The 144,179-nt window shown below is 43.2% G+C and overlaps 4 protein-coding genes and 1 long non-coding RNA gene across 10 annotated transcripts; 4 read left to right on the forward strand and 1 right to left on the reverse strand.

Annotated features, from left to right (window-relative positions):
• Window positions 1-1,259: 1,259 nt before the first annotated feature.
• On the reverse strand, window positions 1,260-11,543 carry nop16 (NOP16 nucleolar protein homolog (yeast)). The gene is made up of 5 exons (XM_085289883.1): window positions 11,320-11,543; window positions 10,070-10,178; window positions 8,969-9,023; window positions 7,378-7,484; window positions 1,260-4,915 (listed from the first exon to the last, which is right to left on the reverse strand). Exons 1-5 carry the CDS (start codon window positions 11,424-11,426, stop codon window positions 4,772-4,774), a joined length of 522 nt encoding a protein of 173 aa, XP_085146009.1. The 5' UTR covers window positions 11,427-11,543; the 3' UTR covers window positions 1,260-4,771.
• Window positions 11,544-15,242: 3,699 nt separating this feature from the next.
• On the forward strand, window positions 15,243-64,392 carry grk6 (G protein-coupled receptor kinase 6). The gene is made up of 16 exons (XM_085289884.1): window positions 15,243-15,431; window positions 26,322-26,417; window positions 36,553-36,665; window positions 40,213-40,290; window positions 41,693-41,793; window positions 44,946-45,038; window positions 52,238-52,301; window positions 54,072-54,212; window positions 54,984-55,174; window positions 55,255-55,292; window positions 56,363-56,452; window positions 56,778-56,986; window positions 58,137-58,274; window positions 61,116-61,253; window positions 62,078-62,212; window positions 62,509-64,392. Exons 1-16 carry the CDS (start codon window positions 15,380-15,382, stop codon window positions 62,557-62,559), a joined length of 1,728 nt encoding a protein of 575 aa, XP_085146010.1. The 5' UTR covers window positions 15,243-15,379; the 3' UTR covers window positions 62,560-64,392.
• A 22,028-nt stretch (window positions 64,393-86,420) lies between these two features.
• prr7 (proline rich 7 (synaptic)) lies at window positions 86,421-120,928 on the forward strand. Of its 6 annotated transcripts, XM_085289890.1 has the most exons (5): window positions 86,421-86,536; window positions 88,379-88,759; window positions 104,625-105,222; window positions 105,598-106,041; window positions 119,477-120,928. In XM_085289890.1, the coding sequence occupies exons 4-5, from the start codon at window positions 105,693-105,695 to the stop codon at window positions 120,028-120,030; spliced, it is 903 nt and encodes a 300-aa protein (XP_085146016.1). In that variant the 5' UTR covers window positions 86,421-86,536; window positions 88,379-88,759; window positions 104,625-105,222; window positions 105,598-105,692; the 3' UTR covers window positions 120,031-120,928. The 6 variants fall into 6 exon arrangements, with proteins under 6 accessions (XP_085146016.1, XP_085146011.1, XP_085146017.1 ...); XM_085289885.1 differs by having other exon boundaries at window positions 104,625-106,041; XM_085289889.1 differs by having other exon boundaries at window positions 86,480-86,536; window positions 88,432-88,759; window positions 104,625-106,041.
• Window positions 120,929-125,575: 4,647 nt separating this feature from the next.
• LOC146566273 (uncharacterized) lies at window positions 125,576-126,907 on the forward strand. The gene is made up of 3 exons (XR_014894032.1): window positions 125,576-125,786; window positions 125,860-126,022; window positions 126,605-126,907. It is a non-coding gene; the product is annotated as an uncharacterized LOC146566273 (long non-coding RNA).
• Window positions 126,908-139,237: 12,330 nt separating this feature from the next.
• LOC146566274 (uncharacterized) lies at window positions 139,238-141,356 on the forward strand. The gene is made up of 4 exons (XM_085289892.1): window positions 139,238-139,436; window positions 140,513-140,606; window positions 140,730-140,817; window positions 140,934-141,356. The coding sequence occupies exons 1-4, from the start codon at window positions 139,379-139,381 to the stop codon at window positions 141,333-141,335; spliced, it is 642 nt and encodes a 213-aa protein (XP_085146018.1). The 5' UTR covers window positions 139,238-139,378; the 3' UTR covers window positions 141,336-141,356.
• The last annotated feature ends 2,823 nt before the right edge of the window (window positions 141,357-144,179 follow it).

Genomic DNA, 144,179 nt, shown 5'->3' on the forward strand with positions numbered 1-144,179 from the left:
TTTGTCGTCGCCCTGCCGTGTGGAAAGGCTGGCAGTGTGGACACCTAAGTGTGTGGGCACTGGGCACAGGGTTAATTCTTTTTATCTGTAGTTCATTTGTTTTGATTTCCCAGAAACAACCGATGGTTAAAGAATTACCAAGAGAGGATTTCATGTCATTCAAAGCCATCAAACCTTGTCGCTCGGCTTAAACAGAGATGAATCCCATGTAAATGAGATGCTAAAGTACAAGTGGGGAAACATGCAGAGTAGACATGCCATAAACACAGGCTTGCACTCAGCTTGTAAGTATCCTGTTATATCACCCGTTGAGTGGAGCTCTGAGATATCCCCTAACAAATATCCTATTTGCTTGCTTGCCTTATCACCCTTGCGTCTGCTGTCTGAGCAATTCACTGCAAACACTGACAATACGAACCAAATCTATAAGTGTCCGGACTTGTTTCTTGGGTGAAGTTCCCCAGCCGGCAGAGCAGGACTTTTATGAATTTGCTGAGACGTCACTCTGGCTCAGTTTCACTCTGTTTTCACGGCAGACTGCTACGAGTGTGACTCAGTCAGCATAAGCCTCACAGCAGGTACGACTCAGGCATAAAACACCCCAAATGACCACTGGCTTGTAACGATACATAACATCTAAAGAATGAAGTGATTCATGAGGGAAAGAGAGAAGGCTGTGCGATATGACCAAAATCTCATATCCCGATATAAGACATCTATCGTCCGATAACGATATAAATCACACAAATGTAACATTTTCTGTAAACTCTGTGAATCTCTGGCAGCTCGACTTGTGTGAAGTGTTTCCAGCTGGGCGTCGTGTACCTGGAGTCGAGTGTTTTAACGATGCATGAAACGATACATTTTTAGACATAAGTTGTAACAGCCGCCGTTTCCTTTGTGAGTATTTATTACACGGCGTGCTGCGGGGAAAAGCCTGTTCTAACGTTTGAGTCTAAGGTTTATTTTTTAGCACCTGGCGGCTCTTTTTTTACTTCTCATCCGTAAATAATCTGCATCTTTCACATGATTCAGTTTATTTTGAAAAGTCTCAACAGGATCTTGAGCTTTATTGTGAAAGGTTTATGTGGAACATAAACAAGCGGACACGCGATGCTGTTACCGTCGTTGTTGCTAACGACAACGCATACACACAGGCGCTCGTCCGTCCATAGTGTGGTTATATTACATATAAGAGAAAGAGAGAACTTTAAGACATTAATAAAGCCACGACAGTGACCATCAAAACCATGAAAAAATGTTGCCGTAAACAGTTTATTTTGCGACACCACGAAACAAACGATAGCGTAAAATGAAACGATAGACGTTTTTATATCATCATCTGATATATATCGTTATATTGAACAGCCCTAGAAAGAGATGCACCATGGGTGAAACCTGACTTCCATGAATGTCATTTTAGTACATGACGTAACTTCCAGGAAACTGCACCTGCCAAAACAGTTATATAACAGATACAAGACTGTCCTTGCATGCTAGTGTATATACAGAATGCACAAGAATGAGTATAACGCCAAAAGAAACCCCCCAAACCTTATCAAGGTAGCCTTATCAAATCCAAGTCACAGAGTTGCTCTTATTGATTGCATTGATTGATTGCACAGGCCCAGCAGCCACCATTCCCTAACCAGTTAGCAAGTGGTTGCTGGAAGTTGCTGTCACTGGTGGTGGGCTGGTTGCAAAGAGTGTGCTCCAGTCAAAAACTTCCTTGAAATGATGTTAGTCGCCCACAGATTGCTGTGGTAGCCCAACATTCGCCATTTACTCTGAGCTGTGCTGAAACTGTGAATTTCAAAAGACAGTTTTTACTTAGAAGCCAAACGACCTCAGTTTAGTTGCAGAGTGTTTACAGGTAATCTGCGAGCTTTGGGGTCTTTCTCACCTGGTGATTTCCAGCAACCACTCGCCAACCAGCGGATGCTGGTGGTTGCAAACCGGGGAAATACAAATATTTCCTCAGCACACACTGTACACAAATATGAAGTAATGTCTTAAACCAAACTTGGTAAAAAAAAAACCCCACAAAGGTCCTGAATTTTCACGCTGAACGACTCTGTTAATAATTCACAAGCAGCGGTGTTTATTTATAAACTGAGCAATCACGCCCGACATTCCTTCAGTACGACCTCAGATAAGAACTTCCTGCTCTCACGCCAAAGATCTTTTTCTTGGCTGTAAATGATTGATGAGAGCTCAGAAGGTGAAACAGCTGATGAAGAGTTTGTCAAGATGTTGTTTAGCTGTCGTGCAGGAGATAATCTAACAACAACCAAAGACGATAAAGGTACAAACCAGATGTTACCTAGTCTATCAGTTTAACAGACGGGGTCATAAAAACTTGCCATGATTTCATAATCAGTTATTTTTTGCTGAATAAAAGGAATCATGCCAGTTTTATGCACACATATATATATATATATATATGTGCATAAAACTGGCGTGATATATATATATATGAACACAAAACGTAAGAGTTTGATCGATTAGTTCAGAAATGATCACAATAGAAACACTTTTCCTTGTTATATCTGAATTATTAGATGTTACAGCAGATCTGCCATCAGTGTTTCACACAGGGAGGGAAATGACTTGGATTCATAGGCACGTGTGGATTGAACAGGACTGATTGGTTAACATCACCTTCATGGTCCAACCAGGATGTGTCCCAATCATTTTATTTAATCTTGGATTTATTTGGTTTTGTTTCTTATCATGATAATTTGACATTTTACCATGAACTCTGGGACAGATGTTCAGTGTTCCCACAGCATGAATTTAAGATTTTAAGCGAGGGGTGTCAAACATAAGCCCCAGGAGCAGAACTCGACCCGGCAAAGACTCACAGCTTTAGAATAAGAAGGAGTGCATAGATCCTTAATTTTAACTGTATTTTCATGACTTTTACAGCTTTTCTTATTGACAAAGACCACCCAGCCACCCTTAACCACCATTTTTGCAACTCTTGGGTTGATTGTCGTGAAGAGCGAGAGGTGGGCTGTGAAACTGGGGGACGCTGAACGTTCATTGGTTAGCCAGTGAGTAAATTATTTTACCTTGGTTTATCTGCCTTTCTGACTAATGGAGACCATAATCTACATCATCAGTATCACAACGTAGTCATGAAGACAAGAAACTAGAAGCTGAGCCCTTGAACTCATCATGGCTCAGCGGGGCCATCGTCTCACAGTCGCCGCCCCCTTGTGGTCATTAAAATAACTGCGTTTTGTCTCCTTTGTTCAAACCCCCCAGCCCTGTAAAATAAAACTCTTCATGAGAGCACCTTTTAAAAATAAATCATTAGGACGACGTGGAGGTCTGTTAATGGGATTCACTGAATACAGGCTGATTCATTAGACCTAGCCTGTCTTCAGAGGAGCTCACGGACGGGTGTTTCCCTTTCTTCAAAAGGACATCACGACCTGTCTGTTATCACGCATCTCCCGTTCGCCTCAGGGTCATCGTGTCTGTCCTCACTTCCATCTCCACTGATTAAACTGTCGTCTCCTGCAGGTTTTTCAAAGACGGTGAAGCACTTCGAGCGTCCGATTAAAACATGTTTTTAAATTTAAGACACCCTGATTCGGCTTCTCCTGCAGAATTAATCTCGTATCAAACACTCAAATTAACGTGTACGTTTATATTAAACACTTGCGTGTTCAGTAAAAGAGTAAAACCAGACTCTAATGAGGTTTCTACCTAAACACAGTGAACAAACTTCCTCTGCATTTGAACACAATTAAAGCAAAGACTGAAGCTGAACTCCACTGCAACGAGAATTTAGTTTACAATACACATTGTGCACAAAAAATAAATAAATCACAAAATATTTTTCCGGTGCGCTCCCTTATTGGTGGAATTTTTAAAGCCTTTCAACAAGTTGTTTGAATCAGCTCGAGAGCTGTTTAAAGACTTGTTTCAAATCTCCAAGTTTCTACTATTGGACTCTGCTTAAGGAGCTTTGCATGATTGACAGTTTGAAATAATCCTTACGTAGTTCCCATCACTTAAAGAAGAATTGCTTAAAACAGAGCTGTGCAATGTAATTTTAGGTCTTTAGAGCCACGCCAAAAGCAAGATCTGGGTCACGCTTTCACACGGCGTTAACATTTTTGTAGAGCTCTCCTCCAAATCAGCAAAAATATTTTGATCTGTCGCTTCTGGTCACATCCAGAAACTCTTTGAGCGTCCCAACAATCATCCCGACTTTTATTTCTGGCTCAAAAAACGCTCACATATTTGCTATTTATCAGTAAAAACATTCACCAACTTCTTTATTTTAGCACCTCACTTGATATTCGATCTCTGCACAGATCATTCTTGTCTCGTGGTTTCGGACTTTGGTTTGCTTGGGAATAAAAACAGAAATCAATTAACACACCAATAAAAATAGATCCATTTTTCATGATTTTACTTGGATGTTCGGGTCCTTCTGTGGTTTATGAGGATTATGGAGGAAACTGAAATACTTTTATCCCAGAGAGGGAAAAAACCCACACCTGCTGGACGAGTTTCAAGGGGTTTAAATGATTAAAAATCTCATTTCAGTCATGTTTGACTTTCACAAGAAGGAACGAATAAATCCTGAAACAAAATGACTCAATTAAAAATACAACAGGAGAGAGAAACGTCCCAGAACATGGACGTGTTTCCTCGGCACTCGCCGACAGCTCCGGTATTTTACTCTCCGTCCAAACACTTGACCTCAGTCTGAATGTCCACAGTCCACTTCCTCAGACCCACAGCAGATCTTCTACTGGACCATCGGCTCTGGAGCTGCGAGCGAGCTGACGAAGGCCTCGTAGTGCTGCGGGTGGCAGCGTTTATACTCGCTGATTTTCCTCTTGATCTGTTTGGGCGTGTCCTGGTAGTAGTTCTTCTCGTCTCTGGCCATCGCCTGCAGAGCGGGGAAGGAAGGGACAGCAGCGTGAGAGAGCCTTCCTCTGTGAACATTAACATTTTTACTGTCAGCATCTTGCTCTTGTTTTCCACTGACTGATGGGTCTTAGTTTAAATAATGGATCCATGCTGTATTAGAAAACAAGTGGTCAGTTTAACTCTCAGCATTTCCCACCTGCTACGTGCTGATCTTTAATTTTTATTCCTCCATGATCGCCTGTAAGATAACCTTCTTGTTCAGCTAACCAGCTTGTGCTTTCAGACACCAGCTAACTTGCTGTCCAAGTTGTTTTCAACATTTTTCAGCTTCCTTTCCAGTGAGTCTCTCATCCTTTGGACCGACTCCAGCTCCCCCATCCACTCGACTACAGCTGTCAACTGAAGTCTTTCTTCTGCGGAAAATTAAAGGATCTCCCTAAAAAGATCTGCAACCAGTGGAGGACTGGTTCATGTGCAGCCCGACTGCGCCCAGGAAGGTGGAGCTGGAGTCAGTCTTTGGATGAATGACTCACTGGAGAGGCAGCCAAAAGTCCCTCCTAATGAGAATCTGTGATGAACGCCTTGTATGAAATATTATTATACAAAGAGCCGGGAGATGACTGCTGTTCTGCACCAGGACTTTTCTTTTTCAATTTTGTTTACACATAATCCCAACAAAATTCCTCTCAACGTGGTTCATACTGTAAGCCAAAGACCCTACAGCAGGGTCGGCAACCTGCGGCTCCTCAGTCCTTATAGTGCGGCTCCGCGTGGTTTGGGAAAATAAATTAGTTTTTTTAAGTATTTAACTGAAGTGCATTTTATTTATGTCAGTTCTTTTTTAACTTGTAGTTCTAAATTGGAAGATTATTGTGATATTGAAATATAAAAATAAAATTATATTCTATTATTTTTTCATCACTCAAAATAAGCGTCACACTCGCAGAAGCCGGTGTACCCGCCGAAACGCCGTGCATTTATCGAGACTTTCAACTCCAGGTAGGCCAGTTATGGATCTTCGGATCCACATTATGTCGGCAGCTGTTCTCCACCGCGAACTACGTTAAAGACAAACACCGCTCACGCCTCACAGACGACAGCTTACAGTCCTGTAAAGATGAAAGTGACTTCTTACAGTCCTGATCTGCAGACGCTGTGCGCAGAGGTTCAGGAGCAGAAGTCCCGTTGTAAACATATCACGGCAGACCCGACGATGTTTGCATGAACACGCTTTTCAACATCTCTTTATTGACCACTTTTCACACACGGTTGCTGTACGCACACAGCCGGCTGTAGCTTTGCAGCTCACAGCCCGACACACACCAACACAACAGCACAGACGTTAAGGCGGCGAGGCGTGATTGCGGGTGCCGCTCAGGTGCGTCCGCCTCCCCTGTAGCGGCGCTGCAGACCACGCCCCGCCACACACATTAACCAGGTAAAATACATATTTATGCAGAATTCTGCAAAGATCTATTTTTCATTTTTTAGCAGCATAGAGCTTTTTTTCCAATTATTTTTTAAAAGTCAGGTGAAGGCTCCAAAAGGCGATATGAGGGTGGCAGCACAACAGTTTTTGTTTGCTGGATCATTTTCGTTCAGCTTTCCTTCGATCCTTCGAATTACCATCCTTCGATGGTAATTCGATGGTTGACCTCGGTCTGAATGTTCTTCTGTGTTTTGATTTGTAAAATAAAAAAAGCATCACTTTGATGGGAGCAGAAGTATACACCCGGGTCTGAACTGCAATAAAACCCTTGAATCTGCCGACACGTTCTCAGTGCGAAGCTCCAGCTGACACATTCGGCTCAAAAAGTCGAGGGTGGAAAATTTCTCTGTGAAGGACGTTTCATTGTACAGAGAAAAATCCACACTCTCACAATATCCCCTCTTATTGACTGACTCTGGCTTGGCAGCGCTCCCGGCGGTGACTCAGTCTCATCTAAAGCAACTGTTGAAAATTCATTTTAATGAGTCATTTTTCTAATAAAAACTCGGTTTAAACCTCTGCCACACACTGCTCTGTTTATCCAAGTCACTTCAGGGTTATTCCAAGTATAAAAAACTACAACAATCAATGCCTCTGATCCGACCCCCTCAGAATCAGGTGATTTTTCTGTGCAATAACTGCAGTATATTTAATATTTATCCTCACAACGTGATTATTTTCTGAGTTACAGGCTCATGAAACACAAAGATGACACATGCTCCGGCCTATCTCCCCCTTAAATAAGATAAAGCAGGCCCTGACGTGCTTCGAGGCTGTTACAGGTGCAGATATGGGATGCCTCTTGCAGAGACCATGGGTGACGCACATGAGTAACGGTCACTTGGGGGTTTCTGACCTTTTACTGTCAGTACCTGCTTATTTTTGTGAAACTTTCATGAATAACTCAGGAAATTGGCCGTAAAATGAAGGAGCTGTAATTTACTGTTAAATCCAGATGAAAGTCACTGTGGTCCAAGCTTGGTCGTTCTTACCTTGTAGTCCTGGTTGTGCTCTCGGATCATGTACTGAACGTATTCGATCAGGTCGGTCGATAACGTCTTGGTGTCTTTGCCGGGGAGGCTGGCCTCTGCCTCCAGCTCTGCTCACACAAACCAAAGAAGAAGAACAAAAACACTCTTCTCAGGTTTAACAGGAAGAAGGTAAATATGCAAACTGAAATAAGGTTGCCGACACAGACGAGCGTTTCTGAGCTGCGACCTTGCCACAGGTTGGAAATAAAAACGGTGAATCTGCAGCTGCTGCTTCTATAACATCACAACAAACACACAGAAGTGAAACACGGCTTCATTTTAATTGGTTTAGTTAGGCTGCATTCACAGAGCGCAACGTGAAAAGACTTTTGGAAGTGAAGTGAAGAAGCCGTCATTAAAAACACTGACATGTCATTAAGCAGCAGCAGCCGAGGACGATTTATCCTGACTCCGCCCCAGCGCCACGGTAACGGTCAACTCACCATGCTCGTGTATTTCCAAAGTGTCTGTCCGCTCAAAGTGCTTCACACTACAAGTCACATTGTTAACCATGTGCTTTATATTGTAAGGTGACGACCACAACGATACTGAGAAATGCCAACAATCAGAAGACCCCCTATATCAGAGGGGTCCAACATAAGGCCCGTGGGCCAGGATCCGGCCCACTGGACAAACTCTCGACGTTTAACTGTTTTTCTTGAACTGTACAGTTGTCCCGTTGATAAAGACCTCTCCACAGCCGCTCATACTGAAGGAATAAAAACTAGATAAACGATTAAATGGCAGTAAAGTTTTTTTTTTTCACTATTATGGAAAAATCCCCCAATCTGGACGACGAGCTAACAGAACTTTTTCTGTAATTTTACAGATTTGCTACCCACTCTGGCTGCCTCGTGGTCGAGCTCACGAGCTGAACCGGACAGACCGGTGTACGGATGAAGTGTTTGGGAATATTTGCTAAATCCTAGAAGCACAGCCTGGTTGGCATCCACGAGCAGGCTTTAAACGAGCCGTGGTGACCAGCATCCAGCCAACTCTGACCACAACAAACCCTCCTCGGGCTCTGTGCAGCGGCCAGCTCAGTGGCCTCTGTTGGGCTACGTTAGTGACGGAGACGAGCGCCGATCTACGTTCCTGCCCTCACCTGCACCTCAGAAAGGTGAATAGACTCAGACTCAGGGTGGAGACATCAGACCCTCAGACGGAGTCCAGAGTCGGGACAATAACCCTCCACATCTGAGTGAGCAGGCCGGGATGCCTCTGCTGAGGTCACCGACCTTTCTGTTGTTCTCTTATTGTCATTTATCAACCTTGGCATCGCCCTGTAAACTTACTGCTTCTCCATCGACTTATTGTCTTTATAAGATCACATCTTATTCTCACGTTGATCGGAGCCAATGAACTAGAAATCATCCCTAAATCATAGAAGTGTGACAGAAAAACATGCTGACATCATGGACACACAGCTCCTGGCTCCAGATAAAAGAAGAATAAATGAATAAATGAGCAGGTGGGGTTTAGTTTAGCGTTTCCTGTCACCTGCAGGATGAAGTGAAGCAGACATTCATGTACATGAGGAGGAGACACTCACGCTGTACGATGAAGGGTTTGGTGACGACAGCAGGCTTCTTGTCTTCCCGGGGGAGCTGCACGCGTGGAAGAAAAACACAATGAAGGTCATCAGGCAGCCTGTTTGGACTCTGGGTTAATAAACATAATCATCCGTCTTCCACCGTAATGCGACGCGATGACAGCTGTGAAATGTGCTTTATCTCATCTGCGACGACGTTTCGGGAGACAAAACCGTTTAAGTGTCCTCGCCGCCGAGCCCGGGGGGAAGACACGAATTCATCATTTAGTCACCGTCACAGGAGAACAAAATGAAAACGTCTGAATGTCTGAAGGCTGCTGGAAAACAAAGTGCAGCCCGCAGGCCGGCATTCACTCGGTTTAGCCCCGGGTTGAAACGGCAGCGGTGATTAATTAAAAACACGAGCAGCTGTAAAACATCAGCCGGGATAAATTCAGGAGGTAGCATCTCTGTTTCTGTCTGAAACCTGGAGCAATCAAACATCTCAGGCTGAGTGCAGACTTCATAATTAACACTCTGTCGCCCCCTTCAGGCTCAAACTAACATTTGCAGGAGGTCAACACAAACATGCTGCAAGTTTAATGTGCTGGTTGTTTTTAACATTAACAGAATTTATAGCAAAAACTTGAGGTCATTCCTTCATTTCAGGTGTTTGCAGTTGTTATAAATATGACTGATTTAATCACTTTCATCTTTAGCTCTACACTCACAGACCACTTCATTAGGTACACCACCTCAGCTGCTCGTTAACACAAATATCTAATGAGCCAAAAACCACTCATTACAGCCAAGGTAGGCGGAGGAACATCTCTGGGTGCATACTGCTTGAAGCAGATGTGCTACAGCGGCAGAAGACCACGCCGGTGCCAGTCCTGTCAGCTAAGACCTGAGGCTAATTCACACAGGCTCACCAAAACTGAATGACAGATGATTAGAAAGATTGGATAGAAGACCTGAATAAAATATAAACATTCACAACCAGAATTTATGAATAAATTCATATTTATGTTTCGAAACTGACTTTGCATCTAAAACATGTTTTTAGAGCAAATTAAGCGCAGCTAAAGAGATCCGAGACCTAAACTGTGCGCAGTCTCTTACCTTCTGCTGTTTTATGGGCAGAGAGCGGTTAGGATCAAAAGCCAGACCCATCTCCTGCAGGTTCCTGGCGACGGACTTGTTGTCGTCCCACGCATTTCGAATCTGAGATCTGACAACGACAACATGTTAGACATGAGAACAGCTCATCTACTGCAGCCTAGCACGTGACCAAGAGCACAACTTTGTCTGTAGAATCGAGTCTTTAATGCACAGGAACAGTTATTCACCAGATTTATTACTAATAAATGAAACCCTTAGTCCTCCAACACAGCCTGTATTTTCTTTAAGAGGTCTTCAGGAATACTTCGCCAAGCTTTCTGAGGACATTCAAAGCTCTTCTTTTGTTCCTTTCACTTTCATGACCCCACAGTGCTTCAATAACGTCGAGGTCTTGGCTCGGGGAGGCCGATCCATGACTGATGCTGTTCTATCCAGATATGCTTTTACTGCACTGACACTGAGATCACTGTCATGCTGACAAATGCAACCGTTGCCAATCAGATGCTTTCCAGATGATCTGCGTGGTGGATCAAAATCTAATGGTACTTTTTAACGGTGTTGCCAAGATACCCAGCTCCACTGGCTGAAATGCAGCTCCAAACCATCACAGAGGCTCCTCTGATGGAGTGATGATGGGGAATAATCCCTCCATCAGATCTGCTGCCACTGATTTTCAGTCCAGTGTTTGGATAATTGGCAAACCTCAGCCCAATCTTCCTGTTTCCCTCCGTTAACAATGACTTCCTGACAGCCAGTAAACCGCAGATCCATCTCTCAGGCCCTGTGTCAGGTCTTTGCGGGATTTATTTTCCTTCCATTTCTTAAGGACATGACTTGTCCAGTTTTCTCAGCATTTTTAAAGACACCCTGCACATCTGCTGCAACATTTCAGTTGTTGGTTCACATAAAAGAGGACATTTTAGTGCCTGTCACCGTCACTAATGATCATTTCCATCCTCCGTCTGTGTATCACTCAAACAACTGCATTAAAAACAGCAGGTGAGGTTTTAGTGGGCCTCTGTACATTCATCCTCTAACATCAAACAGCTGATTTCATGACAAATATTCAGTTCACACTCAGATACTTGTGTTAAAAGTATAAAATACTCTCTTTTATGAAGACTTTATCCAAATGGAACAAATGGGACCAACAATCAACTTTCTCGGGGCACTGATATGTTTTGGCTGCAGCTTTAACAACGTGTTTTTGCATCATTCCTACTAATATTAGCACACATGCTAACACTCACTGCTCGATCCTCGGGTTCGACTTCTTCTTGTTCTTCGTCTTCACGTTCTTCCGGTTCCGGTTGTAGTCAAACTTCTTCCTCCGGGCTGACTGCTTGGCTCGCGGCATTTTAGAGATTTTCCTCCGTTTTCAGAGCCGCAAACTTTGTATTGCTCTTACTGTGGCTCCAAAAATCAGAAAGGAACAGCCAACGTGCGGGCAGCAACAGGAAGCACGTGTTTGGTTTGTGCAGGTCATGTGACGACTAGGCCACACCCCTCCAACCCAACCGCTTTTCTTTTCTCATTTTTTTCAGAATGTACAGAGTCCACCTGCAAAAACAAAATAAAATAAAATAAAAAAGAATATAGTACAGGAGAAAATAAACACATTTTAATATTTACAAAATAATGTAACATAAAAAATAAAAATATAAACGAAGAAATTATTTTCTCTGCTTAAAGCAATTATTTTATAAATCAAATAATTCAAATAATTTTGCGGGAAAAACTTAAAAAATAGAAAGTTTTAAGTTTACTGTATGTTATGCCAAATTGCTAAGATATTAACAGAGGTGAGTCCAGAAGGGGACATGTGGGTCTCCCATCCCAACAAGCCGCTGGATCAGAGTATTTAATCTTACAGTGGTACAGTGGTACAGGTACACACCGGCTCACTCCTTGGCGGCCGCTTATCGGGGCCTGGAGCCTGGGGCTTGCTCGGGCCACTTCGGAGGTGGGGTGCCCCCGGCCTCTCGGCCTGGGGCTCGGTCACTCAGGCACGGCTGGCTGCCGGCGGAGCTCACGGGCGCGTCAGTGCAACCCCCCCTGGCTTCTGCTCCGCGGCTGCTGGTCTTCCTTGGTCTCTTGTGTTCTGGGGGCCTCTGGATGTCTGGAGTTTTGATCTCCTCCATACCTGCTTCACGCCCTGGAGGACGGGGCTGTGGCCCCCCCACACCCTCTAGCAGATCATTACATGAAGGAACCTTTTAAAAAAACAAAAAACAAGCGCGTCCATGTTCACAGGTGTACACACGGGTGATCACACCCACAAACTACACCCTTTTTGGCTCCTACCTCAAAGCACACTGTGTTCTGTTGATCTTATGTGCTGCACAATAATGTTTAACATTTAGTATTTACTGTCATATTCCCATATATCATTGTGATGCTGTTTATTCTATTACTCTTGTTCTCTTCTGCTTGCTTTCTTTTTTCTTTCTCAGCAGGTGATCCAGGTGATCGATATATGCATTTTTTTTCTTTTTCTGCCCGTTCTGTTGGTTTTTGTCTTTTGCCCTTCTCCCCCGTCCCTCTTCTCAGCTGTTTCTCTTTCCCTCTTTCTTTCTCCCCTTCTTCCCCCCAGTCAAGTCTGTCCCGTATTCAGTAAGTGAAAATAAAATAAACAATAAAAGGTGAATCAAATGGACCATTACGGCAAGGCTGGGATGGTCAATTTGGTAAAGTAAATCCGTTGGGCATCTTTCTTTGCCTTTAGACAACAATTCTGATGGCAAAAGAGCCAAACGGGACAGGCAAAAAAAAAAAAAAAAAATCTTACAGTGGATGAGAGCAGAAAGAAGGTACAACCATTCACTCACTGTAACATTGTAACATATTCCCATGTTATGCTGTTTTCTTCTACTCTCCTGTATGTTGGATGCAAATAATGCATCATTTATTTGAAACCTTTATCTTATCTTGCAGATAAATTGCATTAGCAAGCTACCCAACAACAATATACGTCATTAATATATCAAAGGCTTCAGCATTAAATTGGTTTACACGTCGATCAATCTATAATTTTCATCCATGTCATGTATGTGACTGTGAACATGCCATGAATAATTCATTCATGAATACTTTGATTATAAATCAGAATTACAACTTCCAGCTTTTTTATCCACTGCTAAAAGTCAAAATCCTGTTTTTCACTTGACAAAACAATTATCCAACACAAACTGATCTTTAAACACGAGCAGTATCGTTCATTACACCACCATGTAACAAACCTGTAATAGCATCTAAAAACAAGCCCGGTGTTTTCTACGTCATTTTTCTGTGGTGATTTGAGGGGATCTTTATTTTTAAATGAGATGCTTGACATCATGATTTTCTGAGCTGCTGAGTCAGAGCTGAGAACCTGCAGCTGATGACTGAAACATCCAGAGGTCAGTGTGATCTAACCTACTCCACACCTGCTCAGAGACTCACAGCGCTGAAATCCAGACATCCTCAGAGTCGTCATTATTCATTATTGATCAGATATAAATAAAATCTGCACTTAAACCCTCCTGCCTGTTTGCTTAAAGGTTAAAACCCTGCTGATGATCTGAGTTTCTTCTCATAGTTTTCTTTGTGAGAAACACCAAAGTAGAAATACTGACACAATCCTCCTGAAATCTAATATATATCAGACTTTAGTGCCAAACCTGAGGAGCAGCCTACAGTCTCTTTAAATACCAGTCGCTTGGGTGTTTTGTATTGTTCTACTGGATTCAGGTGATTATCTCACCATTTTTAATACGTTTCTAAAGCACTTTTTGACATGTCCTCATCTTAAAAAGCACTATATCAATAAACTTTACATATTAATAAAGCAAGTTTACCTGCACAATATTACCACTTAAATTCACAAATAGCTAAATGACATATGATAACAAAGAAACATCAATAAATATATGCAAATAGTACCACAAGCAGTAGATCTACTAGCAGTTACAGTAGTAGACACATATTTCCTGTACAGTTCACACAAACACACACTGTCTTCAATATTACAGGAAACAATAAAAGTTCAGATGACTTATGAAAGTTTAAATTTCCCACAGCGGTGGAATTTCAATTCATACATTGTAAGCTGGAGCTCCTGGAGGCTCTTCTGATTCTAAGAAACGAGTCCAAACTGAACTGAATGGGTTTAATAAGTAAAAGTAGAAAAAAGAAAAAAGTAATTTTAGTTATTTTCAATAGGATTTGCACAAATGTTTGCAGTTAAATTGTGTTAAACTTACCTAAATCTTAAATTGATTTAGGTAAGCTGATTGAACTGAAAGGCTCAACTCTGTGGGGGTCAAAGTTTGCAGAACTACAGAGGCAGCTGGAGCCACAGCTGTGCGTGTTCATGGAGCTGCAGTTATTATTTAGATAAATGTAATAAAGACTTAGCTAAATATAATAAATACAACAGGTAGTAAAAAAGTAATAAACTATTAATGTAAAGTAACAAATGAAACAGTTAGCTAAATGTAATAAACAGCTAACTAAAAATAATACATAACACAGGTAGCAAAAAATTAATAAAATGCTAATGTAAAGAAAGGAACGAAACAGCTAAAAATAACAGATTACACGGTCAGCTAAAGGTAATACACTGTTAACTAAAAATAAAAGACAGTTAACCAAATGAATTAAAAGTAATAACCTGTTATAAATGGCTAAAAGTACTGAACGGTGAACCAAAGGTAATTAAATGCTTAGCTAACAGTACTAAATGATTAAATGGTTAAACGGTTAGCTTAAAGTCACAAAGCGCTATCAGAGACCAGTTCCGTCTCTGGTAAAGCGTCCATTATAAATTATGCCACTCGGTCTTTTTTAAATTGATGTTTAAGTAAAGTTTGTTGTAATATAACTCAAACTCGAATGGTATGGTTGCTAGCATGTTCTAATACCTTTAAATTGCTTCTTTAACTAACACACACTTCGGGGCTCAAAACCGAAGCATTAGATATGAGCAGAGTGAGCTATCTGCCTTTGATATTATGATGCTTATTTCCTTAAACGCGCCTTTGTAACAGAGTGAGAAGTCTGCTTTATTTCCTCCTCTCTGACAGCAGCTTCAGGGCGGAGTGATGGAGCGAGGAGGAGGAGTAACAGGAGGAGAAAGAGGAGAGGAGGGGCGCGGACTGTCACCGGACGGGTCTGCGCGAAAGCAGAACGGAGTTTTTCCTCCTTGGCTGGGCGGTGGGAGGAGGTGGTGGCGGTGGACGGTGCTTGGCAGAGGATAACTGTGATTGAAGCCGCCGGGGGGGACCTGGAGCTCGGTGTGCTGCCGCTGCTGTAAGCCCGCACAGCATTAACATGGAGCTCGAGAACATCGTGGCCAACACTGTGCTGCTCAAAGCACGGGAAGGTAAGGATGGGGAAGGCGGTGTGACAGCTCCTCTCCACCGGTGTGTTACAGTCACAGCACCGGAGGGATGCCCCGGACTCAGGCGGCACGAACTGTTCCTGCACTTCCTGACAAATCTTCTGATTATGCGCGCAGGGTGTTACCGTAAATACAGTTCGTACGAGTAGATAGAAACGACCAACCGAACTCCGTTTATAATTCGAGCGGTATAAAGCTTTGTTTCATATCCGTGGTCCTACGCTGAATGTCAACTTAATGAGGACTTTATTCAAGAATTTAACAAACAGTGTCCACTTCGGCGTGGAATATGTTTAAACAAATCTCTTAATTACCGTGAAATCTCTGTCTTCCTTGTTCATTGTGCCGACTACATTGTAAAGTCAATAACTGTGTTATGCTACCTACACAGGGCATGTATGAATGTTTACTATATGCCAGTATACGCTGCATCAAAGAGTATGACCTAAAGCCTGGGAAAACGTTACAAGTAGCAAATGTTTAAAATTATTTTTGGCGTGGCTTTGATAGTGTACCTAAAAAGGTTGTCCGGAAAGGGTTGTAACCGTGAACTGTGGCTGCAGCAATACATCGGGTTTCCCTTGCTGATCTTGCAGCATCGTCCTGTAGTTTGCGAAACAGGATGTTGTGGCAGAGCAGCTGTGCTGTGCACGGCTTTGTGCACACAATTGATTTTACTGTTCCTGCCAAAGATCATCATCATTAAAACGGCCCTCATTAATCAGCTACAACCAGGAAGCTGTGATATCTGTGGGTAAGGGTCCAGGTGAGAAGGTTGGCTCGTAGGACACTCTACTGGCACAGTTTGTCCAATAACTCTTAACACTTTTGAATACCTAATGCAACATAAACGGCCCTCCTGCGATCAAAGGCCTTTGTTATTGTTCCAGTAAACAGGAGACAAAGGTTTGAGTGGCTCACAGCCGACATGATCCTAATGCCGTGTGCACAGGCACCTGAGAAGATGTTTCATGAGTTTATCAGCTGTGCTCATACATAACCAGAACCTGAGGCTCTGTGCTGGCATCCAGCCGAAGCGCCCTTGAGAAAGGCACCGTATCTCTGGGCCCGTCAGGCCTTGACTCTGACCTCTCTGGAGCTGAGACTTATCTAAACTCTTGAGTTTAAGTTCAACACAAAGTGTGAGCCCGGCGCTTTTAATTTCCTGCGATCTGCAGAATTTTCTGCACCAGTTTGCACCTTTTCTCGTTGCTTAATATGTAACACATAATTGCTGTTTAATGATCGTTCTCAGTTTTCCTCATATAGCACTGTCCCCACTGAGTCATCACACATGCAGCCGTGACTCTTCTGACCTCACTGGGGTTTGCCTGGTTTTGGATGTGAGAGTCATCTGATATCGGGATAATTCCCCGGCCTTTTGTTTGGGGATGAATGAATAATTTGTTTAATTTAATTTAAGACGTGTTTCAGTAAACAGGGCACTCATTCATCGAAACAAGGGCTGGCAGTGTTATTCTTCAGCATGTGTTGGACAACTTTTCACTTTCTTTAACTCAAACTGGGATTTTTTTCCTCTAAATATCTGCATGTAGTTTTAAATAATAATTTATGAGGTGTTTTGGATCAGTAGTGTATTTAAAATAACACAAATTGATGTAAAAGCTGAGTGAAGCGATTCGCTCTAACAACGATGATCCCTGCTTTTAAAATTGGAAAAATATTCATGTCAAGTGCACCAATGAAGAGTCCAGCGACACTTACATTAATAGGGAACAACTTCAGGAAGTGACCAACGTGTTTCAGCTTGGCCGAATGACCCCGAGGAACGCCACGAGCCGAAACGCATCAGTCACTTCATAAAGTTGTTTCCTCTCAATGTAAGTGTCGCTGTACTCTTCTGTTTGTTACATAGTGTTAGTGGAGCGATAAATACAGTCAATAAACTGTGATAATGCAGTGAACAACACCGACATATCACAGCGGGTCTTTACTCAAACTAAACCACTGTGTGACAAACAGTGACTGTTTAGCAGGAGTAATTTAAACTGTGACTTTATTCATCTCTGATATGGTTGTGGAGGATTTTTCATTCACTCTTCTTTACAATGTTGCTTCAGCTCATTGAGGTTTGTGGGCACTTGTTTATGCACAACTCTGTGAATGTCCAACCGCAGCATTTCAGGCGTGGCGAGGACCCTGAATCCTTTCTTTTTCAGTCGTTCTGTTTGCTGCTTCGGATCGTTGCCCTGTTGCACGACCCAGTTTAGTTCAAGCGTTAGCTGTCAGACAGATGGCCTCACGTTTGAGTCTTGGTACACAGACGAGTTCATGGTCGACTCAACGGCTGCCAGGTGCCCAAATCATCATCCATCCACCAACATGCTGAAAGTTGGTATGAGGTGTTCTTGCTGATCTGCTGTGTTTGGTTTTCTCCAGAGGTGGCGCTGTGCATTTCCACTCTGTCTGTCCAAAAGACATTGTTCTAGAGGTCTTGTAGTTTGTTGAGATTTGCAAACCTCAGCCGTGCAGCCATGTCGTTTCTAGAGAGACCTTTTTCCTGGAAACCTTTCCAAAAAGGATGTACTTGTGCAGTCTTTATCTAAGTGTGCTGACATGAACTTTAACCTTTAATAAGCTGACTGAGGTCCGTAGAGTCTGAGGCTTTTCTGCAGTTTCCCAGACGTTTGGACGTCTTTGCTGTTCACTCCTGAGAAGATTGTAGTATGCTTCTGCTGGAGGTTTCTTCCTGTTGAAATGGAGTTTTTCCTTGCCACTGTCACCAAGCGCTTGCTCACAGGGGTCGTCTGATTGTTGGGGATCATTGAAAGGTCTTTACCTCAAAATACGAAGCACCTTGAGGTGACAGTTGTTGTGATTTGTGCTATAAAAATAAAATATAATTGAATTGTGTTATCACACACCTGAATGAGTCAATAGAGGTGGTCATGCTTTCCGATGATAAATGAATTAACTGCATTTGATTATCAGCATCTGGCTGATACTTAACCTCTAAGTCTCTACGGATGCATGGGGTGCACTTCGTTTTGCCCACACTGTTTCTACATTTTGCTTTGGTTTTGTTACAAAGTGTGATGATACATATGTTAGATTTTGTATTTTATTACAGGTTGTGTTGACCTAATTTTACAACCTACAAAGAACCTGATTAACTTGTGTACTTTCTTTGTAACTGCACATGAGTCCTAAAGGTAATCCTGTAATCTAAATGCAGGTTTTCAAAGAGCATATAACTTCGGTGCAGAGGAGGTATTCAGCCAGACGATGATAAACTCAGCTCATCAGCAGCTCTGTTTTTGCATCCGTAAACCTTTTAGAGGGGCAGCACCTTGATTTTCAACATCTTTGTGTCCTTCAGGTGTGTTATGGAAATTTCAGAAGGAAGCATTTTTGGGAGTTTCATCTGTAGTTGACCTGTTTTACTCTGCAGTTGGATTATTCAGAGTGCTGTACTGTATACCGTCTTCAGCTTTGCCCAAGGATGTGATTTTAGCCCATTTCCTCACTTCTGTTAAGCAATTAGTGCCAGTTAATTTCAGTGTGCCTTGGAAATCGAATTGGTTCGTGAAGAGTCTCAAAAGTTCCCCGAAAGGCATGTGCAGCGTGACGGCTCTTCAGTATTACTCCAAACAAAGAGTCAGGGGGTTCAGGCCTCTGAGCTGCAGGTTTCTTCATGATGGCACGCTAAGAAACACTGAATGTGTCAGTGACCTAAAATCATGCAGCGCGACGTGAACGCTGGAGCACGAACGGAGGAGAGAGGCCGACATGACACGCTCTCTGCCGTGCAAAAGTTCCAGTCGTGACCTTTTGTGTCACTTCCTGTGTGCAGAGACACTCATGCCCTGCAGATGTCTGCTTTTGTGCTGCAGGGCCGATCGGTGATTTAGGCCAGCGCTGAGGAGCGATTTTACACGACGTCAAAACCAAACATAGAATTCTTTTTTCATATTTTAGACGTGCAGTAAAACACAATATACACGCCCCAGTCCACTTTCAGTTTTCACTATGATATTGGTGTAATTAGCTGCTACACTGTTACTACACGGTTAGCCATCTAGTTAGCTGTATTAGATTAGATGTGTTTCCATGTTAGCTTAATACGTTCTTTAACTTCCTGTGTGATTTCTGTCCATGTTTTAGATGCTCTAACGAATATTAAGCTAACACTTAGCTTAGGTGCTTCTTTGGCATCTAAAGCCCCGCAGTAAACCCTGTTAGCACGTGGTCACACCTGCCACCGTTTAGGTTTCAAAATCTGGGAGGTTATCCTGGATGTTGCACAGAGAATGATGCAATTAAGCACATAAAACGGGCACAAAGACGGCATCATGCGTATGCAACAGCACGACCAAACTGAACTGCTGCACGCAATCAAAAAGTCTGGTGAGGCAATAAACTGATGTAAACGTCCAACCGACTTTAAGTTCATTCTGTCTACTCTTCGTCTAAGTCCACTAAGACAGCATCATCAGTCCCAATATCATGTCAGTGTAAACTTACTCAGATCTCAGTCGCATACATGAGGTATTACTCGAGGCAGTAGATATGGCTGGTACTTGGTAACAGTGTCCTGTTGTGGATAATTTGCTTTCTGTTCAAAGCATTAAAAATAGTTTTTCATTTATTTTATTTCCAAACCACTATTATTAACTCGTTGACTTGCTAAACAAGCAAAATCCAGCAGCACCAACGAGCCCGTTAAGCTCCAGAAATGCTGACGGTGCACTAACGAAGGCTGCGGCCAGGACAGAGTCCTCATGAAAGCAACTCTCACCATTTCTGAAATATCTTTTGACTTTGTTTGTGTGGTTATTGTTTATAATCACCAAAGGTTGTTTAAATTTAACCCTAAATATGGTTTAAAAAAACCTTTATGGTCAACTTCTGCCTCCTACCAAATAAACTCCCGTTGATTTGAGTGCAGGATTGTTTCTGTCACCCGAGTCTCTCTTATAAGATCTCTGGCAATAATGTTGTTAATCAATAATTATAAACCAGCTAACTATAGATGGATGAGAAAGATATGGTTTGTGCCACAGCTGCAACTAACAATCTGTTGTAAAGTTTTACGTTTGAAATAAAGAATTAGCGTCCTGCTACAGAAGGATGAAAGACTCTGAGGAAACAAGTCAAAGTCCTCCAAGAACAGAGGGGCTAAAGTCAGTCCAGTCTGATGGAAGACGATTACCTAAAAACCTTCTTGAAAATGTTAACATTTAATGAACCATCTGTGTGTAAAAGTGATAATAAACAGCCAAGAGTTAGAGCCCAAGTGCAGTTTCAGCAGGACGTTACAAAGAAATGCTGCTGGTGTAAATCAGAGAAATTCATCAGTGCAACAAATCTGTAAAACAAACAAACAAACAACACAAATACATGAAACAAATTGTCGGGTTCATCTAGAGTTAAAGAAGAAAAGAAGTCTTCTGTCATTTAATGGTTCTTCTGCAGTGAGAAGACTTTTCCATTATCTAATTGTAAAGACATTATCAATAGTGAAAAGGCAGGAATGTTTCTGAGAAAGCGGAACATGTTATGGTTCATGGTTTATCTATAGTACAGCCGGGCACAGCTAATGTATTTCTCAGGAAGACTGAGAGAGCATAGACTGATGATGACGTCTCTAATCCAGGAGCAGGTGTCAGCACTTGAAGCGGTTCACTAATCAAAGCTGACAAAAACACCAATAAAGTTTGCTTTAAAAACCTTCAAGCCCCGCCTTTACTCCCAGGCTCTGTCTTTTATGAGATTCCCTCTGCTTCAGGCTGTAAGTAGCCAGGTCGTATTGACCGACTGCATGTCATTGACAATCTGTCATCTTGGGTAAGAGGAGGCGGCCTTAAAATATACGAGTGTTGGCCCGGGACTCGAACACATCAGTAAAAACCCTGCACACTCTAATACTGCCATATTACACGTATAGTAATGTTAGTTGGTATATAGACACAAATATCCTCCTTTAATGTAGGAAACCACAGTCTGAATGCACAGCACAAAGGAAACAGGCCTTCTCACAGGAAGTACCATGAAAAGCCGCATCTGAACCTGACTTGATTGTCACCTCCTCCTCTCTTTTTTTGCGTTCCAGTTCTCACCTTATGCTATGTGATTTCGGTCCCTGATGTCACTTCCTCTCTCACTGCTGTTTACAGCAATTAAAATCTGGGAAATCGTGAGCTTTAAAGCGAAGCACAAACACCTTAAAATAACGCCTTTTAAAAATAAACATGTAAGCGGAACGAAGTCGCAGAGACAAATAAAAAACAACTTTTAGTTTGCTTTGCTGAAAAAGCTGCGAATCGGCATGTTTGAGGCCGGTTTTCTGTCCACTCGATGTAAGCACTTGCCTCGGTTTACATGTTGGTTGAACCACCAAAGTTGTAATGACCTGTTCAGCATTTTAATCCGGTGCCCTGACATACAGAAAAACATCATTGAAAGAAGCATTTCTGGACCTAGCTGATAAACTGATTTGATAAATCTGTATTAAATCAGAATGTGTGTGGCCTCTGCAGAAGACACAGTCAGTCTGCGTCTGTATTCTCTACCTACAGTGTCCTGAGATGGTCCTACCGGGGCCTTCGATGTTAACATTTTATTGCAAAGAGGAGCTTCCTGGTTGTGGTGCCTTGCTTCACAAATTATACACAATGCATACACCACCACAGTGGATTTTAGGTCAGATAATCAAGATGCAAAGACGTGCAGACCTTCAGCTTTGTTGCAGAGTGTTTTTGCAACATCAGAACTTACAGTCTTTTTTAAAGAAGGTGTCCCATTTCCAGAGACTTAAAAGTAATCGGACAGGAAACTGATAAAAGATCTAGAAATGATTCAGAGACCAGTCAAATCAACAATCTTGTTCATTCTTTGAAAGCATGGATGCACTGACCAGCGTACCAACACCTAAAGTGGATGATCACAGAATTATTTCCATGGTTCAGAAAAACACCACCCAACACCGAACCAAGTCAAAGTCATTGTGAAGGCCTGAAATCAGCAGACGTCTTCATGAATGGAAATACAGAGTTTAAGGTGTTCCACTGCCTGCTGATTGGTCAGCTGATTGGTCAGCAGGCAGTGGTTTCCTTCCTGGACTTGCTTCAGACCATGGTTAAACCTGAACTCACCTTGCTTAGCTCATAAGCCAGCCTCATAATGGCCTCCAGGGTCATGTTTGGCCTTCAAGTGTAACCTTTGAACTGCCTAATGACTTTGAGAGTGCGGGATGAATTGGGCTGCTTTCATCTTAATTACATCGGTGTATCGCTCAGTCTGTCTTTCATTGGCTTCCCATCCGTGTACTCATGCTGTTTGTCTTGATTTACATTTTCACTAATGCACACAGCGGGCGCGGGGCATCAGTCAGCTTATCTGTAATTCTGATATCATCGCCCATTTTTCAGGCACAAACACAACATCTTGTTTGCAGTGTCTCTATGACAGTAATTGATTTTCAAAGCAGCTGCCTGGAAGTATTTGAATAGCAAATCCTGAAGCGTGGACTGCCTTCCTTCAGGATCAGGGATGCTGAAGGCTGGACGCCTCAAGGCTGCTGCTGTATTTACAACAACGCCGTGTTATCAGTGAAAGCCTGGATGGTGCAGGTTCACGATATTTCACGTAAGAGGGTGTTTACAGACAGCAGATGGGGGGACTCGCTCTCCTTTATTTTTTATTCTTTAAATCGGACTTTCTGTCCCAGTTTTTTGTAGCAAAGGGCCAGAAAATAGCAACACGATGATGAGACCACAGACACTGATGTCCATTTATGAACCTGCAGTTTGATTAGATTTATTGCAGCTGTCCTGTTGGGTTTTTGGAAGCAGAAGAGAATATATTACTTATCAGATATTCCATTAAAAATGCTCCCAAATGCATGATGGGAACAAGCCCAATCCACTTCTACTAGAGCTGCAATCCAATATTAATCACTGCAGCCCAACTTTAAGCCTCGGAAGGATCGAGATGGATCAGTTATAAACAAATTTACCCACCACACTGAAGCTGAGTTAAAGGGAGAAACTGTCCCAATGTGTTTATTCTTAGCTGGTTGATTTCTTCTGTAAAGTGGGATTTTTTTTAACATGGGAGTCAATGAGGAACGAGTCACTTTTTGTGAACTGGCTGTTAGAGAAACTGCAGTCGATGCTACCAAAACATTTCTCCATCACTGCTTTGCTCCACTTTTAGAGATCGTCTGAATTCCCGACTTTTACTGATGAGCATCAATATTAAATGCAGATTCTTAAAAGACTTTATTCTTGTTTTTGTAGCGCGATGATCCAATATCTCTAAAAATGGATGTTTGTCATCAGATTAAATGTTAAGAAACTCTGGAGCAGATATATACGGAGCATGGTGACAGGATCCGATCTCTTTCCTAAAGTTGCAAAGGGAGGATGGTTGGCGTTCGAGGCTCAGACATGAGCTCACAGAGTGCGCTGGTCCTGCTTATTGCTGCGTCTTGAATGAAGCTCTATCAGAAACGAGAGTGCCGCCTGGCTCTGAGAAACCGCCCAAACACAGAGAGGACAGGAACTTCCTCTGGTTTCTCTTTGTTCTGCAGCTCTTTGTCTTCACCCTGCTCGACGGCTTCTATGAAAACGGTTCATCGGCTGCAGGGTTGCCATGACTTTTAACCTCATCGCATTTCAAACACGGAGCCTCGAATAAAAGATCCCTCCTCTGACCACAGCATGTGCTCTTAACTGAGATAAACAAAGAGGATTCAGGAGTGGTTCAGGCTTGGGTGCAGAGACAGTCTGCTTTTGTCCACAGAGAAAAATGCTTCATGTTCAAAAGCTTTAAACAGACTTCCAGGACCTGTTTGCTAAATTGATTATTGATTTAGAAACTACTTCCCTCTGTTTTTCTCAGTGTCTGTGATTATTCAGACTGTCCTTCAAAACATCCCAGAAACCCTAAAACAAACAATCCTCAGATGCAGACCAGCAGGTCACAGCTTTACAAAGATCCTCTTTTAGAGAGCGATATCACTTCTGAGTAAATTCAAAGGACCAAATTTAATCAGATTTCACTCACTGGTTTCGTCTTGTTTGAATACGACTCTGGAGGAAGGAGGGAAAAACAGGCAGACCTTTGTCCGGCTCTCGGTTTCATTTTCCTTTGTGCATTGCAGCTCGTGTGTGCACAGCTGGATTGGTGAGGAGCCGGCTCATCGCTGGGGATCATTTGTTGTAACGAGCCCTTTGGCCTTGCCTGCCACCTACGACCGACAACAGCAGAGGTGTTACTGAACATGTGTAAGCCTCAAACCCTCAAAATTAGAGATAGAGGGTGAAGCTGCAAAATTAGTGATTGTGGGTATGAGTGTTGGGTTTCCTGCTGTTTGTTTAAAGCGCATGGGAGCCACATCTGCTCAGATCAGCACCTCTGGTCACATCACCCCCACAGATCGAGCCTGCGCTTCCTACTAAAACCACAACATGCTGCTTTTCTCTCTTCTGTTCTCACGTTTGGACCGATCGAACCAACTTCCAGCAGGGGGCGACTCTTCTGGTTTCAAACAGATCTGATTGAATAGACGTCTATGAGAAAGCGACCCTGCTTCGTACTCAGTTTACGACCTTCGTGGAGCTCATGGTCGCAAGTTGTGTTTACCACGTGATGTTTACTTTGTAAACTGTGGTTGTTATGGTGGCGTTTTCAGATGAAACATGAAGAACAGTGATTTTGGGAACCCAAGAATATTCAGCCATGACCACCAACAGGAGGACTACTTATGTGGAATTACATCATGGCCATCAAAAGAATCTCATCACAGCAACAACAAAGCTTTAAAACCACACAGACATCACCTGCTGCAGCTTCTATTGTATTATAGTCTGGTCTGCTTAGTGTGAACCACCATCGGAGTAAAATAATGTTACCTTGTGATTGGCGTATTGGCGTGTGTTCCCTTAGAATAAAAATCCAAAATGGAGTTTCCTGGCGTTTGCTTCGTCCACCAGTATGGAAGACGTCGACTTGCAAACACTCAAACTACTCTACAAATATAGTGTCCCTTCAAAGTAAAAGCTGTACCTTTTGAAACGTGTTGGTTGCAACAGTAAGGCGTAACTTTTACTTGGAAGGGAAACGCTCTCTGTTTCCAGGTTATATGTTGGCAGATAGGTTGGTGTGTTTCGTGCAAACTATGAGTGACTAAAGCAGTCGCAGGGAAGCTTTTAAGCTGGCAACCTCCAGAAACTACTTGACAACCAGTTGGAGAATAACATTTTTCCCAAATGACTGCTGGACGCTCTCAGTCCTAAGATTGAAAAAAACCCGACTTCATCGAACCAACGAGTTTCCTGGTTTCTAACACACAAACAGACCATCTATGTGATCTGTGGTGAGCAGTCAGGCTAACACAGACTGTCCCTGCAATGAATTTACTTGTTGTTTAAGCACAGGAAAAACATCCAGCGCTCAGAAAATATCTGCATGTCTGCTTTTTCAGTGCAGCTTTTCACACTGATGATGTGATTTCACTGGGCGAATTTGCAACATTAATGTTTTCAAACCAAGTTAGATTTTTTGGATCTGAATAAGCAGATCTGACCAATCAGATCACTGCATCGATCGGGTCGATCGGCTCTCTGAAATGATTTTTTCTCCACCGCCTCAGAAATGGTCTCAAAATCCAACCTGGAAACCAGAATTTGCGTTTCTTACTTTACTTGTTCAGAAGCATCAGGGCGCGGCTCGTCAGGGCTCGACGCTGTGCTGTTTTTTAATATGCACTCGACACATATTTAAGTCTTAAAAACCTCAGTCGGGTTCTCAGTATCAACGGTATGACGACATCCTGCTGATTTACTTTTGAATGTTTCTTCTCCTTCAAACCCAAAATACAATAAAAAATGTGTATGTCATTCACAGGAGGGGGCGGGAACAGAAAAGGAAAGAGCAAGAAGTGGAAGCAGATGCTGCAGTTCCCACACATAAGTTTGTGCGAGGAGCTTCGACAAACCATAGGTGAGCTAACGCCGCTCTCTCTCTCAGAGCAGCACCTTTATCTCATTTGACGTGGACGCCTTTGAAACACATCGTATCCATGGCACCCTTTGAATACCCCCTCAGTCATCACCGCTGGTACCTCAAACTCGACATGATTAGACTTGCACAAAAAAACATCGAATTAAGAAATAGAGGAGATAAAGGAACTATTACCATGGAAAACACAGTCTGTGATCATGCAAAACACAAGAAATTATTTAAGTGGGTAATTGTGCAATAATATATTAAGAACTGAAAGGGAAGAATCTGTAGCTGTGCAGGTGGATTATTTACGATGTTTTTAACATCATGTCATTCTTTGATTTTGATTTTTCACTGTTATCACGATTACCGGCGTGTCCTCGTCCTCCGAAGGATGCAAATTATTGATTTATAAATAAAGTTTCATCTGTGGGGAAACGAGCAGTAACCAGCTGGGCTGGACACAAACTGCAGTTCCACCAACGCCCACTTGGCGTGACACAATCCCTCATTGACTGTATTTAAAAGATGGACGTAGCCATCGTTAAGTCACTTATCGGGTGTGGACTTTTCAGTCGTTAACATCAACATTTAATCAGCAGCTACAGGCCGTGTCAGAGGCCACGCCCCTACCCTAAAGCCCTCCCAGTATAGCTCCAGGGTCATAAAAAAGTCTCCTGCTGCAGTCATTATGAAAACTGTCCACAGAGACCTAACTGTGTCTGCACCGGGCTGTTTGTTAAAGAATTGTGTGGGAGTTATATCTTAAAATGTCTTTAGTGAGAAGCAGATGACTCCGCTTTACTGGGGAAAAACCCCTAAAAGACGTCCAGTTTTAGATATTAATTTATGAATTGCTGCACAGCACGGCTCTGTGTGTTTCTCAGTTTTGTGGCTCATCTAAAGCCTGAATTCAATCCCCTCATTGTTTCAGAAGATGTTATGCTTTCTAGTGTCTCTCTCCGTGTCTTTGCACTCTGGTATGGTGGCCCCGAGGCTCAAAACTCTTTAAGAAAGCAAATAAAGTAGAGAACACACTGTCAGACACACGGCTGCAGTGAAACATGAGCTACTCATCCTCAGTATTAAACATGACATTTCACTGAGGGAATATGATCAGTGTTGATTTTTCATTTCCTCTGTATACAGCAGCAGCGGTGGTGGCAGCTTCCTAATTCTGTACAGAAATAGACTCTCATTCATCCACATGGCTGATATTATCACCAGCAGACCTCAGGTTGTGTACAAAACGGCAGAAAATGGATGGCACACTGTCCTGTGATCACAAAACTGTTGCTCATCAACAATTAGTTGCAACACATAAACCTCCATAAATCACAAATGATTGAATAAATGAGTTGTTGCATGTGAATAACAAACTTTAACAGTATTAAGGCTAAGTTTTAGTTTTTAAATGCGAGATATCTCTGCTGTGAGAACTGATCGGAGTGGATATGCTGAGGAAGAAGTTTATTGTGAGAGGGAAACGACTCTTTCCAAGGTCAACAGTGACCCTTCACACTCCAACATCTCACTTCCAACCACTTTGGATATGATCCATGACATTGTGCTTGCATTAACCTCATTTGTAGCAATAACTGTGACTTTGTCTCACAGTTTTTAACCGGACGGTTGGGAAATTGCTTAATGCTGATTAATGTAGAATAGAATAGAATAGAATAATCCTTTAATTGTCCCACAACGGGGAAATTTGGTTGTAACAGCAGCCAAAAAGACATATACAAACAAACAGGACACAGAACAGAAACGTACACAATTTTCTTACATATTTACATTAAGGACAATGGTCACTATAAACAGAGAGTACTGTACAGTTATTAAATAAAATAAAACTAGCTACAGATAAGATGTGTCTGGCAGAACTTTCATGCCGAGCGTAACACTGAAGTGTTTGCTGTCGTTGCTCTTCATTTTCATACATTTCCATTTGTGTAGAAAACATTTCCCTCCTACAGGAACTAGACTAGTTTAAATTTAGACCAGTTATCAAATAAAAGTTATATGAGCTCCATGGAGCCCGTCGATCGACCTGCAACTTTTATAAGCAGAAGGCTCTCGATGATTTGAGATGACCCCCCCATCTCCGCCACACGTTCATGCCGATGTCAATAATTAGGATTTTAGGGTTCATCTACTTGCCCAAACCCCACTTTAGCCCCACGCTGACCCCCACTTTATCCACATGCACATGGTAGTGGTCAGGTTGTTGTGCATGAACCTCATGATTGTTGTATATTTTGTTGGAGTTGTGAACTTTGTAACCATGTTATATGGAAGGTTTTGGAAACTGTTGCAGAATAAACTGAGAATGAAAAACAGTTGCCCTCCAGTCCCTCAAACCAAGACTCACTTTTGAGATGACAGTTGACGTCTTTTGTAATCGCCAGGCTGTCACTGCTTCCTGTCCAAAACACCGAGACTGTGGATCAAGCGTTGCTACAACTTCTGTTTTTATGCGTCCTTTACTTTTTGAAGTTGTGTTCTCAGAGCTGCAGCTGCCATGTTATAAAAATGTCTTTTACATTCAGGCAACAAGCAGCGACAATCTGCGCGAACTTTAATAGCATGCTGTTCATTGAAAAGTCAAACCTGCGATGGGTCTGAAAGTGTGTGGGTGGTATGAAGACAAAACGCTAGTGTTGCTCAAGTACTACCACAGAGGAAACTGTGGCGCCTGCAGAAAGAGGAAGCAGCCTGTTTTTTTTCTACTGTTTCAACCAACTGATTACTTTCATTTTAACTGGTGACTGGTTGGAGAAATAAAATTTAGACTCACTCAGGAAAAGATCTGATCTCTACCTGAGACCAGACTCAGAGATAATCGTTGTTGTGCTTTGTCATTGGTTGCACTTAGTTTTTTACAAAATAAAATTAAAGGTCAAAGCAGCGAGCATGTTTTTCTCTACGCCTGGCTGGTTTTCTCCGGGTGCTCAGGTTTCCTCTTCAATCTGAAGTCGTGCATGTTAGGTCATCTATCTGCAATCATGTAGATTACAGATAGATAAAACTCGCACACAGTAGTTTTTTCTAAAGAATAAAGTCCTGTGTGAATGAATGACGGTGGTTTGTGGTGTAAAGAGCTTTGAGTCAGCTCAAAAAAGTGCAGGTCCACTGACTGTCTCACATTTTTGGGGGTAAGAAGCCTGTGTGCATGTTTACTTCAGAAAGCATGAAGTAGAATGATGCAGGCACTGTAACGTCACTGAAACCTCGGTGTTTGCACTGTCATGTTGGATTGTTGCACCCAGAAGTGACCATATTTGGGCAACTGTGCAACACAGACAAAGACATCTGCTAATTAGCGCCAGCTAATAATCGTCTACAAATTCACTCACTTATATTATTGGTTCAGTAACTTGTTTGAAAAGCCCCAAAAGACACGATGAGCTCAAACATGGTTCCTGTCAAACTTTAAGCTTTTATAAAACTTCGCCCACAGTAACCTGTCATTGACTGGGAAATACCCAAACTTGTATCAGGCTGTAAACACGTTCGTTTCCTTGTTAAAGTTGAACATTTTAACATGCGACTCTATGAAGACGTTGAAATGCGACGTCAGAGGAACTGCAGTTTCTGGCACATGTGCGCCTCGTGCTTTGTGTTTATGTCAACTTGTTTATGAGTTTTGCTTCACAAAATTGGATGGAAATGTCCAGATGTGACGGTCAGAAGATATGTGACCAAAGCATGAACTGTGGTTTACTTGGTTTGGTTCTCATGACTTTGTTTCCTTAAATAGTAACCATATGCCATATTTATCTTAGCTGCAGGAGGCCACTGTCCAGCATCAGAGACGGGCTTTTATTTCAAAGTCGTCCCTGATGTTTGATTAGAATAAATAACCGAGGTCATGTGCATAAAAACAATTGCTTTAAGTTGCTGCCTAACAGCAGCAGCAGCAGCATGTAATATCAGTGTGATTTGTGTACAGAGGCATGGTTGCATCCATGGTACCCAGGCGGGGCAAGTCAAACACATAGGACACATTGTGAGGAAGAAAGAAGAGGAAGAAGCAGTGGAGCTGGGCTGATGACTTGTTATAAAACTTAATATGGCTCGAGGCACAGAGCGGCGACAGGTGGGCAAGCTGGACTAAAGTACAGCACATGTTTGTTACTGGTAAACCAAAGTTCACCAGAGAAGTCAAGGACTACACATACGCTCAAGTCTTACAGGTTTCTATTGCTTAATACATCCATTCACCAGCTCCCGGGGGCATGCTTCCAGGGTCGTGTTCAGTTACTGTTTTGGGAAGTTCGTGGAGCAGTTCAAAAAGACAATGAAAGCACATGAAGCTAACTGAGCTAAAATGTCAGGACATTTTCCAAAGCTGTACTTTGCTCACATGTATCAGGAAACAGTCTGATCCAGATGTGTTTTCACTACTGGAAATACTCAATTTGGTTAAAGCCAGGGTGGCACCTGAGTAGAGCGTGCAAGAGACAGAAAACATATTTATTTTGCTTGTAGGGATGGTCATGATTTTTGAATATTCAAATAGTCATTCAAGACGTCTCCGGACTCAAAATGGGCCTTTGTTTATGCACGTAAGCACAATCGGTCCGATAGTTGAGCCATTTGGTAAACAAAACTCTGCATGATTCAGCAACAGCAACGACAATGTGACACGTTTCATCACTCAGGTTTCCCCAAGCGTATACCACAGGTTCCAGTCCAGAAACATCCCTGTCTCAATAACGTGTTCGGGCTTACCCCATTTACTAATCACAGCGTGGACTCTTCATCTTTTCTTTTTACCAGATTAACATTCCCGTCCACACAGATACGTTCACACTGTGTTTAACACCGGAAATGCCAAGGCGGTCGTTTTAAACCCTGTTTAACTCTCATCGTCAAAAGGAAGAGAAAGTATAGCTAGAGCTGCAGAGGGCGTCGTTTTGACCCCTACACATTCATATAAAACCACTAGAGCAGGGAGTGCGAGACTGAGTGGGTGGAGGACCGGTGCAGAGCTGAAGTAGCTGAGTGTGGAGAACTAAACGGAGCAAATCCAGAGCGGCACCCAAACGTATGTCAGGCCTGAAGAGGTGAAGCTGAGACGATCAGAGGCAGATGATAAACTTTGACTGTTCTGCTTTTACAGTAATTATTTAAAATGTGTTGAAGCAGCTCTGAGGTCAGCTCTGTTTTTACACCACCTTCATTTTAATACAGCTAACCCCACAATTCATGTTCTTCTTCTTTCATAACTCCATTTGTAGTTACTGTGCTTTGTTTAACTCTTTGTAGTTTAGTCGAACGTGTTTGTGTTAAATCATTGATGAAACCTTTAAAATCAACCTTAAATAATTATTTGGCCGAATCTTACTTAAAATTAGAAAAACAGTTGAAAGGTAACAACTTGTCTTTAGCATCCGTGCTGTTGTTACAGGACAGGCTCAGAACGGCCCTCCTGGCACTTCCAGTGTGGTAACCTCGGTGGGTAATCAACTCATGCAGCTCTTCCATATCATTGTCCAAACACCTCACATTCCACGTGACGTTGGCAGGAACAGACTTCCTTTTAGCTGCGAGTAGCCTCTGCTCGGGGACTACGGGCCATCGTCGGGTGACGACACTCTGCCTCCAGAGTAAACTGGAAAAACACCAACAGGAGCAGCTGTAACGGCCGTCAGGCTCAGAGCAGCACCAGGACATTATTGATATTATTAATAGAGCAGTTGCCGATATTTCAAATGAAATAGAGGCTAATATGAATATATCTGAAGCGGTGGCGTTCCCTTTGGTTAGGCTGTGGCAGGAGAGGCAGCAGCTTATTGAATAACGTGACCACTCTGTTTCCAGCTCATCTGCTGATTTTCCTAATCATCACTGCATCTGGCTTCTTTTAGACACGTACTTAACATAATTAAAGACTTCCTGCTGATGTGAAAATATAAGGAAATAAAGATGAGCCGTTTCACACTCGAGGTGCTGCTGCTGCTTCTTTTGTTTCCCTGGAAGGGCCGATGCAAATAAGTTTGGATTTGAATGAGTTCAGTCAAACACACACAGGAAGTTAGAAGCTCAGCACTAAAACCACATACAGTACGGTTTGAAATGCTGATGTCCCACAGAGGGGAGCAGAGGTGCTGCAGGGCTGATAGGCCAGAAGGCGGAAAGTAAAAACAGAGGATGAGAACGTGAGCCGACAGACGAAGAAGGAAGTCACGATTCATCCTCGAGACTTTTTTGTAACCAGAAGAACGAAGACGAGTGGGAGGAAGATATTCAGGAGACTCTTTTTCCTCTCATCCCCTGATACGAACATCATTTATTGTTATGTAATTATGCCGCAAGCAACGTGAGACATTTCTATGTTGCACAACAGAGATCTTCGTATGTTCTCCCTTTGTTACAACACATTTCACCAGCACCAATGAAAAACAAAAAACTGAAGATTGGCCCTGCACTGCACTCGGACATGTGCTTTCTTGTTGTGTGCAGTGCATTCGCAGGCTGGTCTGAAATGCAGCAAAACACAAAGTGTGTTTTTCTGTCTGTTTGTGCCCCGGTGACTCTGCTGTTCGCTGAACCTGAGAAACACGTGCAGGGAGTTTCACCGCACGGCCTCCTCTGCACAAATGAAAGCATCTGTAGTCTCGATTGATGCTTTCTCCTCCGCCTCCCCCTTCCCCTCCTCCTCAGTCCTCATAAGAGGCCATTAGAGTAACATGATATTACAGTAAAGTAGGTCCACACTGGTTTCAGTGTTCAGCTGCTGAATCATAGGAATATGTTTATGGTTTAAATAGAACCGAGCAACCCAGAGAGAGGAAGAGGGAACCGGCTGCTTCGTCAGGGTGGTGATGCTGTAATCATGCAGCAACTTCCAGGGCGATAAAATAAAGTATGGTAACTGCTCTGGTTCTTTTAAAGCACTTTTCTACTCGTCAAAGCACTTTGCACAACTTGCACAACCAGCACTTTTCTATGTAAGTGCTAATATCTAAGATTCATAGACATTGATAATCAGGGGTTAAGTAGGATTTAATGAAAATAATATTTTTTATTGTGCTGCTGCTGCTCTGAGGTTTACTGCTTCCTTTTACCAAATACATCCTACAATATATACACTCACCATCCACTTGTTCAACTGGTCATTAACACAGACATCCAATCACACGGTGGGAGCTCAAGATGACCTGCTGAAGTTCAGTCTGAGCCCCACAATGAGGAAGATTTCCCTGACTTTGAAGACGAGCTGGTTTGAGTATTTCAGACGCTGCTAATCTGCTTGGATTTTCCTACCAAGCTGGTTTGAAAGGAAGGAAACAGTAACTCTGGCTTTTTCTGCTGACCTTTCCTCCTGTTGGTTATTGATAGTTGTTCAGCTCGTTCTAGAACAAACTGGTGCACTTAATATCAGTGTGACGCTGCATAAAGTGATGGAGGCACTCTGTCGTGCTTTGGTCTGGATGGAAACTCACTTTCACTGCAGGGCCTTCGAAGCCAACAGGACACCCGACAGAGGCCTCTTTGTTTTCTGCGTGTTAATGTACAGCATGTTCTCTACAGCCCTGGATCTCCATTCATGTATATCACAACTCCTATCATGTCTCAAAACGTCCGTAATCAGCCATAATGAGATAATGATTATTCGGAGAATTCCCAGAACTTTGAGATGCAAGCGTCTGATACTGCCTAAGTAACTTTATGAACTGTAATGAAGTAATTTATGTCCCTTTTGTAAAGAAAACAGTGGGTTTGTAGATATGAAGACTTGGAACGGTCTTTTTCTCGTCTTTCTCTCTTTCGTGTCCTTTGTCATCCACAGATTTATTCCCTTTGCCGCACACTTAGCTTCTCTGTTCTCTCTGCAGCGGGACTTAAGTGGAACATCAGAGAGAGAAGAGATCATTAGAGGAGAGGAGAGCGGGACAAAGGGCAGAGCAGAGACAACTAGAGCAGAAAATCTCAAAGTAGGATGAAACAGAGGAGAACCTGACGGAACAAGGCATCAGTAACCATCAGTCAGTGGGTCATCAAAAGGAAATGACTCAGCAGAGTAACAATCGAAGGGGCGCGCCACCCGAGTTATGTTCATCTACTGAGCCGGGCAGGGAGACAAAAAGATGACACGGACTACATCACCCACAAAGCAAACAGCATCTTTTTACTCCTGCAGCTGGTTTTATGAATGAAACTTCAGTCTGTTGGTGTAACTTGGCGATTAAATCGACAACCCTGACACGACGCCTCTGTCAGATAAAACTCAGGTTTAGAGTAAGCCAGTAGTTTGGATTAAAACGCTTCACAGCAGTAACAACGCTCACTGACAAATGTCGACACAAGAGGCTGAAATCTAACAAGCTTTATTATTATATATGCAGATGACACCCTGCTGTAGCTCGGCATCTATTGAAGTCAGTGTGTGATGCACTGGGTTAAGGATTCAGTTGAACTGGGCCAGTGTTTGGGCCTGACAGCGATACAATATTCTGTCCGTTTGTAACGATTTGATTTTGGTCTCAGTTGCTGAATGGTTACAGTTCAAAGAGTCGCAACTTTACGTTATCGTGTCTTTTATTCCATATTCACTGTGGAACCAGAAGAGAATGATTCCAGTAACACTGATGTCTGTTTACGTGAGCCGTTCGAGGCTGTGCTGCTGTTGTAGCGACAGTCACATGTACACCAAAAACAAAAACATACTCGCATGAGGAGGCTTTAGATTGATATCTGGGGTCGTTTCAGTTCATCTGTCCAGCTGTGTTTGAGGGAAAAAATAGAAACGCTAACAAGGAAACGTGGATTTGCATCTGAGACTCGTACAGATGCAAAACAACCCAGGAAGCTTCACGCACAAGCAAATGTGATTCACTGACGATCGGGGCGGTCGGCGTGAGAGACGAGGAAAAGAGCGAAAAGGTCAGACTGATCAATGCGACACTTCAGCAAGAGAGGTGTACTCCTCCGTCAGTCACAGGATCTCCAGTGCTCACTGAGGGAGGCCTGCTCCTTTATTCCTATAAGAAAGTGTGCTGCCTCTTTAGCATTTACATTCAGTCTTTCACAACAGTTCCTGCCTCACAAATGTGCTGAGCATGTTTCCTTCCTCAGAAAACATTTTATAACCTCCATTCTCTACATGGAGAAATAAGCGTCCATCTGACTTTCATTTTCTAGAGCCTTCTAATAATGCAGTACATCAGAAACAACAGTAATAATAAGATAATAAGAGCACATTTGGTGCCGGCTCACAGCATAACAGGGAACGACACTGATCCATGGAATAATCAAATACCAGCATATTTGCATAAACCTGCAGTTTTGCTTGCAGGAACTTTATTATTTATGTTATAAAAAGTCAGCTTTTATTTAGAAGGAAGTAAAAATGTTTGGGAAAGAAAAACTGTGTCGAAAGCAAATTTCATCTGATGAATTTTCTACGTTGTAAATAGTCACAGGGTATAAGGCGTGCTTAAGGTTGCGTGCGACTTTGTACTTCCTGTGAGGGTCTGATTTAATTTGAAGCTTGAAGTTTGTTATAGAAAAGAACCCAGAGTTTGTGTTTAGATTGTGACCTTTGGAGTGGGTGTTGGATGGATCTGGTTGCAGTTTTTAACAGAACTCTGAAAGTTGCTTCCTGAGCTTCTGAAGCTCTGAGGATTAAAAATGATGGAAAAAGATGTTAAAAAGCACCAAAGTTAAACTCATCCCTGTCCTTCAGGGCCTCAAAGACCTCTACACACCAAACATCTTTCCTGCATTTGGACTCGCCTATTCTTAATCCAGCCTTTTACTCCACCGGAGTTTGCTGGATGAAGCTCGATTGATCAGATCCGATAAACAGATCCGATCAATCAGACATCAGTGTGCTCGCTTTGAGGTTTATTTTCTGCATAAAGGCGTTTATGTTACGCAATCAGTTTGCATCTGAAAAGTTTTGCGTTGCTCCTTCGCAGCACGCTCAGTGTGCAATGGGCTTAACCTGAGAGCATTCACAGACTGATTCTGGATTAAATAACGTGCACGTTTGTGTCCAGATAAACGAAGTATGTGAGAATAGTTTCTTCCATCAGTGTAGGCAGGCCTCCTGTAAAACAGTGCCGGCGGTTTGATTCAGATCTGTGTAACGATGACCTCGCTTGCCTCCGTGTCTCTGCAGAGAAGGACTACAGCAGCCTCTGCGAGCGGCAGCCAATCGGACGGCTGCTCTTCAGGCAGTTCTGCGAGACTCGAGCCGAGCTGAAGCGCTGCGTCAAGTTCCTGGACGCCGTGGTAAGCAGAGCCGTCTTCGTCTGACCTCTTCTCTTTGTGTGCCTCAGCATCTTTCTCTGCAGGGTTCAGACTGTCCTGTAAGCCCAGGGTTTATCAGCCTCCCACGTACGCATTAACGTGAAAACAACGTGACCAATCAGAGACGGAGAGGTCAGCTGACAGCAGAGAGGAACAGACACGATTAAACTGTATTATTAGAAAACTGTTTCTGAGTTTAAACAATACAGACTGAAAGTATCATCTGAGGGTTTGTGTGGCAGGAAAAGTGTGATACAGCTGTTTATTAATGAGTGTTTGCTTTAAGCTGTGAGGTCAGTATGACTGCAACAGTGAAAGAGGCTGACTGAGTTAGTACACTTATCAGTGTACAGGAAATGAGGTAGAATATACAGCAGGCCTTTAACAGGAAACAAACACTTTGACATTTAAACGCTGTGATTATAGCACTACATGCACAATATTCACTCACTTTTAGCTGATTTTTGGCCTCCAGCGACTCACATTGATAAAGGAAGTTATCAGCTAAATGCTGCTCTCAGTTTACAGCAGGAAGTAACACACAGTAACAGGGCACGGTAAAGTGGCCTATTTATGCTTTTTTTCTGCTGTGATACATAAACAGTTTTTTCAGGATTCGAGTCGCCCAAAATAAATGCACATGTGCCCCAACTGTCCAAGCAGGCCAACGCCGAGCTGTGGGAAAATGTTCTTTTTTTCTCCGGGTGAACGGACCCTTCCAAAAGCTGATTGGCGAGTTTAATTACCCTGAATGCCCAAATGGAGCACTTGAAGATGAGGAGGAGGAAGTAGGGTTTAATATCTGTTTAATGAAATACCGGAACTCTTGACTTCTGGGAACAATCTGCGTCACTGAGTCGCTCTTTCCTACCTCCCATGCTGTGTCCCCGTCACACACACACTCCGGTGGGAATGAAACAAAGTGTGAGGGAAGCATTCCTGAAGTGAGCGGAGCGAGTTACGACTCGTTTACTGCAGCAGATGGGGTCACACAGTGTGTTTCTGTATCTAAAACCATTACAGTGGGGACATTTCTGCTTTATGAGGACATTCAGAGTGGTCCTCACAACTTCAGGGACCAGACGCAGTTTAAAGAGTCAGGTTCGTCAGGGGGAAGGTTTGAATTAAGGGTTTAGCCGGGAATCCTGATGTTCAGGTTTTTTAGTCATGAATTTGTTGATGATTTTTTTGAACGAGGACTTTCTGGGGACCACGACTTTCTTGGTGCCTCTGTGTATTACTTCATCACTGTCATCTATGTTTATCCTCTGGGGATATGCATACAAATTGAATATTAATCTACCAAATTATACTGGAAATATTTTGGTTTGAACCACTCAAAAGATGAAAAGGAGCACAAATCAGCATCAGGAAGTTGTTTTGAAGTTTAAAGAATTGAGGGGTCGTCCTCCGGAGACCACAGATTTGTAGATGTCCCTACGTGTTAAATATCAGTAATTCATCACTGTCATCTGTGATTATCCTCTCGGGATGTGTTTACAAAAATCCAGTCCGTGTGATTACACTCAAGATATTTCAGTTTTATAGAGCCGCTGCATGTTGTCTTGAGTTGAGGGTTCATTCCCTGGGAAATCTATCCAGTCAGTGCAATAACAAGTTTGAACAAGTCCAAAATCTTAAAATCTGATCTGAAACCACCTGCTGGTGATACGGTAAAGTCAGAGGATAATCAGTGTTTGTAGGGTTCACTCTGCAGAGACCATGAATCTCTGTGCAAAAGTTCATAACAAATGAGGGTTTGAAGCATAAAGAGCTCTTTGACCTGTCAGACAGTATCACACTCAGAACAAAAACAAACATTATTCAGACAGGAAGTGTGGGATTATTTTATATTAACTGTCCTGGTTCATGGCTAATCCTGTCTGAGCTTAGGTAAGGGCAAGGGTAAGTCAAATTTCACCTGCTAATATGGGAAAGTAGTAAAAACAAATGAAAGCTGTCAGGTTGTAACTGCGGAGGCTCATCAGGTTGAGGTAATGTCAGATTAACCGTTTAAGCCTGCATTTCTTTAAGTTTTGCCAATTTGGTGTTATTAACAGTAGAAATGATTTGTTAAAGTGGATCAGGTAATGGTTGCAGTCCTATCTGCTGAGGTAGAGGAGGTTAATGAAGGCAGTCTGCTCTGCTCAGCTGACTCCAGTCTGATGGCTTTGCAGTTTTCAACTCGCATTCGAAGCAATTATGCTCCCTTTTACCCCACAACCGCTTCCCGTCTCGTCTCTGAGAGCCCTGCGAGAGGACGAGATGGAGAGGGGAAAATGAGATTTGAACCGTCTCCGCTGTCACTTAGCATTAGTTTACAGGCTCTCGCTGCCAGAGGGGAGAGGAAGCACTTTGGGGTTTTCCAGTCAGGCTCAGTTTACTGCAGGTCATTCACAGGGAGGAGTAGATGCAATCGGTTCGGGTGTGGGGGAGGAGGGCTACAAAAAGTCTTCAATTAACTCATAAAGTGGGTTTTCTGAAGCCGAGAGGAGGCTGCAGGGGACACACACGAAGCTGGTAGTTCAGCTGAGCAATCATTCAATAGTATGGGCTTTCAATACTGTCATCATATATTCACAGTTTCATCAGATCCAAATTAATGACTGAGTTATGTTTTTAAATGAAATGACATCTAGTGGTCATATGCAGAAATGCATGTAAAAATGAGCTTATGTGGAAAAAAAAAAGAAAAAAAAAAAGAGTTCACTTTAACCCAAACACTTCTCTAACTCTGTTTAGATAGCGCTATATAAATGCAATCCATTATTATTAGTCAGGTGTTTTGATGACAGGATGCTAAAAAAAATACAGCTAGCAGCAACATGGTAAAACCCAAATAAAATAAATGTTTTTAACCACATTTTTCTGGCAATGCTGAAACTGAAAACCACATCCTGGTACTCTTCTCTTTGTGAAGGTCTGGCAGTGTCACATTGTAGTGCAGAAATTCTCAAAACTCCTTAGTTAGCTTGAGATGCCAGAAACTACCTTGTTTGTCTTAAGTGCTAAAAACTCTTTAGTTAGTTTAAAATGCTAAAAGCTACCCAGTTAGCATCAATTGCTAAAAACTACTTAGCCTCAGAAGCTAAAAACAACCCGGTTAGCATCAATTGCTAAAAACTACTTGGTTAGCATCAGTAGCTAAAAGCTAATTGATTATTGTTAATTGCTAAGAATTACTTGGTTAACCCTAATTACGAAAACGACTTTATTTCAAGTGATTAAAAAATACTCAGCAATAATTGATAAGTTACTGAGTTTGCCTCAAACATTAAAATTGACTTGCTTGGATTTAATGCTAAAAGCTACCTGTGTAGGTTCAGGCGCTAAAGCCTTCTTGGTTAAACTTTCTTCGTACTAAGAAATACAAAGGCCCTAGAACATAATGTCACAAACAAAAAGTAAACTCAGGTCATGGCAGTAAATGAATTCACTGAGATAAGTTGAGCACAGTTTTGTCCTCAGATTGTGTTATTTGAGTATTAGCGCCTGCTGACAGCATGCTGATGTGTGCGTTTCTCTGCAGGCGGATTACGAGGTGACGCCGGATGAGAAGAGGAAGGAGTGCGGACAGGAGCTCATCGAAAAATACTTCAACCCAAAGGTATTTTTGATGTTTCCTGTCGGGTCTGACATGGTTTTATTTTTATTAGGATGATATCTGTTAGTATTTTTGTTTATTGCCCACATGTACAGGATCAGAGATAGCTCAAAGCTCATTTCCCTCTGAAGCAGGAAGATATAGAAACAAGCCCAAACTGAAGACCAACGACCATCAAATGACCAAAAGGTTTCCACTGGCTTTTGGTCATTAAATGTGTCACAAACATAAAATATCTACAAAAATCACCTGAAAAGTGTCCAAACTGTGATGTTTAAAGAAAATTATTGCATTGGACGATCTTGAATTTGACAACAAAACATCATTTTTGTTGTCAAAGTAGCAGAGGAGCTCTGTCGGAGTGATTTAAACTTTTATTAATGATGCATTCATTGACAAAAATATCAGACCAAAAGTCGTCAAATCTTTTCCATGTTTTACATTGTTTCTGTCTGTCGGTACCAGTGTGCTGTGACAGTGTGCACTATAGATTTATTTTATAATTTTATTCAAAATACATGTAAATTATTAAATTAATAAAACTCGTCATCACAGCAGACTGAATAGAGTCACTGAGTTTTGGACAAAGTGCTAAATTTATTTGTATTTTTTAGTTTTTTACTGTTATTATTTTTTCAGCCAGTTTTGTAGCAGAAGGCTCGACTGTCTTCTGTTAAATGCCCCCACTGTGGTTGAATTTTAAAAACACCTGCCTCTAGAGCGTCCCTGAACGCATCACTCAGGAAGAAGCGCTCAGTCCGGCTCGTCAAGAAGGAAATCTGATGGAAAATCAGATTTAATCAGCTGATGATGGATGATGATGGGAGCAGAGCCGCTCATTGGCTGACCTTATGATGATGTAACTACCTGCAGTCCTGAGGCCTGAACTATGAAGGAGGGTTTGTGAGGTTCAGGATAATCCTGAAGTTTCAGTGTCATGAAGGTGGTTCACTTCTCAGCAGGCGAAGGTTATGTTTGACATAAGAGATCACCGCCTGCTGACCAATCAGATCTCTGTGTTTGATAGTAAGAGGGTCAAAAGTCTTTTCTCTCTACCTCAGGTGTTTCCAGGCCAGGTGAGATAGGTAGTCTGATGCCTGACCAGCATCTGTGCTTCTGATACTCTGATTGGTCATTGCCTGTGTCAGGATCAGTGAAGCCAGATAACAGAAAGAAATCCTGGCCTCGCCTCGTAGTTCAGGCCTCGGTTCAGGCTGAAGCTCCGCCCTGATGTTTCCTGCTAATTCTGTGTGAGCGCGAACGTGCAGGTCTGAACCTGCAGACGAACACAAACACCTCCCAGCTCCGTCTCAAACCTCATCCGTCCGGCTCTCTCTGTCAGAGTTACAGTCGGAGCTGATTCACTGTTTTCACCTGGATTTCATGTGTTTTTTTCCCTGTGCAGTCAGAGGACCACGTGCCTGAGGTGGAGGAGGCCATGATGGCTCAGTGCACAGAGAGGCTGCAGCAGGAGGCCTGCAAAGACCTCTTCAAGGACTGTACCAAGTAAGATTGCAGGGTTTTTAAGGATTTGTTTGCTGTTCTTTTGGATATATTTCCCCAGTTTAATCAGATCAGCTTTTTTAAGGTTTGATTAATGTGCTTGTTCAGACTCTCGCTCACCTTGGACCCCAGGAACATTAAAGTTGAGAGGTTTTCACTGGGCAAGGGGATACTACCAAAAAACACACATAAACAAAAAGTGACTTGTAACACAAATGTAAAACCTAAGCTGTTAGATAAATCAAAGAAATTAAATCTGAGACTCCCCCACACACCTTACAGTCCGGAGTAAGCAGCCCTGAGGCTGAAACAAGAATCCTCAGTCAGTTTCAGACCAGTGAAACCAGTCCATAACAAACTGTTTTCAAAGAAAATCAGAAAAGGAAACATTCAGAGCTGAGACCATTCGCCAACCAAAGACGTCACCAGATATTATTATTAGGAAACCCACGAACAGGCCGAGGTGCTATTTCCTGACTCTAATGTACATCTAATGACATCAGAGTTTACAAACCACAGTGGAAACCCATAAAACCAAAATAATATGGTTGTTGACTCAATCAGTACTTTTAACCTTCCCTTTCACTGCAGTTGAGTAAAGCTGGGATCCCCACAGCACCATTTACAAACTGGAGTAAGAAACAGTTTCCGTTTCAGGGTAAATAAATTAAATCAGCTGAGTCAAATGTATTCTTTTACCTCGAAATATTTAAAATACAACAGCTGCTCTCTTTGTTCATGCTTTCTCACAAAAAGCCTTTGAACTCTAGGACTCGTTTATGGCGTCAGCATTTACCTGATGATGGTCAAACACACGAGTAACGGCACCAACAGCTGACTCCAACAAAATAAGACGAGCAGCGTCAGACAGAAAGATGAATGTGCCGCATCCAGATCCTATCTCAAGTCCAAGCTGCTTCACTTTACTGGGAATATCACAAGATCTGGAATATTCTGCTTCACCTGCTGCGGCTTTAACCCGACTCTGTGGATGGGCAGTGATGTGCGTTTTGTCTCTGCGTCACAAAAAAAGATTTCCCCCAGAATCTTCCCACTCAGACGCTTCATTTTATGGACACATGAAGGAAAATGTGATTACATCTACGTTTGAGAAGCTGCAGGTTTTCCGAGCGTGTGATGAGCTTGGAAACGAATCGGCGTTTGTTTGAACAATGCCCTGTTTGTGTAGGCGCGGCAGAGAAATTGCCACTTAATGTCAAATATAAGAGATTCAGTTGTGCAGATATGACAGACTTTATCCATTCTGCGTGAAATAAAACATCCCTTTGTGTCGAGGGTGTCGGCGTTAGCGCTTATCCAGAAATATCTCTGGTAAACATCGAGGGCCCTGCAGAGAAACCGGCAGCCGGGCTTTGATGTCGGCCCCGTGCGAAGTCTTTAAAAGTCACAAGGCTCGAGTCCAACTGAAGTCAGAGTTCAGAGCAGCGTCGATTTTTAGAAGGTGATAAAGTCAACGGTTTTTTCAAACTTGTGTCCTGAGTGTTGTGTGTGTGAGGGGTTATGATTGGCCCAGAGGAGGACCAAACGTCCGAAGAGTTCTCCGTCTAATAACGTTTGCTGGAGTGTTTCTGGGGTTTTTGTTACGCAACAATAATTCAATTCAGTTTTATTTATATCACACCAAACCACAACAACAGTCGCCTCACGGTGCTTCAGAATGTGAGGCAAAGAGCCGACAGCACTACAGAGAGATGCGTGACAATGAAATTCCAATAATCACAGGTTCATTTTAAAGCCCTGAGTCTTTGTGACGTCTCCAGTATCGGTGGCTGTTTGTCAGGCTGCAGATGACGTAAAACAAAACTAACTAAAAAAAGGAAAAGAAAAGTTTGACTTGAGCAGGTTGTAAAAATAATATGAATACATTTAATGCTGCTTCTCTGATGCGGTGTGCTAACAACACTCACATGTTGAGTAACGTCCTCTTCACCGCTGCGTAGGCGTGATGCAGCGCAGAGAGGCAAAATCAACTCCGCGATCTCTGAACTGCAAATGTAAAGCAGCCATCGTGCGTCAACTTACAGCTGACAGTAGACCATTCAAAGCTCTGTGTGGGTCACTCTGTGGCTGCCCACCTGAGGGTAACCTGCAGTTCCTCTAACGTCCACCGGAGGCTTCCTGCAGGATGCATACAGGGCACCCAAGGATGAAACATTTATGGCTAACGCTGTAATTTAAAAAGCCTGTGCATCGAAGCAAAGTCTCATTGAGGACACTGATGACCGAAGAAGAGGTGTGTGCAAGAGAGGAGGTTTACTGGCAGACCTGCAGGATTTCAGGAGCATCCAAAACAGGAAATAAGCAAACGGGTTTGTGATAAAACCACGACAGACCCAGCGATGTTTGCATGCTTTGCAGCATCTTATTAACGGTTGCTGTACACTCAAACACCTTGGCTGCAGCTCACAGCCGGACACATACCAACAACAACAAAACTAATGACAACAGCACAGCCTTTTGCACTGGCGAGGTGATTGCAGATGCCGTGCAGGTGCGTCCATCTCACCTGCAGCAGCATCACAGACCACGCCTCGCCACAGAGTTAGTCTGCACTGTACCTTTTTTTTGTCTGGCTTTTAGATGACTCGACTAGTCTGAGATCTCTCCGTTGTCCAGCCATCCGTCCATATTGCTTATCTGAGTGCAGGATGGAGCAGCACCTCCACCAGCTCATCCGCAGAGACAGTGTGGGACTCTGAAGCCAGACATGTTATATCATCTCTGCAGCATGTCCCTCCTCCTAGTAGGGGTCTGCTGGGAGGTGTCCTACTCAGTGTCCTGAGCATGGACTGACTTCTTTCGATGTGGAGGACCATTAGCTCTGCTCTGAGCCCCTCTGAGTCGTTTAATCACTAATAAAGTGTCACCAGGAACATCCCAACTCACAACAAAGTCATGTTCAACTCGGCGGGTTTGTGTCCACATGAAGGGAATAAAATACCCGAAAATCCTTCATTTTCCTGAGTCCAGTGTGAGGTTCACCTTAACCCAACGAGACCAGTGAGGTCACAGCAAACAGGAGACGCAGAAATAATTAGATTGTTGACTTAAATGACTTAAATGATCGGAGATCTCTCAGTGATGAAGCTGAATTCAGTGTGAAACTGACAGCTGTTGTGTTGTGTGTTTTCCAGACTGATCCACGACTACCTGAGCATGGCGCCCTTCGCAGACTACCTCGACAGCATGTACTACAACAGGTTCCTCCAGTGGAAATGGCTGGAGAGGTAACATTTAAGCATAAACACCGACTTTCTCCTTCTTTCTTTCTGCTCTCTGTGTGCAGCAACTTTTTCAACTTAAAAAAAATAACTCAGGCACATTCAGAGGCACTAAATCCTCCACAGGACCAGTACGAACACGCTCAGCTGCTTCATCAGTGTCCTTCAATCTCCCCGGGGGGGTGAGAACAGTCTTTACAAACAAAATCACCGTCACACGTTTAAAAATCTGATTTGGAAATTGCTCAATGGGGATGTTTCACTTTTCTGTTGAATACTATGGGGTAGCTACTCGAACAGACAGCCTACAGGGGGTTCTGCAGAATTTCAAGCAACACCCGAGGGCGTTTGCTCAATCATGCAGTGTGACCGAGCAGTGTCTAATCACGTCTTCAGAAATAAGAGATAAACGCTTCCACAGAGCTGTGCTGAGCGATAACAGGTTTACAGAAAAACAAAGGATGACAATCTCTCCAAACAGCTCCAACGTGTCCTGCAAACAACTCCTAAATACCTGAAGCAAGAGCAGCGATTCACCTTCAGCTACACTTTTCTATTCCTGGATTCTTTGAGGTTTGAAGGTGGGTGTGGCTTCTGTGACATCGTACACATCCTAGAGCAGAAAAAACCCAACTGCTCCTGGCACAGGGAGTACTTAAACAATTGGACTTCCTATAAAAATCAAGCAGTCGGCCCCTGCTGGTTGGCTGAAAGAGACGTCCATGTTTTTATACACAGCAGATGGCGCTGTAGATCGTTTTTAAATCACACCAGAAAATAGACACAGCAGGGTGTCTCAAATAGGGGTGGGTTTTTATAATCGATTCATCGATTAAAATCGATTCTGGCTTGGATAACGTAAAATCGATTCATTAAAATCCTGAATCGATTTTTTAATATAAATTTATTTTGCCCGAAATGCCAGAATCTCTGGTGACATCTCACAAAATTTCAAGAACCACCAAACAGCTAAGACAGTAAATGAGAGCAGGAACACGGATTCTGCACATAGACTTAAACACACAGCGCGACCCGCGGATCAGAATCAGTTAGATGTCGCCTTTCTCACGGTCGGGGCTGAAAGCCGACAGCTCGCTGATTCTGATCTGTCGGCGGTCCGCGCTTTGTGTTCACGCCCTTTATGAGCCGATTCTAAAGCTGTTAGTTTGATCTCTCTCCAAACAATATTGACCGAACCAGCAGCAAAAGAAGATCCAAACGCTTCACATAAACATCGTCATGAATTCACTCTGACTTTTACTGTTTTGCTTCCACCGCGATGCACAGCTCTCTCTCTCTCTCTCTCTCTGTACTTCAAGAACAGTTTCCCTTTCTTCATTATTCGCTTGCTTGTTACGCACAAGTCTACCGCTGTTTACAGGCTGTCGGCTGCTGTTTTTTTCCCTTTTACATTCTTCCGAAAAGAAAACCTCATTTCTGCTGTTCAATACTGAACAAATTTAAACTATTATTAATTATTCAAAATGCAAAATGCTTAGCCGTGTCTCTAATAAAACCGCTGTAACGTCAGAGGTAATGTTCATTAATTAATGGTTTTCTTTCGTTTTTGATGTACTGCAGAATATTTGTATAAAATCCCAGGCCAGGAAAATCACCTTCATGTTTTTCTGTGTTTTAATCTCAGCTACTTTGACACAAAGGCCTCTGCTGTGACGCTCACACCTGTGATAAAGTCTTGCGTGTGTCAGCTTCCTTTTTATTGATACAAAAATATGTAAATGTACTGATCTGAATTATATTTCTGACTGTCAAAATTTCCCAGATTTAAATCGAATCGAATCGAATTAAATCGAATCGTGGCTCGAATCGATTCAGGACCTTGTGAATCGGAATTGAATCGATTCTAGAAATCAGTGACGATACCCAGCCCTAGTCTCAAAGTGTGGGCCACAGCCCCCTGGTGGTCTATGAACGAACTGCAGTTTGGCAAAAAGAAACATTTGACAATAAAAAATTACTTTTTTTTCCACTAACCAGTTCATGTTTTGGGAGGGCTGCAGCCTATCACAGCAGCCATACTGGACAAGTCTGTGGCAGGGCTCACACATTAGTATTTAATTAATTTGTTATCGCTCATTTGCAAGAAAAGTAAAAGGGAAGCTGTTTATAGAGAATTGAGATCAAGCAAATCTTTGTGAACCAGCAATGAAAGAAGTTCTTCTTCTTTAGTCTTGTGTGTCACACTTGTTTTTTTTAAGATTTCAGTGTGGCTTCCTTAGAAATGTTTGGTTAATTATGAAGCGACCTGCAGCTGCTCGAAGGACGCAGTGAAACCACTCAAGGTCACATCTGGCGACCTTAACTTTTCCCTTAGGATATTCTGTCACATGACTGCGCTGCCACTTTAACACACAGAGTAATTGGAAGAAATAGTTTCTTCTTTCAACACTGAGAAAAATATCCACAAGCCAAAATCCAGACTTCCCACAGGGACTTCTCCTGATGAGGATTCCCAGGAAACACCAGGGTCCTGATTCCTGGTATTCAGCTGTAAGCACGCTCTGATGAGTGCTTTGTTAATTTGTTTGTGGTGGAGTAAGCCGACACACAATGGCATAATGGCAGTTTTGTCAGGTTTGTTTGCTTCTCTGATGGTTCCCAGTCTCCACTTTGAAAACTTCAGCGATGCCGCAAACAAACTCTGGATCCTGCAGACTGTTTTGCTTTCATTGTTTAAACTTCTGCTCATGATGGATTAGCGGAAACAACACTCTTGGGAAACCAGGGAATCTTACAGGGATCCACGTTTAGCAGATATAAAACACAAGTCTCGTTTGTTCCAGCCTCACATGCCGTTTAACAGTTTTTTAAAGGGTTTAGCGTGATCGGTTTTCCGGGAACTGCGGAGGGTTGTTGACCTCAAACTTCTCAGTTCATCGACTGAAGTTTCAAGGACTAGCTCTGAATTCCTTCCTTTAAATGAGGCAAAATCATGAGAAATGAGCATCATAAGTGGAAGTTCTCTTTTAGCAGTAAAGCCAGGCTGCCGTGCTGCTGACTGACAGAGATTAAAGTCGTGGTCATTCAAGATGTCTCCACGCAGTTATCAGAGAGACAGCTTGAGCCAAGAAATTGTTTTACATAAAGCTGCATGTCATTTTTAGTCACTCTAAGAGGGCAGTAGAAAATTTAGCTCATTTATAGTTCGGAAATATAATTCACTGATTTGCTCAGTGTAGTCAAAAAATTTACCTGAAGTTGTTTTGCTCAGCAAGGCTAAAAGAATTATAGTCAGGTTTGTGCTCAAAAGATCAGCGTTGCTGCTTTACCAGGTGTAACAATTAAGCTTAACATCCAGGCATCCATGAAAACAGGATTTATGAAATTTAACGGAGTTAGAAGTTAGCAGGAAGTTAGCTCGCTAGTTTGCACCTAAACATGAGATAGCATGCTCTGACTGAGAGATTTCTGAAACATTCAAACGTACAGCGCTGCTATCACTTCCAACATAAATGAAGACAGGAAACTAAACAGCAGTGACGTTTGTAGGGTTACTGAAGTTGGACGAGCTGGTATATAATGTTGTGCTACCTGGTGGCTAGCGACACAGCTATGTTAGCATAACATAAACACAGTTAAGCTGGAACGCTTTTTTCCACTTGATAAAAGTTAACGTGAGAGTTCCCGATGGTTAGGGACAAAAGCAATCGCATGGCAGGATGCTGTAAACGGACCAAACTTCAGCCAGGAGAACAACTGAGATAATCCATCCACAATACGAGGTTAGTCATTCATATACTGCTGCATGGGCTGGAGTTACATCGTAAGGTTTTAAAAACTGAGCTTTAAAAACACAACAGCCTTAATAAACACAGAGTAATTTGGGCCTGGAAGCAGGATTCATCACGTCATCACTTAAAGATAGCGTGTGGGGTCCCACAGGGCTTAGACCTTGGACCTCTTTATAGAAATAAACTAATGACTGCCAGTTATGTCTCATTTAGTCCTGAAAAGAAAGAGTCCTCCCTGTACTTCTGTCTGCCTGGCATTAAAAACTCAATGACTTCTTGCAGTTTAACTCAGAAATATGATCAGAACAAAAACAAGGATTATAGTCTTATCCAACAGGGACACTCCCCATCTTGGACTGCTAAGAACCAAAGTAAAGCAATCTAAACTTTATTCAGATAGAAAATAATTAAATGCCTAATGGAGATTATGGTATTTTCATCTTGCCTTTGGTCTCCAACAAGATTATAAAACATAATACCTCAATTTCTTCCAGCCTGATCAGAGGCTGATAAATAAGCCTAAATTTGAGTAAATGTTCAACTAAAGCTACCAAGTCACAATCTGAATAAACCTCAGAATCTCTGCCTTTTATTAACTTAGGCAAAAAGACACAAAGGGACAAAACAAATCTGACATTTGGATTTAATTGGTGAACTTAAAGATGAACAAAATCTTTGTGCTTCAAGTAAGGAGAGAAAAGTGTCAGACGTGACGACAAGAAGGAAAGTAATTTTTCCCTGTCAGTACTTCTTAAAAGCTTCTCTCGTGCAGGCAGATTGCTCTCTTGCTGGAAAAACGAGACAGACTGACTAACTCAAGAGAAGAATACGCCCGCAGACTAATGGGGCTGATTTAGCAGGGCTGGGTAATGGCTGATAGTAAGCAGCTGATGATGCAGGAGTGCAGTCAGAGAGAGTGAAGAAACCTAAACGGGGAAACTGGCTCTCAAAGTAATGTCAATAATTTATTATTTGCTTCCCACCCTGTTAGCTAGCTGTGTCTCAATTTAAATCAGAAGCTGGATCTGTGATTGTTTTTCGCCTGTATGTGGAGTTGTGTTGTTTGTAAGCTAATGCTAGCTAGTGTTGCTCATTGTTGATGCTGGGAAATTAGGAAAGGGAATTGGACGTAAGCATCAGTGTGACTTTATCAACCTATCACATAGAAATCAGTCCACACGCTATTAAAGCCTAAAGAGAAAGATGGAGAAAATCTTTGAGTTTCATTAGAGTCTGTTCCAACACTGTCAATAAAAAGATATTAACACATTAAAAGTGAGGGCTACTGCACGTTTTAATATGCAGGGCAGCAGAGAGAGTGGTGCTTTTGTTGCTAGTAACTTTCCATATTCCTTGTGATTTCCATTTGAATACATCAGATGATTGTTGGCAGAGAAATTTGCCAATAAAAGCACGAAGGATGTCACATGTGCTTAATGCAAATATACAAAACCAATGCCAATTATTAAAAAATGCAAATGTGAAAAAAGAAATAGGAGAATTTTCATTAAGCAGTAAATGAGTCATCAGGTTTAATGAGCCTGTGCCCCAGGGTCCATTTAAATTACCCGGTTGGATGACCAAAATGCCCAAAAGGGCTGATGAGATGAGAGTGTTGATCCCAGGAGGGTCCAGATCAGTGGTGCTGGTTTACAACAGTGTGCGGTTCTCTGCAATCCCTTTACCAACGACTGTCTGTCAACAGAAAAACTGTATTTCAAACCACTGCATTGTTCAAACAGGTGGCATGCAGAGCTGCTGGTATCTTATAGTTTTCACACAATAAGTCATTATTAAAGTAACGGTCACCTGAAGATCAAAACAAGACACTTAGGCTACGTTCACACTGCATGTCTTAATGCTCACATCCGATTTTTTGATCAAATCCGATTTTTTTTGTCTGCTCGTTCACACTACAAATGCGACAGCCAACGCGCTCTAGTGTGAACGCTCAAAGCGGCGCATGCGCAAAAGAAGACGTCACACACAACGCGCTCTGTTTAGACCCAGAGCAAACAGTATTGTTTGACTGATAGCCTTAATATAAAGACTTGTTTCTGACTTTACGTTTCACAATTTTGCTTTAAGTTATAAAGATATTTTGTTATTTACATTTGGCCTAATAATGATCCTTATTGCTGTTTTAGAGGAGCGGTGCTTCAAAGGATAGTTGCAGATTTCTGTCAGAATCTGCAGATTATACAGTAGAAATGAAATGTTCACGTTTCTCCAACGTTTTCTTCTAAACAGTTTCACTGGATGGCCAGGAAGTGTTCACGATGTCTTCTCGGGCGCTGATAATTGGCGTCTGTCCTGTGTCAGTGACGTAAAAGACGGATTTAATGCGACTTGACCGTTCAAATAGCAGTCGCTTTCTAAAACAAATATGTATCGATTCAGTACCACATATGAAAGTGGCCCAGGTCAGATTTGTGCCGTTCACAATGTCATAGCATGATCGGATATGGGTCGCATAGGGTCAAAAAAGTCCGATTTGATGCGCTTTCGCCTGCAGTGTGAACGTAGCCTTATTTAATCTACTTTTATTAAACCAAAGTAATGGATTATTGTTAAATCAGATGTATTAAGTAGACACTCAGTGTTGATCACTTCTAACAAAGTTTAGATGATAGCTGTTAATTCAAGTTATCAATGGGTGATTAAAACCAAATATCAGTGGTTTTCTCTACTCCCCAGGAAAACTGACTATATAGCTAACTGATAGCTAGCATCTGATGTCAAGCTAATAGCTAATTAGCATTACCTTTGACAAAGAGACTAAGAGGACAAAAAAAATCAAACAAAAAAATTATTGACACATCCAATTAGAAAACAAATGAAATTTTAGCAATTTATCTATATAAGCACTCATGCTAGCATTAGCCAACATTGGCTAGACAAAGACGAAAAGTTAAAATTGGTCCATAAAACCAAACAAAGAATCTCCACGACTTGAACATCTGACCAAACAGTTTTCTCCTCATAGTCAATTTCCTAACAGGCTAGCGAGGCTCTAATAGATAAAACTGGGTTTCTTTTAACTAATGATAGCCGATATGCTAATAGTAGCCTACAAACTGTTTGATAACCATAGTAGCAGTTAGCTGGCTACCTCTCTAATTTTATCTCTTAACAAATAATAAAAAAAATAAAGTAATAAAAGAAACGTGGCTGTTTTTCGTGTAACATGTGTACGGCTCGTATGTGTCTGAAGTTAAAGTTTGTTTGCAATTCTTTGTTTTTCTTGATTGGAGACAAACAAACAAAGGGAAAATGAGCAGACTTAACACTGCTTTTCTTTCAAGTTTTAAACTGGTTTTAAACTGGTTCAGCTATATCATCATCATAGCTTTCCTAAACATCCTTTTTTCATGTCATTTCATTTCTAAACACGTGTACATTGGTTTTTAAACTGGACGTTTATTAAAGTGAGTTTCTCTCTTTGTCAAACAGGCAACCAGTGACGAAAAATACATTCAGACAGTACAGAGTTTTAGGAAAAGGTGGTTTTGGAGAGGTGAGTACTGAAAGTTTTTGTTACTTTAATTATAATGTGTTATGTTGCCATAATGTCATTAAAACAATCTTTCTTGGGCAGCTACAGTATATACAGGTAAAGTTACAAGAGTTAAAAGTTCAGAGGCTCTGCCCTCATTTGAGGTCAGTGAAGATTTGAATGAAAAGTTATGCATTGGTAAGTCAGAAAGTTCTAGACTTTAAGACATGTTTTTATTGGATTTAATCTCGTTAAGAAATCAGAGGCTGTAGATGAGTTTGTGGATCCTAACACTGGCCAAAGAAACACAGGGCAGAAGGAAAAATTGTCAGTTACGTTCCAGTCATTTAGATTCAGAGAAATGGGTGCTGTTCACTGAGGTCAGACTAAAACAAATGCATTAAAACCTTTAAACGGTCTAATCGTGCAGAAGAGTTCAGTGTTCCTAACACAATCTTTTCTTTGGCCCCTGAAATGAAGGACTTTATCGGAGGCATCTAAATCCTGTTACACACCACTGAATGGTGTCTCTGTGCCCTCTGTTCGTCTAATGAGACGAGTCTTTTTTAATTCCAAACACTGATAGCTGATTAGGCGTATACGCATCAGGTCATGAGAGAACAGGGGACATTAAGTCAGGGTCAGTTTTGTCGGTTCAGATCACGGTGAGTCGAATTTACTGGAACCACAAGGAAGGTCGTGGTGAGGAGAAAACAGGGGACACCTTTAAGTGATACACAACGGCAATTCGGAGTGCTAACATTTTCTGACCGTCTTTGACCTGCATGAGGGGCTCTGGGGTCGTTCAGTGCCTCCCATCTGACCCCCTCAGAGTCAGCTGATTGCTTTTGTACAGTAACTTCAGTATATTTAATGAAACCATGCAAATCTTACCTCCAGGCTCAGAGGATGATCTGAGCACTGATACTACCAGAAGGAGGAGGACACTGCACTGCACACAGCTGGATGCTCTCCTCTGAAGTTTGTACAAGTTAATAAAAGGGACAAGCAGAGCAGACAATGAAGCAACAAACCGCAAAGATCCCACCACCCTCCGCGCATTCTCCAGAAAGAAAAACAATGTTTGATCCGCGTCCAAGCTCCATGAAGCATGTCTGATTTAAATCCATTCCTCTGGTACAGTTTGGCAAAATCTGAACAAAACCCGGGGTTTGTTTCGGTTCTTCTGCGTCGAACAGTTTCACTCTGAATGATGTTGGATAAGATAACCATCATGTGTGTATTGTCACTGTAACAAATACAACATAATTGTATTTGCAGTGTCAAAAAGAAAAAGCTTAAATGTGGTTGTTTTACCACAGCTTGTGTTTCTCAGCCTGTCAGTAGTGAGTTGTTTCTTTACCTTAACACTGTTGCTGCCTCACAAAAGTCACTACAGCTGAAACATTAAGTTTCCTTTAACTGTGTGTTTATGTGATAGAATCCAACGTGAACTCGTTTCCTCCTCATTTGCTGCAGTTAATAGTTTGATTTTTTTTTAGTTTTCATGATTTTTTCAGTCAGTTTCCAGCGAGGTTTTGTAATGAAGCCCGTTTCCACCACTAAAAAAAAATGTATCCATAACTCAAAATTTCAAGTTATTTTCTCAAAATTTTGAGTTAATAAGTTGAAATTTTGAGAAAATAACTCGAAATTTCGAGTTATAGATACTTTTTTGTGTGTGGTGGAAACGGGCTTCCATAGTTTTGTTGGTTTAAATTTTTCTTTTTTAAATGATGATGTTTTCAGGGATCCTAACGTGTCCTTTTTCTTCCACCCCGTCCTCTGCAGGTGTGTGCCTGTCAGGTACGAGCCACGGGGAAAATGTACGCCTGCAAGAAGCTGGAGAAGAAGAGGATAAAGAAGAGGAAAGGAGAGTCTATGGCCCTCAACGAGAAGCAGATCCTGGAGAAAGTCAACAGCAGATTTGTAGTAAGTATCTCATCTCAGCTTCAGATCGAGGGATCGTCGCGGTGGCAGTAATTAAAAGGCAGCGCTGAGGTTTGCAGCGTCTCTGCTGTGGTTTGATTCTCCACCAGATGGACTTCGTTCAGCTGTTATATGATTTGGACGGCCGTCAGTCGGCTCGTCCGGGCTCTCGGGCCTACACCGTCTCCCGGGGTTTAATGCGAAAACTCACAGACGGCTTTAATTAACACATCTTAATCAGTTTGGAAATCTTTGGCACGAGGTTTTTGTGTTTATGTGTGCAGAACAGAACATGCTGAACTAAACTTAAAAGGATTACAGTTTTCAAAAGAAAACAGTCGACGGCGCCGACAAACTCAGAATCTCTGCAGCACGGCATCTGAGGACAGTGCGCACATTTTTGATGCAATTCAACGTCCTCGTTGCAAATACGTTTAAATCCTAAATGAAAACCAGCCACAGCATTTCCCCTGCATCAGTCAGTCGACCTCTCAGTGTCAGAGATCTTATTGGCTGCCTACAGATTCCACATATTAACATCCACATGTGTGTATGAAGAGCCGGAGCCTCGGTGAGCATGTTGGCAGTGTGTGTGTAAGCAGCTGCAGCATACTGCTTAACAACCTCAGGGCTTTAGAGCAGCTCTCAGATCAGCTCGTCGATTTAGTCACAAACGGCTGAAAGTTGTGTGAATCATGCAAAGCCGCCCTAGAAGAGTCCATGAATCACTCCCAGCTCCAAATGCTTAAACACACGACTCCTGTCCATCTCCAGGTGAGTTTAGCGTACGCCTACGAGACCAAGGACGCCCTGTGCCTCGTGCTGACTCTCATGAACGGCGGCGATTTAAAGTTTCACATCTATCACATGGGTGACGCGGGTTTCGATGAGAAGAGAGCCATCTTCTACACCGCGGAGATCTGCTGCGGCCTGGAGGACCTCCACCGGGAGCGGATCGTCTACAGGTGAGCACCCGGACACCTTCCTCTCGTCTCATTGGCTCCTGCCTTTCTGCTCACTCTCCGTGTCTTTATCTTCTGCGTAGGGACCTAAAGCCAGAAAACATCCTGCTGGACGACCACGGTGAGTCCGATTACCGAGGAGGAGATATCGCCACCACAAACATCATCAAATCTTTAATTCTGCACGTCTTTCAGTAACATTGCACGATGAACTTTTGCAGTAATTCCAGTCAGTGTTTGGAAAAATAAAAATATGGCAGGTGGGGGGGAGGAGGGTGAAAATGAGGCCTTGTTAAAGATCTCTGGGAAGCAGCAAGTCATATTTATCTGACTCAAATACAGATTAAAAAGCATTTATGGTTAACGCGAGCTCCGCTTCCACTCCAAGATTCACTTTTGCAGTTTCAGTGTTTGCTGTTAAACACCAGAGGGCGCTCTGACTCCAGGAAACTCTCCTCAGGCAGCGCCAGTCTCTGCTGACATCACTAACAGAGTGACTGAAGCTAAAGACAAACGCCATGAAAGTCTAAATCTGAGATTCTCCGTTTGCAAAAACTTGATGATTGATGGTTTGTTCGATGAATCTGAGCCTTCAATGGGAATGATTTCTAAACACAGTCCTGAGCCACCCCTCCTTTCTTTACAGTGAGCCAGACTCTGTTGTCACTTTCAAAGTTTTTTAAACAATAGTTCTCCAGCTCGCTGAGAGTCGCTCAGACCTGGACCACTTTAACTCTGACTTTTCAATAATTCAATCTTAAAAAGAGCTCAAGGGATGAACCAGTGTTGTGTCCACATAACAGACACGTTTGCAAAGAACTCGCAGTTTGTTACTAACACAAAAACATAATTTGTTTCCATTTATTTAGATAAAGCAATAAAAATGACAGTCTGGAAGGTATTTAATGCCATTTTGAAGCAAGGCGCTTTTCATAGAGCTGTTAGCTGAAAACTGATCTCAGCATGCTAACATATACTGAGATATGCTGGACAAGTGGAGGAAAAAAGAAGCGGCAGGCCCACAAAACTGTCTACAGTTGAATCACCAGTGACTGAAAGTCTCAAGAAGTCAGAAACAGGGGCCTGTGTAGAGCGAGTGGACCACAGGAGGGAGCTTTGAGCAGATGGGTAGATGGAGTAAATCTTTAATTAGCCGATTATCCTCATGGTTGCTAACATTTGTGTCTTCAGGTCACATCAGGATATCAGACCTGGGTCTAGCGGTTCATGTGCCAGAGGGAGAAACCATCAAAGGACGAGTGGGAACAGTAGGATACATGTGTAAGTGACCTCTGACCTTTACTGAGCAAGTACATTTATGTGAGCACTGCACTAGAGTATGAAGTGCTTTCACATCAAACACATTTCAAAGGGACGTTAAATGTTTTTACCAACTTTAATTTAACACTGAGACGTTTCACAGTAACAAAGCTTTTACACTTAACACTCGAGTGTTGGGAAACATTTGGTTCCTGTGTATTTGTACTCAGTTTATCTAGTTCAGGACTTTTACAAAGTGGTAATTGTACTTTTACTGTAGTACAAACATCCACCTTACGATCCAGATTTCTAATTTCTCTCCCACCGCCTCCTCGCTCCCCTCCAGCTCCAGAGGTGGTGAAAAACGAGCGGTACACCCTCAGCCCTGACTGGTGGGCGCTGGGCTGCCTGCTGTACGAGATGATCGAGGGCCAGTCGCCTTTCCAGCAGAGGAAGAAGAAGATCAAGAGGGAGGAAGTGGAGCGGCTGGTGAGGGAGGTGGAGGAGGAATATTCCAGCAAGTTCTCCGAGGACGCCAAGTCCCTCTGTAAAATGGTGGGTGGAACTTCTTTCTCTTCGGCGTCTTTAGCTCCCATCTGCCACCTCAGTCACGCCATCGTATAGCTGACTGATGTTTTCGTACTCCGGTTTTTAGACTCAGCTTTTCAGAGTGGCTGAAACGTTGCGGCGAGATCTCCCTGCTCCCCGCGATTATTCGTAATCGTCCAATATTCCTGGATCCAGGAGGACGTGTGGATCCAGATTAGCTGTACCCAGATACATTCATCCCATTCATCCAGACTCAGAACCGAACATAAGACAACGTCAGCTCATAACTCCACGAGGCTGGGGGTGTGTCTCCCCCCAGAATCCAGCCTTCTTTGGCGTGAAAGGCAAACATTTTAAAACGCTGCACCACGTCATGGTCGAGGGCCAAATCACAAACCTCGTTATAAACATCGTCCCAGATTTTGGTGAATGGACGAAACACATGACCGAATTCTCACGCAGAGAAACGTCCAGGGACACGACGCAGACGTGTGCGTTTGCCGTCTTCGTGGCGAATCGTCCGTCTGCGGTTCAGCCATGTTTGCTGAGTCTGCTAACAAACAGAAGACGGAATAACCTCCCAACAGGAAATACTGCAGTTTGTTTTTGGTCATTGGTCAGATCTCCACCTGCATCTTGTTTTAAATGAAAGTCAGGTGGGAGGTTGATTAAGGTGAGATCTGTGGTTCACCTGTAGTCTGAGTTTATCCTGACTCATAATTGGACACCTGGAGGGCGAGTGCACACGGCTCAAAGATGGGAAATTATTGTCATCTCACTGCAGGGTTTCAGGAAAACCTGTTCCATGCTTAGGAAAACAAGCTTTAGACGAGGGAACTTCCTCCTGAAGATCAGAGTCACGATGCGTGAGACTGTGGAGGCCAGACAAGCAAAGCTGGTCACTGGCACTGTGTCTGCTTCGTTTTAATAAAGAGGGTAGCAAACATCCAGAAGTCTTTGCCTTTGGCTGCTTTTCGCAGACACGTCATGCTTTGAATACAAACACACAGCTTCCTGCTAAAACTCTGAAAAACTGGTGGAAAATGAAACCCGGCTCAACTTTTGTCTGAGGCGTAACCGCTGATGCTTTAACGCCTGACCTGAAGCAGCAACTCTCCACCTTCTCTAAAGCTCTGCTGTGTTTTTAACCCCTCAGCTGCTGGCCAAAGATCCCACCGAGAGGCTGGGCTGCCTGGGGGGCGGAGCCACTGAGGTCAAAGCTCATCCCATCTTCCGCTCCATCAACTTCAAACGGCTGGAGGCCGGCATGCTGCAGACACCCTTCATCCCTGATGTAAGTCCAGAGCGAGCACACCGACCTTAAAAAGATTTTAATTTTTATCATGTAGATACTCGAAACTCAAAACTCGGCTTCTGAAGAGTCGTTGACAAGTTTGTGACTTGACGTTCAGGTACGAGCCTGAAAACAGGTTTGTTGGTGACCCGAGATGAAGTCTGAGACTCTTCATCCGTCACACATTCATTTTTGTTTCCCCGAGTGAAGACAAATGATGAGATCTGTATCTGTCAGTGCATACAGAGTTTGCCTTTATTTTGGAAGGTTCAAAAGTACAAAGTCACAAAGTTCAAAGGTTGGAAAAAACCCTGAAATCCAAAAATAAACACGAGAAATCAGGAAGGACGCAGCGAGCAAATCAGGGATCATAAACAGAAGTCTTAACAAACAAGACTATTTATAGATGAGGGAGTGATGACACAACGAGGCGCATGAGGGAGCAAAGCACACAGCAGCTGACAACAGTCAGCGACAGGTGAAGACGAGGGGGAGGGGCAAGAAAATGTAAAAACTAGACTCGACAGCGTCTAACCAATCAAAAGGTGTTTCATACATCACATGACTCAAGCGCCACCTACTCCACAGATGGTGATTAAAAATCTATAAAAACATAAAACCGTTATAGAAGGACTTGTGATTCTTGTGAGTTAGTGCAAAATAAACATTTAATTCCACCCGTGATACTAAATACACAAGAAGAAACAAAACATTAAATATCACAAAAATACCAAACTCAGTAACATCTCTGGGGTCACGTCATGTGGACATCGCTGGGATCAACGATGATTCTGTGATTCTGCCGTTAAAACTATCAGAGCTGTCTGTGCATCGTCAGCCAACGTCACAGTCTAAGGCTACGTTCACACTGCAGGCGAAAGCGCATCAAAGCCGATTATGCGACCCATATCCAACCATGGTATGACAGTGTGAACGGCACAAATCCGATATTTTCAAATCCGATCTGGGTCACTTTCGTATGTGGTCCTGAATCGATACATATCTGATGTTTCAGAAAGCGACTGCTGTTTGATGGTCACGTCGCATTAAATGCGTCTTTTACGTCACTGACACAAGACAGACGCCGATTATCAGCGCCGGAGAAGACATCGCGAACGCTTCCTGTTCATCCAGTGTAGATGTCAGTGAAACTGTTGGAAAGACAACGTTGGAGAAACGTGAACATTTTATTTGTCCTGTATAATCTGCAGATTCTGACAGAAATCTGCAGCTAGAAGCAGCGCTCCTCTAAAACAGCAATAAGGATCATTATTAGGTTATTCACATTATTATGTCAATAACAAAATAACTTAAAGCAAAAATTGGGAAACGTAAAGTCCGAACTCTTTATATTAAGGCCATCAGTGAAACAATATTGTTTGCTCTGGGTGTACAGAGCGCGTTGTGTGTGACGTCTTCTTTTGCGCATGCGCCGCTTTGAGCGTTCACACTAGAGCGCGTTGGCTGTCGCATTTTATTTGTAGTGTGAACGAGCAGACAAAAAAATCGGATTTGATCAAAAAATCGGATTTGAGCATCAAGACCTGCAGAGTGAACGTAGCCTTAGCCCGGCGTGAGCCACGCTCACTTTATTCAAGCAGCAAAAAGCCTCCAATCACGTCACCGATCCAAACAAAGACAAAGGTCCGTCTTAAAGCCAGGCTGCACTAACTTAAGTAATAAAATCAATTTAATCACTTAAGTCTGGATGGTTTTGAGGTTTTCTGTGTCGTTACTTGATCTGATTCAAATGGCTGAATCACCTCCTCAACAAGTTCTCCAGACGCCTGGTAACGAACCAATCATGTGACTCAGGTGTGTTGACCCAGGGTGAGATCTAAAACCTGCAGGACACCGGCCCTCGAGGCCTGGAGTTGGACACATCTGGCATAAAAGATCAACCGGATCCTGATCCGACCCTCAGAATCAGCTGATGCATTTTTTATGAAAGAAAGGAGGAACTGCAGATGCTCGGTGTGACTGAGGAGAATGAAATGGAGGCAGATGATCCTCAGTGGTGACCTCTAAAGGAAGCTGCTTAAAAAAGAAGATTCAGTTATTTTTTTATTCTGCATTTTTGAACCCTCATAGCTTCATAGGCAGTTTTCATGTAGATGTAAAAATGGATTAAGTGACTTAAAAAGCACCAAATGTTTGACCCACTCTGCCTGCTCTGAGGACCAACGCTTAGAAAACCTCCAGCGTGTGATGTCAGATACTGGCTCTATTAATGGAGCTGATTCTGAGGGGGTCAGGTGGGACGACCTCGCTGATTTTGTGCGTTAGCCGATAATGCGAGAGCCAAGTATCTAATAATAACTCTGAGTGAGAGGCTGTACAATGAGAGCACTCCACAGCACCGTGAGTGAGTGCGTCTCCGAGGCCCTGGCGTGATTTCTGTGAAGCTGCTGCACGGCGTCTGTAACAGGAAGGATCCATACAGCAGGTTTCGTGTTGGGCGGGTACAGAGCGAGCTTGCATCTAATCAAAGAGACGCAGAGTTTGGTTTCAAGGTGTTTTTCCCCTTCAGGTGTGCCTCCAAAAGAGGCCACCGACGAGGCAAACTGGCAGGTTGCAAAACATAAAAAGGAACTCAAAAGACTGAAGGCGCTGTCAGGGTGAAGCAGGAGCTTCCCAATAAAAGCCAAAGAAGACTGAAAAGGTAAACGCAGACTTGTGCTGGAGGTAAGCTGACGAGGGGAGGGCGAAGACTCGGGGTGATGCACGTGGAAACGATGGCAAAGGCAGGAAGCCAACGTGGGGTCAGATAACTGGAGATGTTTGGACTTGTCTCTGCTGAGACTGACGACCTTATCGGCTGTGTGTGTTTGTGTGTTTCAGCCTCAGGCCATCTACTGTAAAGACGTGTTGGACATCGAGCAGTTCTCCACAGTTAAAGGGGTGGAGCTGGAGCCCAAGGACGAGTCTTTCTACAGTAAAGTGTCCACGGGCAGCGTTTCCATTCCCTGGCAAAACGAGGTTAGAGACTCACACTCGGCACACTCCTGCTGTAAAAAATGCAGGAAAAGGAATTTGTTCTCCTGATGATGTTATCATCCGCATCATGATATTTAGAGGTTTTGACATTTATGACTAACAGCAGTGAGAAAATGTTAAACATGCTGCTGCTGCTCCATCTCCGTAGGAGGAGGATAAAAATACCTAATTGGAAAAGCACAGTCCTCACTTTGTCGTTGCACACACTGTTCACCCGAGAAAATGGTGACTGTTAGGAAAAGTCGCCTGACCTTTAGAGCAGATTTCAGTTTAAAAAATAAATAACAGATAGAACAAAACATAAAAAGGGACTCAAAAGACTGAAGATGGGACTAATTAAATTATAATTGATATAAGATTACATTTTTTTTAAGTACAGGAAAGTACATTCAACAAGCCAAAAGCACCAGCACACGAGTTCTTGCAAAGACAGGAAGTTACAGGATGGTTCACACTCCCCCAGTAATTAGATGCAGTGCTCAATTTCCAGAGAACCGTGGTTACACGAGTAACCAAACATTATATTTGTTCTTTCGAAAAACAGTCTTAAATGTAAAACATGTTACAGAAATCAAGCACAGCTTTAATCAGGGAGGCTATAAAGTCAGTCCAGGCTGCTTTGCAACCCACCTTCATCCCTTTTTCATGCCATGTCAAACCTGCCAGATCTGTCGCCACCTGCTTCACTAACGGCTGCTGTCCAGAACAAGTCGAGCCTTTTGACCATGTTAGTGGTAAAAAGAACAAACTCCTAACTGCCCCGTGTTTTTGCACAGGTTCTGAGATTTTTGTGTTTTTCTCGGCAGATGATCGAGACAGAGTGTTTCACAGAGCTCAACGTTTTCTACCAGGACGGGGCGGTTCCTCCTGACCTGGACTGGAGAGGACAGCCGTCTCCGACACCCAAACAGGGACTCCTGCAGCGACTGTTCGGCAGAAATGTGAGCAACCTCCCTCACCTCCAGAACATCACCGCTCTTTTATTTACCAGCATACATCAACACACACGAGCTGTGAGCTAGCACAAAGTACACTAAACTGTGTAGTGTAAGCTAACTCGACAGACGGACGTCAGTAAGGCGGAGTTAATATGGTAAAACAGCAAGATGGTAAAAAACAAAAAAGACCAGTAAATACATACAATACAAATACATGAATAAAATTTAGTCGATAGAAAAATGATCTGCATTCATCTGTGAATGACAGTAACATCGGTGCTCTCTTCCTCCCCCTGCAGGAGTGCTGTGGTAACTGCAGCGACAGTGACGAGGAGCCCACCAGGCTGTGACAAACCACACACATACCATCTGATTTGTTTACAACTTTTGCACATTTGTATTTTTACGGTAGTCCTATCTAAATGTCAGAATGTAAATTTTCATCATAGCCATAATGTTTAATGTTATTTAAAAGTGTGAAATATCTGCTGTTTCAAATCAGGAGGCGGAGACAGAAAATGAACTCTGGTTTTTTTGGTTTTTTTGTCTTTTATTTTTAGTTTGTTGTTGTCATTTGTCCAGGGAAGACTTTGCTTTTGTTTTCATCCACTCACACACTGAACTGAGGGCTGCTTCTGGCTGCGAAGCAGCTCCACTGGAACAAGCGCCTGCTGTAGAAGTGCCTTGCTTGAGGGCACTGTGAAGTGAGGACCGAACATTCCTCCATGTCTTTGTCCAGGGAAACTTTCAGCCTGTGAACTGTGACCACTTCTTCTGCCCTCCATCCTGCTGAGACGAACCTCACCGCTTTTTTATTCTCTTGTTTGCGAGCTGGGACATTCAGGGTTTGAACATTTGGGGTTTTTTCAGAATTTTTCCGATGGATTTCATGAGACAATCGACTCCTCGTGTGTGTCAGCGCAGCTTCAGTCACTCTTGTCAGTAAAATATCAGTTTTCAGATGTGATGGGAGATGAGCCGTCCAGTTTTAACAGAAACTCTGAGATAGAAATGATCACCCTTAATCACTTCTGGTCACTCAGAGCTGCATTGACCAACACACCTTATTGTGCCTTCATTTCACTCACTCTGGTTTATCCTGGCGAGGTTTGGAAAGCAGCTATGATTACGTACTGGCTGAAATTCAGAGCAGCAGCAAAGAAAACTGTTACACCAGCTCTGGTAGTTTCCAAACTGCCACCTTTAACCCCTGATAATAACAACATCAGCCCGGGTTTCGTTTACCCACCAAGACATCTGGTTGTCCAAAGGTTTTTGTTTTTCTTCAGTGGCATAAATGTTGTGTTTCAATCACAAGAGTCAGCATGAATGAAACTCAACATGTCACAAAGATCTACAATGATTGTGATTGATTATCTAAATAAAAGATGAAAGTATATGACTGAAGACACAAATCTGAATTAGTTGGTAAAAATTAAACTACAAAATTATGACACAAATAGTTACTACTTATTTTGTTGCATATCGCGAGACAAGAGAAGGCTTGTGTGATTGTGAAGGAAACTAAAATCATCATGTAGGCCAATGACACACTGATCTACGTGCACCGGGTCATGTTACAAACCGGCTGTGCTGGCAGCCGGTGCAAGCTGCTTTGCAACCCCCCGCCAAACCCAGATCCTGTCACTGATGCTGTAGCTCCCAGACCAGACTCATACTGCCAAATATAAAGCGCTGCAGATAAAACAATGAGGCTTTTTTCTTTTCGTCCCAGTGTTTAGTGCTGCACACTGCGTTTCTCTCAGGGTTTCTGCTGCCTCCAGTTGCTCTGGGTTCTTTCTACTCAGTCCAGACTCTCTCAGTCACTCTGAAACTGAAACGACAAGAATAACTGAAGCTTTGGGGTCAAACCCTGAGACTGAAGTTGGACGGTTACAGTCAATGGTTTTCTATCTCTAAGCTATTAAAATGAAATACCTCTGAATGTACAGACTGGCTGCCATGTTGTTTCTGCAGAACGACCTTTAGGACAACAGATGCAACTAGACGCCAAAGTCTCACAAACATCCGTTTGTTTCTGCTGTTATGTTAATCCTCCGTAGCGGATGATTTTGGAAACCCTCCTCTTGACTTACAGGCTCCAGAATTAAAGCTGTACCATAAAATACGGTCACTTTTTAAGACTTTCTTCACCAAGTTTTATAAAAGAAAACATGATTTGACACTTTGCTCTAGTCGTGTTTCTCAGTCTGATGCTTGTCTGTATTTGGAGCACTGAGCTGTTATAATTATGGCTCCGTAAGTATCCCAGCAGACCAGACAGGAAGTGCTCTGTGATGGGATGGACCTCCATGACCCCTGACCCGCTGACCTTTTAGTGCGCCTGATATCTCTAATGTTAAAAAATAAATGGAATTTTCCTTTAGTCAGTCAGATAGTGAGATTGATCACTGAGGTGAATCATGACCTTATCGTGTATTAAATGCAGCTAAGTTTGCCCACTGTGCAGGAAAGGCAAACATGAGCGTGACTGATGGTTTCTTCCATAAATCTCAGACTTCAGTGGGATCCTGCTTACACGACAGCAGGAAAAACTGCTGCTTTTAGCGTTCGAGGACAAATGATCCAGTTTTTTAAAAAGTTAACGTGATGTCAAAGGTTCTGAGCCACTGAGGTCAGGAATCCTCCAGGCTTCCTGAAGGTGTTTTAAAGTTTTTCTTTGGACATCGGCTGCTTTGTCACCTGACCATTGCAGATGATTGTTGTTTTGTTTTCTTAAGTCAGTTAACACTGACCTATGAATCATTAAGCATAAAGTATGCACCCAACTCAAGGGATTAACCAGCATTTTGTCTACATTTAACAGACAACTTAGCAAACATCCGATTTTAAATCGTATCTTTAAGCACTTACTAGCATCCAATTGCAAAAACATCATTTGTTCCCATTTCTTTAGTTAAGTCTGTGCAAAATCACAAAGGTAACACGGTTTGACAGACAGAATCATATTTTTCCACCAACGAGGTGATTCTCAAAGAGTGATTAGCTGAAATTAGTACGTTAAGAAAGGGGAAAATCCAGGCCTCTATGTGACCTTCAGCTGATCCAGCTACTGTTTTATGAAGCGTCATCAGCAGGAGTCTCAGTGACACCAGAGCTGGACTGAAAATCAGTGGTGACAAGGCTGATGAATCCAAATGTAACTCTTTTCCTTGAAATATGTGCAGAAGAGAAGAGACGAACAGCAGTGAGTATCTGCAGCCATCTGTAAAACACACTGTGTGACAGTTTTGGGCTTCATTGTCGCAGTAATTGTCAAAACCGATGAAATTTTGACCCCAAAATGTAACATCAGATTTTAATACCAATATCATCTGAAAAGGATCCGATTGGCAGCAGCCTGTATTTTCAGCGCACCTTTAAAAACACACTATCAGTGCAGTAAAAGCATACCTGGATACCTGGATCGGCTTCCCCAGAGCCCGGACGCTGACCAAGGATAGAACAAAACGCAGAAACATCACAAGAAGAGCTTTAAATGTCTTTCAGGGAGCCTTGAGAAGGATTCCTGAAGACTGCTGAAAGAAATTCTGCCAAAGAAAGTTCAGACTGTGCTGAAGAACACAGGCGATCATACCAAATATTGACTTTTGCCTTACATGCTGTATTTCCATGTATATTTGCACGTTTCAGTAAATCGCTGCATCTATTTTACATTTTCCAAGCAAAATAGAAACAAAAGACTCAACCCTGTGAGGTACAGCACTGTGCAAAAGTCTTACGTTTTTAGTTTCTGGCCCAAACTACCAGTATTGTTCCTCCTGCTCTGCAGTTTTGAAATGCTTCGATGACAGACAGAGTTTGGAAACGTCAGTGTCACAGTGAACACCAGCATCTGTCGTCACTGTGATTTATATAATAATATTATTGTCTCTAAATGACAGGATGAAACCTGATGTCAACCACATCATTAACAGGAGTCTGAGGATCTGAAGTTTAGTTACACAGACTCACTGGAAGAAGGAAGCACATCACCTCCACTGAATGTAGCCAGAGCCGATCTGCACATGCAACAAGTTTTATTTATACCAGTTTTAGACAAAAATATCCATAAAGCCCCAGAAACTAAGAAGTCTCCAATCTGAAATAAAACAACACTTTTGTTCTCTAGTTTTTCTTGAAGCAAAGCTGAGTTTTTCCCCCTGAAACACAGCCACTCTGCTAATGCGTGCTGATTGGTCGGTTAAGGACAGACTCAGTGGCGTCCAGCTCCAAATGATAGCCACACATTAGAAGGTAAACCACAGCAGAAACTTTGCGTGTAGAAGAGACGTCTGATTGTTGTGCTGCTTGCTTCACGCTCAAAATAAAAATGGAGGATGCCCCAAAGCAGCTTGTGGTGCTGCGACGTCCTGCATACTCACAGAAATGCATTTAAAATCCGGGTGTTTGGAACTTTGTACGCTCTCTCACCCAGAACAAAAGAGTTTATCCACCGGATTTATATTTTTCAGCTCCACAGAGTCCCGTTCTGGACTACCGCAAATATTTCCATGACACAGGAAGTCCAGCGTGCTGAAGTGATCCGTTAGAGGCTGTCTGACTTTGACTGACCACAATCAGTTTGAGTGAGCTGCTAAGAGTCCCAGGAAGGAGATGCTAATCTTAAGTATCAGTTCAGGAAGTTCAGCTCACCTGCAGATCAGATGATCTCAGAGCCCACCCACATCAGGTTCAGCTGACACCAATAATTGTGCAAACCGCTTTACAACCCACCTCCACCACAGCTCCTCGTTTCATCCGCTGCCTGACTTGATCAGTGTCACAGAAATGGATGGAAATAATCTCATGAGCAACAAATCTCAACTGTCTCAATCTGAAAGTATTTACAGGAGCTTTTGTTGTGCATCTGAAAGCCACTCGGCAACCCCACCCCTTCTTCTTATTTGATACTGGCTCTGTTCTGTTGTGGAAGGAGCGTCATCACCAAATCTAATATTTGGTGTCTGCATGTTCCTCATTCCTCTGTAGAGGAAATGGGTTAAAATAATAAAGAATTAGCCTTTGACAACGGCAAGAAAGCTGGGCCAGCTGTCTAGAAGCTTTACTGCCGTTTGGTAAAAGAAAGTTACTGAACTGCGAGTGAGCTGTTGATCAAACGTTCTAGCCTGAGTTGAAAAACAGAACTTACCTTTAAAAAATGTATTTTTCTCATCAGTCCACTCTTTGATTCTGAGCTGTGTTTCAGTTTTCTTTGTGTAAATCAAGTCAAGGTGTGCCTGCTGTTCTCAGCCAGGTCGTTTTAACCAAACACGTCACGTACAGAAAATCACAGATCCCATCCTAAGTGTCTTTTGGTGTTTGAAGGTCCTCTACGACATTCACAGTATGTTTGAAGCCTGCTGCTGTTTCCTCCCGTCACTGGTGTGTTTTTCATGTGTGAGGAGGTTCTCAGTCACCCAGCTCATGTCACGGTGGTCTAAAGTTATTTTTTATGTTATTCAACATGTTTGACCATCTCATCCATACAGACATATTGAGTTATAAGAGCTGATGGGGATTCATCGCAGGTACATTGAATGAAATGACAGGATGAAGGTTGAATCACCTGTGAGGCCCTCAGCTGAACTCCTTCCAGGTGGACATCGACGCCTCCGTCGCTCCTCTCTCAAACCTTCGATCTATTAGGTGCAGATGTGAAGCTGAGTGGCGCCTTGACGACAGGGCGTCTCCGGATTGGTTGCTGGGTTTCACTGCAAACACCGTCTGCCACCTCGGTTCTTTTCTGACGTGTCAGATATGACCGTAACCAGCTGTGAGGTCACTCAGGTCTGGACCTCACTCATCTTTATCAAAACAAAAGACAAAAAAATCATCATGAATCAACGTGCGATGCTCTAGATCACTTTTACTTTGAAAAGCCTCAACAAAATTCTGCGACACTACGGCCCGCCCTAGATGCCTGTGATTGGGTAGAGTTTAGGTTGATGCACGACTCACGAGGAACAATAATTGATTAATTTAAGCTTTTTGTTTCATATTATAGTTTTACACACACACAACCTGCAAAATGAAACCTGATTCATTTGTAAAACCTGGTTATAGCTCAACACCTGGACAGGTTAGGACATGTTTGTGAGTTTGACCCGGCGATACTGTGTGTCAATGAGGATGTTACGCTTGGAGAAGAATCTTCAAGGGCATGTTTGCGAGTGGTTGCCCCGTCGTCCTGTCCTGTGAGTCACTGAGGACGCTGTGCTTGGATAGGAATGACTCACAGGAGACCAGACACAGATACAGGCCACAAAAACACAGCTACCCATCAACACTAAATGGATAAAGGACTCTTTCAAAGAAACTGTTTCACATTATGGACTTCAAAGTCAGGCTCTTTGAGAGAAAAGCTCAACTTGCATCCAGACCTCGATCTGCTGCAGGTTGAATAGCCAGAATTTTAAGTTGCAGTCAACTTCTCCAGTCCGATCCTGTGATTCCTACAGGAACAAAACTGACTGTAGTTTTGGTTTGAGGAGACCGAACCTGTTTGATTTTAACCTTTAAGCTTTTTCAGAAACTCCCACTATCCCAGCCACTGACAAAATATCCCAGCAGTCAGAGTAACTTTATGCATCAAGCAAAAATAAATGATATGTCTCTGACTTGAAGAAATTTGTTTAACATTTAAACCTATTTTCTGTATATTCCAGCACATAAAATAAAATATTTTTTGTGTTTACACTCACAAATAGATCCAAGTGAAACACAGCAGAAAATAAATAAAATCAAAGACTTTGTGCTCCTGTTGCTCTATTGTGCTCACAGCAGTCGCACTTTCTGCACCTGCTGCAAGATGGCAGCAGCATGTCTCCTTGTTGAACGTCTGCTTTGAATTTGTGGGGTATTTTTTTGTTTTTTACTATTTTAAATGGGTTTTCGTTTTTTCCAACAAGCTTTTTTAAGACTATTTTAAAGTATTCTCTAAATTCTTGGAAAGTAGTCTATTTATTGGGCCTGTGCTGCCGGCTGAACCAACTGCATCTGTGTTGCTAGTGGAAGACATCAGCACCACACCAGGGCCTGTGCTGCTAGAAAAAGCTCATCTGCATCACATCACGTCACTGTCATGAGACATTCTTGCAAAAAAAACCACGGTTTTAGTAACGCAGTAACGCAGCGTTCCTACGGGAAAGTAACAGTAATCTAATTACCTTTACTTGAAAAAAGTAATCAGATTACACGCGTTACTGCCCATCTCTGCCTACGAGTCATATGTTCATCATCTGAAGGCAGAATACGCCTACAAACAGATTAAATGTCTTGATGCTCATCCAGGTAAGTAAATCCCAAAAGGTTGATTCTGTTCGTCTTGGGACTTCCAGAACAACGTGGCCTTTATGGAGGAGAAAAAGAAGAGAGCAAAGACTGGGTTGGACTGAGGAGCTCTTTAAAAATGTATCTTCAAATCCCAAAGTTACTAAATCCAGCTCGAGTTATCCTGAATTAAACGACCTACATGAGGACAGCAGGTGTGTTAATGGTCTGTTAGTTTCTCGCCGCTGGCGTGGTTCAAGGATTCAGGCGGTGCAGCTCTGAATGTGTCCGTCATTGTTGCTGCTCTCCTGCTAACAGACTATTCATTACCCCGGAGAGCCTTTCACTGAGGAACACGCTGACGTCATTCATTCATTTATAGTGAAAACTGCTCCGGCTGCTTTCACGCTGTTATAGCTTCATAGATTATAAAAGCACTTTTCTGTGAACCATCGCCTGTAAACCCTGAAAAGCTTTAACAAAACATAATACAGACTGAAATAAAAGCTCTCGTCCTGGCTGTGGAGCGACCTCAGCACACATTCAGACGAGTCAAATAATCGTTAGAAACATGACGTCTCTCCAACTCTGTTTTTTGACCTCGATAAAAAATATGATGGTTTCAAGGAAAGCGGTGACGGAGACTTAGAAGAGAAGTCCTTCGGGAATCCGACTGCATGTAGACAAGACTATGAAATCTGCTGAAGAGGTGCTCGTCTTTTTTACGTAACACGAGCCTAAAGAATTTATCAGTCGTCATTCTCAGTCTCTGACCCTCAACATGAAGCTTTATTAAGAACAAACAAATCCTCCATCATCTCTGTGCCAGTGTGTTTATATCAGCCGGACCACAGTCTGCAGTCAGCTACACCCATTCACATCTTACTAATGCAAATTTCTAATCAGCCAATCACATGGCAGCAACTCAGATCTGGAGTTCAAAGTGAGCATCAAAACGAGAAACTGAGATTTAAGTTACTTTAAACGTGGTTGTTGGGTGTTTCAGAAACTGATGATCTGCTGGGATTGTCCCTGATAACAATCTGTAAAGTTTATGGAGAATAAAAGCAGACAATGGCCTCTTTAAACAAGCTGATGAGACAGCAACAGGAAGTCAAGGAACCAGTCTCTGCAGCCACGGTCTGCAGAAGAGCATCTCTGACTGCACAGCAGAAGACCACACTCAGACTGTCACTCCTGTCAGCTAACAACAGGAAGCCGAGGCTGGAAAAACATTGTTTGGTGACATGAGTCTTCCTGCTGTGACATTCAGATTGCTTTGTCAGTATTTGGTGTAAACAGCATGAAAGCATGGATCCATCCTGGCTTACATCAGTTCAGACTGGTGGTGGTGTAACGGTGTGTGGGGTATTGTTGGCCATATCTGTGGTCGATTAGCAGCAGCTGAGCATCATTTAAACACCGCAGTCTACCTGAGTGTTGTTATTGACCACATCCATCCCATTAAGACCACAGAGTATCCATCCTCTGATGGCTGCTTCCAGCAAGTAATATTCCATCATTTCAAACTGGTTTGTCCAACTCAAATGGCTGGTCACCAGATCTCAGCCCAGTAGATCACCTTTGAGTTGCGGTGAAACGCAGGTCCAACCCAGTACTTGGACCTGCAGGTTAGTACTGGTTTGAAACCTGCGTTTCAACCCAGTACTAACCTGCAAACGTGGCTGATGTTGAGTTTTCTGGAGTGATTGATCGAAGGAGTGCAGAACGTTTTTAGATATAAACTAGTTAGCTAACATCCTGCTAACCCTTGACTCGGTTAAACCTTTGATACTCCGATGAAGGGTTAGCTAACATTTCATTTCGTTTGATGATGTGAAACATGTAAATGTGACAAACATTAAAAACTCAAAACTGGGAAAATACTTTTTACTGTAGAGCTGTTTCCACTAACTCACTGAGTCAGGCTAAAAAAATGTTTTATTACATTCTGCTCATTTCGTGCATTCAGATATTCGCTGTAATAAACACGTAGAAACCAGATTGAGATGAAAACACCACCAACCAGGATTTTGCGACCTGCCAGAAGTCCAGCATAAGAAGATTCATCAGGCGTCCTACCCTCATGGCTCATACCTGTGATTTAGCCGCCGCGCCGAAAAACTAATCTTCACCAAACAGCACAAGTATGTAAAATATGAACAGTTTGTCCTTGGAAATAATGGCTGCAGATTATTTCAGAGATGCGGCGGTGTCGGCGAGTCCTGCTGGGCCTCGTCTCACCATCTAATCAGTGACAGTCACTCCCCAGGTGAGTAAAATTAACTGTAATAAGCTAGCAGGGCGGAGATCCGGCTGAGTGAATCATTTTCATGTATAAAAAAGAAAGAAGTCAGTTTGAGTCAGACTGCAGTGACGTCTGTCCGTGACACTGCTGTGAATGCTTTTACAGCGTTGATACATTCCCCGTCCACATTTCTCTGATCCTCCTATTGAACCAAGCCTGTTATTTTACTCTCTGAACTCCTCTTTGTTCCTTCAAACCATTTTTCGTCCCTCCTGATAACAAAAGTCCCTCTGCTAATGCCAAAGCAAAAGAAGCCTGCAGCTATAAGCTGTGGAAATGTTAAGCCCAAGTTATTAAAGGCTTACAGCGCAGCGTTTGGTGAAATTAGTGTGAAACATGTAATTTTCTCCAACACAAAATGGTCAATATTGTCTCATTAATTCCTCCACATGCTGCTCTAAGTGCGACACCGATATTTGTCATCAATATTCTCATTTAATGTGAAACAGGAGCTTTCTCACTTTAAGGATTCTGGGAACCTTATTCACAGATTTTAACGCGTTTTTGCTGCTGTCAGAACCAGATGTGATTATATTTGGGAGACACGGTGCGTATAACAGACACAGAACACTTTGTAACAGGAAGCCGAAGGATTTGAATACTGCTGTTTGTTGAATGTATGCTGAAATGTGGTGTTCCACAGGGAGCTGTTCTTGGACCTTTATCACTTCTGTTATGCTTGTTGGTGTTATTGAAGAACACAGTGTGAATTTCTATTTCAGTGCTGACGACAATTAATTATATTTCTCCTACGACACCAAATTACCAGTTAAACAAATTAGCACATGGCTGCTGCAAATATTAATGACTTGTACTAGTTCCTGCATTAACCACTGAAATTATAACCAACATAAATATGATGCACATTCATGTTTTTAAAAGATTTCCCAGCAAACATTTCGACACAGGCTGGCTGTTAGCCCGACTTCTTGAACATTTCCTGGACGTCCTTCTTAGATTTTCCAGCAAAGAAAGCTTATGTTCAAGAATCTTTTAATATGTTGGTTAATTACAACAAAATTAAATCAAACAGACTCGTTCTTCTGAGCTGAATGTGAACCGCTGACATCATAGGTCCATATTAATGCCGGCAGAGGCGATGGTTATGCTGGTTTGACATGTTACTGTCAAAATAAAACCTCTTTAGAACTGGGAAAGATTGGCAGGTGAATTAATTTTTTTTTTCATATTTGGTGAACATTCAGTTGCAGCGCCCTGCTCGTCATCCAGAGGATCAGCAGGCAACACCACCAACCTGTGGATCACCACATTCAGGAAACTCAACTGGTTGTAGTTCTAACTTCATTTAACTTCATCACAAACAGGTTGCATATAATTGGTGACTTGATTCAGCCACAGACTGATAGCAGGCTGACTGCGTCTTATCAGAATCAAAGTCAAAATCCTTTATTGATCCCTAGAGAAATTATGTTGGTTACAACATTGCTGGCCTTGCAGATCAGTCTATTGAGTCTGTTAGCAGCAGCAACCTTCAACCTGCTGCCCCAGCATGCAACAGGGTAGAGGATAGCACTGGCCACAACAGACTCGTAGAAAAGTTATTGCTGTGTAACTGCCGTCTTGTCTCACCAAAGCTGTCCTGAAGATCGCGGTTGACAGCGACTGGCTGAAGATGCAGTCCCCGAGATGCACCGAGGCCGTAAGCTCATCGCACGGAGTTTTGGTCGTGCCGCTGTCGAGTCGACTCGAGCATTAAGCTCATCAAATGTCTTACATTTTGTTTATACCCATCAGGCTCTGGTGATACTGCTCTGAGATCTTGGGGCGGTTGTTATGTGACCGTGTGCAAGTTATCAATCAAATGTCACCTGATTAAAAACCAAAGACAGCTGCATTTATTTTCTGACCCATATTACTTATTTCATGGTTCAGTTTTTGCCCAGTTTGGACCCGCAGGCTCAGAACAATAATTAACGCACTCAATTCACGGAGGTGGGTCTGCTGCTGCAGACAGGCTGATAACAAAACCCACATCTGACACGTTTGCCATCTCATCTCATTATATTCCATCATAACAGTTTACTAATCGTTCCTTATTGGCTGACATTGCTCCACATAATGAAAGTTAATCATGAGAGAGGGCAGATATCCACGTCTTAGGAGAGAAGTGGGATCTTTTTTCAGAAAATGAAAATGTCTTTCTCGATCACACGGGGAGAAATTAAAGCCCCATAAAGTAAAATTAGAAAATGAAATTGGTGCAGAAACAAGCAGCATGCACGAGTGTCAACATCTCCCATCCATCCTCCGTTTTAACCCGCGTTACCACGGCAACTCGGAATCAGGAAGGATTTCAATGAAGTGATTATACTGTAAGTAGACACACGCCCACACGTGTTGTCACCCACGCAGACACCCGTAGCGTACGCTCGCCGCCGCTCTCTGCATTCGTCTCTTTGTGGCAGGCAGAGGAGGAAAAGATGATTGCTCGCATATTTCATGATTGCAGCCACTTTGTCTTTCATGAAGATACAAACGAGGAGAAGGAGGCAGAGCAGGAGAGGCGCCGTGTCCTCTCAGCAATCAGGTCGTGAGCTGTGTGAAGAGTCCTCAAACTCGAGCGGCGGGGAGGAGCGCCTCATATCTCACTGTCACTTCAAAACCCTGAAAATCTACCTGCGAGCAACCTGTGATTAAAGCACGACGCGAAGCTCAGCAGTCTCGGCTGGAAAGCCAGCCCATCACCTCAGAGACAAGATAAATGTAGGCTGTTGACTTTAAATATCATTAAACTTTATTTTTAGAGCACTTTTTCCTCAGGAAGATACAGAGCGGGTTTCAGAGAAGGAAATTAAAAATGCTCAAACAGCGAAATGAAAAGAAGCACAAATGCTGAGGAGAAAGAAATGTTCAGAAAATAAGAAAGGCCTCATCACCATAATCACATACTGCTCTTTGGGAACTCGAGCAGCTGCTTTCTTTGCTCGCTAAGACTTGGTTGGAGACGGTGGCACAAACAAACTGTTGTGTTGAATATAGGGCACAGCTCTGCAACTACTTGCAATCTAGTTGCTGTATTGAGAGGTGCAGCCAAACGACTATAAGACGGAGTCAGCTCAACTGGGTCATGGTCAGCATGTTAATCTGAGAGACATTAGCGAAAACCACAAACATGAACTATCCAGACAGAACTTCAGAGACATGAAACAGAAACTGCTCCACAAATAGTGATGTAGTTGCTGCACTGCAGCAATTTAACCGCACAGTGACGAAGGTGCATCATCTTATATCCAGTACAAACACCTGAGTCGAGTTACAAAGAGATGTGCCGCAGACCGACTCAGACTGGCTGCTTCAAACTTTAGACGACAGTTATTTGCAAACCTGCTGCAGAGTGACTGCAGTCAGTCGTGTTTACCTGAGGTCTGCAGTGGGCGGGTCATCCACCCTCACATGCACAGTGAAGCCTGATACTAGTTAATGAAGGAAACTATACATGGGACATCACGACGATGATGGGTTCATGTGAGCGATGGCTGCTCGATCAAACCTTCATGCTGAGGGAAGAACCGGAAACTTCCTGTGCAAAGGCTTCGGGTCATCATCAGCCAGGCTCGGTAGCAGTCTGCAGCCTGTCAGACTTTAAATAATCCAACTGAGCTTCTGTTCTTTGCAGGTTAATGTCCAAACATGACTCCAAGTAAAAGAAAGGCCATCTCAGGACAGTGTGTGAAACAGAGACTTGATCGAGTTTGAGTTTATCTCTGTTTTGTTGCATAGGTGTTCCAGGAAAGTCCAGGCAGCCGAGAAAAAGTTCTGAAACTTGAGTTAGCAAGAGGTTATATTTAAAGATGATATACTAAAAAAACATGTAGCACTGCTATAACTCTGGATGTAAACTAGTCGCAGCGATATTTTTAAGGTTCTCAAATTCAGGTGAGTTCATGTTGAGGATCCTCAATGGCATCATCTGGCAGGAAGTAGACACCAAGATCTGACCAAACTTGAGCTCAGAGAACGTCTGTGACGTCCATCCACAATTCAATTCAATTCAATTCAATTCAATTCAATTTTATTGATATAGCGCCAAATCACAACAAAAGTCGCCTCAAGGCGCTTCATAGATACAGAGAAAAACCCAACAATCATATGACCCCCTATGAGCAAGCACTTTGGCGACAGTGGGAAGGAAAAACTCCCTTTTAACAGGAAGAAACCTCCAGCAGAACCAGGCTCAGGGAGGGGCGGGGCCATCTGCTGCGACCGGTTGGGGTGAGAGAAGGAAGACAGGATAAAGACATGCTGTGGAAGAGAGACAGAGGTTAATAACAGATATGATTCAATGCAGAGAGGTCTGTTAATACATAGTGAGTGAGAAAGGTGACTGGAAAGGAAAAACTCAATGCATCATGGGAATCCCCCGGCAGCCTACGTCTATTGCAGCATAACAAAGGGAGGATTCAGGGTCACCTGGTCCAGCCCTAACTATATGCTTTAGAAAAAAGGAAAGTTTTAAGCCTAATCTTAAAAGTAGAGATAGTGTCTGTCTCCCGAATCCACACCCCGAGGTTTATTATGTCACTGTGTGGTTTTGGATTGACTGCACTGAGAACACACTGATCCTTAGTTAATATAAAATGCCGTCATGTAGCGTCTTCCAGAAAAGTCACGGGATGGGACGCGTCCAGCACAAAGACTCCACTGTGTGTACAGTCAGTGTGTGTGTGTGTGTGTGTCACTTCTGGATCGGACGTCATACCGTCACACTTTCACCCCCGCACGCACACACTTGTCAGCGCTGTGTGTCACTGGATCAAACACAGTTTCTCCTGCAGACTCAGCGCAGCAACGTCAGCCCGAACCCACTCAGACCGACACTTTTGTCTTTTCTGTCGTTGTTGTCTTGCTTCCCTGTCCTGTGGGTCGGATCCCACGCTGGATCATCACTGTGCCATTGTTTATTTCCTACGTTTTCCTTCATGAGTCAGTAGGCTGGATGACTCGATCGGCTCAGATCCCGGGACAATTTTGGTGTCTGAGTGAAGCGTCTCTTTTTTATTTACACCTGTGACGCAGCACTGAAACATCCAAGCATCAGATTAACAGTTTTGCAGTGAGATTTGCACAGACGTTCATGATTCTGTAACTTTATAATGCACACTGGCTTAATGAGCACGAGCACTACACGAAATATTGAAAACATTTCATTTAGGTTCCTGAGCTCCATCTTTGAGGTCATCCAGTTCTACCTGGAGGGTCCTGTTCTGCTCATTACCACCTTTATATCATTATTCATGGACACTGGAGTCATTTTACTTCATAGTTATTCATAGTTCCAATTAACCATCACTTAAGTGCACAAACAAATATTAAAAAACTTAAAAGCTTGGCACTCTACAGGACAGTTCCACAACAGAAAACTTGGGAAACATGAAAAAACAAGAAAAGTTTGGCAGAGTTTCAGCATTTTTATTGATTCTGTATAAGCAGCTTTTATGTCCTTGTTCATGTTTAGTTAATATCAGACACACAGGTGACCAGAGGACCTCTGGGTGAAATCAGTCGCAAAGGGACGCTATGTGTGAGAAAGTATTAGAGCAGGTGGCATGTTTCAGTTCCCCTCTGACGTGCAGAGATAAGCAGTAGGTTGTAAAGAAGAAGAGAAAAGCAGGAACAGACTGAGGAACTGCTCCTCGGATCCACTTGGTGCTTGCTGTGGCTGCATGTAGTGTGATTGCCCAATGCGCATTGGTAACAAAGCTTTGATGAGAGGATACTTCAGCCTCATCTGACGCTCCTTCTCCAGGTGCGACATTAAAGGATCGGTGAGGTCGAGAATTGAACCTCAGCATATGCCAAAAACCTCCTTGCTGTGGTCACATGTAGTTCGTGTCAAAATTTTAACTTGTCTGCATCACAAGCATTCACTTTCAAAATAAAAGCTGTGCCTTACCGCTGCAGCAACACTTAAACAAGTGCAGCTTTAAACTTTGAAAGCAAACGGTCTCCGTTTCCTGTTTGTACTTTTGTACGTTTGACTTCTACTTGCTGAGCAGTCTTCAACTGTTTGCAGACAAGTTGGCACCAGCCATGCAAACAATGGGTAACAGCAGCAACCTGCTAGCAAGCAAAGCACCTGCAAAGAAGTTTGTAGTGAAGCCTCTTTGGAAATAAGTTCATGCTATCAGGAACCTCCAGCAACTGCTCACCAACCGGGTGCAGACTTTTTTTTTCCAGGGTGTCGCTCATCAGTGTGACTGATAATAATGCTTCACAATGTCCGAGATGGCCACGTTGCCAAGACGCTACTAACTGAGGAAACCTGTTTAAACAAGGACGACTTTGGCGATGCTTTTAGATCTCAGTTAAGTTTGTATGAATTTTGTAGCATCACCAGATTAGAAATAGCAGTCCATTTTATTTTTCATACAAACCATAAACCATAATTCGGCGCTCTTTTTCTCAGCATATCGTACACGAGAGTGAAAAACTGAGTGTTTACAGTATTTTGAAGCTTTCTGGTCATGTTTAATGTAAAAATCCACCACATCGACAGCACACACACACGAAGGGAAACACAAAGTATAAGTGAATAACTGTTAGTGTGTCAGGGGAAACCACCGTGGACGTGATTAGGGTGACTCAAACTGTTTGTAATTGCTTTCCTGCTCCCTCATATAAAACCCACTCCTCTCCCTCCCTCTCTGACACTCAGCGGCTCAGTGTGGGTGGAAACCACGTCAGCTGTAAAACCACTGAAGGAGTTTCCACTCAGAGCGTCTATCCACCCGCTGGGAGCTGCAGAAACAGCCCGGTCCATTTATAGACCGTCAGCGGGGCTAAAAACAAACTGTTACTACATCGTTTCTCCTCTCAGCCGGAGGGAAACGACCACCGGCTCAAACCAAATCACACACCAGCAGTAATAATCAGCGTATTGTAGAGGTGACTGTGACATCGATGATGTTGGTGTTTACCTTTAAGCTCTTTGAAGGGAAACCCTTTATTCAATATCTGTGATTAATGGTTTAAATTTTTCTATTCAGCAAACCAAAGATAAAAGCTGTGTGCAAACCCCAAAGCTGCAATGAAATGAGCCTCACAGCAGGTTCTTACATCATCACGACCTCCGTTTTCATTCATCGTTTCTGATAAAAACGCCACATTTGGGTTCAAACATGCTTGATAAAGAACGATGTGCTTGAAATTTATTAAGAATAAACCAAAAACCCACTGAGATGTTTGGGAAATCAACCCGAGAGGCAGCAGACGGCGCCCGCTTCGGCGATCTGGTGCTCCAACACAGTTTACCGCAGAAACGTTGTACAAAGTAAAAACAGTTCACCAAGATTTCTGACTAAATTCATTAAATCTATTTTCAGGCCATAGTTTACATTTTATGGTGATAGTTTGAGATGTTCCTGGCTCTCACACTGAGAGATTATTTATTCTGTAACAAATCAGATTTTCTTCTCTGTGATTTGCCAAAACAGCCGGTGATTAGGAACGGCTCACAGCTTGAGCCTGGTTCAGTCAGGGCTCTGTGTGCGGCAGGCGGAGGTGAGGATCCAAACGCAGGACTCGTGAAGCCAAATGTCAACAGAAAACCACAGCGTTATTGCTGACAACGAACAAAACATGAATAGAACAATGAATACTGAGAACCGGAAACACACAGGCAGAATCTGAGGTTACGACGCGACCAGAGATGGGCAGTAACTTTGGGATTTGAAGATACATTTTTAAAGAGCTCCTCAGTCCAACCCAGTCTTTGCTCTCTTCTTTTTCTCCTCCATAAAGGCCACATTATTCTGGAAGTCCCAAGACGAACAGAATCAACCTTTTGGGATTTACTTACCTGGATGAGCATCAAGACATTTAATCTGTTTGTAGGCGTATTCTGCCTTCAGATGATGAACATATGACTCGTAGGCAGAGATGGGCAGTAATGCGTTACTGTATTCTGATTACTTTTTTCAAGTAACGAGTAAAGTAAGGGGTTAGATTAGGTAATTAGATTACCGTTACTTTCCCGTAGGAACACTGCGTTACTGCGTTACTAAAACCGTGATTTTTTTGCGAGAGTGTCTCACGACAGTGACGTAAGCGAGTGCGCCGTTAGTGACGACAGCTGTGTGCAGATCAACAGTGGATCACATATCGAGTGCGGGAGAGAGTATGAGCGTGCAGCGTTTAAAGCGTGGAAGTACTGACCTTACTTTGAGTTTGATTCCATAAAAAGTGACAAAAACATTAGCGCCCGCTGTGCGTGGGAAGAAAACTTCTTTTTACAGCGAAAAAACCCCTAAACTTCCAACAAGCACCGAGTAGCTACGACGTGATGGGAAACTCACAGAGAAACTCGCGGATTCTTCCACTGACCGCAGCACACCTGCACCAGGGTAACCCTCCGCCTGCCCCACTCCTGCTATACAGGTGAAAATAGAGCAACAGGACCGCTGAGTCTTTGACTTTATTTATTTTCTGCTGTGTTTTACTTGCATCTATTTGAAAGACTGAGTGTAAACACACACAAAAAAAATTATGTGCTGGAATGTGCAGAAAATAAGTTTAAATGTTAAACCACTATCCCCAGCAAGCTGCCTCAAAGCCTCATGGGAACGCAGGAGAGCTTCTGGGCTGCAAGCATCCAAGAGAGAAACAAGGCTGATTATCTTTTAGTCGCGGCATTAATGAAATCACCTCCAGGGGATCTTCAAAACTGACATTTCATAAGGAAACTTTTACCAAACTCACATAACAGACGTTATTAATTCAGTGACTCGAGCTTTAATATGCACGACTTTCACGCTCACGAGTTCCTCCAGTGAAGGTCGACTACTTTAATGAAAACTGCAGAAGTGAAGGAAGCTGAGCAGCTAAAATAATCGTTTACACCTGCTCCTAGACAAAAACGTACGTTTTGCAAATGCAGCGCAGATTTGGTTCTAACTGAAATAAGTCAGTGTTCATGTCCTTTAGTTTTCCTCACAGAGAAGCTGATTTATGAAGCCTTGTGCTGATGGCCTGGCGCCCATTTCAAAGCGATGACCAGATATCAAGAGATGAATCTCAATGGAAACCTCGATGTGTGTTAAAGAAGAACGTGTTTTCTCCAAAGACAGAGTAAAACGAGCTTTTGTTAAAGGCTTCTAACAGAGAACTGGAAGGAGAGTTGTGCCCCTGAAACATTTCTGTTTCCCAGCAGGCGAGCCTCTTAATTCCTTGATCCAGAGCAATCAGATTTACTTGCTGAGAAAATAGGAAAGACCAAGCAGCAGTTTGGCTCCAACCAGCATTTTTATTGCTTTCAAGAAAAGAAACAGAGAATAAAAAGCCATGAGAGCAGTAGTGTGGTGTGTTAACCTCTGAAAGCCTACAAAAAATATAAAAACTTACAACAGGAAGAGCGGGCTGTTAATACACTAAAGACTAATTACTGAACAAAGACCAGGAGGGAGAAGAGCTGACAGTAACACAGGGGAGAAAAATCAGGGACTAAAAACAAACAACTTACTTTCATAGTAAAAAGAGGAAATAACGTAAAGGCCAAAACGAAACACACACAGAAGAAGACACGACTGCATTAAACATGATGTTGAGCCCGAGCAAGGGACAGTCAGGGACATGAACTCTAAACAAAGCTAGAGTGATGACAAAGGAAACACTGGAATCAAAGCCATGATGCTAGCAGTCAGGTTACAGGAGAAGAACAACAGGTGGACGAGCCCATTGGTCTTTTTATTTATCAGGCGCTCTTTGTTATCACTTTTCTCAGGATTCATCCAAAGAGTTGATTTTCTTTCCACTCCATCTGACTTCCAATGGAGGGGGGTGATTTTCGCTACCCAGTGACTAAAGACCAGCGGTCTCCAACTCCAAGCCTCGTGTCTGGTGTCCTGCAGGTTTTAGATGTGTCTTTGATCCAACACAGCTGATTTGAATGTATAAATGACCTCCTCAACATGTCTTGAAGTTCTCCAGAGGCCTAGTAATAAACTAATCATTTGATTCAGGTGTGATGGGTGAGATCTAAAACCTGCAGGACACCGGCCCTCGAGGCCTGGAGTTGCACACCCCTGCTAAAGACCAATATATTCTCCCAGAAAGCTCCCAGAGCTATTACTCAAGGCCAGTTTTTAAAAATGATCAGAAACTCTGGGTCCTTGGAAGCAAAATGCAAAGAAATGAGGAGCAGCTCACAACTTTACTACATTAAGAAATACAAACCACAGGACACAACAAAATATGGACGGGACAAACTGCAGTACAATGGAGCAGCAGATTGTTCATTAGTCCAAGACTGACTCTCTAATTACGGTCTCACACGGTTCAGTTTGACTTGTGTAGGTGATGAAATCCACGTGTTGATACCCAAACAGAAAGTGTTGTTTGTCATAATGAGGATTTGCATAATGAAACCTTAGTGTTTGCAACAGATCCTCCACACATTACCCAACCCAAAGCTTTAAGAGGAACCACCAGCTTACACAGTCCTATAAAATACTTTGTAACCAGAACTGTAAACTAACTAAATCTAATAAAACTATAAAAATTTTGCATATTCAGTGGTGAGATTGTATCATGTCTCTATCCAAACTTTCAGTTGGCCAATTGTATATGATCATGGGAGGCTTGATTTAGTTCTGCCAGTGGATTAGTGCCTGGTTAATCATTAGTGTTGTCATGGTGCTCATTGGACAGCTCATTCAACTGAGAAACCTCAGCTGAAGAGTTACATACCATGCAAAAGTCTGGGTCCAGGAAACCTCTACAGCAGGAATGTCAAACTCATTTCACATCCGGAGCCGGACCATTAAAAATCCCCTTTCTCTCAGTGTAAGCTTACCTGCACATTCAATCCCTACGATATTCCTATTCAAGAAAAAGAAACACAATGTCAACAGCACGTCTCAATTTTAGCACATGATAAAGAAATGCTGCTGTAGTAAATGAAAAAAGTCTGTCAGCACGACCTTTTGGGCTTAAATTATAAAAAATAAACATGTAAAATTACAGAAGAAGTCCTAAACTGTCCTTTTATTATACAGGAGAAAGTTTTTGTTAATTCCCCAAAAAATCTACACAAATACTATTGTAGTTAGTAAAAAACAAATATGTAATTGTTTATTTATTACTCCGGTATACTATGAGGGAGGTCGCCGTCAGTAGGACAAAATGTCTTGCAAATGTGTAGAAGAGCAGAACAGTCATGAAGTTTAAGAAGAAGGCGACTTCACTTCTTCCGTTCTAAAATGTTTTAGAGCTGTTGAAGCCTCTTGGCTGAGAGGTGAACCGTCTTCAACAAAACTGAAGTCCAGTTGCTTTCTTTTAAAGCTCCTAAGACTGCGTGACCTGGATGAGCCTACACAAACATGTGGAGATGTTTTACCTTTGTAAACGTGAGTTACAGCTAAAGGGGAGAGACCGAAACATGGAAGTGTCTAAACAAGCGGCGTTAAAAGTGTTGAGGGTCCAAGAACAGCGCCCTGTGGAACACCATGTTTTAAGCAGTATAGTCAGCAAATAACCACATGGAAGTGAAGTACGTAAAAAACTGCAGTTCCTTTAATATCCACTAGAGGCTGGCTTCAGAAGTGACTGAGTCTCTGTGAAAATGTCCAACTTTAAAGCATTAATACGTTCTTACAGCAACACTTTTTAACTACTGAGTGAGGTGAACTTTTTCATGACTCGCCTGGATACCTGAGCACGGCTGCTTGGACTGACTGCTGCGCCAACCCAAGCAGGTGTAGCATCTGCTAGGCCTTTTGTGCTATTGGAGCATTTTTAATTGGCTATCTGACCAATAACACAGCCTGCTGTTTGGTAAAGACCATCACTGCTTGGTGATTAAAACTCCAGTATGTTCTCTGAGTTTCAGAAAGAAGAGGCCGTTACAGATCAGCTGCCAAACATGTAGCTGACGTGCCATATAGTTGAAAATACCTCATAAACAGACAGGTCTGAGCTTAACTCTAAACAGGTCACTGGTTTCTTGGTGGATATTAACAGGTTTCTATGACAGCCTTTTTTAGTTCCTTTGTGTCTCAGAGTGTGGCCTCCAGGCTCTTTGCCCACTGGAGCGACAGGTCGTTGAACTACATGCCATCAGGCCTCGGTTCGGTTTAGAAACAGAAAAAATGACAACAATAGCAATAAAAAAACCTCCTACTACTCCGAGTGCTGATGGCAGGAAACAAAAGCAAACTGAAATGTGCTGGAAAACGCACTCCTACGCACACGCAGACTGTCTTACAGATACGTGTGTTTGTAAGAAAACAGTGAAACAAAGCACGCTGATCGTCTCCTGCTAACAGCAGCTGGAAAAGACGCGCGACACCTCTGCAAAGACTTTAACTGGATCAGAGATGCTCTGTTCCCAGAAAAGACTGAGGATTTCTGCTATGAGAGGGTCAGTGTGTGTGTGTGTGTGTGTGTGTGTGTGTGAGAGAGATGAACAGCTTGATCTTTATGATGAAGGAAGCGATGAAGACAACAGGCTCAGTGTTCATCTGAAAAGCCTCTTGAAGGGACCAGCTGGAGGAAAGTTACTCATCAAAGGCTGTGTTTTTATCTGTGTGTGTGTGTGTGTGTGTGTGTGTGTGTGTGTGTGTGTGTGTGTGTGTGTGTGTGTCACGCCTGCAGATTGGTGCTGATTGTAGGACTCTTGATTCTGATTGGATGATTTGTACTTTTATGAACCAATCAGCTGCTATGTGTTTCAGCTCCACTTTGACAGGAAGTAATAGAAAGAAATGAAGCAACAAGCAAGTCTAAAATAATCGACTAATCAGTGACACGGTTGATTAAATGCTAACAAGATGGTTTCAAATTTGCAAGATATTGTGCTGAAACCTCACATTAAAATTTTTAAGTAACACTATTGTTGTTTATCACCTTTGACCTGCTTATGGAAATGAGTGCAACCAGCAAAGGAGCAGTCACTGAATCCAGTCTCAGAGCAGATGATTCCCTCTTTTCCTGGTTTCCTAGAGAGTCTAAACTCATCCAGGAGTTCAGGGAAAACACAACAGACGGAGCCATCGAGCGATGTTTCAACTAATACATCCACAAAGAACGAAGGACTGGAAACATACGGGGACAAAACAATCAGGGATATAAAACTCCAGCCGCAGGACCATGACAATCATCAACGCTGCAGAAGTGAGACTAGACAAAAAAATACATGGTAAAGGCAGGACATCTAAACAGGAGCAAAAACCGATATGAGGGGCCGTTTGGGCTGCACAAAGCCTCAAATATCTGAGCACGTGGAAGCAGGAACGTAGGAGCTGTGCATTTCTTCTGGTGTTTACACGTTTCAAAGATCAATCACCAGGACCTCAAAGACGCTTCTTTTTCCTTTCTTCTGCAACAGAAGGTCTGTGATGGGTTTGAAGGTTTCTTGAAAGTCACTGCCTTTAACTTGTTGTGCAACTCTCCTCATCTTTAATCCACCTCCATCCTTACCTTCGCACATAAAGGACTTCTCAGCACCTCCTTTGGAAAGTCTACGTGAGGAAACTTTACTCACTGCAACCCAAAATAAAAAGAAGCTAAACTCAAATCATTAAGAGGAAAACCAGACGTAAGCAGGCTTTTTTATTGCCTATAACCCAGAAATCAGTCTCTGTACAGAATACTGAAAGGTATTTGCAGGGGAGAGGAGGTTTGATGAAGGACGTGTAGTCAGGAGGCACAGGTGGAGGGAAACGATGGAGGGAGGACGAATCTTTAATTTGATTCAATTTGACTGCAGTGGGCCCGATAAGACCTCTGCTCACATCTGTGGTGGGAAGCAGTGGAGATTCTAGAGTCTTCAGGGACCCTGGGCAAAAGTGAACAGGGGGCCCCTCCCTGCAGTGGATGCTGGGTGCACATCTAGTAGGATCAATTAAAAGTGGAAGTTTGAACTGATCATGTGGAGAGGGGGCCCCTTACCCTTCACGTTGCTGCTGGTGCCAGAAAGTAATGATTCTGACAAAATGTAATAAAGGAATGTTCAAGACACTTTCTGATAACATAAAATTAAAAAATGTTGTAGAGTTGAAATTGTATCGTAATAGTTCCAATCTAGAGAATTAAACGGACGTCCCTGGAGTCTAGCACGTAATAAAATACACACCGCACATAATTTACATAATTTACACCAACACACCTCCTTTATTCATAACAGATCTCCAAAGCGATTTGTTTCTCCTCCTGGGATCAGCCCTGCCTTTCATCTCTGGTGGGGACGAAATTTATAACAGAGGAAAAAGAAAGGCATGAAATTTCACTAAAATCCAACAAAGGCAGCAATGTAGCGAGACTGAAAAGACTGCTATGAATAATTATTTGGGCCTCTTGGTGCAGCAGTTGGGTATATCCCCTCTCTGACATCACATAGGTGCAATGATAGAAAACAAACTGTGTAAAGCTGGGTATTTAGAGCAGTGTAAGGCCTGGCCTTTAGCTCACAGGGATTACTTGTGCACAAACTAACCTCGGTATTAGAAACTTTGCCCATATTTAACATGAACAGCCACCACTGGAACAGGAGATGCATGACAGGAAATAAGGAAAGCTCGTTGTTCAGCAGGAAAACTAGCACAAAACACTTTCTCAGAAGCTGGAAATTTGTAACTAGAGATGCAGCATGCTATATGTGATTTGAATCTAGTGTAATGAAGAAGTTTGAAAGTCAAATGAGCTGCAGGTAGTCTGAGCTCAGCCCCTGAAATCTGACCACTGATGCAGAGCCTTTTATATATGGACTCGGACGGCACACTGATGCCTTACAGGTAAGTTTACCACTAATGACAGTGTAAATATTTAATGTTCAGGAGGTGCAGGTGTGTTAAACAGTCACCTGATACGAACTCACTGGTTTGTAGCATCGTGTTAAATATTAAAAGCAGGAAACCACAACTGAGTTAATGTAAGTTACTGCTCAGCTCACAGGAGACTGCTTTGAAAATGCAAGCCTCAGAAACACTGGGGACTACATTTCCCATAACACGTTACTTTGAAACAGCCTTGTTTGTAGTAAATCAGACTTTATGCTACCTTGATGTAATGACAAAGCTTATCAGGTACACCTTGTGTAGCTGAGTTACAGCTAGCTGGCTAACTGTCTCCGTGTTCACTGTTGCTACAGAAGTTATGTTAGCCATACAACTGTACTTACATGACTTACTGATGGCTAAAATAAAAACTGTTTGATTATCCATCAGTTTGACATTATAAATAAATGTTGGATCATGTTATCTGGTGAGTTATTTTTTGGCAAGCTAGCCAGTTAACATTTCACTTAGGTATGAGTTTGCTAGCAATAATATTAGCAAGGAAGCTATGGTTAGCTTGCTAGTTATACGCTGCAGAGAGGGTTAGTTTGTGATGTAACCTTTCAAATTAGATCATTAGCTAAGTTAGCATCAGCCCCTAATAGTTAGGACGGATTAGCTGACCTTATTACCTCTTGCTAAGTGACGTAGCTAACAAATGAGAAAGGGCAATGGCGTTAGCTACCACTGGCTAGAATAAACAAGATGAAATGGCTGGCAATGCACAGGTAGGACACCTGACGTCTTATTTTAATTCATCTTTTATTCAAAGCCTGTGGTTCATCATGCACTGTGTGCTAGAGCCTCGGCATAGGATTTTTCAGACTAATACCGATATTTGGTGATTTAGCTATCCGATATATCAGCCGATATTTTTTCTTTCATACACATGAAACATGAACAGATTTCCTTAACATTTGTTATGTGCCGTTATTTACGACTTCTCGCTCAGATAACATGATAGTGCAGTTTAAAAGAAATTTAGTTTCAATGTCAAAATAAGTTGTAGATCACGCTCAGCCTGACTCAATTCAGTTTAAATTTAGTTTTACTAATATGTGGGGATAGGTTAATTAAAAAATGTAAATTGCCCATAGGTGTGCATGCGGGACTGAATGTGAGTGTGAATGGTTGTCTGTCTCTGTGTGTTGGCCCTGCCACAGACTGGCGACCTGTCCAGGGTGTACCCCGCCTCTCACCCTATGACAGCTGGGTTAGGCTCCAGCACCCCGCGACCCTGAAAAGGATAAGCAGAAGAGAATGGATGGATGGATGGATGGATGATATAGCAACAGCAACAGCAGTCTCCTCGAGTCGCTGTATAATATTTCTCTCATAAGCCAGCATGAGAGAAATATGCTTTCTTTCTCAGACTCTGCTCAGATCAGCTGGTTTTCATATTTGGGGCAGCAAACACCTGTTATTTGTCCACCTGGTGGACAAACTATGCAACAACAACCCTCGCACTGGTTGAAGGGTGTTTCTCTTTCACATGTTTAGTTTTAATATAGTTATCAGCTATTATATCAGCAGATATATGTTGCATATATCTGCTGATATATCAGTCTGGCTCCGTGGCATGCTGTGAGGAACTTGAACTTATTTTAAGCAGCTTGTGTTTTATTTGCTTCCACTCCTCCAGCTGGATCTCAGGTGCAGTGAGGAAGACTTCCTCAGAAATCCCCACAGCAGTAAAATCCACCCAGTTTAAACTGTCTGACATGGAAACATCTCTCATCGCTTTACGCCTCTCTGCCTTCCTTCCTTCCTTCCTTTCCTCCTTCTGTCTTCCTTTGCCAGTTCGTGCGTCCTTGGAAAAACCCGGCAGCTTGATTTGTATTCTCATCATTCAGACAGACAGACAGACTGCTGGGCCGAGAGTCACGAAACACTCCTGCTGCTGCTCCGCTGATGGAGAGGAGGGGAGGGACTGAGTGAAGGAGAGACAGAGGGAGAGAGAGGAAGAGGGAGGAGCCAGGCTGTCAAGGTGAAAACCTCTTTTTTTTATCAGCCTGACGTCCAAAACACGACGCGCAGCGCTGCCGGGAGGAGGCAGAGGAGAGAGGAGCTCCCATCTTTACCGAGGAGAAACTGTGTTTACCTTTTTGGTTTTTAAATTGTGGACTCTAAGTTGAATGGCTCAGTGAGCGGAGCCCGTCGGAACCAGCGCAGGAATTAAAGGTGAGTTTGTTTTTTTCGATAACGTGGAGTTGTTACCTGCGCTGTCACGTTATCCTGGCGTGTCTGTGCGCAGACACTCCCGTGTTTTTGGCATCGGTGCTCCTCGGAGCTGCTCTGCAAAGGTCCCTCCTGCTGCTGGGGAATTAAAGGAGAGACCTTTGGAGAGCAGCAGTGCGTCTGAGCGGTTGCGTAATGTGGAAACCGATCAGCGCGTTTTGGGGACGATTTCACAGACACGACTCCGCTTAACGCAGAGTCACTAAACACAAAACAAACACTTTCCCGCGCACTTTTAGCGCCAGCTGCGCGCTCTGAGCCTCTTTAGCGACACATGGTTGCACCTGGCGCACAGGTAGCTCTGAGTGTGGACTGCTTCGGATCAGCCGCAGCTCCACCTAACACGGCCTCGATGTCAGGGGTGACAGCTGGAACACATCTGGCCCACTGAACACTTTGGAGTGCGCAAAGTGAGTCATAAACGCCAAAAGTGGCCAAGAAGAAGCAGGTGCAGTTACTTACTGACACCTACACCTGCTGCCGTAAAACGTGTCCTCTGTTTGAGAGGAAGGTCCAATTTAGGGGCCCTAGAGGTCACGTGGGTGCAGTGATTTATAAGCAGATGAATAAACGATTGTGAAGATTTATTTGGCCAAACTTCAGGTGTGTTGTGACACCTGGGCTACATCCACAGAGCCCTTCCTGGTGCTGTAGCTGTGCTATAAATGACCCAGACTGACGTCAGATGTGTCCATTATCGGGGAATAAATTCCAGTGCAGAGAGCTGAAAGTGAAGCTTGAGCAGCGACTGATGGACGAACACTTGAATGAAGAAGAAGAATTAGATTTGTAAGTTGGTATGCATTTAGTTTCCCTCAGTTTATTGAGAAACAATAAAGCGTTGATCACAGGGCAGGAACCTTTCAGCAGCTGAGTGGACTCAGTGCTGATATTTACTGACCAGCTTTGTTGTAGTAGGACTGTCATGATAGACATGATATTATTACTGCACTGTTTAAATGACTTTCACTGACATTTCTCTTGGTCTCAACACCACAGACTGTATATAAATTTGGACTTTGCCACAGTTGTTGTGTTTATAACCAGAGGTAACAGGTGTGACTGAGACACCAGCTCTGCTCGCTCACAGTTTGAGGGGAGCAACGATCAGAAACAAACTCTGCTTTATTATTGGCTTTACTCTGAAGTTTAATTCAGTTCAGTTGAATTCATGTAGTGACAGATCAAATGAACAGTCAGTATCAGAGAGAAAACAATCAGGTGGTCCACTCTGAGGAAGCACTTGGAGACTCTGGGGAGGAAGAAGTCTTTTTTTAACAGGAAGAGGACAATAATAGAAGCAGGATCAGGGAGAGGCACCCATCGGGGGTGGAGTCAGGGAGACAGAAAAAAAAACACAAACTAAACAACCAGCACCCTGAGCCAATAGCAGCAGGGCTCCGGGTCACCTGATCCAGCCCGACCTAAAAGGAAAGCTTCAATCGTAGTGTGAACAGTAACGAGGGTGTCTCTGTCTGCTGAACCCAGACTGGGAGCTGCTTCCACACAGCGACCTGAAGCTGAAGGCTCTGCCTCCCATTCTACTTTTAGCAACCCCAGAAATCCAAAATAAACCAGAGAAAGCAGTGATCTGTTAGGGGGATAAGCTACTGTGAGGTCTTTAAGACAGACACGGGCTGCTTGTCCCAGACTTGTCAGGAGAAGGATTTAGAATTAAATTCAGGATTTAATTAAAGAGAAGCTAGTTAGGCCCCATCAGTACTCTGCTGCAGCATTTTGGATCAACTTGAGGCTTTTCAGGGAGCAGCCTGATAATTCTTTACAACAGCTCAGCCTAGAGGTATAAATGTTTGGACTCATTTTTACTCTGGATGTTTCTAAATTTGATGGTATTGAGATGAATTTGTTTGCATTATTGTAAGAGGCAACTTCTCATGTCTGGACTTGATTGCATTCACTGACTGCACAGAGTCATTCCTCCCAACAAGCTTCCTCTCTAACACGATAAAGTCTCGACCTTGTGTTGTTGTCCTTCTGCTGCCTCTGGATAAAATGAGCCGAATGGAAACTTGCACCTTTACTAATGTGTTTCACGTCGTTTTGAGCCAGGCCTTTTGAAGTACAAATGCATCGAGCTGACACTCATCGGTATGTGAAGTTTGCTTCATTATGGACACAAAACCGGTGAGACGGGATCAAAGCAGAGCTGAGGGGCTTCAAATCGGCGCTCATTTAAATCGGTTTCAACGTGCAGCTCCTCTGCACAACAAACAGCAAGAAGGCGTCGAACAGAATACGGCAGAGACCTTCTTATCCGACCGAGGAGCTCAGGAACCTGCTGCTGAGGCCGAGACGAGGGCAACATTAGGCCTGATTGGACACACCTGTGGAGCTGCAGAGACGTAAAGTACCCCATCGCCGTGTTTAGTATGTGACGTCGGATTGTTTTGTATTCAGTGAGCATGTGAAGCATCTGCAGGTGAAGCTGCTCTGCAGCCTCAGTCGTGACTCAGACCTTTATCCTCAGGCTGGTCCTTAGAAGTGACTCAGCTGGTTTATGGCCCCAAAAAACCAAAAACAGGCCTTTTTTGTTTCAGTGGACTTACTCTGCTCACACCTCAGTGCTTTTATTCTTGGGCTCTCCTAGAATAGCTTATTATGGTTGAAAGCTCAAAATAATCATCCCTCTGTCTGAAGCAAGCTGTTTTAGCTCCTCCCCCTTAAATACAACTTACTCGTAATTCGCTGTTCTTCATAAACAGAATGTTTTAAAAGGGGGTGGGGCTTCTGTACCTAAAGTGATCTTAGGGAAAGCCCCACTCTATGACATCATGCAGATCGAAGAGCAGGTCAGTGAGCAGTCTGTGCTTTTGGCTCGCAGGGATTACTTTATTTGAAATCAAGTTTCTGTATGACAGGAAATAAGGAAAAGCAGATAAGTGCCCTTTAACCCTGCTGAGATATTCAGATTTGATAGTGGTGATCTGTAGGGCATGAAACGGCAATAAACAGCTCTGTTTACTTGCTTACACAAATTGTAGGACAAATTTTAGGTAAAAAAAAAAAAAAAGTCAGAAAATGTCTCTAAAACAGGCATGAAGCAGAAAATGTTCACCTCATAGTCACGATTTCATTTGTCCTTTCAGCCACATTCTCTCAGTGACCTTTGAGAAATGAGAGTGCTGCAGACTTTTAAAGGACACCAGCAGGAAAAACCGCTCGTTTCCAGGAAAAAGGTCTTAAGATTTTATCCGACACCCTCAGCATGTGGATCCGGTGATCATGAGGGACTTTTGAGTGAAAAGTGACGACAGATGTGTTGCTTTGAGAGGAGACGGCGTGACCTGCTGAAGCAGAAACACTGAATCCTGACAGAGATCAACCCGAGCTGGAAATCTTAAAGCTGGAAATACATGCTGGGAGGAATTTTCCATCTTAACAGGATACCTGAAGGTTTTTTTTTCTTTTATTTGTAATCGCACATGATCACTTTCATTTCTAAAACTAGACCAGATATGATTTTGCCAAATTTAGATGTTGCTTTTAGAGCATTGTCACGAACTGGGCCGTACGGTCATGACAAAGAAAACCCCAGACATGGTTAGGAATGTATCCCAAGCTGCTTTATTCTTTTAAAGCAAGTGAAACAGAAAAGAAACCCTACTGTCAAAAACAAACAGTGATGTGTGTAATCAGTACCATCAGTAGTGTGTGTGAAACATGTAATAGTGTCAAAAGCAAAAACCTAACGCAGCCAGAGTCCAACCTAAAGGCTTTTTATATAGAGTCCCGGCTCACTGGCCCAGATGTTGCCAGTGTCACTGATTGTAAACGGGAACTCCGCCTCTCCAACGCCTGCAAACAAGACACACGTGAGCCAAAAGGAAGGCAGGGTGCAGTGGGTCGTCACAGCGTAGAAATGAACTTGTGAATGTTTCAGTCTTTCTGTGTTCATGTGTTGAATGCCTTCATGCATTTTATGACTCGAGGAATTAAGAGTTGCTTGCAACATACATTAGTGACAAGCAATAGCCAGATGTGCTGGTGACCTGTTTCTTCACATTGTTGGACGTTGGTCAGATTCAAAACCACACCAAATGTGGCAGATCTTTACTTTTGTCCTTGCTCCAGCTCTCCAACATGATTTTCACCTGGATAGGTTTTGTGCAGTTTTGGAAAATAGATGATGACAGGATACTTGCAGCCTTAGTTTTTCTCTTTCCGATTTTAAAAAATTGCTCAATGAGTTTGGTAATTTAAAGTCTGACCTGTTGGTGGCAGTGTTGTCTCACTGTTAAGATTTCCAAGGATTTTTCCTGTCTCTCTCCCTTCAGACCCATCCGGTTGCAGCAGATGGCTGCCCATCCCAGAGACTGGTTTTGCCAGAGGTTTCTTCCTGTTAACAGGGAGTTTTTCTTTCCCACTGTCACCAAGGGTTTGCTCACAGGGGACTGTCTAAATGTTCAGGTTGTTTCTGTGTAATTGAAAGGTCTTTACTTTACAATATAAAGCACTTTGAGGTGACTGTTGTGCTATATAAATGGTGAAAGATTGAATTAAAGACAGGCACAGTGATGCAGAAAGGTGTGCTTGCAGAGTGAAGTGATGATGGCAGCATTTGCAGATGCAGATCAGGATTGTTTTGTGTTGTTCATGTTGGGGGATGTGGTTTAAAATCTTTCCAGCTATGAAGTAGCTAAAGTGGTTTAAACTGATGTGGGATGCTCACATGCCTCAGCTGCAGTTTTCCAGGAAAGGTTTCCAGCTCCAGAAGCTAGAAAAACTCCTGGAAAGCCTTCAGCTGCTGAAATTGCCAACAAGAGCTTTTTTGGCTTTGACTATTCTCAAACAGACTGCTTGTAGTACAATTATGAGTTTGCACTTTTAAACCCTTATTGAAGTTTACATAGCTGGTTTTGATAGACGGCTAAGAATTTAGAGCAGCTTGTGACCTCTGAGGAAGTGCAAACCTTTAGTTACAGCATCCGTAGGTATTTCATAACTGTTTTTCATTAGTGTTTTGTCAGGGTAGGCAGTGAAATCTAAAAAAAGAGATATCAATTGAAACATACCTAATGCGATCTGCCTCTTTTTATCTCAAGCTGTAAAGCTTCTCTAATGCCCGTTTGAATATATTATTATACGACTGCCACAGTTTGCTATTGTCTCTGGAAGCAGAATTAATGGCGCTTGATTGCTGGGCCACTGATACCCGTATGAGGTAGGCATTCTCCAGGGAGTGTCCGTCTCCTTTTAACAATTGCTAGAGTTTGTCAATGTGAGAAGCTCGCAGCTGGTTGTTTGGACATGCACATTATGGATAAACCTGTGGTCTTTATGGGACATTAGCATGTTAGACAAGCTGCTGCTGGCTCTGAGCTCTGTCATCAAGTGTGCTTGGTGTACAAACAGAGCTAGTATTAGTGTCATTGTTCTGTTTTCTTACTCCCCAATTCAAGTGTATCATCCTACAGTGGCTAATGAAGGACAATCAACTATGGCCGCAGTTTATCTGTAGTGAATGTAGGCTGTTAGTCCACTGTTTACATCAGCCAGGTGTCAACTCCTGTTTGTTTTAGAGAAGGCTATCAAACTTCATGAAAGTCTGATACGAGTCGATAGGGTTGCCAACCGTCCCTTAAAATACGGAATCGTCCCGTATTTAGAAACAAAAGTACACGTCCCGTATTGAGCTAATAAGGGACGCACTTTGTCCCGTAATACAGTGAGAATCAAAAGTAGTCTATAAATGTTAATGGAATTAACGCTTTGTTTGAAAACATAATTCCCAGCCCCTCTCCTGCTTTGTGACCAATGAGCTGACAGCACACTTATGACAATTCGAGTATGACAATTCAGATTACCGCTTATCTCATTGGTCGAGGAAAGGTCGCTTACGGAGAAAATACCGGAAGACAACAGATGACCACAACAAGAAGCATGGCCAACAGGGGAACAAACGCTGACACTGCGGTGCAAGTCTCGGACGACAGTACACCTAAAGCTGGGCAGACACTGTGCGATTTTTTTTCAGTCACGTTATTCAGCTCCTGCTCAAACTGCATGATTGACTCGCAGGGGTTAGAAGTTGGTAGGTCACGATGCAGGTCTCACACTATACGGCCCGATGCTCTGATGCAACCTGAGTGCTCACACTGTGCCTCCATAACATGAAGGTTATAATAGAAAATCTGTCGCTCGCTCTCTCTGTCTTTCACTCACACAGACACACCACCATCAACTTTGCTAAATTGCTAATGAAAAACATGATCAGGCAGCTGTGATTGAGCAGCGATGTAGATCCAACTATTTTCACGGTTGTTGTGGTCGTGATAATTTTGTGATGCCACATCGAAAAGGCTCGGATGAGCTTTTCAAAGTTCTACAAGTTGTGCCTCCATCGCTTGTGTCCAGATCACACGCTGCACAGCCGCGCTGCTCCGTCTTTTTCACGGCGTTTACGTGTTTGCGCGCGAGCAGTGTGAGCGGCTCACGAGCGATTGATGATCGGGAGCTGGTCGTGAGGTGTTAATCACTTCTCGTTACCCCACGTATACTACACGATGCACGATGAAGATCACTCAAAAATCGGCTCAAAATGGGCCTAAAACCGCACAGTGTGAGCCCAGCGTTAGAGCAGCAATGTTTGTTCCCCTCAGAGAAAGGGAAGAATGGGAAAAGGAAAACACCTGGCTGGAAAACGTTAATATGGGCATGTGCAGTGAATATCAGCGCTATGTGGCCAGAAGTGTGATAATATAATTTATTTTGTGTAATAAACGACTGCAAGGATAGATGATTACAACAAATAGATGACTAATACATAAAAGTAATACATAGATGAATAATGATGATGAGTTATGATGCGTAATCATGGGAACAAGCGGGTTTTCAAACGGGAGCAGCTGATTAGCATTAGAAAAGCTGAAATAATACCTCAGCTGAAGCCAATTGTACTAAATGCACTAAATGTGCACTGTTACAAGAATATTTTTCTTTCTATTGTTTTCTATTATTTTAAGTTAAGCAGGACAGAGTTCTTTTAAAGAAAGATTTACTTATATTCTCAAAAGTTAAGCATGACAGGCTTCTGTTTAAGAAAGAGACCTGTTTTACTGTGTTAATGTTGTCATTTTGAGCTAAAACTAAATGGCTAAATGATCATTTGTTTCACATGTGTTCATATCACAAAGAATACACATCTACTTAAATCAAATTCAAGTCAAAGGGTTAAAAAAAATAATTTCACACACAAAAAAAGAGCTAGAAAATTCACCACACTGGGAAGGGTGAAGACAACTGGGTCGCCCGGCCCTGGCCACGAGGTGTCCCTTATTTATTTTTCAGGGAGTTGGCAACCCTACGAGTCGATGAGTCAGTGACACTCATGCCTGTTCACTGCTACTAGCCTCTGTTAGCTGCTGTTAGTCTCTGTTAGCTGCTGTTAGCCTCTGTTAGCTGCTGTTAGCCTCTGTTAGCCTCTGTTAGCTGCTACTAGCCTCTGTTAGCCTCTGTTAGCTGCTGTTAGTCTCTGTTAGCCTCTGTTAGCCTCTATTAGCTGCTGTTAGTATTAGTGCATTTTGTTTGACGTGGATCTAACATTGTTGTAGGTGGTGAATAAACTCTGATACAATGAGAGAATATAATCAATGTGTTTATCAGAGGGAAAGTGTGATTACTAAGACATGTGACTTTATGCCATGTGCCATTAGCTGATATAATGAATTAATAAATCTGCCCAAGGTCTTACACACAAATTGAGATTACTTTGTAAAATTATTTTATTTATGAGAAATAATAAATGTATCATTTTAAAAAATGTGGTTAAAACCACTGATATTTTTTTTGTTACTGTTATTCCTAAAATGTTTAATTTTCATGATATGACTTAAAGTTAGAGCTGGGGCTGATATACTGGCCAATAACAGCATCAGCATTTATAAGAGCTGTTTAATGGAAATGTAAAAAGTGCAGATATGAGCATCACCCTTCCACCATAGTTAGTGTTGATATTGTGTAGTTTATTAACTAGCAGCGCACTCTCCCACTTCCCTGTTAATATCGTATGTTTTGGAGCTAAAAGAGTAACTGACCTGAGCAGTCGGGCAAAGCGTAAACGAGAAATCCACAACTGGTTGAACCAATAAACTACTCAGAAATAACTACAAATAACAAGTGTTTTTATTTTCATGCGTCTGAGGAAAAAAAACAGACAATATAGTGAATATCTAAATCACCAAATATCGATATCAGTGTTTTAAATCAGATATCCATCAGGCTCTACTTAAATTGCACCACAGAAAGGCCGCGCATGTGCGGTTACCAAACCTCGACCGTGATGGAAAATGAAATATCTAATGACCTGCTTTCTTTTCCCTCGCTCTGTGAAGCACTTTGATTTGCTCGGCTTTGACGGTGCGCTCAAGTTGTCTCGTCGAGGTTGTAACAGCTTTGCAGATAAAAGCACAATTAGAACGTATTATCTGGAAACATCTCTTTAAAGAGGTGCTTTTACTACTGCCTCTCAGCTCCCGGAGATCAGCCTCATCTCAGATTGTGGTTCGAGTGAGAGCCATTAAAAGACAAAAGGAAGAGCAAATAAAAATAGAGCGAGTGTTATGTGTATTGTTGTAGGTGTAGAGGTGGAGGTCCAAGTGTGTATCGCTTCCCTTTGATGACTGTGTCGGACAGGCAGGAAGCGTGGGGAGTAAACAAAGCCTTCCTACCATATCAGCGCTCACAGCAGATTGAAATATCAGTGGCTGTGCGACCTCACCGAGCCCTCAGCTGATGAATCACCACTACTGAACAGTATTAAATTGCAACAGACACAAGGGTGTGACTCCCAAAGGTGCTGTAGGATGGAGGGAAAATACATGGCTTAAATGAAACGGTAATCTAGCACAAGTGTCCGATTCAGAGAAGAAAACACAGCCCTCAACCTTTAGCTCATTTAGATTTTTTTTCATGCAGCATGACAAAGTCAGAAATGTTTTATAATTGTAGGGAATGTTTTTCACTTTAGCTAGACTCATGAGGTAATCCCGACTGCTGAGTGTATTTCAAAGTGAGAGGAATTCACACAGGAGTCGTTCTGACTGGAGAGAAAGAAGAAGTCCCTGAGAATCGCTTTATGATAATTGCATAATTCTTTTCTGTTGTCTTTCTCAAGTACAACAACCACAAAAACACAACAATAAAACACGTTGAGCGACATAAGACATAATAAACATTTACAGTTGTTTAAAAAACGAAAGAAAAACAATCTGCAGGTCCTTGAATGTCCACACAAAAGTGAGTCAGGCCCCCTGGACTCTCCCAGAAAGTTGATTCTGGTCATTTGAGCAAACACTTATAGTTGATCAGGGAGGAAATGAGAAATGACAGGCTGGCTTTCTTAGATTGTGACATTTCCATCAGTAATGTGTAAACCAGCATAAATGGAACATATTTAAGGTTTGACTCGCTTCCTCCAGTGCAGCACAAATTGGGTGTTATCAGGATGCTACAACAGAGACACAGGGGAGCAGATCATCATATCAAAAAGACCCAGAGTAAATGTAGTTATCTCAGCCGGACATTTGTCAAAGCTGGGAAGGCGCCTAAAGAAAGCTCCAGGCGATCCCGGAGAGACGGGCAAACTGCTGCCTAAGCGAAAACCTCTCCTGATCCCTGTGTCAGGAGTATCAAACAGCTGACATGCATTTTTTTCACAACATTACATCAATCCCCCCACCCCGAGCTAAATATTGGTCTGCCCAAAGGTAGATGGCACAACATAGGAAAACCACCTTGTCAGGCCAGGACTCTGCAGTCTGTTTACACCTGCAGGCCAGCATGCACTGTATTAAAGATAAGGATGTAGACGTGCTGAACGGGGAGGAACGCTGGTTTGGGGGGCGAGTCAAGGAGGCCAGTTACATGAAAAGAGAAAGACCATCACTGAACTGAGCAGGGAGCCTCACCATCTTACAATGATGTGATTGCAGCCACTCCCCAACTCTCTGTGAATGCTACTCGTGGCCGCTGATCAATACTCACGGTCCATTGTTAGTCAGTGCTGCTGGTATATATTGTTTATAAGGTTGGGGAAAGCTGCAGTCAGCTGAGCTTAAACGTTACCCCTGCTGTAAATGCAACGACCTGAATGATTGAGCGTGCATCCAGACATAGACTCTCGTGTTAAAATGCTCAAATTTACTTTAACTTCTAACTACATGATGTCAAGAGTAAAACTACAACATTTCATAATATAATGGAAAGAATGTAAGTTACAGACTTATCCCAGAAATTTGAAATTAACTGTAGAAAATTGAAATGTATCCTGTTGTTAATGACTGCAGTGCACACGTGGAGACAACAGTTTACAGATGGCATCGATTTCTTTCTTTTAAAAACCTAAAGAAGTAACTTGCTCCTAAATTGCTGCCAAGTCTGTTTCACACAGTTGTAGCTGCTAGAACACAGATTAGCGAGGTGTTACCTGAGAGTCAAAGTTAAATGCACTTTGATCTCGCAACAAACAACGTGGACAAAGTGATTTCTCCTTTATTAGGCTATGGGGCAGTTTTAATGCTTTAAGGCGCAGCTGTTATGTTAAAAATAAAGAGCAGCACAGGATGGTAGATGGAGTGGTTCCTGTGTGGTGCTTTCTACTCAATTTGACCATTACTAGAAGTCTTTAAATTGGTAGACAGTTGGCCGAGTGAAAGCTGCCCTGATCTTGTGATCAAATCACCAGACAAACAACTTTCTACAGTTTTTGATTTTACTGGTATATTTTCCATTCTTTACACGCCACTCTCACCATTCCTCTGATAATGTAACTGATTGGAGTAGTTGATCAACTTTGTGTTGAAGTAGAGTGAAATGGGAGCTGATAACCACAGTCATGACGTCCCTTATATTTAACTGGGGTTTTAGGTTTTATTGAGCCAGCTAAAGCAATGAAGGCCTGGATTTGTTGAACTTCACTGACACTATAAGCCTATAAACTATAAACTCTTCTTTTAAAAAAACATTCCCAAAATGTTGCATGGTAATAATTTGAAAAGATTCTCAATGCAAGGTTTTGGAAACAATTTCAGATGTCTCATGCCCTTTTAAACCCTCTAATGTCTAAATTATTGGTGGTAACTCTAACTCTGAATGTTGGATAAAGATCAAATGGACCATTTTGGAAAAATCTACAAAGATAACTAAAAAACAAAACCACATTCTGATTGCATAGAGTCGTCAGAACTCCACTTTACAGGGATATTATTATAAATGAGAAGATCCTTCAAGAACTTTTTGATTCTTGAGCATCAGCTAACCCTGAAAATATCCAAGAAAACACTTTAAAACAAATATTCAATGACAATCGAACAAAGGTAACAAAAAGACGTATCAGGTCCTTCTTCTAGAATTAGAAACAGGAATCCGGTTGTTCAGTGATGACGTGACGAATCCTACTTCCGGGTCTAAAGTAGTCTGCGTTTAATATGGCTTTTGTGTTGTTAACATGTTTAATGTTTTGTATTTTCTTCTATTTGATCTCAAAAAGCTCCTAAAACAGTCAGTGATCACTGTTGACCTCCCTCGGCTTTTATTACCGCTAATCATTTATTTAAGCTCAGTTTTTAAAACCTTAGGATGTAACTACAGCCCAGCCCATGCAGCAGTATATGAATGACTAACCTCGTATTGTGGATGGATTATCTCAGTTGTTCTCCTGGCTGAAGTTTGGTCCTTTTACAGCATCCTGCCATGCGATTACATTTGTTCCTGACCACCGAGAACACTCACGTTAACTTTTATCGAGTGGGAAAAAAGTTAGCTTGTTTATATTATGCTAACATAGCTGTGTCGCTAGCGGTCACGTAGCACATCATTATATACCAGCTAGCCCAACTTCAGTAACCCTACAAACGTCACTGCTGTTTAGTTTTCTGTCTTCATTTATGCTGGAAGTGATAACAGAGCTGTACGTTTTAATTTGTTTCCAAAACCCCGCAGTCAGGACATGCTATATTGTATTTAGATAGAAGCTAGCGAGCTAACTTCCTGCTAACTTCTAACTCCGTTAAATGTCATAAATTCCGTTTTCATGGATGCCTGGATGTTAAACTTAATTGTTACACCTGGTAGAGCAGAACGCTGATCATTTTATTAAAGATGAAAGACTTTAGACAGTTTTTCAACTCTCAGTAATGCCATAGTGATCGTTTGATATATGGACCTGCAGCGGAGGTTAGACCCAGACACGGCTAGTGACGTCAGACTGAACAACCGGATTGGGAAGAGGTGGAGTAAGATGGGATGACAAGTACAAAAGAGAGAACTTGATTACTCGGAGACACAGAAACACGAGATGCAGAAAGAAAAGCCATTACCGATCTAAAACAGGAAGTGGGCAAAAGGAAGAAGATGCAACACGGATGTAGACAGAAGGGGACAAAGAAAGCAACAGAGATGACACTGAGCGTATATCGGGAAAAAAAACCCCACAAGAAACCAAAAAGTTGGTAAAAATCAAAACTTAGCAAATCCTCCACAAGAAGCGGGGACCATGAACCAGGAAGGGGAATAAAAAGGCAGTCTTAAAAAAGCACCAGTTACCAAAATAGCCGTGAACGACTTCATCCTACCCTCATTTCATAAAGACCCTTCGCCTTTTTGATGTAACACTACTGAAAAAATGTTTCCTTAACACAGTAAAACGTTTTACATTCCTACCATCTTGCCGTACTCTCCTAGCACCATCACACTTTTCAGTATAAATTTGTGTGTCAGCATGATTCTTGAGACAAAAGTTGTGCAGAGTCAGATCTCTCCAGATGGAGGTCTGCGTCTAACGTCTGTCTGTCTGTTCGGGGTCGTTGACATGAAGCCCTGCAGGATCTTCTGTTCGCCAAGTGTGAAGTCTGAAGGAACAACATGTCCAAAGGAGTGTCTGCATCATTGTTGGGAACGACATGTTTACTTGTTCCTGTCATCGCAGTGAGGGGAAAATCATGAATTCAGTTTGCAACCTTCAGCAGCTGCAGGAATGAGCGTGGGATCGATATGCTGGAGCTTTCACAGAAAAAATAAAGTTTTTAATGTGAGCTATAACAGATCATAAACTGTTAAAATTATAGTTTCTAAAAAAACAAATTGTGTACTGAGAGAAGTTCATCCACAGAAACCCCAATCACTCAGTTACAGTAATGCGTTTATATGTTTATATAAAAAGGTTTAAACTCGTTATTTTTAAGTTATATTTCCATGTCAAATGCCTCCCATCGACCATCAAAGACAATCCTGGAAAAACCTAGAGGGAAGACTTTCAGGTCCCTACAGTCCTACTTTATTGGCCATTTTAACACTGAATTATCTACAAATCTGCTTTTAGGTCCTTTGGATGTTTTAGGGTATATTTCTGGTACTGTGGCTCTGTGCGTATAGACTCAGGTGTGGAGCTCAGTTTAACATGGATGCTTGAATTTCCTAAAGTATCTGGAAGATTGATCTCTGGCAGCAGATTTGGAGGCCTGCAGAAACAGTTTTTTACACACAGCTTCTCATACAGGGCAGGTAATGGGTCTGTGAAAGAAACCAACCAGGTGAGGGTGTCACAGCTGTTAACGCTAAAGAATATATCACATTTTGTGATATATATACTCAGTGTTATTCCCTAGATATGATGTAGCTTGCCATCGCCAGTGTGTGAATGTGTGTGTGAATGGGTGAATGACTGAATGTAGTGTAAAGCGCTTTGGGGTCCTATGGACTAGAAAAGCGCTATACAAATGCAGGCCATTTACCATTTACCATGTTAGTGATGTGCGAATCATGAACGAATTGTTCAATACTCAAGAATCATTTTACGGACTCGTGAATCATGATTCACAAGCCCAACTGACTCATCCCTGTTGCTGTTAGCAAGCTAATTTCATTAGTAGAAATATATCTAACTTAAAATTAAAATTGTGTGGAAAAAACCAACAGCCAGTTTCTTAACAAAACATTTCTGCTCTGAACTGGAAGAAAAAACCCTGAGTAGAAGCTCACATCAAGACTATCCGGTCGTTAAGTGATGATGTGACAAATCCTACTTCCGGGTCTAAAGTAGTCTGCGTTTAATATGGCTTTTGTGTTGTGAACATGTTTAATGTTTTGTATTTTCTTCTATTTGATCTCAAAAAGCTCCTAAAACAGTCAGTGATCACTGTTGACCTCCCTCGGCTTTTATTACCGCTAATCATTTATTTAAGCTCAGTTTTTAAAACCTTAGGATGTAACTACAGCCCAGCCCATGCAGCAGTATATGAATGACTAACCTCGTATTGTGGATGGATTATCTCAGTTGTTCTCCTGGCTGAAGTTTGGTCCTTTTACAGCATCCTGCCATGCGATTACATTTGTTCCTGACCACCGAGAACACTCACGTTAACTTTTATCGAGTGGGAAAAAAGTTAGCTTGTTTATATTATGCTAACATAGCTGTGTCGCTAGCGGTCACGTAGCACATCATTATATACCAGCTAGCCCAACTTCAGTAACCCTACAAACGTCACTGCTGTTTAGTTTTCTGTCTTCATTTATGTTGGAAGTGATAGCAGAGCTGTACGTTTTAATTTGTTTCCAAAACCCCGCAGTCAGGACATGCTATATTGTATTTAGATAGAAGCTAGCGAGCTAACTTCCTGCTAACTTCTAACTCCGTTAAATGTCATAAATTCCGTTTTCATGGATGCCTGGATGTTAAACTTAATTGTTACACCTGGTAGAGCAGAACACTGATCATTTTATTAAAGATGAAAGACTTTAGACAGTTTTTCAACTCTCAGTAATGCCATAGTGATCGTTTGATATATGGACCTGCAGCGGAGTTTAGGACCAGACACGGCTAGTGACGTCAGACTTAACGAACGGATAGCTCCTTGGTTCACAGTAGCATCATGTTAGCTGAGTTACTCACCCCCTCCCTCCTGTGCTGAATCATAGCATAAACGAATCAGTGATATTATATTTATTATTTATTATAAGATATCACTCCTGGCTCACAGCTTCTTCTTCTTCTTGGTTGGCAACCAATGTTAAGGCGCATTACCGCCCCCTGGCTCACAGCTCAAAGGACATTTAAATATGTATAAAAATATATATTTGACACATTTGAGGAAAATACAAATAAAATAAAAATAAATAAAATAAATGTTTTTTTGCTCTTTTTTGATCTATAAAAACAGTTGTTTTTCTTTTTCAATCACTCATCTTAGCCGTAGGATTTACACGAAAGAGAAATAAATTAAGTTTGAGTGAAAATGTACATTTTTTGCACTCTCTGGGCAACTGACTCAGTGACTCAAATGACTCAAAAAACCCAGTTCACTTTGGCGAGTGACTCATTCAAACTCGATTCAGTAAAAAGAATCAAATTTACCATCACTACACCGTGTGCCAAATCCAGATGAACTTTTGTGTTAATATTAAATTTGTGACGTTCTCATTTTTTTTAAATACTCATGTAGAAAGTCACCAGAATTTAAACATTTGTTTTCATGTTTATCGCTGAGGTGCTTTTGAAGGTCTGTTACAGTCTTCTGATTTACACTGAAGTAATAAATTAATTCTCTATTTGACGTGTTTATTCGACTCCCAGTGATCCTGTCTCGTTCTGCATATCTCACCTCTGTGAAAGTCTTTTCTTCTCTGAAGTGTGAAACTGATACTTGGACCCCCGATGTTGGTGTTATATCCTGCATGAACAGCTGACATTTATAACGGCCCAGCCTCAGTGCTGTTTTTCCTGCTCTCGGTTCTCACTGTGTGGAAAATGTTGCCTGATTTTGTCCTGACGAAGGCCTCCTGTGTGTCTTTGCAGGGCGGCGTGAGGCCGAGGAGTCCAGCTGTGATCTGAAGGGGAAGAAATCTGAGGACCCCCGGCCCCGAAGGGACCAGCTGTTTGACTTCACGTGAACAAAGACATTTCTTTTTGGTGCTTCTGACCGGATGTTGCCTCGGTTCTCCGCTTGGTTTAGTTCTAGAATCAGCTTCAAAATGTGACAATGACGGAACCGTTACAACTTTATCCTCCAGCAGGAACGAAGGAGAAGCTTCCTGAGAGGGTGGATTATTGAAAGCAGGCTGCTCGAGCCTTTCGGAGAATTTAAATGGAGGTTTGCTGCAGTGGAAACACCGGGGAGTTCATCTGTAGTCATTTGGAATAACAGTGTGTGACTGTGTGGGATCCACACAGATTTCAATCTAAATGAGGCGTATTTCAGGCAGCAGAGGGTTATCATCTGAAACATCTGGACGGATGGAGGAGACTCACAAACAGAGACGAAGACGGTTTTGATTACTGATGTTTATGTTCAGTATTTTTATTTTTTAAAGCACAAAGATTTATTTATACTTTTTTTTAATGACTTTGGTGCTGATGCAGAACAAAAATCTAAATTTTCCGCCTGCTTTCTTCTGTAAGTTTCTCTGATTTATTTTATCTCTAAGTGATCTTATGTAATTAGGACACTAATGTGTGCGATTATACGTCTTATTGTCGAAGCTTTTATCACCTGCCAGCCTTTTATAAGCGTAACGAGCGCGGCTAAATATTGAGCCATGTGACTGCTGTGTTTCAGAAAAGCTTCAGTTTTACTGAATTCTACTGGATTTTTCTTTTTTTAATCTTTTTTCCTCCCGTGATTTGTAACTTCTTCAGGCAGGAGCTTGAAGGGTCTTGACACACTTTTCTTTAACATTTAAATAAGAAACTTGAAGCCACCTGATGTTTGGCGAAGGATTGTGACTCGACCCGTGTTTAAGTCGCTCTCCTTTGTCTTTCTGAACGAAAGTGATCTGCTGAGTTTCAAGACGACCGCTGAACCCGCCCATCTGAAATCCTCTCTTCCTGTCTTGGGGGGAACTCGCTGCGCATCCCGTCACCGCCATGGTGATGTCGCAGGGCACTTACACCTTCCTGGCCTGTTTTGCTGGCTTCTGGTTGGTCTGGGCCCTCGTCGTCATGCTTTGCTGTTTCTGCAGCTTCCTGCAGCGCCGGCTGAAGCGCCGGCGCGAGGAGAGGCTGAGGGAGCAGTGTCTGCGTACTGTAGAGATGGAGCCGCTCAGCTGCCACCCCGCCGGGTACCCACCTGCTGCTCCTCCACCACCACCACCGCAACAGCCTCCACAGCTGCCCAGAGAGCCGCCACAGTTCAGCCCTCCTCAGACTCTGTCGCCTCCTCTTCCGCTACCTGTTCCCCATCCATTGCCTCAAGCGACCTGGGTCAGCATGCCAGGTAATCATTTTATTTCACAGGCGACAAAACGCTCGCGAGCTAAGACGCAACCTCAGGTTTCAAAAACTGCAGTTCCTCTAATGGCCACTTAAAGCAAAAGTGAGTTGATCGCCATAAAACCTCCGTGTTAGAAATCCTTAATTTACAGCCACAAACAGAGGTGTGTCTCTGACAGCTGCCTGCTCAGCCGAACCTCTGACTGTGTTTGTGATCTTGGTCTTTTCTGTAGTTTTCAGTGGTATCGAACAAATAATATGGAGTTTGGTGACATCCTAGTATTTAATCAGCTGTTAAACAAAGAGTTCATGGATGTAATTCAGTCTTCCGACTTCTCCACGCACACTGTCACAGCTTTATGAACTCTGGCCAAGCTGTCAGTGCGACTGAGACCTGCAGCAGAAACTTGCTTCACATTTATGAGAACTAATTTTAAATTGTACATCATTGAAATTAAAGTTTAGAAAATATTTAGCGCTGTCAGCGTTAATCGTGGGGCTGCACAGGGTCAACACGTTAGCGCGGTTAGCTCCTTAACGCGTTAGCGCCGTCCAGCCCCACGCACGCAGCGATCCTCGTTAACTCGCTAACGGAGATTTGCCGCGTTAATGCGGTTATGGCGTTAACGTCATTTTAACGAGATTAACTCTGACAGCACAAAAAGTTATTTGTGCAATAGATTACACAATTAATGGGGGCATGAAGTATGGAAAAGGCAGTTATAGCGAGCTAAGCATGAGAAGTTCAATGAGCATATTGTGTTGAACATTTTATAAGTGCAGTACAAATTTAAGACAAAAATGGACTTGAGGTAATCCTGCCGCAGCTTCACGATCCACAAGCTCGTGCCCATGCACCGTGTTCGTGATTTAGACATTTTACTCTCAGCCATCAGACGTCCTCACAGGAATAACCTGAAAAATCCAGCTTCAAGCTCTTCAGATCCACAACTGCTTATTAGAGTTTCCACGGAGAGCAGAGCTGCACTCAGCATTCATAATACCTCCTCCTGCATTTATTAGTCTCTTCTGTAAACTTGACTCACTATCTGAAGCAGAACTCGTCTCTGCTGCTGAGCAAATAACCAAACCTGTCACGCCGTGTTTGATCTGTATTTACAAGCTGTTTTTCATACTTACGCCTCGTTGTTTGAGCTCAGCTCAACAGGAAAGACAAAACTGATGCGATGCAGACAGAGAAGCAAAGTGCAGGAGCGTTTCTTATAGTTCCCAGTTTAGTTCCTAGCTTCCACCTCCCTCCCTCCATGCTGGCCTGCGTTCCCCCGCATGGTGTCATGGTGACAGCTGCCGCTGAGGCGTAGGCAACAGCCGCGGAGGCCATGCGGTGACGGAGTAACAATAAAATAAGAGTGATTAGAAGGAGGAGACACTCAGAGGCCGAGAGGTGCAGCTTCGCAAAGAATCACTGTAATCACCGAGACTGTGAAACTCCCCGTTCTTAATGAAACTGCCTCGCACGGATTAAAGCCCGCACAGGAAAAATGTTGCTCAGGTCTTAATAAACCCACATACTACATGTAATTTGCAGTATGTGAGTTATGCTGCTTTATATTTCTGTCCTCTCGCTGTACCCGAGGAGCATTTCATGAGTGGCAGCTCAAAGTAATACTCTGCAGGCTACATCCACACGTACACGGGTGTTTCCACTGAAGACTGAGCTTTAAAAACTCCTGTGCAGGTAAAGATGTTAGAAAACTGTTTCTGCGTTTGCATGCGGACAAGAAAAACTGAGACCTTGATGTCAAAATCTAACATTGGGGTTAAAGCGTCACCGCTAGCTTTGGTGTGTTGTCCACAGATTATTTTGTTTTCACACTGACATGTTTTCTAAAAAAAAAATAAAAAAAAATTTGCTTATGCCCGTCATAAGCAGAAATTTAGAACAGCAGAGGGGTGTGGCTTCTGTGCCTGATATAACCATACAAGGACTATTCACTCTGTGACATCATGCAGATCCAAGAGATGAAAAAAAGGCTAAAAGTGTTCCCTGTTCTCCTTGTGGTTGCTTCCCAGGTTTTCTCTCGAAGATGTGAATTTAACTTCCAGTTAAATTGAATATTTTTAAAATTATTTTTTTTATTTTGGCGTCATGGTTGTGTGAGAATACTCCCATTTCTGTTCTTGATTTTCTTTTCTAAGGCAGGAAAATCTCATTGGTCTATAGAGTGAAAACAATGTGCGTAATGAGCAGCTTGCTTTATGACAGAGGAACAAAATGAACAAGCATCTACAGAAGAATAGGAATTAAAGGGAAAGGGGTAAAAGAGCATCAGCTGCTCTCAAAGACGATTAATGAGCGGAGACAGACAGTACAGGATGAAACAAAAGATCGCTGGAGTCTTGGCCTCAAAGCAGACTGATGAAGAGGTTTAGTATCCAGGCAGCAGCAGGGCTGAAAGCGAAGCAGGTGCTCGGCAGCTGAGACCCGAGAGGAGCTGTTTCAGTCGACTTCACCAGCAGAGGAGGTGGTAAAAGCAGGTTTTACAGCAAAGTGGAAAGAAGCTTTTTTTAGCCTCTTTCAGCAAACAGTTTCGGTCCATTTGCAGCGCTGTGTGAAGCAGCCGCTGATAGCGTTACTGGGTATCTGCTAAAAACACAGAAGATGAGACTATGTGAGAGCAAAGCGAGCGGCAGATGGTTTTCTTAAAATGAGCTGTTATTAATCTGTGTTTGTCCAGGTGGACGAGACTCATGATGAAAACCAGTTAAGAGTTTATTTACTGGGTTAAAAATATGAACAGAAAGAGGTGCTTATGATGTTCTAGTAACAGCCTTCAAAGAAACATCTCTCCCTGACTTTCAGTTTTGTTAATAAAAATTTGGCCTTTTTCCTGCTGCATGTGGCAGGATTCCTCTCAGTCACCAGTTTTCCTTTTAAATGCAGAATTTCTCCTCTTGGATTTGACAGTTTTCCCTCACAGAATAAGCACTTTCTTCTTGGATTTGCAGATCTTCTCCGTTCTTGTAGCTTCCCCAGTGTTTGTCTTGCAAATTTACCAATTTGTTTCCCTTGAAAATTGTATTTATTCATCCTTCAATTTAGCTGGTTGATCCTTTATGAATTTACTATTTTATCACTTTAATTTTTTTCATCATAAATTTGTGGTTTTTCTTCTTAAATTTAACACTTCCTTGTAAATTTTGCAGTATTTTTTTTAAAGGTGTTGTTGTTGTTGTTGTTGTTGTTTTTCCCCATCTTAAATTGCGCTTTCTCTTTTTCCCCCTTTTAAACGTTTGTTGTTTCCCATCACCCGTAAAAGGCTGATGGGGTTCAGTTGTCACCCTGCCGGGCGGGCGGTGTGAGCAGTTTGTCAATATAACTGAAGAACGAGGTCACGCGGGGTTTTTAAATCGATACCATAGATGCATCTACTAACAATCTCAGATGACTTCGAGTCCCAGTAGCTTAAAGGTCAGAGGTCAAAGGATTTTCACATTGACTAGTTTTTTTTCTTGCATTTTCTTCAGATTTTGTCTTTAAATTTGTTTTTTCATTTAAAAATCTTTTTTCCCTTTGAAAATATTTTTTTCCTTTTAGGTTTTGGTTCATAAATTTAGCGTGTTCTAGTTTTGGTCTAAACGTGTCAAATTCAAATTCAAATTCAAATTCAAATTTTTATTTGTCACATACACAGTCATACACAGTACGATATGTAGTGAAATGCTTGGACAACTGCTCGTGACCTAAAGAAAACAAAAAAGGAAAAGGCTATGAATAAGATAGGAAATAAATATGAAAAATTAAAAAGGGTAAATTTAACTAGGAAGGAATAAAATATAAATTAAGGTTAAAAATGAAATAACTGTACAACACAAATTAGAATGAAGGGTAAATTTAACTGGGAAGAATAAGATAAAATATATAAATTAAAGTTGAAAATAAAATAACTGTACAACAAAATACACAATATAGAACTATATAAGAATGTATGAAGAAATCTAAATATAAATAAATATATACACAATAACAGCAGCTGTACAAGTATTAACCGGAAATGAAGAATATAGTGACCAGTGTTGTGCAAAACCAAAGTCCAGAAAGTCCAGTGTGTGTGTAAGAACCATATGTGTGGGTCAGTACTGTGTGGTGGTGTGATTGAGAGACCGTATCGCCTGCGGGAAGAAGCTCCTCCTCAGTCTCTCTGTGTTGGTCTTCAGGGAGCGGAATCGCTTTCCTGACCTCAACAGAGAGAACAGTCTGTTGTTGGGATGGCTGAGGTCCTTCACGATCTTCCTGGCCTTGGTCCAGCACCGCCTGCTGTAGATTGAGTGCAGGTCAGGGAGCTCGGAGCGGATGGTGCGCTCAGCTGACCGCACAACCCTCTGTAGAGCTCGTCTGTCCTGCATGGTGCTGTTCCCGAACCAGGTTAAGATGTTTCCCGCCAGGATGCTCTCTATGGTGCACGAGTAAAAGTTCCTGAGCACCTTGGAGGGCAGTTGGAAGTCTCTCAAGCGTCTGAGGTGGTAGAGACGCTGTCGGGCCTTTTTCACCACAGTGTTGATGTGACAGGACCATGACAGGTCCTGCGTGATGTGAACTCCGAGGTATTTGAAGCTGTCCACTCTCTCCACTGGGCACTCGTTGATGACGGGGGTCTGGTAGTTCCTCTCCTGCTTAGTGCTGAAGTCCACTATCAGCTCCTTTGTCTTACTGACGTTTAGAAGGAGGTTGTTCCTCTGGCACCAGTTCTCCAGATTCCTAATCTCCTTCAGGTAGGCCGTCTCGTTGTTATCAGAGATCAGGCCCACCACGACGGTGTCGTCAGCAAACTTGATGATGGTGGTGGAGCTGGTAGTGGCCACACAGTCATATGTGTACAAAGAGTACAGCAGGGGGCTCAGAACACACCCCTGGGGGGCTCCAGTGCTGAGAGTGGTGGAGGCTGAGACATGTCCACCCATCCTTACTGCCTGTGGTCTGCCAGTTAGGAAGTTGGAGATCCACTGACACATAGATGAGCTGAGTCCCAGATGCTCCAGCTTGGTGGTGAGTGTGGAGGGAATTATGGTGTTAAATGCAGAGCTGTAGTCTATGAAGAGCATTTTAACATAATTCCCCCTTCTAGTGTCCAAGTGAGTGAGTGATGTGTGGAGGAGATGAGAGATGGCATCGTCTGTGGAACGATTTGGACGGTAAGCGAACTGTAGTGGGTCCAGTGTGTCTGGTAGTGAAGAAATGATGAAGTCTCTGACCAGGCGTTCAAAGCACTTCATCACTACTGAGGTGAGGGCTACAGGGCGATAGTCATTGAGAGAAGCAGGGTGGGGTTTCTTCGGGACAGGAACAATGATGGACTCTTTGAAGCATGTGGGGATCACCGACTGAGATAAAGAGATGTTGAATATCTCAGTGAACACAGGAGCTAGCTGGTATGCGCAGTCTCTGAGGATACGACCTGGGATGCCGTCTGGTCCTGCTGCTTTCCTGGTGTTCACTCTCTTGAAGGCTCTCCTTACTTCATGCTCGGAGATGACGAGCACGTTTCCGGTGCTGGCAGTATCTTCCTGTCTGCAGCCGTTAGCGCCGCTAACACTAGCATTGTTGGAGACCTTAGCTGCAGCCTCGAAGCGAGCATAGAAAGTGTTCAGCTCGTCTGCCAGAGTCACGGCCGCGTTCGTCATACCGGTTGTTGGTGCTTTATAGTCCGTTATTGTCCTTAGTCCCCGCCACAGGCTCCTAGAGTCACTCTGTTGGAGTTGTGACTCTAGTTTCCTCCCGTAGCGCTGCTTCGCCTCTTTCACCGCCCTCCGCACGTTATATGACGCGGCTTTGTACGGGTCCATGTCCCCCGTCATAAGTCCCGTGTTGTAGGCAGCGGTGCGGGATCTCAGAGCGTCGCGGATGGTTTTATCCACCCACGGCTTCTGGTTGGGAAACGTTGTGATAGTCTTTGTCTCCACGGTATCATCCGCTAGTTTCCCGATGAATCCCACAACCGCTTCCGTAAACACGTTGACGTCATCGTCGGAGCTGTTTCTGAACATGCCCCAGTCTGCGTCATCGAGTGCGTCCTGTAACGCGGCCACCGATTGATCCGTCCAGCGCGCGACCTTCCTCTGAACCGGAACTTCCTGTTTCAGCCTTTGTTTGTATTTTGGCATGAGGAAGATGGCGGCGTGATCAGATTTGCCAAACGGGGGGCGGGATTGTGCCTTGTAGCCGTCCTTGACCGTAGTGTAGCAGTGGTCCAGTGTCCTTTCACCCCTGGTGGGGCAGGTGATGTGTTGATAAAAGTTCGGCGCTGCGCGTTTGAGGTTGGCGCTATTAAAGTCCCCCGTCACAATAAGCGCAGCGTCCCGGTGTTGTGTCTGGTGCTGTGTGAGTGCCTCATGCAGCTCGCATAAGGCGGTGACCGTGTCCGCTTGTGGTGGAATATAAACGGCACTTACAATGACCGATGTAAATTCCCGAGGTAGATAAAAAGGACGACACATGATGGACAGTAGTTCCAGATTTGGTGTGCAGGAGCGTGTGAGAGGAACAACGTTCGCACTGTTGCACCAGTTGTTGTTCACCATTAAACACACGCCGCCTCCCCTTGACTTCCCCGAGTCCCGTGTCCTGTCCATGCGGTGAACCGAGAAGAACTCGGCCGGCTGGATGGCGTGGTCCGGCACCGCTGGGTTCAGCCATGTCTCGGTGAAGCAGAGGAGATTGCAGTCCCGAATGTCTCTCTGGAACTTTATCCTGGCCCTGAGGTCGTCAAGCTTGTTCTCCAGTGACTGGACGTTGGCGAGCAGGATGCTAGGCAGAGGTGTGCGGTGTGCACGAGCTCTCAGCCTGTTCCTGACGCCGGCTCGCTTCCCTCTAGGACGCCGCCGCTTCCCTTTGTTCTCCCTCGAGATCTCACTCGGCCAGCTCGGATCCGGAGTTAAAAACTTCGAATTGTGAGTACATTGTATACCAATAGAAACAAGAGTGTCACTGTCATACCTAATGTACCCAATGGTGATGATTTTGCCGATTTAGAAACGCTGAAAACTAACTTAAAAAGCAAAGACAAAGAAAAAGTGGTCGGAGCAGTCGTGACGGCAGCCGACCTCACCGGCGCCATCGTATGTCAGTTCATTCATTGATGGCGACAGTAACTAAGCTTTCTGTGGTTGTCATCATAGTGATGATGTAGACAAATCATGAATGAACCAAATGATAATTTTTGTTAAACTCACAGGATTAGTTGCAAAAATCAAAAAAGGTTTTCCATTAAAATAAACGAGGCTTTTGGGATTTTTCCTTCTTTTTTTTAAAGGGAAGCCGTGTTAAGGAAGGAAAACTACAAATCCTTCTTCCTTTTCTGACTCATTTATAATCCTCAACATCTTCCTCATTAGCTGGAAACAAAATTGTCAAAGTAAAGCTGTTGATGGAGACTCGAGTTTAACAGGAAAATCATCCAAAGATCAGAAATGAATGAATGCCCTCAGTCAAAGGTTCTTATTGTTAGCTTTGATGGTTTAGGCACAGCAGCTGAACTGGGTCAGTTTTGTCTAATGGATGCCACCGTGGTTCCCATTAGCTTAATCCTGTGAGCGCTTTCAGCTTCGGACACGTCCGACCCTCCGGTGGAAACATCAGCCCCGCGTGTTTCTGCTGACGTCCTGCTGAGCGTTCGCTGGGTATTTAAAGCCGTCCTGACAGCTGCTGGTGTTGTTTACAGCTGGCGTGTTGATAGGGGAGTTAGTGCAGAGCTGAGAAACAATAGTAACCTGATCTTGCAGGTATCTGTGAGCCATGTTTGATGGACTCTGGCCAGGTATAAACAAACACATTTGCAGTGATGAGTAAGGCCCGTTTCATGGCAACAGTTCACCAAACAGCTGCAGGTTTCCAGCGCTGCTGTTTGCTGTGGTGGCTGTAAACAGGCTGTTGGTTGGTATGTGGGTTGCTGCTGACGGGTGTGGGCGTGGGTCATTTTTCAGGCACTACAGCATAAAATGTTCTTAACGCCATCCAATAGGTTTTATCTTGCATACAGCTTCTTTTCTGTGTGTGTGTGTGTGTGTGTGTGTGTGTGTGTGTGTGTGTGTGTGTGTGTGTCCTGTCTCGCACTGTAGCCATCAGAATTATTGTCTGAAGGCCAAGAACAGATTTACTTTCCCAAGTGGGCCTTTTGCTATACTGGTCCACTTGATTGTCATAGTTTATTTGATCTTTATTAGTTATTTTTATTCTAAGTTATTGTAATCAGGCCAGACTGGACTCAGGGACGGGAAAGAAAAACAAGAAGAAAAGTTCAGAAGAAAGTTAACAGAAGGAGAGGGAAAGAAAAAGGAGAAAAGAGAATGAAAATCTGCTTCATCACCTTTGTCTTTTTCTTTTCCCTCTTTGTCTTTTCCTGGATCACCTGTTGAGAAAAAAAGAAAACAAGCAGAAGAAGACAAGAGCAACACAATAAACAACATCACGATGATCTATGGGAATATGACAGTAAATACTAAATGTTAAACATTATTGTGCAGCACGTAAGATCAACAGCACACAGTGTGCTTTGAGGTAGGAGCCAAAAAGGGTGTAGTTTGTGTGTGTGTGTGGGGGGGGGGGGGGGACTGAGATGTCAGGCACACACAGATACAAACATCCATTCCCACCCTCATGCTCTCATATGCACTTACTCCACACTCAACCAACGTGGAGACAGACATAAAGAGACGCTGTACACACAATCACACTCCCCAAGCGTACTCTACGAACCGGGTCTAGGTGCCCTTGCCCCTGGAGGGGGGGACTGCACCCAGACCCAGGTGGTGTTACCCTTTTCCCTGCGGTGGGGATCTTGCATACAGCTGCTGTTACCTCTCAGGGTGATGCCTACAAACCCAAATTAGCGGTACACTCGTCAGTGATCGCAGTACAACACTCGCGTGGTGGACAGATTTTGGAGGACTTTCCAGCTGAAGCGGTTCTCTCAGAGCCTTCGTCAGCTTTTTCTGGCCCTGCCTCCTCCTCTCTTCCTTTCTCTGATTAGTGTATTTATGGCAGCATTTCTTGTCAGTTCTCACTTCTTGTGGAAAAGTAATTGGATGTGTTTTGACCCCTGGCTGTTAGATTGTGACAAAAAAAACAAAAAACCAATTAATCATTCCTATTTTAGTCACTTTTCATGTCATGGTTCGTCACTGGCTTACAGATTGAGCCAGTTTCACAGAAAAAGTCTTTTTAACTTCATGAACTTCAAATTCACCCCTGAAAGTTTATTTTTTCCCCTCTGTTGCTCTAATATGAGATGATTTAAGCAACACGGTGTGTTATCCCAGCTGAAGCACCCATCAGATGATGGATGTGGTCAGCTAAGCTGTGGTGCTTAAACAATGCTCAGCATTGAGGGCTCGAAAACAAGTCAGGATACCTTCATGCTTTCATGATGTTTACACCAAATTCAGACAATGCCATCTGAATGTTGGATGAAATCTAGACTCACCCGAACAGGAAACGTCTCTCCAGCCATCTGTTGTGCGATTTTTGTGAGCTCGTGTGACTCGTAGCATCAGTTTGCTGTTCTTATCTGACAGGACTGACGCCCGGCGTGCTCTTCTGCCGCTGTAGCCCATCTGCTTCGTAGGTTGTGGATTCAGGGATTCTCTTCTGTAGACTGTGGTTCAAACCAGTGATTGTCAAAGTTACTGTTGCAAGCTTGCCATTCTTCTCTGACTCCTGCCATCAACAATCTATTGTCACCCGAAGAACTGCCGCCATTCTCTAAAAAACCTTACAGACTCAGACCAGCTCGTCTGACAAAGTCGATCAAATCACCTTTTTGATTTTGATGTTTCCATTTGAACTTCAGCAACTTGTCTTGATCGTGTCTACATGATTAAACAGACTGAGCGATCCCAAACATAACACCTGTGTGTGTGTGTGTGTGTGTGTGTGTGTGTGTGTGTGTGTGTGTGTGTGTGTGTGTGTGTGTGTGTGTGTGTGTGAGAGAATATAGTTGATTTCTTGGCTAAAGAAGTCGCACAGTTGCTTTTGGTGCAGCAGTCTGAAGAGCCGAGTTTCTTCCGTGTTTGAAAGAGGAGGACGGCAGCTTGTGCAACATTCAACAGATATTGATCACGATCTGGCAACATTCATCAGCTTGGATATAAAAATGGCTTTCAGCTCCAGAAATCTGCTGTTCGACTGATGTGTGTTTGCAGCCTGAGGGTTAGATTGTTCCTGACGATTCATTGAAACATAGACTCGGCTCTCGCCGGCTGCCGGTCAGGTTTTCCTGAATCGTACCCTTTGCTGTGCTCTCTGCAGCAGAACCACCTCCAGTTGCTTCTTTCTCGAATGTCAGAAAATGTCAAAGTAATCTGTGTCAGGTAGCAGACACGCCGCTTAAAAGCCACAACAGTTCAGCACTTTGTTTTCTGTTGTTTCAGCCGCACTGCAGACACAGCTGCTCCCTTCACTTATCTCACACGTCAGCTGAAACCATTCAGCCGAGTGTTGACCGTGATTAATGTCCCAGCGTTCCCTGAAAGCAGCACAGCAGAAACCTGTGCAGGTGCTTCTGCTGAACCTGCGTGTCAACATTTCACTGCAGAGATTTGAGATTCTCGCAAATGTAAAACAGACGAGTCCATCAGTGCAATTAGTAGCAGGTGTGAACGAGCCAATTAGGAGCGAGAACAATGTGGAAAAACGAACCTGTTGCTGCAAAGCGTGAACCGACAGAGACGTTCTCAACTCCATCTAAAAGCTCGCTTTCCTGTTGTGCAGCATAATCAGAGCGCATCCTGCAAGAAAGGAAATCAGGAGGAGAATAGCAAATTACGGTATTTCAGACAATTTCACCAAATTACAATCATCTCCACGGATCCACAGGCAGCTTCTCATCCTCGGTGATTAAATCTCTGCAGGCTCAGACGAGTGTCAGACGTGTTCCAAAGTGCAGCCTCGTGATTACTTCAGTTTGTGGACTTCTAAACCTTAAATAAATATATTCAGTGCAGGAGCCAGAATCAGTTTTGATGCCTGTAATGGTCAAAGTGACGCTCTAGCAACAAGTAACAAGTAACTCCCCTTAGTTTGTTTCAGCTGTGAAAAACATTGTGTTGTGTTGGAAGGATGAACTTTTCACATCGGTTTGACTTAATGACCGCTGCGCTGCTGTTTTTCTGAGGCTTACTTGATGTGTTTACTTAGACTTAGACTTAGATCCTCCCGCGCCGATCGGCGCATCGGGCGACAAGAGAACGCCATCGAACTCGGTCTATCGCGGCAGTTGTTGCTTCATCCCATGACAGTTCGACTGAACGTAAATCTTCAAGGAAAGTCCTCCTCCATGTTATTTTAGGTCTTCCTCGCCGTCTCTTTCCATTCTTCGGGTTCCACAGAACTGCGACACGGGCAGGTCTCGGGTCCGGTAGGTGACTTGGACATGGAGCGGCTCTACTCCCGCACGGCGATATACTTCTTCATTGGTAACGCGATCCCGATATGTGATTTTGAGCAGCCGTCGAAGACAACGTTGTTGGAAGACGTCAAGATGGCGGTTGATCTTTGCAGTTGATTTCCAAGTCTCCGCTGCATACAGTGCCATCGGTATAACGATGGTCTTCAGGAGCCGCACTTGATGTGTTTACACTTATTTTTTTTCCTTTCTATCTGCTCGGCTTGCAGATTAACTAATGAGCCTTTGTGATGTATTGAAATGTAATTTCCTGACTGTTAATCCAGGAATCTGTGCAGCCGCCAACCTCTTTTTCAGGGCGTTGCACATCGTCTGTGAAGGTTCTCAGTCATCCAGGTCATCGTAGTCTGAGAGCTCGGAAAGAAAAGCGTCTGGACTTGTTTGTTATAGATGTTTCGTCCAAGAAGCTTCTTCAGTTTTAAGAGCAACTGGTGGATTTAAGCCCTGTGGGAGTGTCTCCGAGAGGGTCACGGACCTCCTAATGATCCTCTACTTGTGAAGACAGGTGTGAGTCACAGTCAGCCAGCGTTTCAGGTGAACCCATTGTGAGACCTAGCCCCACCCTGTCATGTGATGTGAGTGGGCGTTAAGGCGTCTGGGAAGGATCTCAGACGTTGCACATCTGAAAACTGCAGGAACGCTAAAGGACACCTCGCATGATGTAACGGCAAAACAGGAGGCGTCTGACAAATGCGCCTCTGTGTTGGTGATCTATAATCTTTCCAGCGAGTTCTGGGTCTACATCAGGGCCGCCTGTGCTGAATAGGCTCTACTCCGAGCTCCCTCTGGGCTGAATGAGAAACTTTAACTCAGTTTTCCACAGATGAACTGAAATGGCTCCATGTTTCCCTCACTCAGCACTGCCAAGTGTACATAAGCAACACGCAGTGTTTCCTCTGTAGTAAATAGTAAATTGAAATCTCAGACGGATGAATCATCGCTGCTTTCCTCATCTGACATTTGTGTTTCCTGACTGGTTTGTTGTGAGTTTTTTGGCATTTTGTAGCATTGGGGGAATATCTGAGTGCGCTCTGATTTATCAAAGAGAGAGTGGTTTTAAATCTTAATGTATACAAACTTCAGACCATTGACACCAGCCCGGTGTCAATGGTCTGAGAATCATCACCTCTTCTTTCTCTGTGTGCCATCAGCTCGTGTTTCTCTTGTTGCACAACGTGCTGCAATGCAGTTTCTCCGCTCGAACTCATGAAGTCTTGAGAGGGAGGCGGAAAGCTGGAGAACAAGCGGACCTGAAATAGGAGTGAGTGATGTAAGAGAGACGGAAAGAGATTTGGTAAAACAAGAAAGAAACGCAAACTCGGAGCAGAAGTCCTGTGATGGCTTTTGTTCCTGCCGCCGAGCACAGTCACAGGTGTCGCAGCGGGCGTGCGGTAATCACAAGTGTGTGTGTGTGTGTGTGTGTGTGTGTGCTGCACATTGGCTTTATTCTGCTTCAGGGAAGAAGCTCATTAGTGTTTTTCTTCCTGGTCCTACAGACTTCACTTTGGGATGACAACAAACACACAACACAAAATAACTGAGCTCATCACAATGGTATTAATTAATAGCTGTGATCTAAAAGTTTCTGCCTGTTACTTAAATGTGAACAGTGTTAGTTCAGGCAGCTGATTCCCTTTTACGACAGGTGCTATTGCACTGCAAGCCACCAGGTTTCGATTAAATGATTCAGTTGGAAAACAAAGACTACTACTAATACTAATACTCCATTACCTGCTGTTTAGTTCAGCTCCACCCAAGAGGAATGGAGCTAAACTAAAAGACTGAAGAAGAGCTTTGATTAAGTAATTCTTAGATTAATCCATAACGATGCTGAATAAAAATAATTAAAACTATGCTGTGGGTATAATTAAGCAGCTCTGGCCTGAGATTGGACATTTTAAAGTGGGAGTCTATAAGGATTGACTCCTTTTTGGAAACAGCCTCCAGTGGCCATTAGGGGAACTGCAGTTTATAGCTTATCGGTCCGTAATGCTAACTCCCATTTTCTCGTTCTTGCAGACACGGATGTGTTCGGGAAGCCGCCTTGTTACGAGGAGGCAGTTCTGATGGATGATCCTCCTCCACCTTACTGCGAGGTCTTGGCTGACCCGCGGGGGGGAACGTACCTGAAGCCCGCCCCTCTCCGAGCCGCACCGCCGTCTTTAAGGGAACCTCACGATCGCGCCCCGGTGTTCACATCCGAGACCAGCAAGCCTCCTGCGGCTACCGTGTTCCCCGACCGAGGCTACTCCTCCCTGATACGCCTGCCTTCGTCTCAGCGCTGGGACTCTTTGGGTCACCTCCTGTCCAACATGGATCTGAACCACAATAACCTCACCCCACCTGCAACCCGATCCCTTCAGGCTACAGCCGCGATGGCTACCATGCCCCGCAGAGACCCGAGGACTCATAATGACGGACTTAGAGGTGGAATACAGGGACTTCAAGGAGGGATTCAGGGGTTCCAAGGAGGGTTGCAAGGGCTTCAGGGGGTCCATGGACTCAGGGGGTTGGAGCCCAGCTGTGGCATGCCAACAGCCTTCCCCTTGCTGGGCCGGAGCACTGCTGTTTAGGCTCGAATCCTGTCAGAAAAAGGATAAACATCTAAAAAGCTGGACATTTGGTATCATAACGCTGCTACAAGTAGAGATTTAATTGCCCAAAGAGGGTTTTAGGGCTGGAGAGGCGTCAGGAGTTAATTTCCCCCTTGCAGCTCAGTGGGCAAAAGCTGCCACTTAACTCTGCCAGGACCGAGGCTTTCAGCTATGTAGGCATATTACACACTGTTTCAAAGCGCTGTTGTCGAGTCAGAGGAATTCTGCTGTCACATTGAAGTCAACACCAGGAGGAAAGGAAAGGAGGCAGAGGACGAGAATCCAAACGAGCAGTAAGCACAGCGGCTGCCCTGCCTTTCATGCAGACTTACTATCGCCTTCATTTCCAGCCCTAACTACCCTCTCTCGTGGCGCACTTTCATTCATCCCCGATCTCTCCTCCTCTCGCTGCACTCGAACAACCTATTGTACGAGGCTGCTGTTGCCATGGCTCCGGGAAACTGTCTGTAGCCCACGACGACCTCTCTTCTTTTATCCTGTTCACAGCTTGCCTCCTCCTCGAGGACTGTGAGCATTAACGCTTACAAAAGAGCACACGGTGACCTTCGGCCAGCACGTCTCTGATATTAGAGGCGAAATGCTGAAGGTCAGTTTACCTTCAGAGTTGTTTGGATTCCGCTGTGCAGAGTACAAGAAAGCCACAGAGACGAGCACGCTTGGATTCATTTTGTAACGCGCTGTTTTGTTGTTTTCAGTGTCGTCTTTACCGCAAACTGCTGGCACTGCCCTTTTGATGGTCACCGGCTGACGTCAGCTGGGTCTCTGATATGAAAAAGAAAAGATTTTTCCATGTAAAAACTTCCAATCATTCTTTTAAACTTTGTGACAAATGCCTTGTGAAATAAAAACATCTTCATCTGTGACGCGTCTTCCTGTGCTTTGTGAAAAGATCCAAAAAATAAACGTTTATTAATATAACACAGATGGAAGGATTACTGAGGCAGGGCGTAAACAAACAGGAGTGAACCTTTTTTCCAGGCCAGAGGCTGAATTCCAAATAAAATCCACAACCGGAAACAGACTAAGGAGAAGGATAGGAATAGGGTTGGGTATTGTTTAGGTTTTATCTGATACCAGTACCAAACCGGTACTTTTGAAACGGTGCTCGAACCAGTGCTTAAAGAATAGAGAACACAAACTTTGTCCAAAAACCTCTCATGTTCAGCTGTTTTTTTTGTAAAAAGATAACAATGTTAGCCTTTTTTGCAGCTATGGGGCATATATGGTATCACTCTTGGCTGGAAGCAGTGCTTAAACAATGGAAAAAACACAAACTTTGTCCAAAAACCTCTCATGTTTAACTGTTTTCCACTTTTTCTTTGGTCATTTTAGCCTTTTTTGCCAGGGTGAAGGGAGTATCTGCCATCAAACAAGAAGACAGCCGCATGTAGCTATGATGATGTTTGCTAGTTCACCTTACATGCATTAATGTAATAACGTGGTTAGCCTACTCAATGTAAATTACACACAAACAACATTAAGCTGCCCACGCAGAGAAGAACGGCTGCTGCTGCATCATCATCCTCATCATTTCTGCTACACTGGCAGGGCTAGGGGCCAGGACTCTCCTCTTCGGGTTTTTGGGGGATGTTGCTAACTCCGGGTCCAATATGTGCACGGTGTGAGGTCTCGCAGCAAGCTATCAAATACGGCGCATTTCTTGGCTTTTAAAAAAACGCTACACGTCGCCAGGTGTTTCATCAGATTTGAGGTGTTACCTCCTTTGACAGTATCACAGTATCAGCTTAAAGCACTTGTTGCTGCTGAGTTTGCATCTTTTGCTGTGAAGTACAGCCAGACGTTTGATCGCTTCGCCTTGGGCATTTTTAATCTGTAGCTCTGCTCTAAAAGAACGTACGTACCTGGACCCGCCTACTATCCTCGGAAACGTAAAATGATTGGCTAGAATCCAAAGTGCATGACATCTCAGGAAAATAAAGCACCGAAATGTGCGCTGCTTTTCGGTCTGGTTACTACCGTTTATGTCAGAACTGGTGCCATCATGGCACCGGATACCGGTACCCATCCCTAGATAGGACTACAAATTGATACACACCGAGGGCTAAATGGAGACATGAGGGAACCAAGGTACAGCTGAAAGTATGAAAATGGAGGAAAGGAAGAAATAAACCTCTAAGAAAATTCGGCAGACTTACTATCAAATTAAAACAGGCAAAGGAAGACGAGTAGGTACAATGAGTGTAACAGTGTAACCAAATTAAACGGTAATAATATCACAGAACTGAAAAAGCCTTATACAAGAATTCTACTCTCTTTACCCTGAAGTATTTAAACTCCTCCCACCTCTGCTCCTCCTATCTTCACTGTTGTACCTGTCTCCCTCTCACACCTGTGTTCTAACTTCTACTGACTTACGTTCTCTCTGAAGCATACCTCCACCTCTCCAGGCTCTCCTCCACCTGCTCCCTACTCTCACTGCAGATCATGACGTTGCCTTCACAGATACAGATCCACATGACCCCTCACCCCCTCACCTGTCCATCACCCCTGCAAACAAGGGGCTCAGATCCCTGATGTAATCCCACCCCCATTTCAAACCCATCTGTCCCTCCTACTGCACACCTCCCGGCTCTCTGTCCTCACACAGTGCTCTGAAAAAGTGTTTGTCGTCTTCCTCATTTCTTCATCTTTTGCTTATTTATCACATTAAATACAACAGCGAATACTAAATGAAATTTTAAAACTATTTCATCTTTTAAGCTGCAAAAAAAGCTACCAAACCTGCCTGACTCTGCGGAAAAGTACGTGAAAATCCTGTGAATGTGATAACTTGAGAACAAGGTGATGTAGGAACAGTGGTGAACCTTCCCAGGAGTAGCCGGCCTACCACATATACTCATCCAGGAGGTCACAAGAAACCCAGAACAACATCTAAAGAACTGCAGGCTTCACAGCTAAGGTCAGAGGTCACGAGTCAACAAAAACAAAGAGTTCAGGGAGAGAACCACCGCTGACTAAAACAAAGGCTCGTCTCACATTTGGCAAAATACAACTTGATGATCACTGAGAGTTTTGGGGAAAAACTCTGTGGAGCGACGAGACAAAAGCTTAAGTTTTCAGAAGGTTTGAGTCGCGTTACATCTGGAATCAAAACGGTCATCACCCCAACAGTGAAACATGGTGGTCGTGATGGTCCGAGGTGTTTCGCTGCTTCTGGACGACTCGCTGTAACTGATGGAAACGTGAATTCTGTTCTCAAACAGAAAATCTTGCAGGACAACATCCGGCTATGTGCTAAGAGCACTCAGGTTCTGCAGCAGGACGACGATCCAAAGCACAGAGCACCTCCATCTGAAGGGATGGAAAAACAAAATGAAGGTTTTGGTTTGGCCGAGTCAAAGTTGGGACTTAAATCCGACCGAGATGCTTTGGTGTGACCTTAAACACACAGTTCATGCTCAATCCTGCAAAAAATATCCTCCACAGTGAAAGTCATTACAGATGCTCGACTGCGATCGGTTATTAGGTTTTACTTTTTCACACAGGGGCAGGAAGGTTTGGATGGTTTTTCCCTTTAATAAATGAAATCAGTTGAAAAATGTGTTTTGCATTTACACAGAGGACTCTGACCTTTTCTATGCATCTCCATCAAAACTGTAAGATCTCCCTGAGCTGCTCCCTCAGAGCCCGTGAAACTCCTTTTCTGTTTAATAATATTCCTTCTCTTCTACCTCGACATCCCGGCTGAACACGTGTCCTCATCCGAATATTCTTATTTCTTGGGGTGTCAGACGAAGTGAGAGATGTGGAAATGAAATCTGCTGTAATGACAAATCCATCACCTCAGCCTCACGTCTTCTCTTTTCTTTACGAGCTCACAGCGAGTCTGTTTCATCTCCTCGCCTCAGCCTCGTGCAGCGGAGATGAGTTTCTGTGAAATATTTTGTGATTAAAAAAAGTCAGATGTCCTCAGATTCTTCAACTACGATGCGTAAAATTACCGAGAGCTGCTTCTTAAAAGACTCACAGAGGAGCCTTTGGCTGTGACCGATTTGGTGGTTTGTTTTATACATCAAAGCCTCAGGAAACGCACCTCGCCGCTGATGTTTAGTGAAAATTCAAAGAGTCGTTTAGGCTCAAAACATTCCTGCTGTTTGTAGACGTGCTGCTAATATGAAGTTTGTATCGCTGGCAAATGTAAATAAGAGCCTGTTCAGACTGAACGTAATTACTCTGCCATTAAGTTGTCAGTTGGTGCTCCTGGCTAACAATTTTAACAGCTCCAGGGCACAAACGCTACTTCCCGCCAACCATCACACATTTAATGAAAACTGACTGACCTAACAGCTGTCAGTAAATCTAAACGTACCGTTTAGTGTTGACTGAACTACTAAAGTCCAGCAGCTGGACAGTAAGTCTGAAGGTCAAAGATCTGAGATCTGCAGTCGTTGCCCGTTTGATCAGTAAACAAGTTTCAAGCATACAACAGGATTTCTGTTCCCAGATTCGTCATCAAAAATCAAGGAAACTGCAAAAATCTTCTGCAGATGATTCGTATCTGAAAGTCACGTCCTTAAGAATCCGAGGACGCAAGACCTGAGTCTACATCTGGACCTTCAGCTGATCCGTGTACTGTTCACTGAAGCCAGAAATGGTTTCAGTGAAAGGGAAACTGGGAGGACAGGTGAGGCAAACTACAGAAGAGTGGACAGAAGGTCTGACGATGCGAGCGAGGAGTCCAAATGAGACATTTTTGGCTCAAATCTTCATCAGTATGTACCGTCAGGAGAGAGGTACAGCTGTAACACAGGTGGAGGTGTGTCGTGGTTCAAGGCCAGTGGAGTTTATTAGACCACCTTCCATAACAACAACAAAACACACTTTTTTATGCTATTATTTAATAGCCACATAATAAACTGAATTCACCTTTGTTATATATAAAAAAGCTATTTTTCATGAATGCAAGTAAATAATTTCTTAATCAGAAACTAATATTGTGCTTTACAATTTTTTCAGCTTTTTCTCTAAAATTAAATAAGAAAATGTGTCGATAACTAAAATAATTTTAAAATTAAAAGTATGGTTTTCCTTAAGGAGCTTGCACTCACTGGTCGATTAACATTATAGAAATTTTAAAAACCCACTTTGGTAAAAACCAGTACTGTTCATTTAGAGCAGCTGAACACGTTTGCCTGAAGCGCGTACTCAGGAAACACTCGTCCCAGTGTCAGCCGGTCACAACCAGCAGCTGTAAAGTTTCTAATGAGAAATCATCAGTAGATTAGTGTATGTAGACTCTGAGGAAGCCACAGAGTAGAGTGGAGTCTAAGGAGGCGCTGTGGAGCTGTGGATACGGAGGGGTAATAACTCCACATGGTTTCATGCTTTTCATCATACTTTATTCTTACGGTTGGTGTTTCAACAATACTCGGCTGCAGCTTTGCAGCTCACAGCCTCACCATCAACAACAGTTCAGTTCTTTCTTCTTTTCAGCAGGTGAGGCGTGATTGCTCGTGCTGCTCAGGTGTGTCTGCCTTCCCTGCAGCCGCGCCACAGGTAGATATGTTGGAGCAGAGAGGGGAGCTGAGATCGGGTGGTCGACAGAAGGCAGGAAAATGATTGGACCAAAGTGATGACAGCAGAATCGAGTGTGACAGAGCGACAAAATGGAACGTAAAAAATAGACCATCAGGCCAAACGACCAAGAATCAGGACACAGGAGTGAATACAGATCTTTCTTATTGAACATCCAAGTAAGTTTAATTTTTTCGATTTGCAGACTTTTATTTTTTAGCGACGACTGCAACAGACTGCTCATCTGTCCAGGACACGTCTCACCTCATGATAGCCGGAGTAGGCTCCAGCACGGTGACCCTGACCTGCACAACAGGAAGAAGATGAATGGATGCTTCTTGATCCAGGTCATGTTACGGGACTGCAAGAAATACCAATTCTTACCCAGATTTTGGCACCATAAGGATGTTTCAAGGTAAAACAGCAATTCTATCAAGCTAACATCAGACAGCAGCTAAAGTTAGCATCATAAGACAAACCAGAACCCTGACAGTGATTTGAAAAAGGCTTGTAGAGTTAAGGTGTTTTGGTTCAGGTGTGTATCCCTGAGTCTTTCCTTTAAAGAAGGAATATCAATTATGAACGACACTTATTAAACCACAAAGGCTCATTTGATTAAAGAGCCTCAGCCAGACAGGGACAAATGGAGCAATTTGTTTAAATGTCACCTTTTCTGAGCACTTCTGATTCCCTGCTGCCACAAAACAATGTTAATGATGCTTTTAAGCTATTATAATCATTTCCAGCTCCGGCTTTCATCGAGGTAAAGAGTCTCAATAAAAATGTCAGAATAAATGATGAATTGGTTGGGACTGGCAGCTGATGTTAAGGTCAGACAAAAAATCCAGAAGAACCCAAAAAGGAACAAAATCAAAGAAGAAACCAAGAAGATAAAAATACCAACTTGTGAGATTATCTTAATGAGAGGTGGTGGAGATCCAGATTTGGGAGATAAGTCTTCAGTTTTCCCCTTTTTCTTCTTCTTTTGGTGGTATAGAAACAAAATCCCAGACTCAGGAGTGTGAAAGGACAGAAAGTTCCAGGTGGGCACATTCGTTATGTTTTTGGGCGTTTCAACTTTAAACTCTACGATAACATCGGCACCCAGGTCAGCAGCTTCCTCTGAGTCGTTTTTATGAAAAATGCGCCGACGTGTAAGGCAACCAGTCTTTGGCTCTTAATATCAAAGACCAGGATACACACATGATGTCTGTTCATCAGCCATGACAGCGGTCTGAGGTCCTTCCTCCCAGCGTGGAGATTTATGTTGCTCTTATTCTCTCACAAAGTGACCATAACTACCTCACACACAAACAGCACTTTCACGTGATCGACACTGGACGGAGGAGATCACCTTTAAGACTTTTAAACAATAATGTAGCTTCATATAAGAGTTTAATTAAGGAGTTTAATTCATGGATATAGAACTGAATAGACCTTTATTGTCATTGTACATGTTCAATGAAATTATGGAGGCTTGTTTGTGTTTGGTTTTACCATCTGACCAACCATCAGATGTATAGGTTACTTGACCTTAAATATAAAGCATCTTGAAGCGACTGCTGTTGTAATTTGATGCTAGATAAATAAAATTGAATTGAACAACAAGGACCCTCCAGCAACCATCAATGGTTACCAGGTGATCACCAAACACCTGCGCAGAGCCTTACCTTAACCTAACAGTAGTTTTTAAGGCCTACATCTGTATGTAGTCTTTAGAGTTAGAATTAGAATTCAACTTTATTGTCATTGCACATGCACAGGTACAGGGCAACGAAATGCAGTTTGCATCCATCCAGAAGTGCTTTAGTGATATAGATATATTAAAAGTATAGATGAAAATGTCCTTGTTTGTCCTTTAAAGGGGAAAGTGTTCATGCATTTACAACAGGGGTCTCGAACTCCAGTCCTCGAGGGCCGCTGTCCTGAAACCTTTCCAGGTATCCCTGCTGCAACACACCTGAATACAGTTAGTAGGTCATTAGCAAGACTCTATAGGACTTGACTGCATGCTGAGGTGGCAGTTCAGCCATTTGGTTCATGTTACAGCAGCATGACTGAATGAACACGGTGCAATAAAAGTACTGTTAGAAGTACATTTTTCCAAACACTTACATTTGCCTAAATTTACTTGAGTAGGGTTAGGGGTTGCCACCTCAGCATGCAGTCAAGTTCCATACTCTTGCTAATGCCTACTCATTTGATTCAGGTGTGTTGCAGCACATGGAAAAGTTTCAGGACAGCAGCCCTCGAGGACTGGAGTCCGAGACCCCTGATTTACAAGATTATGTGTAAAAGAGACGAGTCTGATGAACGTTTCTGTTCAGGGACACAAAAAAAGCCAGAAAACTTGTCTGGAAACACGATTCAGTGTCATAGTCGTGACTCTTCATGGTCATCACCAGTCATTACACTTTGAGCAATAAAAGGAAATGACTGCAGCTGTCTCTTAATGTTACACTTGATTTGTTGAGGACAGAAATCAATCAATCAATCAATCAAAGCTTTATTTGTCACAAGCAGGTTGCCCTGCAGTGAAAATGGGACCCCCCCCCCGACCTTACACACGTAACACAGACATCACATGGGGTTACAAGTCGGAGATCGGTAGCGTTGCAGAAAAACACTGAAATGTACACAACAATGGGAGGGTACAAGAGGAAAAAAAGAGACCTCCACTCCATGGTAGGACAGCACGAGAACAGGAAACAAACAGCCTGGTGAGCACCTGGCTGTTTACAGCATGTTCTCACTAATGCATCACAGAGCCAGGCCTCAGTTCAGTGATGTGTTAAGCTGTCGAAGGATACTGAGGACAGACAGTGCAGACTCAATAGCACTCACGTAAAATCGGCAGTGCTGTTGACACACGACAAAGACATTTCAGTTGAACTGTGACAGAAAATGTCTAAAGATGGAGAGGGATTGTTGGAGCTGCAGCAGAAATCAGAGCTATAAAACTCATCATAATGTCATCATCGGGAAACTAGCGGATGATACCGTGGAGACAAAGACTATCACAACGTTTCCCAACCAGAAGCCGTGGGTGGATAAAACCATCCGCGACGCTCTGAGATCCCGCACCGCTGCCTACAACACGGGACTCATGACGGGGGACATGGACCCGTACAAAGCCGCGTCATATAACGTGCGGAGGGCGGTGAAAGAGGCGAAGCAGCGCTACGGGAGGAAACTAGAGTCACAACTCCAACAGAGTGACTCTAGGAGCCTGTGGCGGGGACTAAGGACAATAACGGACTATAAAGCACCAACAACCGGTATGACGAACGCGGCCGTGACTCTGGCAGACGAGCTGAACACTTTCTATGCTCGCTTCGAGGCTGCAGCTAAGGTCTCCAACAATGCTAGTGTTAGCGGCGCTAACGGCTGCAGACAGGAAGATACTGCCAGCACCGGAAACGTGCTCGTCATCTCCGAGCATGAAGTAAGGAGAGCCTTCAAGAGAGTGAACACCAGGAAAGCAGCAGGACCAGACGGCATCCCAGGTCGTATCCTAAGAGACTGCGCATACCAGCTAGCTCCTGTGTTCACTGAGATATTCAACATCTCTTTATCTCAGTCGGTGATCCCCACATGCTTCAAAGAGTCCATCATTGTTCCTGTCCCGAAGAAACCCCACCCTGCTTCTCTCAATGACTATCGCCCTGTAGCCCTCACCTCAGTAGTGATGAAGTGCTTTGAACGCCTGGTCAGAGACTTCATCATTTCTTCACTACCAGACACACTGGACCCACTACAGTTCGCTTACCGTCCAAATCGTTCCACAGACGATGCCATCTCTCATCTCCTCCACACATCACTCACTCACTTGGACACTAGAAGGGGGAATTATGTTAAAATGCTCTTCATAGACTACAGCTCTGCATTTAACACCATAATTCCCTCCACACTCACCACCAAGCTGGAGCATCTGGGACTCAGCTCATCTATGTGTCAGTGGATCTCCAACTTCCTAACTGGCAGACCACAGGCAGTAAGGATGGGCGGACATGTCTCAGCCTCCACCACTCTCAGCACTGGAGCCCCCCAGGGGTGTGTTCTGAGCCCCCTGCTGTACTCTTTGTACACATATGACTGTGTGGCCACTACCAGCTCCACCACCATCATCAAGTTTGCTGACGACACCGTCGTGGTGGGCCTGATCTCTGATAACAACGAGACGGCCTACCTGAAGGAGATTAGGAATCTGGAGAACTGGTGCCAGAGGAACAACCTCCTTCTAAACGTCAGTAAGACAAAGGAGCTGATAGTGGACTTCAGCACTAAGCAGGAGAGGAACTACCAGACCCCCGTCATCAACGAGTGCCCAGTGGAGAGAGTGGACAGCTTCAAATACCTCGGAGTTCACATCACGCAGGACCTGTCATGGTCCTGTCACATCAACACCGTGGTGAAAAAGGCCCGTCAGCGTCTCTACCACCTCAGACGCTTGAGAGACTTCCAACTGCCCTCCAAGGTGCTCAGGAACTTTTACTCCTGCACCATAGAGAGCATCCTGGCGGGAAACATCTTAACCTGGTTCGGGAACAGCACCATGCAGGACAGACGAGCTCTACAGAGGGTTGTGCGGTCAGCTGAGCGCACCATCCGCTCCGAGCTCCCTGACCTGCACTCAATCTACAGCAGGCGGTGCTGGACCAAGGCCAGGAAGATGGTGAAGGACCTCAGCCATCCCAACAACAGACTGTTCTCTCTGCTGAGGTCAGGAAAGCGATTCCGCTCCCTGAAGACCAACACAGAGAGACTGAGGAGGAGCTTCTTCCCGCAGGCGATACGGTCTCTCAATCACACACCACACAGTACTGACCCACACATATGGTTCTTACACACACACTGGACTTTCTGGACTTTGGTTTTGCACAACACTGGTCACTATATTCTTCATTTCCAGTTAATACTTGTACAGCTGCTGTTATTGTGTATATATTTATTTATATTTAGATTTCTTCATACATTCTTATATAGTTCTATATTGTGTATTTTGTTGTACAGTTATTTTATTTTCAACTTTAATTTATATATTTTATCTTATTCCTTCCCAGTTAAATTTACCCTTCATTCTAATTTGTGTTGTACAGTTATTTCATTTTTAACCTTAATTTATATTTTATTCCTTCCTAGTTAAATTTACCCTTTTTAATTTTTCATATTTATTTCCTATCTTATTCATAGCCTTTTCCTTTTTTGTTTTCTTTAGGTCACGAGCAGTTGTCCAAGCATTTCACTACATATCGTACTGTGTATGACTGTGTACGTGACAAATAAAATTTGAATTTGAAATTTAATTTGACACCATGTACTCCCTGTCTCTGAGAGAGTGCTTCAGACACGATGCAGGGAGTATTAAAGGAAATCAGAGCTTCAGTGACAGCTCAGACAGCCCAAAGGACATTACATAACCTTTATACAGCAGACAGCATCCAAGGGGGAAAAAGACGTTGCTTTGTCAGTTTGGCATAAAACTGCAAGATTAAAGTTTGCAGAAGAACATGAAAAAAGCCTGACGAATATGTCAAAGTGTCTCTGTGGTCAGATGAGCTTTCTGTCTAACATTCACACTCTAATGAATGCATCAGGACCAGTTCATCTTGCCCAAGGATACTTTGGCATCAAACTAAAACTGCCCAGGATCAAACCACCAACCTTCCTCGACCTCCTGAGCCACCTGACAACAGCAGCCAGCTCTCGCTCCCCATCGAGGAGTCAAACCCCGGCAGTGATACTGTACAGCATAGTGGTGCAAAGTTATATAACTTTCATGTCTACACCATGAATGCATCGCAGGAATAAGGGTTCGAGGTGTAAGCGGGGCATGACATCATGACCTTCTTATTGCTGAGCCAAACTCACTCTGCAGTATTGTGTGTTAATCTGCCAATCAGCTTTAACTACTCATTTATTGAATGCCATTCTGGGTAGTTCCAGCCTACTGTAGCCTCTGGTTATTACACACTAATACTGGGGTAGTTCCAGTCCATTGTAACCCAGGTTATGAAACAGTGATACTGGCAGAAGCTGGTATAAGACAGTTGTGGTGGACAGTGTCTTGCGTTTCCTCCTATAACCACTGATATCCAGTTTTACTGGCTCGAGACCGTTTTCGTTATCACATTCACCTGCCACAGAAGACATCCCTGGTTTGACACTGGAGGAAACTCAAATCCCTGCAAGTGTTGGGTAAGAAAGAGCATCTCTGTTAGTGCCAATGTTAGCACCTGCTATGAGGTGACAGAGCTTGCCACTGCACCACCGTCCAATTATGAGTCTGGACCCTGTGTTGTTTGTTTAGCAGCACAGTACTCACTACTTTACCTGCACTGCAAAAAGAAGGCACACTCCCGCCTCTGTCGGCAGATCATTTAGAACAGATTCAGATCCACCTGAATGTCTTTTGTATTCATCCTGAGCTGCAGGCTCAGCAACATGCTGCCTGTGACCAACTCTCAGACTTTCCTCGTGTCCCGTTGAGCTCAGTCACGCCTGCAGTTTATTTGCAATCCCCGATGCCCCCGAGTGAGCGGAGAGTCAACTCGGTCACCATCTTGTTAAAGGATGATTACAGCAGTACCTCCAGGCTCAGGATTCACAAACATGACATCCTCACACCTTCAGAGAAATATTTCTTGGCCTAAAGGAAACTGAGAACATTGATTGTGTAACAGTATGAGTATCTGGCTTTTAAGACGTGCAGTTCAGCACGGAGACAAACACCTTGATGATGGAGATGATTCACCCTGTGAGGTTATATAAAGAGAGAGAGGGAGGCCATGCAGTACCGTCTCCACAACTACAAATGTGCTCCTGAGTAATGAAAAGACCTCTGGAGAGAGAACGAAACAGACTTCTCCAGAGCTTCACTCTTCATTTTGTTCTGTATTTTTATTTTGATGTGATATTTGGAGATATTTTTGTACCACATGCCTGGATTCTTATGAAACCATCACTGAGCATCCACTTGTTGAGCATGACTTCATTTTTTCTCCATATTACTTTTCAGAATAATGTATATAAACCAGGCTCATTTGTGATACAGAAATTTTAATAACGCTAAAATCACTCTGAAGGCAGTGAAGGACGGAGATATCAGGAAAGATTAAAACCAAAGCTGCAGAGCGAGAGGAGTCTCGATTTCTGCTGCAGCGTTTGAATGGTGGGGTCAGAACTGGGTGTAAAAGATATGAAAGCAAGCATCCATCTTGCCTTGTATTGACGGTTCAGGCTGCTGGTGGTGTAATGATGTAGAGGATATTTTCTTGGCCCCCCTGATGTCCACTGATTGTTGCTGATCATGTTCATCCCTTTATGATCACATGAAGAGATCAACTCTCAAATGCGTAAATTAAAGCAGACGACTCGTAAGCTGTTAGAAATGGCGTGTCACAGATTTAGAGGATCATCATTTAGCCTGGAGAAATAGTTTGCTGCTTTATAAGAAAGCCCTCCGCAGAGCCAGAACACCTTACTATTCATCACTGATTGAAGAAAATAAGAACAACCCCAGGTTTCTCTTCAGCTCTGTAGCCAGGCTGACAAACAGTCAGAGCTCTGTTGAGCCAACCATCCCTTTAACGTTAACTAGTAATGACTTCATGAACTTCTTCACAAATAAAATTTTAACCATTAGAGGAAAAATTACCAATAATCATCCCACAGATGTAACATTATCTACAGCTACTTTCAGCACCATTGATATTCATTTAGACTCTTTTTCTCCAATTGATCTTTCTGAGTTAACTTTGGGATGAACCGGTTTTTGTCTGAGTGTGTTGCTGGGTCTGAAGTACACTCCAAGCACGACCGAGCCACACACTCAGACAAAAACTGGTTCATCCCAAAGACAAAACTCCTAAACACAAGCTAACAACACACTGTTTGCTGTGCAGTGCGGCGAGGAATGCTCAGACCTCTACACCGGAGAGACCAAACAGCCACTTCACAAGCGCATGGCACAACATAGAAGAGCCATCTCGACCGGACAAGACTCAGCGGTCCATCTGCATCTAAAGGTCAAAGGTCACTCTTTCGAGGATGCCAATGTTCACATTTTGGACAGAGAGGACGGATGGTTTGAAAGAGGAGTGAAAGAAGCATCTATGTCCACTCAGAACTCGCTATTTGTCAGATTCCTCCTGTTTCGCTGTTACATCATGCGCGGTGTCCTTTAGTGTTCCTTCAGTTTTCAGATGTGCAACATCTGAGATCCCTTTCCAGACGCCTTAACGCCCACTCACATCCTTTGACCTCAGCAAATCACATGATAGGGTGGGGCTAGGTTTCACAATGGATTCACCTGAAACCTTGGCTGATTGTGACCGATACCCGTTTAGATTAGGTAGAGGATCAAGAGGGGGTCCATTACCCTCTTGGGGGACACTGCCATACTTGTTGCCATGCTTACTTGTTCCTAGAGTATTTAAAAGTAGAACAGGAGGCGGAGCCTTCAGTTTTCAGGCCCCTCTTCTATGAACCAGCTTCCACTTTAGGATCAGGAGACAGACCGCCTCTTTACTTTTAAAATTATGCTTCAAACTTTCCTTTTTGACAAAGCATATAGTTAGCGCTGGACCAGGTCACCCTAATCAATGTGAGGTGTTTGGAGAATAAGATGGAGGAGCTCAGTGAGCTGATTGAGACCAGAGGGAATGCCATGAGTGGAGGCGACTCATGATAAGTAACCTGCAGGATATAAGACGGGTGTCTTCAGCACAAGCAATGCAGGTTGGTCTCTGTTATGACCCAGGTCATCATTTCTTGTGTTGCTTTTGCTCCTCCCACCTCAGGGGGGTGTTGTTCGTTTTCTCTGCCTTTTTTGCTTACGTAAGTTCCGGGTGGAGGCTAACCACTGGTTGAAGACTGAGGGGGGCTGGCTATAAATTGGGACCCATCAAACTCGGCATGGCCTGCCTACTTCCTGCTTCCAAACAGGCTGTGTGTTTAGCCCTGTGCTTTATGTTTAGCTGTGTGTTGAAGTTTCTGTGATCGAAGAACTAGATTGTTGTTTTTGTAAATATTGTAAATAGACCTTTTCTGATTGAGCTGGCAGTTTTAGGGATGGGAAGCCTTGTTTTTTTTTCAAAACCTTTGTTCTAGTGATGGCCAAATGAAGCTTTTAGCATTGAAGCTTGAGTTTAAAAACTGTTCATTACTCGCTTTTCAACACGGTCATCTCTGGTGACATCTGGTGGCCAAAAGTATGAGGAACAGCTTGAATCTACACATTAAAGTGTACTTGATTCTGACCGCCCACTCTACAGAGTTCACAGTTCTGTCTGATATTGGGCCGTCCTTATGTTGCTTTGAACATGTATTTTTGGGTGAAAAAATTATGTCTATTTCTTTAATAAATAAATATGATCAATAAACATTTCTTATTTAAACATGACCATGGTTTGGTATTTCTTTGCTTGTGACTTCTTGATGTTGGTAAATACAATAGATAAAAAATACATATAATATACATATAATAATGTACAACACATTATAGAGTAGCTTCTGCTGTGAGGTTCTCCCTCCAAGTACTTATGCAATTAAATCACTGGACAGGTGTGTTTATAAATAATATGATATTAGGCCAATTTTCTTATACATATTTTTGACCTGGGCTATAATTGATTGTGAACTGGAAAGTCAAAACATGGTGTATTTAAGGTTATCCTGTTTGGTGTTTATTTACGAAGAGAATTTGTTCCACTGTGCGATGGCCGAGTCTGTTTGTTGTCTTTCTCCTGCCTTAGAGAAAATCCTCTCACGTGGAACAGACGATGCTGGAGTGACTAGAAACTGGTAGAAATGCAGGTGTATATATATATATACACAAAACAAAGGCAAACAACAAGAACAGAAACCTGGCAAACCCACCCAATTGACCAAAATCGCCATCTCTCGCCATCAAAACACAAGTCCCGCAAATGATTCACTTCCTTATAAACCACTGAATCAGGCACGGAAGCAGCTACGTTGTAAATGAAGCCTCGAGTTAGTGCTTCTGAAGCAGTGTGTTGGGTTTTTTTGACACCGGAGCGTCACGACATCATGACTTTTTTTCTCCTGTAGGTTAGGAAGGCCGTGTAGGTTGTACACGGTTGCTGTGTAGGTTATGAGGCCTGTGTTTTACTTTGGATTTCTCCTGATAGGTTAGTTCTGTTTCATTTCTAGAGCGTTTTGTTTCTTGTTTTGGCCACGCCCACCCCAACGTTTCTTACCTTCCAAGATTAATAAAATACTCGGTTTTTGTAAAACTGCAAACTCTGTGGCAGCATTGGTCCTTCCTTGGGAACAGGAAGCGGGGGCGTTTTTATGTGTCGCACTCTGGTTTCGCAGTTTTCCTTGGCTCTCTGAGGACTGACTGGCATTTAAATGGGATTTTTCAAGCTGCCGTGTTACGTCTGTATTTTCTTATAATCTCTTTGCCCAAGCAAAGTGTACCAACACTCCTTTAAGGGTGACAGTGTTTACTGTAGAACTTGTGTTGCTGAGTGTGCCTGACATACACATTTCTATTCATGTATGCAGAAGCAAATAAAAGTAGAAAGTCTGAGGTGTGAAGCCTTGGCGCCTGCAGCCATCTATTAACCCGACAAGGTCAAGACAGTGACGGCATAACGATGACGTTTCCTTGGCAGAAGCGCCGGACGCCCCGGTGTGACTCCTTCTGTTGGCACTCGCTGGAAATTTTCCAGCCAAACACAAAAGCAGCTACAGAAAAAAAGCAGCATTTTCTCCTCCGTCGAGCCTGACGCAGCCTTCCACCGTCGACTGTTTGAGTGTTGCCTGGAAACCTGCTCGAGCTTGCTTACATGTAGTAAAATGGGAACATCGGCACATCCCTCCAACGCACCATCACATCGCCACAGCAACGATGGAGAACGGGCTGGCTTCGGTCCCACATTGCTGTCCTCTCATTGGAGCATCTGCCGGCGTCGTCTTGCTGGCCACGCCCACTGTTACATCGCAGCTTCAAAGCTGGAAGCAGCTGTCAGATCTAAAAGCTTCCCACACCTGGTGCCAATGTGGAGGCTGAAGAAGTGAGGCTCAAGATGTTTGAGCAGTACTGTAACTAAACACGTGTTTAAATTCTCTATTGCAAAAATGTGAAAGTTTGTTGGAACCTCTGAGATGTGGAAACACTTCAGCAGCTCTATGTTTCACTACTTTTATTCAGCTGTATTCAGTTCTCGTGTTTTATGTGAAGGGATCCTTTTTGGTTTGCACGTCTTGGTTTTTCCTCACGTTGTACACTTGGAGAACTTTCTGCAGTTGAACATGTCTGCGTTTTCACTCCGACGCTGGGATTTCATGAAGACATGGCTGACCGTGATGAGTTTTAACCCAGAAGATGTTGTTTCACATGTACAGTAGTTACCGTGGCCCAAATGTCTCAACAAACCTGACTGCTGGTCCATATTAGGTCCACCTGTGGGTAAAATAAGTCGAATGAAGACCAAATGCTGTCTACAGAAAACTGCACGTGGACCAAACATTCATTTGTATCTGGCAAGAACTAAAACTTAGTGTCAGAGTCCCCTGTCTACCCAGCTGGCTCAGTGAGGCTGCAGGTATTTGTTATTGTTTTTGCTTCTCGCTCGCTCTTCTCCTCGCCTGGGCGGAGCTCATTGTGGGCTCCCACTTTTGGCCAACACACCTGGAAGCAGTTACTCAGCTGCAGCTTATTATCCTCCCACTCCCTGCCACTATTTGAGGAGGCGGCTCAGTTCTTCTGATCACTCGAACGTTGTACGACACACGTCACCGTAACCTCGGGTCAACCTAATTGTGATTTCTTGTATTTTTTTTCCGGCTTTGATTTCTCGTCTGTTGTGGACATAGATTCCCTGATCCCATCCTGAAACCCTTCCGTTGGATTGCCTGAACGTGTGCAAGTTTGCACAGTAGACGGGAGCGAGTGGAGTGCAGAGAGTGGATCGTTAAGCATGGAGCCCCTGGATTCGCCTCACATTCTGCATATAGTCACTAAGTGTTTATGTGTCTAAATAAACCTTTGCCCTTTCCTTCAAATCTGCTCTTGAGTCTGTTCTGTCATTCGAGACACTTGGAGCCCAATCCGGTCTTTAAGTCCAACGTCATTAGCGGTGTCTGGGCCCAAACTCTGCTCCAGGTCCCAAAGTCAAACGAACACTGCAGGATCACTGAGAGTTGAAAAACTGTCTGAATTCTTTCATCCGTAATAAAATGATCAGTGTGGCTGCTCTGCCAGGTGTAACAATTAAGTTTAATATCCAGGTATCCATGAAAACCGAATTTATGAAATTTAACAGAGTTAGAAGTTAGGAGGGAGTTAGCTCGCTAGCTTCCATCTAAATGTAGTATAGCATGTTCTGACAGAGAGATTTTTGAAACTAATTCAAACATACAGCTCTGTTATCACTTCCAACATAAATGAAGACAGAAAACTAAACAGCAGTGACGTTTGTAGGGTTACTGAAGTTGGGCTAGCTGGTATATAATGATGTGCTATGTGATCGCTAGCTACACAGCTATGTTAGCATAATAAGCTTCTGGGCCCAGGATACTCTACGTTTATTAAGGCTGTTGTGTTTTTTACATGTTTTAATGCTTTGTATCTTGTTCTATTTAATCTCAGCAAGACCCTAAAAACAGTCAGTGATCACTGTCAGCCTCTCTCGGTTTTTATTACCACTAATCATTTTAAAGCTGTTTTTAAAACCTTACGATGTAACTACAGCCCAGCCCATGCAGCAGTACATTAATGACTAACCTCGTATCGTGGATGGATTATCTCAGTTGTTCTCCTGGCTGAAGTTTGGTCCTTTTACAGCATCCTGCCATGCGATTACATTTGTCCCGAAAAATGCAATCCTTTTTCGTTGGGCTTTTTTCCCCTGAACTTTATTAAGCAACAGTATACAGAGAATGTACACAAATTGGAACATAGTTAACATATGCCAGGGGTGTAATGTAAAAAGTTACATACATTCAAATAATTTGTAATTAACACAAATAGTAATTATTTTATAGCCTTTTTATTAAGTGATCTACTAATCAATTTTATGTAAGATAGAGTATCATTATAGTAGTGTTTAAAATTAGGCTTTTGGCTACTGTATTTGCATTTGTGGAAATAGAATTTAGCTAAGACAATTAACAAGTTTATTACAAAGTATAGATTTTTTTTGCCTTCGAAAGAAACAAAATACAACATTTTCCATTTCAGAGTAAAGTCCTTGTAGAGCGAGTCTACTGTCCAAAACGTTCTAGCATGTGAACAGATCCAGAAGATCATTTTAGCTTCCACAAAATCCACAGATCACATTTATGTCCCTTTTGAACTTTGTCATATAATGATTAGCAGGATAATATTTATGAAGTATTTTGAATGAAACTTCTTTTGCTTTATTCCTCACAAGATACTTGTTAGGAGTGGTTCATACTCTTTTCCAAGTAATGTCACCGACAAAGGAATTGCAATAAGAAATCACCTGTGGAACAGAGATTCTCTCTGGAAGCATTTGGAGCAGCCTTCCTCGCGTCGCTGTGACGTAATCGCCCTTCAAATGCGGCCCTGAATGGGAACGCAGCTTATGAATGCGCTTTCATCCACGTTCACCTGCCGCTGATCACGTCATCCACCGGTCCCAATTCCTAGACCGCATCCTTCGGAGACCGCATTTGAAGGTCTAAAACGTCACAGCCAGGCGACGAAGGCTGCTCCATTTCCCCGGATCCTATCCCAGAATTCATAGCGCGGCCCAGCCAGTAGCAGCTTCCAACAATGGCGGCAGATACAGGGTCGGTAGAGATGGCATCGGAGGAAAGCTACATTTTTAAATGTAAGGTATTCTTGAAGTAGCGATACAAATGTTAAGATGTTAAAGTTAATGTGAGTTTAATTTTAAATGTTAAGGTGAAGTTGTTGTTTTTTACAGTCGTTGAACATACGTGACTGTAGATGACAGTCCCGCTCTTTTTTAACATAAAGGTTAGTTTGAATATTACTCTTTCTGGGTCACAAAATAAACTTAGATTTGAGCTGTGTCCAAAGTCAGGATCTGCATCCTTCGGAGGACCCGGCTTTCGCGGTCCATGTGGGCCGGGTCCTCCGAAGACCGAGAAGGCCGCAAGTGCGATGCTGTGAAATTGGACTGTCTGGTCTTTACATCTGCGTCACCAGCTGTCTCGGTGGAGTTTAATATAACGTGTTTATTAACCCGAGGAGCGAAAGACCGCGAGGCGTTTGAAAACGATGTGCCGGGAGCTCGCTTTCCTCTCCGGCTCTACTGAGGCGGCTAGCTATCGAGCTGGGTCGTAACAGACGTCTCCGAAAACGTCGGAGCACGTTTGCAGATTTGTGCTGTCTTAATAAATCGAGTAGATATTTGAAGTGTACACGGCTACATTCTCACCGTAACTTATCTTAAAAGTTTATTTTGTGACCCAGAAAGCGTAATGTTGAAACTATTAAAACGCATCGTTTTCAAACTCAGGTTAAACATGATGTACAAGTCACTTAGATCAGCGGTCCCCAACCCCCGGGCCTCGGACCGGTACCGGTCCGTGACTCGTTTGGTACCGGGCCGCGAGAGTTGAGGCTCAGGTGTGAAATGTATGGTTTCAGGGTTTTTATCGGTCTTTTCACGTGTGTTATGAATAAATTTTCTTTTTTTCGGTACCGGTACTAGTTTTATTTTGTTGTATTTATCCGCGACACCTTAAAGGCCGGTCCATGGCGCAAAAAAGGTTGGGGACCGCTGACTTAGATAACGTAAAAATGTTATTGTTTGGCTTTATCAGTGTTTTATTTGTTCCTGAGTAAGTCGGTTTGGATTACAGTTATAGTTTCACACAGCTGAATAAACGTTAAACAGTAACGTGAGATGCTCGAGAATTTACTCCTTTTATATTTCAGGGAGCAAAGAGCAGACGGCTGAGTTTATTAAACTCCGCGGAGACAACGAGCACCTTTTCACCGGTGCTAAACACTCAGCCGCTCTGGGTTGGAGGTACAGTAACAGTATGCAGTTTTTAATCTGTTAGGCATGCGAGTGCTTTTTAGTTCGTACATTTTGTTGTTGCTGTTCAGGGATTAACGTGATTGACATGTTCCTGTGCTTTCTGTCTGTTAGGGCAGTTCTTGAGAAGATGGGCCTGCTGGGAAAAATCACCCCGTTGCAGGCCAAAAAAAAATGGGACAATTTAAAAAAAAAATACAAAGTATGTACAGTCGTATTCAAATATGGATTTTTAACTATAAGTTATTAAACGTGTTCATGTAAACGTGTACTGATGCTGTTTTTCTCAACACCACTTTTGATTTCCTCTGCCTTTAGGATTGCAAGTATCCAGGGTCAGGCGAGGGAGGGATTGAGAAGCCCACTGCTGCTACATGGCCCTGGTTTGCCCTTATGGATGAAGTGTTAGGACAGAGGCCTTCCACCAGGCCTCAAGTCCTAATTACCTCCATCCAGGACAGCACTCCAGGTCCCAGTTCAGCCGTAGGACACCAAGCGTGGGATCAGGAAGAGCAGGAGGATGATGGCCAGCTGGAGCCAAGAAGGGAAAAGAGAAAGAGGAACTGGGAGAGCGAGTTGTTGGATTTGATCAGAGAGGATATGAGATTGCAGAGGGAACTTGAGGAAAGAAGAGCAGAGGAAGCACGACAGAGAATGGACAGGCTGTTTGGGTTATTGGAAAAACTTGTTGAAAAAAAATGTGTAAAGTTCTGTAAATAAAAATCGCTGTGAATGCTTCAACTTTGAGTTATTTTTTTCAAACTATGTACAACATTTTAACTTGATTATTAACATGTATAAACAGAGTAAATAACATGAAAAAACTCAACACATTTTGTAATTATTATTAAAGCCCAGGATTAACCTGAGTGTCCCAATATGCACAGGTACTTTTAACCTTTGGCTGAGCAGGAAGTCTGGCAGTGCTGCTGAATGTGCTGGACCAGGACCAGAGAGATGGAGGTGCCACAAGTGAGACCCAGTCAGTAAGTGGAGCATCATACAGGGTGGTGTCCAGAAGGTGTTTAGGGATGCTTGTTTCCACTGTCCACCGCATCATCTGGGTTTACAGGCTGATGTAATCGATGGCTGACATGTCTCTAAGATTTATTCAGAAAAATGCAAAACAGTGGTGCGAACAGTCATGTTAATAAAGCTGTAACAAGTAGTGTTGTACAAGCAGATTACTTACCTGTTCACAATCATCGTGGTCCAGGGGTGGTACCTTCAGGGCAGATCGCTGGTCCTGCCAGAGAGCACCACTGACTGCCTCCAAACCTTTCTCCCCCTCATCTGGCACAGCATCTTCGGGCTCGTACACCGGGGCCACGACATCGCCAGCACCGAGATGTTATACAAAAGAGCACATGCTGTTATGACCTGAAACAGATGTTTAAGGTGTTTATAGATGTACGTACGCTAAAGTTCCCATTATGTCATTTTAATTAATCAAAAAAACAATGGCACTACATTTTAATGACTTAGAAGGTGTGGTGCACCTCCAGCGCTTGAGGGAAGATGGCCCAGAACCTCGTCTTCATCATTCTAAAAGCACTCCGCTGGACTCCCACACCTTGGAATGGGACATGACTCCAAGATCTTCTGGGGTCTGAGGGAGGTGGATGACCTGATGGCGAACAGCCACCTCCTCTGTGACCCTGTGGAAGATGCGGTGAACAGTGGCACGAGGTGTTGCAAACACTCTGGAAACACCTCTGTAGGACGCTCCACTTGCCAGCCAGAAAAGAAAAACAAGGACCCCAGTTGTGGCACCCCAACCATGTCTCTGATTCTGGTTAATCAGATTCAGCAGCACTTTCAGAGACTCCCTGCTCAGGCGAGAATCAGGTTTAGTGTCCTCATTATTAAATAACCTGTTCATGACTGAGACACTCAGGTTAATCCTGCAGTACAGGGCTCTGCTCTGGTGAAGGAAAATATCAGAAATTGTTTTATTCTTGTCACTATTATGAATGTTGCTGTTCTTTAAAAAAAGATTTCACATGTAAAAACATTTTGATTAAAATGTACTGATTCACTGTAAAAGATAAAAGAGCGAATAGTCCAATAGAAAATCACACTGCGATTTTCTATCATAGCAAATATATTTAATTAGCTTTTAATTAGCTAGCAAATCTGAAGGCTAGATCATCCCATTTCACAGCCTCGCAATTCGGTCCTCAGTCTTCGAAGGACCCGGCCCACGTAGACCGTGAAGCCGGGTCCCTCAGAGGATGCAGCCTGGGAACTGGGACACTGTGTTTTGTATGTTTTAAGTGTAATGTGCTCAAGATTCGCTTGAGCACATTACTGCTTTGGCAGTTAAAATGACAAGTTTACAGAGCTGGACCTTTGTGTGAACCTGCTGCTTCACAGAGAGGATGAGACTGAATCAGGCTGTACAGGTTTTATACTTCGACCATAACAAAGATTATTATGGCTATCTTCTCCCAACACGAACGTGGCAGTTTAGAGCGAATCCTCCCCGCTCAGTCCGACCTCACCTCGTATCTGCTTCTCCTGGAATCAGAAAGAAAAGAAAAACAACCCCTCCATAGCCTTGGCTATCTTCTTCTTATTAAGGCCCAGTTCAGGACATCTTGCTTGGACTTCCTGACCCAGAGACTTATTCTAACCATCATCAGCGTATGTGTAAGCATGCAGCAAAAATACCCACTGCACTCTACATACCTGCAATATTTCAAATCTACACAATAAAGCTGAATGAAGCTCTTGATCTATGTGCAGATGTCAGGTGTAAATTATAGAATTAGCCTCCTTGAATGGTTTCATTCAACTCTAATATCAAACATCCTTGAAAGTGACTGGCATCTAAATGGGATTTTTCAAGCTGCCGTGTTACGTCTGTATTTTCTTATAATCTCTTTGCCCAAGCAAAGTGTACCAACACTCCTTTAAGGGTGACAGTGTTTACTGTAGAACTTGTGTTGCTGAGTGTGCCTGACATACACATTTCTATTCATGTATGCAGAAGCAAATAAAAGTAGAAAGTCTGAGGTGTGAAGCCTTGGCGCCTGCAGCCATCTATTAACCCGACAAGGTCAAGACAGTGACGGCATAACGATGACGTTTCCTTGGCAGAAGCGCCGGACGCCCCGGTGTGACTCCTTCTGTTGGCACTCGCTGGAAATTTTCCAGCCAAACACAAAAGCAGCTACAGAAAAAAAGCAGCATTTTCTCCTCCGTCGAGCCTGACGCAGCCTTCCACCGTCGACTGTTTGAGTGTTGCCTGGAAACCTGCTCGAGCTTGCTTACATGTAGTAAAATGGGAACATCGGCACATCCCTCCAATGCACCATCACATCGCCACAGCAACGATGGAGAACGGGCTGGCTTCGGTCCCACATTGCTGTCCTCTCATTGGAGCATCTGCCGGCGTCGTCTTGCTGGCCACGCCCACTGTTACATCGCAGCTTCAAAGCTGGAAGCAGCTGTCAGATCTAAAAGCTTCCCACACCTGGTGCCAATGTGGAGGCTGAAGAAGTGAGGCTCAAGATGTTTGAGCAGTACTGTAACTAAACACGTGTTTAAATTCTCTATTGC

This window comes from Mchenga conophoros, linkage group LG10, assembly GCF_057382185.1.
Source record: "Mchenga conophoros isolate Kocher_MC1m ecotype Shallow Benthic linkage group LG10, M_conophoros_male_GT1.1, whole genome shotgun sequence".
Lineage (NCBI taxonomy): Eukaryota > Metazoa > Chordata > Actinopteri > Cichliformes > Cichlidae > Mchenga > Mchenga conophoros.

Excerpts from the sequence above, each read along its gene's own strand:
- prr7 (XM_085289885.1), top strand. The coding sequence starts at position 105,693 with ATGGTGATGTCGCAGGGCACTTACACCTTCCTGGCCTGTTTTGCTGGC. Across the intron at positions 106,042-119,476 it reads GACCTGGGTCAGCATGCCAG|ACACGGATGTGTTCGGGAAG; the intron begins GTAATCATTTTA and ends TCGTTCTTGCAG.
- LOC146566274 (XM_085289892.1), top strand. The coding sequence starts at position 139,379 with ATGGCGGCAGATACAGGGTCGGTAGAGATGGCATCGGAGGAAAGCTAC. Across the intron at positions 140,607-140,729 it reads TCAGCCGCTCTGGGTTGGAG|GGCAGTTCTTGAGAAGATGG; the intron begins GTACAGTAACAG and ends TCTGTCTGTTAG. Across the intron at positions 140,818-140,933 it reads ATTTAAAAAAAAAATACAAA|GATTGCAAGTATCCAGGGTC; the intron begins GTATGTACAGTC and ends CTCTGCCTTTAG.
- grk6 (XM_085289884.1), top strand. The coding sequence starts at position 15,380 with ATGGAGCTCGAGAACATCGTGGCCAACACTGTGCTGCTCAAAGCACGG. Across the intron at positions 36,666-40,212 it reads TCAAGTTCCTGGACGCCGTG|GCGGATTACGAGGTGACGCC; the intron begins GTAAGCAGAGCC and ends GTTTCTCTGCAG. Across the intron at positions 58,275-61,115 it reads AGACACCCTTCATCCCTGAT|CCTCAGGCCATCTACTGTAA; the intron begins GTAAGTCCAGAG and ends TGTGTGTTTCAG.
- nop16 (XM_085289883.1), bottom strand. The coding sequence starts at position 11,426 with ATGCCGCGAGCCAAGCAGTCAGCCCGGAGGAAGAAGTTTGACTACAAC. Across the intron at positions 10,179-11,319 it reads TCGAACCCGAGGATCGAGCA|ATCTCAGATTCGAAATGCGT; the intron begins GTGAGTGTTAGC and ends TGTCGTTGTCAG. Across the intron at positions 9,024-10,069 it reads TGCCCATAAAACAGCAGAAG|CTCCCCCGGGAAGACAAGAA; the intron begins GTAAGAGACTGC and ends CCACGCGTGCAG.